This window comes from Onychomys torridus, chromosome 1 (genome assembly GCF_903995425.1).
Source record: "Onychomys torridus chromosome 1, mOncTor1.1, whole genome shotgun sequence".
Classification (NCBI taxonomy): Eukaryota; Metazoa; Chordata; class Mammalia; order Rodentia; family Cricetidae; genus Onychomys; species Onychomys torridus.
The window spans coordinates 148,135,505-148,279,683 of record NC_050443.1 but is presented as its reverse complement, the minus strand read 5'-3'; the positions used below and the strand labels follow the sequence as shown (position 1 = coordinate 148,279,683).

Genomic DNA, 144,179 nt, shown 5'->3' with positions numbered 1-144,179 from the left:
GTCTTCTTCAGTCGCTTCTCCTCCTTGTGTTTTTGAGACAAGGGTTCTCACTGAACCCGAAGATCACTGTCTCACTAGACTGGCTGGGCAGTGAGCTCCAGGGACCCTCCTGTCTTCACACTCCACCACAAAGCATAGATGTTACAGGAGTTACAGATGCATGTGGCCACATTCAGCTTTTATGCCAGTGCTGGAGATCCAACTTCAGCTCCTCATGCTTATGCAGCAAGCGTGTTAGCCACTGAGCTGTCTCCATAGCCTAAGACTTGAAATCAGCTAGGTTTGCCTCTAACACTATTTCTTACCATTTCTCTGCTTCCTTTCCTTGCTTTGTGCAACCATCACCCCCATCACCACATCCTACTTTTATCTCCTACTATGAGGACTTGGACGTTGCCTCCTGCCCCTTACTCAGGCTTCTGCCCTGCCAATTATCACATACTAAGAGTGCAGTGTACCCATGAAGTCATTAAGAAGGTGCTGCTGAGATACGGGGGTGGCTGAAAGCTCACTGCTAAGTTATGAGAACTTACAACATTCTGTGCGTCTTTTCGTCACTTCCATCACTTTGATGGGTGATGAACAGTAGTCAGTATTATGATAGAAATGACACTAAACACCCTAAGGAATAGCTACATCCCCAGAGGTTCAAAATTCATCCTAAAGGGAAAATTCCACTGACAGGTAGATATTTTAATAGACAGCAGGTAATGAGAGAGAAATATGCTGGCGCCATGAAGTATGTTTAAAATACCACAGAGAATTATTTACATATATTAGTCATTATTTACACTTGTTAGTAAGTGTTTATCCATGTTAAATGAGCTCCACACAACAGAGGAATCTCCTGATACACTGGTCAGATTCATGGAAAGACAAGTGGAGAAACCAATGGACAGTAAGTAGGTTGACAGACAAATGCCGCTGGGCATCTTGCGGACCTGAAAAGGAGAGTAATGGTAGATAGAGACACATGACTTTCGGTTAACGTCAAGAAGGAACAATTTTTATTTTCCCACTGCTGTTTATATGTTGTTTAGCTAACGATAGTATGGCAAGCAGAGCTTGAGCAAACAAAATCTTTGACCTCTTCATCAAAGTTCCTCAGTTTGCACTTCCCTGTCCTTGTGGCCTTGTTTTGACCCAGACAACATTCCTCCTAGGCTTTCTCTCCTGCCTGAAGTTTTCCATGGTCAGAGGGCCCCATCAGGGTCAGAGTTTGTGCTTGAGGAAGGAACTTCAGAGTATCTGGACCCCAACAGACAGTTGGCCTACAATTGACGGTAATGTCTATGAGATCTTGTCACCTATGCAATAAAAAGCATGATAAGAATTGACAAGGCAAGAAGAGAAAACTAAAGCCATCCTGGCTGGAGATGCTGAAGGACAATCCTGTAACTGTTGGGGCTGGAGAAACAAAGGAAAGAATTTGAAATGAAATCTTAGATGCTTAGCCTCATTGAGACAGAAAAAGTACATTAAAAAAAAAAAAAAAGGATAGTCAAGCATAGTGATAAATGCTTTGAGGCCAGAAACTTAGGAGTTCAAAGCCATCCTTAACTACACAGAATGTAAAATGCCAGCTTGGGCTCTGAGACACCCACCCCCAAAGTAAGCATTGTTTAATAACAACAAGGATTATAATGTAATCCTATCACCCATAAAAAGTCCTATCACCCATAAAAATCCCTGATGCTATATCAAATATGATATGGATATGGATAGCTATGATATCCATAGCTTAAAATGATTGAAAACAATACTCATGGATATAAAATGGAAATTAATGTACCCTCCTCAAATTAAGAGACCTGGCAACTGAACTGCAACATCTATGGGTCTGGAGTCAACTTAATGATTTTTAGAAGATACTTACACTCTATTTAGAAAACTCCAAGCATTAGAACCAAATGTTTGAAAATAAGTAAATAAGCTAGGCTCAGAGATAAATATGCCTGATCTCATCTATATGTGGAATCTTAAAAAGTTGTTCTCGTTGGAGTAGAGAGTAGGATGGTGGCTATCAAAGATCAGTGGAGGGCGGGACTAAAAAGAGGACACACTGGCCAGTGGGGACAGGGATACAGTCAGGAAGAATCAATGCTGGTGTTCTAGAGCAAGACACAAATATTACATGCTTATATGTGCTGTATCCCAGTTATGTTTTTTTTTAACAAGGGTTTTATGTCAAACAATTGTCTTGTCCAATAGATAGCCTCTGGGCATATATGGCTGTTTAAATCTGGATTTAAGGCAAAGTTTGAAAACCTTAAGGACTTTACTTCCTCTGCCACATTGGTTACATTTCAAACACTCAAACGCCACAGACAGCTAGTGGTTATAACCGAGAATGGATGTACAGAACACTTCCATCCCTGCAAAGTTCTATCGGGCAACTTAAGTGCTTAAAGTTCTTAAGGCTTCACACAGAAGTATCCACTGATGATTTTGTAGATTGAGATTTGCTTTAAAATAAACCAACAGAGGTAGAAGTAGAACAGGTAAGGATATAGACAAAACAAGTTTATCTTGAAGGGCTTATCTTTGAAGCTGGGTATTGAGGAAGAAGGAATTATATAATCGTCTCTACTAACCATTTATTCACATTTTTCCAGAAGAGAAAGTTAACACATCTTCAACACTCCTTGCCCCAACCATTCAAGGCGTGGGGTACAATGACCTATGAATAACCATTTTCTTTGGAATCCTTACAAAAATAATAAAAATGGTCCACGTGTGTGTGACAACATTTCACATATTACTGATACTTTAGCATGTATGTTGTTCAGTACTTTGTGATTATTAAATGAAAAATCCCACAGAACTTTTATCAAGCATATCTAAAGTCTGTTTGGTTTTACATTGTTTTTAAGAAGTCATATGTGGATCAATGTAGAGAATGGATTTGGGAGGATTCTGAAATGCAAGTGGAAAAGACCTGAAGTTACCTCCCCGAGAGGAAATGAATCTGTCTGAGTGATTGAGTGCAACTAAGAAGAGCTTACACCCACAAACCTGTGGTTAATTACGTTTTCAAGCTATCAAGAAAACACAATGGGAAAAGGATAATCTTTTCAGTGGGATAATCTTTTCAATATATGGTGTTTGGTAAATAGAGTATTCACATGCAGAAGGGTGAAAACAGACCCTTCTCTCACTCTTTATGCAAGAATCAGTTAAAAATAAAGATGTAAATATAAGACCCCAAAATTAAGGCTACTGGAAGAAAATATATGGGAAAAGCTATGTGAAGTATGGAAAAGATTTCTTAGCTATGCCCCCAAGACACTAACACAGTAAGCAACTATAGGTTAAGAGGATTACATCAAATGGAAATGTTTCTAATGACAAGGAAGGAATTAATCATAACATACAGATTTGGAAAAGATATTTGTAAATAGTATTTCCAATAATGTGATCATATCTAAAATACACAAAGAACTCAACAGCAAGACAGACAAAGGTCCTAAATGAACATTTTGTAAGACAAAGCACACAAATGGATGAGATATATATAAAAAAAATTCCACATCTCTAATCACCATAGACATGCAAATTTAAACCACAGTGACTATCACTGAATACTGGTTGTTATTTTTTTAAAAAGATTAAAGATAATGTGGGAAAGGATGTGAAAAGGGAAATTCATATTCTGTTACTGATCACATAAAGCAGTACCTTCATTTTGGAAAATATGAAAGCTCCTCAAAATACTGAAAGAAGAATTAGCATATGATTCAGCTGTCTCAATGCTTGGTGTGTCCCCAAAGTGAGTGGACAGAATGAATCTCCAGGCTTGAATATTCATAGCAAAATTATTCAGAATAGCTAATGTATGGAAAGACCCTAAGTACCCATTGATGGATAAATGGATGTTTTTTAAAAACATGCTTTCAATCTGGAATGGAATTCTATCATCCTTAAACAAATGAAAAAAACAAATAGGTTTTGTCATTTGTGGCCATGTGGACAAACCTGGATGATACTGTATTGAACTAAGCTAGTCATGGAGAGAATAACTACATGATCTCATTTAGATGAGGAATCTTAAAAAGCTTCACTCATGTATTATGTAGAGTGGAATGGCAGTTACCAAAGGCCAGTGGAGGGAGGAACTGAAAAGGGGACACACTGGTCAGTGGGTTCAAAGTTAGTCAGGAAGAACTAATGCTGGTCACAGAGCAAAGCACCATGACTACAGTTAATAATGCAGTAATGTTTCAAAATAGCTAAAAGTATGTTTACGTGTTTTCGCAAGGAAAGAATAAATGTTTGTGGTGATGGATTGGATAGTTAGCCTGACTTGCCCATTCCATAATATATACATAAAATATATCAAAATAACACATTATAGCTCTTAAATGCATACAAGTATTTCTCAATTTAAAATAAAATAAGTTTATAAAATTAACCTTACATGTGTGGAGGATGAATGTGAGAGGACCACTTTGTGGGGTTGGTTCTCTCCTTGTATATCTACATAGATCCCAGGGATTGAATTCTGGTCACCAGACTTACAAATTAAGCATTTTTACACACTGAATCATCTTATTGGCTTAAAACACAACTTTGGAGATTTTTTTTTTTTAAATCAGATACATTACCAGCTACAGTGCATGAACTCTGCTAAATCTGCTCCTTAAGTATGTAATTTGGATAAATTACAGTGTGGGTCTTAGCGTGGCTAGTGGGAGTAAACAGTTGGCCACATACATCTAACGTCAGCAGAGGGACAGAGACCCCACGGCAGTACATTTTGTGATAGAAACAAAAAGAATGAATTAAATGGCGTCTGGTTCTTCTGGACCTCTTTCCCACCTCCACCTTTCCACACCCCAAGGAACATACAAATCTAGTGCAGCTGTTCCCACACCAGCTCCATGATGTTCTGCTGTGCGACATGCCCAGTGCTTACACAGGCACCCTTCCTGAAAGCAGAGTGACATGATTGGTGCTTCAGAAAGGTTACATGGTTGAAGAGGGAAAACCAGGAAGTTCTCATCATTTTCCTAATCAGCTACATGACTAATAATGAAGGCCTAATCTGCTCAGTGCAATGGACACGAAGATGAGAGAACAGACTTGGGGAATACTTATGCTAATTAATTGCTCTTACAAGATTCGAAGCACATAGGCCCACTTGGATTAGCTTAAGTGATAGATTGTAAAGAGGACTGAGGAAATTAAAAACTGAAACTAATTATTTACAGCAGAGAAGAGGTTCATTGTCAGGATGTTACACAACTCATGTATCCTGTTATTTCAATTTACTCAGATTTCTAACTACTTATGACTTCAATACCCTGTGACTTTTACTTTTAGATTGCCCCCACTGCCCCATTTCTACATTCTTTAGCATCTAAATGCCTCTCAATCTGTCTTACATTTAACTCCCTACGAGGAAATATGCTTGGTTGAATAAGCCATTAGCAAATACAGGATGGCCTTGTCAAGGAGAAAGCTTTTCTCCTCCCTTGTAGGTTTCTTCTGAGTCGGATTCCGATCCTTCTTTAGCTTAGTTTGTACATTATGTGCAAAAAATATCACCTGTTAAAGTTCAAACCAAAATTTGGTTTGCTTCCACTGTTGCCAGGTGAAGCTGGTAGGTGTCTATCCCCTGGAAAGTTTCCAAAATGATAGACTTCTCACAATTACTTCCTTGGTCTTGAAGTCTAAAAAAGAGTTTTAAAATGTGCCATGATTGAATATAACACTCAAGATGAACCACAAATACATATCCACAGAGTTTAATGTATGAAGCAGAGCGCCAATTTTTCAACTTGCATGCAAGTTATACATTCTCTCCACTAGAAAGACTCATCTGCATCTGTTACAAGAAGAAATATATAATCAACAATCCAAAAATTAAACTCAAAAAGTAGAAGACAAGGGCTCAAAATACCAAGAAATCCATTGCAAAAGAGAAGCAGAGATGGTCAAGACTGACAGGGAAGGAAAGTCCCAGTATGAGAGTATGCAAAGCCTGTAGACAAACAGGTACACACCAAGCGTGAAACAAGAGTTGACCCATGCATGCAACATATGTTTGTTCATGCTAACAGTCAGTATGCAGCTCTGGTGGAACTTGGTACTAATTAATGGAAGGTACAGAACATTGAGCTGAAAGGCAATTAGAGCTACAAGAGAAAGAACTTTGGGGTCATAAAATGCTACAGAGGCATTCTGGAAATGAATGGTACATACTTTTTTTAATATCTTTGAGTCTCCATATAAAAACAACAACTGGTTGCCAGGTGGTGATGGCACATACCTCTAATCCCAGCAGTTGGGAGGCAGAGGCAGACAGATCTCTGTGAGTTCAAGGCCAGCCTTGTCTACAGAGCTCATTCTAGGACAGCCAAGGCTACACAAAGAAACCTCATCTCAACACAAAATTAAAAATTTAAAAATAAACAAACAACAAGCAAACAACAAAAATAAAACAAACAAATAACTAGGGCTGTAAAGACAGATCAGTGGGTAAGGAGCTTCTGCACAAGTCTGGCAACCTGTGTTTTATCCTTAGAACACACAGTAGAAGGAGAAAATGGACTCCTGAAAGTTGTCCTAAATATATACACACAATATGACATGCACATGCCTTCTCTCTCACATACACCCATAAAATAATATTAATAATAATACAAAAATGTAAAAACTGCAATTATATAGTACATTGACATTAAAACTGCAACTGTATAGTACATATGACATTAAAAGATGTCATTTACAATACAATTAAATGATGAGTTACTCCCACAGACTCTAAAACACAAGTACTTACAAAACCTCTAGAAGAAACTGTAGGAGAAGAATTCTGCAGTCTTTGGTATACACAAATATTTCTTAGGGTATAAAAATCATGAACCATAAAAGAAAACGACAACTTGAATATCACCAAAACTAAAATAATTACACTTCAAAAGACACTACTAATATTATAAAAAGACAAGGCTAGCACAGTGGCAGATTCCTATAATTCCTACACACCAGAAGCTGAGATAGGAAGGTTACAAGTTTGAGGACAGTCTCAGCTACACATTGAGACCTTTTCTCAAAAGTGAATAAATAAATAAAGCAACCTAAAATGGGATACTATACACATGATCTTTATATAACTACCAAGGGACTTACATATTAAATAAAGAACACTTAAAATTCAATAAGAGAATAACTTGATTTTTAATTGTCAAAATACTTAACAAACACTTGACAGAAAAAGATCAAAATAGCCCTATACCAGTAAGCATATGGAAAAATATTCAGCATATTATTTATAAAAAATTAATCTCAATAAGGTTTGACTCTCCATTCATTAGAATGGCCACAATCCAACAGTCTGAAATGTTATTAGATGAAGCTCATCCCATTTTGGAAAAGCCAGTGTCTGAGAGGTCAACGTTGGAGGAAAGAAAGGCTTTGTTCAGAGGCCCATGGAGAGAGAAATAGAAGCTTTTGCTGACAAATCAACTTCTCAACTCCAGGGAGTTAGGAGTTACAGACATAGTGGGAAGAATGATGGAGAAAGGCAGGCCAATGGAGAAGAGGGATGTGCATGTCTTTTCATGTAACAGACAGAGATATTCCAGGAACTCGGGTTTCACATTTTTATGTTTCTTTCATGCTCTGATGTTCCCAGTCGTGGTGGCTGGTATGTGTCTTTTATACTTGAAGGGGAAGGAGAGAGACAAGACAGGTCCAGGTCCATTTAACTTTATAGTCTACATGTCTATACACAGCAGTGACTAGACTCTGACCCAAAGATAAAAGCATCAAAGGAGTCAGACACAGTAAAAACACAGAGATACCAAGCCTTTATATCTCTGAACATCTGCAGGCCCAAGGAATGAGTTCATGGTTTCCTAAAAAGTAGACTTCATGTCATTGAAAACAACCTAGGTAAACTTTATCATCATCACCTATGGTGCAAAGATGTTATATCATAGCAAAGCTAGTGGGAAACCAGTAACATCACACTGTAGTGTAACCTTCAAAACTAGCCTTCATTTAAGTCAGCTAATAGTATGTAAAATTACAGAGTTTATCTAGGTTTTTCCCTCGGTTTAAAAAAAAAAAGTGCCAAGTGTTGGGGGCTAGAGAGATGGCTCAGCGGTTAAGAGCACTGACTGCTCTTCCAGAGGACCTGAGTTCATATTCCCAGTACCCACACGGTAGCTCACAACTGTCTGTAACTCCAGTTCCAGGGGACGCAACACCCTCACAGACATACACGCAGGCAAAATACCAATGCATGTAAAATAAATAAATTATTTTTTAAATGCCAAGTGTTGGGGAAAGTATAGGTCAGCCACTTTCTCATGTACTAGTCAAATAGGAAAAGGGAAATTATTATGACACACTGCAGCAAATCTACTAGAGGTTTGCAATATACCTACCTTAGGACTCAGCCACCCCACTCCTAAATACTAACCCAAGAAAATTGTAAACATGGTTGCACAATAACTTGTGCAGAAACATTCAAAATGGTTTTATTTAATAGTCACTCCAAACTTTAAACAATTTAAATGTCCACCAAAAATGAAATAAAATATGGTATCCCTGTTCAAGAAAGTATACTGAGCAATAAAAAAGGCAAACTGCTAAGCCATGTTTAACCATGCAAGTTGGATGAATCTCATTTATTTGAGTAAAGGAAACCCAACCCAAGGAGTGTCTATTGCATAATCCATTTATATGAAGTTCTTGAAAATGCAAGTGAGAAACAGTCTATAATGACAGAAAGCAGATGGGTTGCCTGGATCAGGAGCAGATGGACAAATTGACTGCAATTAGACAATCAGAAAATTTAGGAGTTCATCTTGGTACTAATACAAAGGTATTGTATTGATCTGAATGAGAATATCCCCCATAGGTTTATACGTTTGCATGCTTGGTCCCTAGTTGGTTGAACTATTTGGGAAGGATTAAGAGGTGTGCCCTTGTTTGAAGAGACATGTCACTGGGAGGTGGTGGAATTTGAGGTTCCAAAGTCTATGCCATTCCCAGTCTATCTATCTATCTATCTATCTATCTATCTATCTATCTATCTATCTCTATCTCTTTCTTTCTATCGCTCTATCCCTCCCTTCCCCTCTCTCTACCTTATCCTTGTGAATAAAGATGTAAGCTCTCAGCTACTGCTCCAGCACCATATCATGCTTGCTACCTGCTACCATGCTTCCTGCCATGATAGTCATAGACTCTAACTTTCTGAAACTGTAAGCCTCTAATGAATTCTTTCTTCTATAAGTTGCTTTGATTGAGGTGTCTGTTCACAGAAATATGAAAGTAACTAGGATAAGTATATGGAGCTGTAAAATTCATAGAATAGCATACTTTAAATTAGTTTGGTTTGTTATGCAAATTTCCTCAAGGTAATCATTTTATGTGTCAAGACAATTATGCCATGATGTGCTCAGGTTCATGGTTAAACAATTCTGTGCACTTCTGTGATGGCGATTTTTGGGTAAGATTAACTTCCAGTCAGTAGACTGAGTAAAAGGTATCATTCTTCCTAATGGGGGTAGGCCTTATCTAGTCAGTTGAAGACAAAAGGACTGATTCTCCCCTAAGTAAGAAAGAGATTTTTCTTGTCTGATTGTCTTTGACCTGGGGCATCATCTTTTCTTTACAGGTTCAGATTCAAATTGAATCATCAGGATTTCAATCTTAGCAGCTTTTGGATAGGAATTACACCCCTGGCCTTAGGTATCAGACCTTCAGTCTAGAGATAAACCATCAGCTCTCCCAGGTCTCCATCTCCATCACTCCACCTTGAAAATCTTAGGATTCACCTGCCTCCATACTTACATGAGCCAATTCTTTATAATGATACTCTTTACATAATATGCATACATGTATGGATATCTGTTCATGTATATGTGTGACATGTGCTCACCCTATTGAGTTTTTTCTCTAGAGAATTCAGCACCCAATGCACATGATAGGAATATTTTTCAATAAATGAATTTTTAAAGGTCCTCAGGTTCCTAAGCAGCCTCCCTCCCCACTGCCTCACCAACCATCACTAATGCTTCTCTCATCATTGACTTTCATCTTCAATCTTAGACCTTGTTCCTAGAAATGTCATTTTCTAGCCCTTATTCTCGACACAGTTCCCTCTGGACTTTAAAAATCTATTCTAAATATTGTGTCTTCAGTGAGGCCTTCTCTTATCCCCATTGTAGGTTAGGATCACTGCTTATATATCCCCAGTCATCTGTAATGTGAATTTATTCTCAAATACCACAAACAGGACTCCTCTGTTTATTGAGTACTATATCTAAGAGTATCTAATCATAATAAAATTTCATTAGCTACTTGTTAGATTTTTTTAATATTTGTTAATATATGTTTAGCTTTTAAAGAACAGCCTTACAATCCTTCTCTATGCCTGCCCTAGTAGAGGAGGCTAAGCTAGGAAAGAATAAAATTTCTGGTTTTTTTTTTTTCCCATTAATGGTAGCATCATTGTTAAGCTGGGAGAGACAAGACACTCTTCTGGTTGGGAATCTAAGAAGTATAGTCTCGTGGGTAAAGACTGAGTTTGGTCTGTGTTCACTGATTTTGGAGCAGATGTGGAAACTATAGAAATATTTGCTAGGCAGCTGAGTTTTTAGCAACAGATGAAGGGGGAATTTAGTCAGTGCAAAGAGAAGCCAGACCAAGATGGTGACCCTAGAATATTACCATTCAAGAGGAAGGAATAGGGGTGTTATAAAAGGGAAGATAAGAATGGATAATCACAAAGATAGATGGGAAATTAGAAGGATGGTTAATGTAAGTCAACGAAGCAAAGCGTTCCAATACAGAGAACATCAAGACAGAGTGTGCTGGGAACCACATCGAAGGAAGGAAGGAAGACAGGACTGTAAATGCCCTTCGGCAATTAGGTGGTTCAAAAGACATGCTGTGTTGTGTCAGAGCCCGCAGATTCAGCTATGTGAAAATGGTTTAGCTCAGTAGCCACAGTTCCTATGGGGAGTTAAGGAATCCTACTCCCAGACCCCACTTCCATGTTGCCCAGTCTCTACTGACATTTCTGGGATATGAAGGCTTTGCTCTGGATTATTATGCTACTTGTACTTGAATTCTAGAAGCTCAGTTATCATCCTGATCTTCCTGGTGTTCCTCACAGACTGAAACATGAAGAGTCTTTACTTCCCTGTGCAGAACAACACTCAGGTGAGATAGTGCTCGAATGACAGCTTAGAGTCAAAGTCGTGCTCACAAACTCATAACTGACGGCACGGTACAAGAACTAAAAGTCTAAGTGAAGAGACCTTGTTGTCTAACCCAACATTCCCCCAAGCTAGTGTGAGCCTGTACGCTTTTTCTTTTCTTTTGTTGGAATAGTATATCTTTTTAAAGGTTTTCTTGTTGTTTGCTCTTTTTTACACTTATTTATTTATTCTTTTTTAAACTTTTTTTTGTTGTTTTCCTTTTTACATTTATTTATTTGCTTATTTATTTATTTATTCCATGTGTATAGGTCAGAGAACAACTTGTACAAGTTGGTTCTCTCTTTCCATCGGGTATGTTCCATGATCAATCTCAGATGGTTAAGACTGGCAGCAGATGCCTTCACCCTCTGAGCATCTCACCAGCCCTAAATATTTTTCCAATTAACAGTCAACAATTCCTGAGGTAACATTTACTGGAACATTTTTTGAAAAGTGTCTCTGAGTGGCTAGATGGTTCTCAGCATCCACATGGCATCTCACAACTGTCTCTAACTCCAGTGCCCTTGCCCTCTTCTGGCCTCCTCAGGCACTGCATACATGCGATGTACTTACATGCAAGCAAAACACTCATACATATAAAATAATTTTTTTTTAATTCTGCACCTTGAGGGATGAGGAGTATGTTAATACTGGGACTGAGTAATGAGTACCTGAACTGAATTTGAGATGAGACTGATTAGACTGAGGAAAGGCAGAAGAAATAATGAAGAAAGGAGCAGAGGAAGCTATGGAGTTTTAAGCCAAAGCAACTCTGTGTGATGGGGATCTTAGATGGGAAGTCTGGAAGAATGCTTCTGGGAAGAAGAAAAAAAATGGTCAAATGACACATGGCTTTTGTAAGTTGAGAAGTCACATTGTGTGTGTGGAGGGTCAAAAGGAACTGTTGTGTCCATGGGATTAATGTAAATTGGGTAGGTTCATGTAGTGATTTTGTGACAGTCAGGTACTCTGGCTTTAATATGCTTTATCCTTTCTCAAATTCATGTTGAAATTTGGTTCTTGTAACAATGTAGAGCGAAGATTGTGTCATGGAGCCACTGCCCTCTTGAATGAATGGACACAGCTCTTACAGAACTAGATTATCTGCTGTAAGGATGAGTAATTCAAAATGAAGCTGTGTTGGTTGGTGTTTGTCAACTTGACACAAGCCAGGGTCATCTGGGAAGAGGGAACTTCAGTTGAGAAAATGCCTCCATCAAAGTGGCTTGTTGGTAAGACTGTGGTTCATTTTCTTGATTGATTGATGTGGAAGTGCCCAGCCCACTGTGGATGGGCAAGTGGTTCTGGATTATATATACATATATATTTAAAAAAAACAAGTTGAACAAGACAGGAATCAGCATTCCTCCATTCCTCCATTCCTCCATGGTCTCTGCTTGAGATTCTGCCTACAGATTCCTGCTTTGAGTTCCTGCCCTGACTTCCCTCAGTGACGGACTGAGCTGGGAGTTGTTAAATGAAGTAAATACTTTCCTGTCCTTAGTTGTTTTGGGCCCCAGCCTTTATCACAGTAATAGCACACAAAGTAGGACACAAGGCCACCTTCTGTATTTGTGGCTACTCACACCCACCTGTCCTTCTACTTCCCCACCCTGCAGCTCTGGATCAAAAAACCCATGAATTAAGTAAACTTATTATCACTATAAATTATCCAGTCTCTGTTAGCCCATTATAGCAAAGACAGCCCAGGTAGACCAGATACTAAGAAACCATTGTTCTGATTGTTATGGGGTTATTGCAAAGGGGAAGTTATGGTGGCAAGAGAAGAGCTGACCCATTAGGAATAAAACTCCAGCATCAGATGTGTCTCGAGATAGTGAAATGAACAATGGAAAATTTGAATGAGGGCCCAGAGATGACACCGTGGGTAAAAGTCCTGACAGCACAAGCTTGACAGCCTGAGTTTGGGTCCCTGAAACCCATGTGAAAACTGGACCTATTTCCTCTGACCTCTACATATATGTTGCAGCATGTGCTCACCCTCATGAACCAACAGGTACAAACACATACACAAAAATAAATGAGTATTCAAGAAGTAGGTAAGGGAAGGGGGAGGAGGAGAAGAAGGGGTTTGGGGGGAGAGAGAGAGAGAGAGAGAGAGAGAGAGAGAGAGAGAGAGAGAGATGAGCCATTGGTATTGGGAATTCTTGGCGTTATTTTGTTCAGTGGGTCATCAATTTGATACCTACTGGGCAAGGTGGCCCTTTGGGAATGTAAAGGAAATGACCACTTCCTGATGAAGTCTTGAGTGAGCTAGTAGGGACCTTTAACATTAGGATTGTAGCCCTGTATCTATTTTAATTGATTAAGAGAATACTCAAGACAGTTTGAAAGCAATATGTACAAGTTAAAGAATCTACCATTGCTAGGGGAAAAAACAAACAAACAAAAAAACCTTAGAGTGAAACCCAGCACCTTTCCAAAGTCTAGGTCAATGCAGCAGCTGAGTTAAGGGCTAACGTAATAAGAAAGCAGGAAGCAGTAGACAGAAGTAACAGATACAAGGGTGGTTTAGGACTGAACTTCTGCAGGCCAAGTTAAATCTGGCCATGAGTGATTCCTTTCTGTGCTCAGCATGGCTCCTGAGGTGGGGGAGCTTGATGAGATTGTTCCTGCCAGCAGAAGGAAAGGAGGACAGTGGTGAAAGGATGGAGACTTGGAAGTGCCTCTATGGAGCTTGTTCCCAAAGGGTCTGTCACCTCCAAAGGATGGGAGAAACTGAAAGGTACAGCTGAGTTGTCCATTAGGTTAGACCATTCCAGCAATCCAGAAAGAACAGATTTCCTCCTGCTTGTCGGCTTCATCCTGAAATTTCTTTTAGGAATGGTCTGAACTCTGTCGGGTAGGAACAAAGAAAGCAACTGACACCATGTTCCAGAGTTGAGCCTCAGAAAAGTAAATGAGTCTCTGTGTAGAAACAAGTCCATTTTAGACTTCATTGAGAGTTTGTAAAGCTGTACCATTTTTTAATTTTTTTTTTAACTGAAGCTAGAGCAGTTATCCAAATTTTCACTTGAAAAGATGTCAGTTTAGAAACGATTGTGGTTCTAGCAATTTTGGAGAATGACTTTGTGGAGGCATCAGGTGTCCCAGAAGACCAATGTTTGGCTTCTTATTCCCTATAAACTCAGGGTCCACGTCCCCAGTGGGTTGTAATAAAATTTTCAATTCAAACCTGGATTCCATTGTTTGTCCTCATTTCTGCTGCCATACTTTCTGAATGATCCAGCCGTCATACAGAACTGTCTGCCAAAAGAATATTTTAAAGGCAGAATTACGACTATCCTACAAATAAAAAAGTAAGAATGTGCCAAAAGACTTTAACTTTTTGGCAAGGGACTAATAAAATTTTAACACCTTCCTCAGAGGACAACTCAAAGATACATGCATGTACCTAAAGAGACAACAGGAATACCAGAAATAATTGAAAAATGAAGCAAAACTGGTTGAGGGTAGGTAAATAGATTGCCCCTCAACTAGACAGAATTCACTTGTACATCATGAATTAGAATCACAGGAGTTGCTATTGGTTTCCTAAATTTAGTTAAATTTAGCTAAAAATAGTTCATAGACCACTAGAGACCTAAGACTCATAGAATCCAAAAACCTGGAAGGAGTATGCTAAGACTCCTAGATGCTACAGTCTTTCTCCATGACCTACCTTTGTGTGCTACTCTCTTCTTCTGCCTTGTGTCTTTAAGACCACATCTTTGACCTTGTTTTCCTAGAATAACACCTTCTAGGAATTAACTCTTCTGTAAACGAGGTTGCCTGGTTTGCCAGGTTTTCTTCAAGATTGCAATTCCATTGATTTTTTTTTTCTTTTCTCTTCTCTTTGTATGTTTGTTTGTGACATGATTTCCTCATGCAGCACAAGTTAGTCTTGAACTCTCTGTGCACTTCCTTCCTCAGCCTCCAGACTACTAGGATTAGAAATGTTTACCACCATACCCAAATTATTCTCTCCATATCTTCCTAGCTATACTATGACTAGTTGTGATGGTCCGTGGCCTTGGAGTACAACATTTTTGGATGCAAGCACTGTTAAAGATGAAACTGTAGTAGGCCATGGAATTATGTTGCCAAGAAATCTATTAGAAATAAGTAGCCATGCAGTTCAGGAAGAGAGGAAGAACTGGGTTTGGGTGGAGTAAGTGGGGATTAGAGGCTATTAAATAGGGCTAGCTACTTAGGAAATAAAGATATGGTTGAAATAAGAATAATACCCTGAGAAAATGGGTATAGTATGACAGAGTAGTGTGACCCACTATGAAAAGATCAAGGGCTTCTGAGTGCTGTGGAGAGGATACAGCCATCCTTAGTCATAGGATTCTATGTTATTTCTTTTGTCCAGAGTCCAAGCTAAACATAGAAGGTATGTGCTGTGGCACTCTGAGCTGCTGTAAAACAAAGTCTTTATAATGCATTTCACGGTCTCTTGGCTTCAGGAATTCAGAAAAAAAAATAGGAAAGGTGTATCAAATTCCAATATTGTTTTCTTTAATGCATTCAACTTTCAGTTAAATCATCTGCCCTGGAATGGATTTCCTCCTCGCTGTTCTTACTACCTCGAATTTGGAATGACCTACAGTTAAACGTATAAAGCATCTCTCAGGAATACTGAAGCCAGAACAGAGGCCCAAGGCCCACCTATATCTTGCCTCCAGTGTCTGGAAGACCACAGCACAAGTTCTTAAAAGTTTCAGAAGATCTGGAGTCAAGTTAAAACACCTAGCAACTAGACTTGTTGCTATACAATCAAAAGTCTACCACTTGGACTTTGGGTTATAAACAGAGGGAAAGACATTCACTTTAAACTAAAGCTTTTCTCCCAAGTATGTTCACTGGAAGAAATTAAGTTCACTAGAGAGAATATATAGAGTAGAAAGAAGAAAAAACCATCTAATGTTTTACCAATTGCAACGTTTAGTACTTGTGACAATTTCTAATTGTATTTCTACCCCCAAAAGTGGTTCTGAGCTGGGGAGATAACTCAGGTGTGTAAAAATACTTTCCACACAAGCATGATGATCTGAGTTCAAATTCCCAGAACTTCCCTATGTAAAAAAAAAAAAAAAAAACCTAGACATACTGCCTGAATGTTTGTATCACAGTGCTCCTCCAGGGAGATGGAAGGCAGAGACTGGAAAGAACACACACACACACACACACACACACACACACACACACACACACACTGGTTCTGATCCTACTATATATGTGTATGCGTACATACACACATATATAAATATATATGTTGTTTTTCATTAACATAAAGCATTTTATTAAAATTCACTACATTGGGCCTAGAATGTAATTCAGTTGGTAGAGCACTTTTGTACAAAACACAAAGCCCCAGGTTCCCTCTACAGCAACACATAAATAGGCCTTGGTCACACATGCCCGTGTAATCCAGCACTTAGGAGCTGGAAACAGGCATATCAGAAGCTTAAAATCACAAATAAGTAAGTAAGTAAGTAAATAAATAAAGATTAAAGTAATCTCTTAGATACAGAGTTCAAGGCCAGCTTGGACAGAGATTCTGTAGAAAGTAAAAAAGAAAGGAAGGGAAGAAGGAAGGAAGGAAGGAAGGAAGGAAGGAAGGAAGAAAACTGTTCTTACTTTAAAAAATTACTAAAATTTGTATTTATATGAATAAATATTAGTCTGGACCCATAACTCATATAACACCCACAAAAATTCATTCTGTGTAGATCATAGCTGTAGTAAAAGCTAAAATTCCAAAGCTAAACCTTGAAGTCCAAACACTTAAGCTAAAACCATGAAGAAAATAGAAAAATACCTTTGCAATCAAAGCAAAGTATTTTTAGAACAAAAAAAAACACTGACCATAAAGAAAAATAGGTTAGATCCGCCAAGCCTTAAACATCCCGCTCACTAGGAGAAGCTATTTTTAAAAAAAGAAAGAAAGAAAGAAAAGCAAGTTGAGATGTAACTTTTTTCCACAGTAAAGAATTTTAAGTATCTAAATTTATCTAGTTATGTGGCAGTTTTAAAGCTGACCTGTTATAATGAAGTACTGGTGCACAGGGAAAGGAAAACACATTGTTCTATATAAGCACTGTGTCCTAAGTGGAAAATGCAATGTCTTAAACAAAACTATTTAAAATTGGCTCCCCCAAAATACAAAGAGAATGAGTGGAATTGGAAGAAAATATTACAATTCATAGATCAAAGAATTTGTATATGTAGTGTATGGATGAGCCCCTCTAACAGTGGTTCTCAACATTCCTTCTGTTTCAATCCTTTACTACAAGTCCAATGTTGTGGTGACCCTCTCCCCCACCATAAAGTTATTTCATTGCTACTTCATAACTGTAATTTGCTACCGTTATGAATCATACTGTAAATATCTGATATGCAACCCCAAAGGGGTCATGGCCCACATGTTGAGAATCATTGCCCTATAAGCTATAATGTGAAAAGGATAATCTAGTTTCACATTTGGATTCATTTCAAGGCATGGTCAGGGAGCTGCAGGTCATTGTTAGAGGAGAAGTGGAGCCCAGCAATGGGGAGGCAGAGGAAGGCAGATCCTATGAGCTGGAACCAGGTCTATATCACAAGCCTCAGTCCAGCCAAGTGCTACACAGTGAGTCCCTATCTCAAACAAAACAGGAAAACAAAAACAACAAATCAATCACCACAAAAACCTGTCTTTTCTTTAAACTCTCATGAAAATGTCTTCAGGCTTCAGAGAAGAAAAAGAAGAGGGAAAAGGAAGAGGAGGAGAAGTGGGTGGATTAGTTTGCTATGAAGCAGGAGCATCCTTGATGGGGGGGGGGGGTAGGGTGTTTACAATCAAGGAGAAGAAAAATTAAAAGAGAATACCAAAGAAGAGTAAGAACCTGGAAAAGCCAACTCAGTACGCCTAAGAGTTGGGTCTACTTTACTTTGGCTAAGGGGTCTCCACAGTGAGACCCTGTCTCAAAACAAAACAAAATGGAAAAGCCAAAAAATAAGTGAAACTACCTGCTTTCAGAGTAGTGGGTTTTGGTTGGAGATATCACAGGAGGATACTGGTGACATCTAGAGGCTTTTACGGCTGTCACCACACACATAATGAGAGAAATGATTCTAACATATATTAGATAGAAACAAGGGGCACTGCCAAACAAACCGTGCTCAGGGATAACACACACACACACACACACACACACACACACACACACACACACATACACACACACACCTGTCCCCAGAAGAATCACTCTGATTTAGAAGGAAAAATTGACAAGTTAGGCAATGATAGAAGGAAAGAGGTTGAATTTGGGCCATTTATTGAGTCCTAAAAGAGCTTAAATACTCTTATTAGAATTCCTCATTGAAAATTTTTATAAAGAATTATCACCTAAAATGATGAAAAAGTAAAAGTTCTAAACCTATAAGAAGTAAAACTTACAGTATATGAACCTACCCTTTCAATTCCCTTTAAAAATTTTTAGTTTATGACTTATATTCCCATGCCTTATGTAGTGGTTGGTGTTGTCAACAGAATCTAGAATCATCCTGGAGAAGGGTCTCTGGGCGTGCCTTAGGGCAATTACTTTGATGATGTTAACTGGGGTAAGAAGGTCCACTAATGTGGATGGTACCCATTCCCAGGGCTGGGGTTTTAGGCTGTATGACAGAGAAAGTGAGCTGAGTATAGGCATCCATCCCTCTCTGCTTCCTAATCCTGAGTGGATGTGATTAGGCTTCTGCTCCTGTGGCCTTGACTCTCCCACCATGATGGACTACACTTTGGAACTTAGTACTAGAACAAGCCCTTTCTCCTCTATGTGGTTTTTGTCAGATGTATTTTATCACAGACACAGGAAGAGAAACTTAGACATTGATACCAAGAAGTGAGGCTGTTGCTGTGATAAATCTGACCATGTGTTTCTGAGCCCGTTGGCACTGTTTTCTAGCTGGAATGGGGAAAAGTTTGTCATCTGGGGTTAGAAAACTACAGACTGTGGGAAGCCTTCATTGTTATCTTGTGGGGTTGGGGGAGGACTGTAAACATAACAGGACCAGCTTAAAGTCCCTACTGCCTTAATTCCCTTGTCCTTGTGGAGCTGTGAGATAAAGTAAACCCATTCTTCCTTAAGTTCCTTTTTTCAGGGCATTTTATTACAGCAAGAGGAAAAGAAACTGAGACAGAAATAGAGATGGTATTGTGGTGATTGGTGTTAATTGTCAACTCGACAGAATCTAGAATTCCCTGGACACATCTGCAGGTGAATATCTTGATTATGTTGAGGTGGAAAGACTTGCCCCCTGAGGATCCTGGACATGGGATGGAGAAAGGGAGGTGAGCACAAGCCTTCATCACTGTTTCCTAACCACAGACTCATGTGACCTCAACCTTCTGAGGTCGTGACTTCTCCATCTTGAACTGTGAACTCAAATGAAAGCTTCCTTCCTTGGGTTGCTTTTGCTCAGAGTGCTTTTTTGTTTGGTTGATTTGGTTTGATTTAGGGGTTTTTTTTATTATTGTTGTTGTTGTTATTGTTTTGTTTTGTTTTGTTTTTTCAAGACAGAGTTTCTCTTTGTAACAGTTATGATTGTCTTGGAACTCACACTATACACCAGCTGGCCTCGAACTCACAGAGATCCACCTACCCTTGCCTCCTGCGTGCTGAGATTAAAGGCATGTGCTACCACTGTCAGTCAGAGTGCTTCAACACAGCAACAGAAAAAGAAAAGAAGACATCCTGGCTCCACATACCACACAAAAATGGTTAGTGTGTCGGTCTTGGGTGCTTCCAAGTTCTACAGTTTATTGTACACATAAGTTACTGTTAGCGAAGAGGTACCACTGGCAAATGTCCGTGAAATGTCATTTTCTGAGGCAGCCCTGGACAGGGAGAACCTCAGAAAACATCCCCAACAGGTCAAATTCTGGTAACACCGCCTATTTTCAAAATTAGTGTCTGTTGAATCCAGTCCCTCTGGACAGGATGTCTGTCAGGAGATTGTTGTTATTACTGTAAAAGTTAAAAAACATTTCCAGACAATACTGGTGAAGGGAGGTCGGATGGATCCCTGATATCGGGTTTTGACCATAAGTGACATTTCTAATGATTCAAACTTTATGTTAGGAGCATGATAAAAGCTTTTAATCTTATACACACCTGCCTTTCAGTGTTACTTTAGAAACTGCTGTCTTAAAAGCCAAACATCACAGAAAAAAAAAAAAAAAGAAAGAAAAAGAAAAGAGGAAAGCGACAATACTATCATTGAACTTCTCTGTGAAGTTAAGGCATAGTCTATGGGTGCCCTGAAATGTCATTTTTGCCATGATGTGATTGGATGATACTGTTCAGTCAGAACTCTGTTTTCCCTTCAGTAAATGACAGAAAACTAAGTGTCAAACATTATGGGTCAAACATTAAAGCTATAGATTTAAAGAAGAAGTCAGGGTTTTAGCAAGCGAAAATCCCAGAATATTAGTACATGTATGTAGGGATTTGGATGATATGAACTTTGGATGCTAGCCTTTCAGGGACATATTGTTGGGAACTTAGCAACCAGCAACAGAATTAACAGCAGCTTACGAATGGAGAAAGAGGAGAATGACGAAGGGGGGAGGGGAGGCAGGAAGGGGACTCATTAAAGGCTACCTAGTTACTCACAGACTCAGGTGGAGGATGAGAAACCAAAGGAATGCAGGGGCACACTGTGGGTGGAAGCTAGCCTCCCTGGGCTCGTCACTGCCACTCCCCTAAGCGCCAGAGGTATTAATGCACCTGTGATGCTTAGGACACAGGGCCAGACGTTCATTTTCTACCTGAGCCACACCACCCCTGCGATCTCTGGCCCTCTCCTGACTCTGCGCTTGAAGAAATTGGAGTCTCCTGGGAATACATGTAAAATAGTAACAACCAACAATAATGCTTTAAATGAAGTTGAAATGTATTCCTTCTAAGTCCAAGTGTGTGTCAGAGATGCGGAGGCAGCATGGTACACAGCGGGATGGAAAGTCTTCAGATCTTGCTCAACTCTGCAGCTTTAGTCTCCCTGCGCAAGGTAGCATTATCTACACCCTAAACAGGACTGAGGAAGAGACAGGACAAACAGATGGCATGCTTGTGTTCTCTTAAAAATTGTCCCACAAGACAAGGGAGTCCACAGGGGAAATCTCAGGTTCCTGGTGTAACTTTAAGCATTTACTGAGCCTGAAATGGTTTGAGCCATCTTGATTGGCCTCATGATAGCCCAGTGATAACCCGTCTTTTCCTGACCTTCTCTTTGAACTTATGCTTAGAAGGACAGCACCCCTGGGTGTCGATTCATTCTCCCTGAATCAAATACCAGTTTTTCACACTTGCTCCTAGACCCAGCTTTGTGCTGGGACCTAATCTCCTCATAGTCTTCCACAGATATACTACGGTTTTCCACCTAACAGCCAAGGTCATCTCAGCAGAGGCGAGCAAAGACCTATACTGTGCAGTGGCTGCCCTGGTTGATGTGAGAGCGCCTTCTAGAGCCCAAAGGTGGTATGAGACAAAGCCCTCCCTATTCGCTGCCCTCAGTCTGTCCTTCTTCATCACAGTCCTTGGTGGCCAGAAGGTGACACTCAAGCTTCTGGATTCCTGTAAGTTGTGTCATCTTTATCCCAAACTCTTCATCCCTTGGCAGAGCCTTAAAGCTAAACAGAATATGGAAGGAAAAATATCCAGTTTTCCAATGAGATAGCTGACTACATTACTAATAGGGTTAGGAATAATTTTTGGTTTAAAAGAAAATATATTGCTTCACTATTAATTAATTTTTTTCTTTAACTAAGAGAATAGAGTATGTACATGTACAACAGATTAAATTATAATTGTTACTTGGCCTTGTAAAATTAAAAATAGAAATACCTTCTTTATCTTATTCTGAAAGCTCTTTTAAAATGGAGGTTTTCTTAAAGCTGGAGAGATGGCTCAGTGGCTTTTCTTTCAGGGGACCCAGGTTTGATAATGGCTCACAACTGTCTATTACTGCAGCTCTAGGACATCTAATGTCTCTGTGGACACTTCATGCATGAGGTGTATGGACATACATGTAGGCACTACACCTGTACATATACAATTTTTTAAATAAAAAAAGGAAAACAAAAAATTTCTGAATGCTAAGAAAGATCAGTGGAAAGGTTTTTTTTTTAACCCCCTTATAGTTTGAGCATGAACGGAAACATTCATATATTTTAAAGTAATTTTATTAGTGCTTCAAAAATATTAAATTCTGTGGACATATATCTACAACAATCTGGAAAAATTTCTTTTGTCAATGGACATAAAACAGATTTCTTAAAGCAAATATATTTAAATAAACCATTGTTAATAAGAATGGACTAGATAAGTCTTCTGGCTTTTAGCCATGAAGACTTCACAATAGTTAGTAGGAACAATGTCCCCCACTCCTTTGTGTCTAAAAAAAGCTATGGCTTTTTGTCTTCCCTAACTCCAGATTCTTTGCTGACGCCGTCACCCATCTCTTTATCCCAGATTCATCCCCAAACAAAAGGGCGGAACAACTGAACCTTCACTAAAACACTGACTTTCCAAGCTAATACAGTGTCAAAAAGTAGTTTTCTCAATGAAAGAAAATTAATCAAATGGAGGCTTGAGCAACATGACTCAGTACTACACATTCATTCGGTTTATTCATTTCCTGTGACCCATGACTTCCTCTGTGTCAAGAGTTATCCTTTCCTTCCTACTAATTCTGCGGCTTGGTGTGGATTCTCACACACTCAGCGTTGATCACACCGGAAATTCAGCTCTTTGATATTGTTAAGTATACATCGATTTTATTCTGAATGAAAAATTTCAAATAAATACAAAAACAGATTATACAGGAGCCCTCCATTCATTTATCACTCTGCCTGGGCAAGAGTCACTCAATTCTGTCTTCATCTGTACCTCTGTCCACTTCCCTACCATCACCTTCTCCCCCAATTTTTATTTATTTATTTATTTATTTTTAAGCTGAGAATCGAGCCCAGGGCCTTGCACTTGCTAGACAAGCGCTCTACCACTGAGCTAAATCCCCACCCCACCCCCAATTTTTTTTTTTTAAGTAAAAATTGTTATTTGCATCTAGGTGTTACTTTTGTCCACAGAACCTGCTCTGTGTTGTGCGGGTTCCTCTGCTTCCTGTACCAGACCATAACATCTTAGTTAGTGGGCTTGCACTTTATCTGCTGGAAATTTGAAACTTTCACTTGCGATTTAAGAATAGCGTGACTTTCTGGGACGAATTCTCTCCCATCCTTCCTCAGCCTTCTTGCTCAAGCAGCTTGCCTCACTTTCTGACTCTTAAAGCAAGGGTGCCACCTACTGGTAAGATTTAAAATGCTTTCTCACGCTGTGGTGATTTGAGGATGGCGCCCATAGAATCGGATGTTCCGTGGAAAGGTTTTGGGAAAGATTAGTAGGTGTGGCTTTGTTGAGGGAGGTGTGTCAGTGGGGGTGAGCTCTGGGTGAGGTTTCAAAAAGCCAGGCCAGTTCCAGTCAGCTCTCTGGATCAAAGCACAAGTTCTTAGAGCTATTGTTGCAGGGCCATGCCTGCATGCTGTGATGCTCCCCGCCATGATGGTTATGGACTCATCCTCTGAAACTGTAAACCCCAATAAACTCCTTCTTCTCTAAGTTGCTTTGCTCATGGTGTTTTGTCATAGCAATAGAAAAGGTAACTAAGACATTGACTGAACTTAAAATTTTTAACTATATTGTTCCAGATTGCTTTCTGTTATTGTGATAAATACCATGACCAAAAGTAACTTGGAGAAGAAAGTGCTTATCTTATCTTACAGTTTTCTGAGGGATGCTAAGGCAGAGGCTCAGGGCAGGGACCTGGAAGCAGGAACTGAGGCAGAGACCACAAGGAAATGCTGCTTATAAGTGTGCTTCCTCTGACTTGCTCAGCTGCCTTTCTTATACAACCCAGGTCTACCTGCCCAGGGATGTCACACTCCTAGTGGAGTGGGCCCTTCTCTGTCAATTAGCAGTTGAGAAAATGTCACACAGATGTGCCCACAGGCCAGTCCAACAGAAGCATTTCCTCGGTTGTGATTGCCTCTTCCCAGGTAGGTCAGCTTGATTACTGACACCGACTATGACATGTGCCAAAGAATTCTCCAGCACATTGGATTTTTGGACTCTTCAGATTAGTTTTAAACATACACACATATATGTATGTGTGTATGTGTGTATGTATAACACACACACACACACACACACACACACACACACGAGAGAGAGAGAGAGAGAGAGAGAGAGAGAGAGAGAGAATCACAAAGGAAACAAATTCATTATAAGAAATCACTGTTGCAGCCAGGAGTCCATTGACTCCAGTTAAGAAGCCATAACAGATAAAATGTGATTATTGTTCCTGTAGAAGCAATTCCTCTCTCTTATTTTGTAATTAAGAATCATTATTCCAAAAGGCTTCAGGAATTGCATCGTACATTGTCCTCACCACTGTAAATATTTGTATGTTTTATAGATTTTTAAAAGGGTTATTGAAGACATAAAGGACATTTCTATGCAACAAAAATGGTCTACTTGGGCCCAGCAAGACAGCCCAGTAGCTAAAGGCATTTGCTGACAGAACTCATGACCTGAGTTCCATCCCTAGGACCTACAGGGTAGAAGGAAGAACTGACACCCTTCAGTTGTCTCTAAGCGCGCGTGCACACACACACACACACACACACACACACACACACACAAATTAATGAATATAACTGAAAACTTTTTAGTTGGTAGTTTGGAGAAAAATAATGGGTTGTGTGTCTAAGTTCTATGAACTCCAGAAATGTGGATGCTTTTGTCACGGAGAGAAGATAGACTCCATAGAGCAGCTGAGAAGGTTGCTCTGCAGTGGTCCCGCTTCCCCTGCATGTTTTTGTGAGGCCCACAAAACAGGGCAGAGTACAATTAAATGCTGTTCTTCAACTCCTCTAAATAAAATCTGCCACCAAAGTCCCCTGGGAGGACTAATGAAGTAGCTCTTATCCCACTAGAGGGCACTGTGAGTGCTGGTCAGATGGTGGGCAGGACGGCCAGCCCTCTAGAATGTGAGACCCAAGAAAGAGTCCCTTCCTTACAAATAACCCTCAAGGAAAAGGTATGCAAATGACCTCGGAAGAGAAGAAGAGAAAACCAGAAGAGACAGCAACATGGTACAGTTTTTCCTACATTCTTATCTCCTCTCATTTAGATGCTGCAAATCCTAGTGAAGTAGGTCTTATTATTCCCCATTTGAAATAAACATAGAGTTTATTATTCCCCATTTAAAATAACAAGGAGGCATTTACTTTACAGATCTTCCTGAGTTCTCAAAGGACAAGCAGTATTCAAGGTAGCTACTGAGACCTTGAGTAATTATAAGGGGCAATGTCTGACCACTGACCCATAGTGATCATGTGACATCCTTGTTAAAATAAACCCCATATTAAACCTCAGATATTTGGGGATGAGGCATTATTACTCATTACTCCAACATAATATAACTCATCTACAGACCTGTTTAAATTCATTGAGAGCCAGGCAGGATTCTGTGGCAAGGGCATCTGGTCTGAGGTGTTTTACTAAAATGCAGGACTTCCCAGTGTTAGTTTATTTTAGTATTCCACAAAACACTTCTCAGAATACTTCACATCTACCAAATGCCCAATGTGCTTTTAAATGCAACTTAATTTAAGAAATTAAATATTTGTATATTCATTCCACAAAAATGTGTTTTCCTCCAGATCAAAAAATTATATTATACTACATACCAGTTACAAACAGATAAAATTCCCTGCCTTTGTGAAGCTTACATTCTAGAGAAGACAAATAATGAATATTGTGTTAATATATATGTGAATGTATATATGAATGTGTTATATGCATATATATTGCACTAGAAGGTACACGCTAAGGAGATACATAAGGCAAAGAGGACAGGTAAGTGACTTTTTGCATGAGGTATATATATATTAAAGTTTGAAAAGTTCTGATAATAACGGAACTATGATCCATAGAATGTTGTGATGCAGAAGAAAGGATGGAAGCAGCTGTCAAATGCAAACCAGCTCTTTTGGAAAGCAGGGAAAGACCCCAATTCAGTTTCAGTGAGGGCTGGGAGAGCCTGACACTAACATACAGGTACAGAATCATAGCCCACCCTAAGTTTGGGGGGGGTTGGTTTTGTTTTTTGTTTTTGAGACAAGGTCTCTGTGTAGCCCTGGCTGTCCTGGAACCTACTCTGTAGACCAGGCTGGCCTCAAATTCACAGAGATCTGCTTGCCTCAGTCTCCCAAGTGCTAGGATTAAAAGTATGCTGCCACCACCCAGCAGCATCCTAAATTTTTTTGAAGATTTTTGTTGTTGTTGTTTTTATTTTAAGACAGGTTCTCACTAAGCAACTCTGGCTGGCCTGGAACTGATAGAGATCCCTCTTGTATCTGCCTCTCAGGTACAATGATTAAAGGCATGTAGCTCCACACTTAGCCCCAAGATTTGTACCCTTATACTTTAGACACGAGTATGTATGTATTTATATGTGAATGCCTATGTGTATTAGTGTATAATTAGAGCAAACCTTGTTATTTTTTTTAAATGCTTATAATATTGTTTTGTTGCTATAGCAAAAATAAACCATAGATCACAAAGGATATATCAGAAAGATTATATTCACATTTAACCAAACTAATCCTGCTTCTGTTCCAAAACTTTATGTATTACTTTTTGCTCTCTATGCCTCATATTCCTTAGTCATTATGAAGCTTTGCTCCTGGGCCAACAGCTGGGCTCTTACTTCGTTTCTCCTAAGCCTTGGCTCGGATTCCAGCCGTGGCTGCAGATATTAAAGGTCCCCTAGAACTTCCACTCTCTTTGCGCTAGTAGAGCCTCATCTCAGGCTTATTCCCGTAACTCCAGACACCTCCCGTTCAACTAAGTTTTTTTGTGTTGTTTTGTTTTGCTTTAAAGTCCTGGGGGCCTTATCAAGAAAAAAGCAAGTAGAGAACTCTCTGTGGGCTTGGGTCACAAGAGCCCACAACAAAAGCCACCACTGAGATGCTCATTACTCAAAATCAAGTGGCCCCTTTGGAAGTAGGCAGTCGCCACCTCATTTTGCGCATACTGATATTTCCCAGGGCTAGGAGCTTTGCAATTAGCAATCGGTCTCACCTTTATACCACATCCATGAGAGAACCCAGCTCTGAAAAGCATAGTTCCCTATCCTTACAGAACCTCCTTCATCTCCATAACCCTGATAGAAATATCCACTCTGTCTATTCCTAATTCGTTCCCTGAAAGGGTACCCAGCATCCTCCCTGTTTCTTCTTCCCCACCCCACCCCAGCACAGTCTCCTTGATGAGCTGAAACGTCTACAACGCAGAGAAAACTATCTTCAGACAAGTGCTCTTTTCCTTATAAATAGCCCCCAAGGAAAAGGTGCATAAATGACCTCAGGGAATGAAGAATAGAAAAATAAGGAAACAGTCCCATATCAGTTAATGTCATACAGTGTTTCTACATTCACATTTTCTCATATTTAGCTGCCACAGTGACCCAGTGAAGTAGATTTCATTACTCTCCACTTAAAATGAACAGAGGTCTGGGGGAATGGCTTAGTGCTTAAAGGCTTGCTGGGCAAGGATGAGAACTGGAGTTGGGATCTCCAGAATCCACATAAATACGGGGCATGCATGGCAGCCCACCTGTAACTCCAACCTCTAAAGTCAGAGACAGGAATCCTCAGAGCAAGCCTGCTGGCCAGACTAGCCATATCTGACCAATCTGGATTTGACTGACAGATCCTGCCTTGTAGAGTAAGGTAGAAGTGTAATCGAAGATGATTTCCTACAACAACCTTGAGCCTCCACATGCAATGCAGTCACACACCTGTTCCCCACAACATACATACACACATATTCATGTACACACTTGACAAATGGGGAGAAAGCAGATAAATGAGAGAGAGAGAGAGAGAGAGAGAGAGAGAGAGAGAGAGAGAGAACAGACAGATATGGAACAAACTGGGGACTCAGCAAGATGGGTAAATGCATGTGCTGCTTGCTACAAGCCTGTTGACCTGAGTTCAATTCTCAGAACTCGTAGGGTGAGAACAAATCCTGCAAACTGTCTCTTGATCTCCATATGTGAATCTCTCTTTCTCTCTCTCTCTCTCTCTCTCTCTCTCTCTCTCTCTCTCTCTCTCTCTCACACACACACACACACACACACACACACACACACACACCAGGGATGCTATTTATTGGTATGGAATTTCACTTAGACTCTTGGTCTTTTGTATTCAATTTCTGTTTCCTTTATTAAGAGAATCTTATGCTTACAGTGTTCTTCCACATTGCGGGCATCTTCTCATTTACCTTTCTCTGCTGCATTGATGCTTAAAGGAAGGCTGAATTGAAGAATAATATTTCAAGAAATCAATTAGTATGCTTTAAAGTTCATGTTGAGATCTGGGTGTGGTGGTGCACACCTTTAATGCCAACACTTAGGAGGCAGAAGCAGGCAGACCTCTGTCGAGTTTGAAGTCAAACTGAACTAAATAATGTGTTCCAGATAGCCAGAGGTAAATGGTGAGATCCAGTATCAACGCCCTCCCCAAAAGATCTATGTTGATACAAATACAAACAGAATGGGGAATTCTGGGCCAGCCATAGAATGTCTGCTATTATCACTTGTCCCAGGTGACAAAGAGAACCTGGAGTCCTCCTCCACCATAGCCAGGAAATGATCTGTGGGGGAGCTGTCAACATCTAGGCAAATATAATTGTATGAGCCTTACAGATCTTTTCTGGTTGCAGTGGGTCTTAATGGACAGAAGTAAGCACTGTGGCTCTTTGACCCTCCCATTCAAACAGCAGCTGACCCAGATATCACTGTCTTTTCAGGGCTGGCTCCGTTTTAAACTAAGGGACTTATGGGTCAGCTTCATGCTGTCCAGGAAGGAGCCTGGAAGGGGTTTGATGGCTTTGAAACTCCAAATTCCCATAGACAGGTTCTGGATGCTCCCTGTGGCAATGAGGACTCACATTCAGGTCAGGCACCAAGAGACCATCACTTCACATTAGCCATGTTTTACACAAAAACCACATCACTCAAAAGAATCAAACTGTACAAAAGTATGTAGAACAAAGAGGAATGTCCTGTTGTTACTGGGAAATTGGGGCTCTCTCATCGTGGTCCGTTCTTAGTCAGTAATAAAAGAATTTTTAAAAGGGACCAAGAAGAAAACTCATGCACAGCTTTAGAAAAGCTTGTGAGAAAAAGAACTAGGCAGGCAACAGAAAATCTTGGCAGGAACCTAGAGGAGGGGATGGAGAAAAGGAAAGCTATGCCTTTGGCAATGGAGACTGGCAAGCAGCTGGCTGCATGGCTGAAGGGAAGGTGGGTTTTAGAGAGTGTAGCTGGAGTTTTTTCTCCAGGTCCCGCCAAGCCCGGCAGCCCACTTATAAAATAATCACTCAGACGCTTATATTATTTAAACTGTTTGGCCTAATGGCTCAGGCTTCTTGTTATCTAGTTCTTCTATCTTAAATTAACCCATTTCTATTAATCTATAAGTTGCCACGTGGCTTGTAGCTTATGGGCACCTTACATCTCGTTTGTCATGGTGGTGGCTGGCAGTATCTCTCTCTGCCTCAGCCTTCCACTTCCCAGAATTCTCTTCTCTGCTTGTCCCACCTATACTTCCTGCCTGGCTACTGGCCAATCAGTGTTTTATTTACTAACCAATCAGAGCAACACATTTGACATACAGAACTTCCCACAGCAAGAGAGGGGGTAAGAAAGCCAGGTGTGTCCAGGAAAGCATGCTTAGGCTTTGGGGCAGTGTAAGAAAGAAAAAGACACAAAGAAGAAAAAGGTGGGCAGCTCTACTTCTCTGTCATCCTTAATACATACAGCTTGTTGTGTTGGCTCAGGCTGGCTCTGCTCCACACCTGCCACTGTCCTCTGTGCTTGTTCAGTGATCCCGGCATTTTGAATGTCTTGGGGGGTCTCTACTATAATTGAAGCTTCACATACCCCTTAATATATACGCACACATCTTAAAAATCAGGTGCATTGTGTTGTATAATTTTAACAGTGGCCATAGGCCTTACTATTCATTGGTTCCCTTAGGATACAGAGTAATGCATAGACAGTTTACACAAATAAAACATTTATGAACACAGTTAACAAATAGCTGCAGAATGTAACCAAAATTGCAACACACTGAGATAACATGATTACATTTAATCACATACTGATGAAAAATCAAAAGGCACTTTTCAAAGTAGAAAAAGGCTCTGGTATAGGAAGTCTCTGACCACATACCATTGCAATATATGAAGTTACCTAGAGTTTTGAGATTAATAATACAGTGTTCACCCCACTGAAATTGTGGCCAGAAAGTGTCAGATTGCTAGATTTGCTGATATCCACTACAGGGCGTAATAAGTCAAGTGAATGGAGTGAAATCAGGGTAGCAAGAGTCCTTGTACCCTTGGATTTCCTCCTGGGCATGTGACCGGTGTCACAACCAATGGAAAGCTGGGTGGCCTATAGCAGAGATTTCCTCACTTTGTGGTAACCCACCAACTTGATGGTTTCACTGATGGATTTGAAAAATGCTTTCATTTCTGACTTTCTTTGTTCTGCTACTATAAAAACCAAATGAAACTATTGTGATATTAGAACACAGAATTTGGAGTAACCTAAATCTGTATTCCCAGGCCACGGTCATGGTCACTCACACTAGGCTGCTGAATAAACTATTCCTTATTCTCTCACAGATAAGAGGGGTGTGTGTGTGTGTGTGTGTGTGTGTGTGTGTGTGTGTGTGTGTGTGTTTATTTTTAAGGGTTACAAGAAGCTGCTGCCTCTAGAAAGAAGAGCCATTGCTGAGGCAACCCAGAGAAAAACAGAGAGAACAAGAATGGAACAATCCCATCCCTGACCCTGCCTCTTATTAAATCGTCCAGTCTCTTGAGGTTCTTGTTGGTAGAACCCAACAGAGATCCAGCTCTTGTTTCCAAAACCTAACCTTAGCATCAGAGAACAAATTATATAAGTACAGATGGATCTGAGCTTCAGACAACTGGCAAATGGCACTTCCAGTTCAGTAACAGAACGTTTAAACAATGATTTCCAGTGGCTTCAGCCTGAACTTTGTATTTTAAAATTCCCAAGGTGTGTTTCCTCTGTTGGTTTAACACCTGTTGATTACCATCACCTCGATCCATTGCTTCGTTCAGGGTTGTGGCAGAGCAGAGCAATCCTCTGACTGAGGCATTCTCTTTGCATTTGTTAGGTGGAGTCTGCACAGAGAAACATTCCCTCACCAACTATTTGGTTGATTTCAATTACAATTTGTGTGGGAAAAGACAAGAGAAACTTGATTATTGCTCTCAGTCAATTTTCAGAGTTGCTGACTTAGGAATCTAAAGATGATCAATAGTCTAATAACTTTTGACATTAGAAATTTGTCACATTTGTTCATAATCTTGATCCTCTTTCAATCTACTGTAGGCATTTTTTTATATATTCAGGTTGTCTCATTTTAGGTCACTTAAAGTGTTCACGACATTTTCATGGCATTTTGTTTTGTTTTCTGTATTTTTTTCGTTGTTCTGGATTATTCTTAAAAAAAAAAACATCATGCATGATCAACTTAATTCTATCCCATTCACTTGACGCTAAATCTCCCAGTTCTTTAGTGAAATTAGCAATGTATCCTGAACTTTCCCCAACTTGGTAAGATGCTAATAAACACCTTAATTGTCTGGTGTTGGGCTACTCTGGGGAAATGATCCTGAGATGCCCTCTCCACCAATACAACAAAGCTAGAGTTAATTAGAGTACTTAAAATTGTTCAGTTCTAACCAAATTGGCTTGCCAATTTGGGGTATTATGTGTGCTTCTCATATGGGGAAAGAAGGAGACAATAACAATAAAAAAGTAACTACAAGATAATTATTCATTCTAAAACGAAAGCTAAGACTTTAAATCATCTTCTGTATTTTAAAAGCAAGAAGGCATAAATGACTGCCCTAAATTGGGTTCAATTTTTCTCCTACTGTTGAAATTACAACAATCATTTTAGCACGTGGGGAGCAGTGAGAGAACAAAATATGGACCCCAAGATTCACCTTCTTGGGAAAAGCTTTTTCCTCCTAAATAGTTAGCAGTGTTTTGATTGACACAAACATTGCTTTTTATTCTTTGAGAAATAAATAAACAGGCAAACAACAGCACCTTAAACCAGATGACCAGGGCAACACTTGGGAAGATGTTTAGTCTCCTCCTCGTATACTGTGTGCTATTGATACCTCTCTAGTCCTTGCCTTCTTTCCCACCATCAAATTCAGCTACTGGAAATTTAGACTTTCTGGTTAACTGAACTAGGTAACTGACCAACATAATGTCTCTATTCTCCATGCATTGGTTTTCCTGTTCTTGCCAAAGAAATCATTCTAAAATTTGATTTATAGCAATTGATTACAATCTTTAGGGAAAGAACCCACATTTCATAGCATGGAATATTATACCCTTCATCATTGGGTCTCTACTTATCTCCCGGTCTTCCTCCTTGCTGCCCCAGACCCCTCAGGCCCCACACCTAATTCTCTGACACTGGAACACTGGCAGAGAGCTCTCCCAGTTTGCTTCAAGGCCTCTGCATGCCAGCAAGTTGTTCTCTCTACTTAGGACAGTGCTCTTTCTCTTCAAATGGTTAACTAGGACTCATCCTTCAAAAGCCAGTTCAGATATCACTTCCATCTGAGATTCATGTCACCCACTAAATTGACTAAAAGGAATAATCATGTTTCCCCCTGCCTTTTTCTGCACAAATTGTAATTCAGATCGACCAAATAATTGATGAGGGAATGTTCTTCCGTGCAGATTCCCAGTTGATTTCCTCTATACCCCAATGTATTAGGTGGCTCCTTAATGCCATGGGCAGAATTATTTCCTTGAGCTAATTCTGGAACTAATTCCTTGAGTATGTGATATTTACTATCTCCCATAAGCATCTTCATGAAGCTGATCTTTGTGTGTGTAGTATATGTTTGTGCTCATGTGGGTGTGTGTACATTTGTGGAGGTCAGGGGGTCGTGGGAGTATACAGCAGGTGACAAGTAGTGTTTGACAGGTTGACCCACCAGATGTTTAACTCCCTGATGGGGAGTCTCACATGGCAAAGCCATGGGGTCACTGGCTGTGGAAACTGGTTGTTTTCTGTCTGTAACTTTCTCTGGTGCCACCATTATACCTCCCCACAGATTTATAACTCCCTGATGGGGAGCCCCACCTGGCAGAGCCGTGGGGTCACTGGCTGTGGAAACTGGTTGTTTTCTGTCTGTAACTTTCTCTGGTGCCACCATTATACGTCCCCACAGATTTATAACTCCCTGATGGGGAGCCCCACCTGGCAAAGCCATGGGGTCACTGGCTGTGGAAATTGGTTGTTTTCTGTCTGTAACTTTCTCGGGTACCACTGGTGTGCCCCCCTAATAAGAACAGCTATAGGCTGCTTTCCACAACCCTTTGATGGTGTGTTTTATGTATTTGGGCTTTCTTATACTTGTAGATGGTCAGGTATATTTACTTCTGTTTAAGCTGTATAATTTTGATGTGTAGAAATAATACTGGGATATTTTACATTACTCAGACTGACAGGATTCTCAGTCACAAAGACAGCCTTTCACACAGACAGCTAATTTTAGACTTCAGAACAAATTCAAAACAGACTAAGCTTCCCCTACAGAATATACACAAAGACTAATTCCCAAGTGTTGTTTATTGCTAAATCAAGGCCGGGATGTTTACACTGAGATATAGCTCCTTGAAGTAGCTCTCTCTCTGCATGTACCCTGACTGCTCAAGATTCAGCCAACTGTTCACTGTCTGGGATCCCTCACCAAGTTAGAGCTATGTGCATGGGTCAGTGTGACATCACTAGCCTAAGAGAGGCTATGTGACTTAGCTTGCCTTATGAGAAGAGGTAGGGCCCTGAAAATGTAACTTATACTTGTCCAGAGTTTGGCTGTGGGGCAGCAGCAGCAGTGTGGAGAGAGATGGCCATGTAGAGCTCTGTGAGAGCTGCTGCAGAATGTGAGTGAAGTGTGTGTGTGTGTGTGTGTGTGTGTGGTGTGTGTGTGTGTGTGTGTGAGTGTGTGGTGTGTGTGTGTGTATGTGTGTGTGTGTGTGTGTGTGAGTGAGTGGTTGAAAGAGTGGGTAAAGAGTGAGTGAATAATCTAGCCCAAGTGTGTGTGTGTGAGTGAGTGTGAGAGAGAGCCGTGTGACAGAGCTGCTGCTGTGTGAGGAGCTGTGCCTAGGAACTGTGTAAAGTGCTGTAGGTGAGAGAGAGAGAGCTGTGTCAATGAGATGTTTAGCTGTGGCTGTGTGGAGATTTGTAACTGTGGAGACAGGGAAGATGAAGCTGTGTAGAAAAGAGATGCAGAAGAGAAATGGATGTAAAAGATAGATGTGCAGCCATGTGAAATGTGTATGTATGTAAAGATATGTAGCTGTATGCAGCAGTGTGGAGATATGTAGTTACGTGGAAAGAGTCAGAGACTATTCTTAAGTTGAAGTAAAAGAGAAAGTTATCATCAGAAAGCATGTGTTTCCTCATTTCACCAGTCATAGATAGATTAAAAATTATTCCTGAATACCCTCAGATTAAAAAAGTTCCCTATCCCTCCCTACTTTGAGGCATTCCTTTTATTACCCTGAGCTGATTGTGGGAGCTGGTCTCCCATGGTCTGCATTACTTTGAGCTCATCAGTTTGTGTTGGTTGACCATTGAGCTCTAGAGATCTGCCTATCTCTTCCTGCTCCCACCCAATACTGGGTTATATATGTGCAGTGCGTTGGCTGGCTTTTCCATGGATATCAAGATCTGAACTCAGGTACTCATCATGTTTACATCACAGGAACTTTATCAACTGGGCCATTTCCCAACAATACAAAGCTTCTCTTGTATTTAATTTTTGATGTTCAGGACTACACTTGATATAGCTCCAACGAATAGTTTCTGATGGAATAAATGTGTGACTGAATAATCTTAACAGCATTTCAACCATTTTTTTCAAGTTGTACTGTTATATGTACTCTCAACATAATATAACTGAGCTCCTGAATGTTCCACATTTGCATCAGCCTTAGCATTGTCAGTCATTTACATTCCAAACACAGCAGGGGGTCTGTCATTGTATCTTGCTGTAGCTTTAAGAAGCCCTTAGTATGCTAATGGTTGTAGCTGTAAGGAAAGCATTTCTCCCACATTCATTAACATTTCCAAAAAGTGCAGATGCAGAGGTTTTTTGCAGTCAAATTTTTTCTAGGAGTAGTAAGAACAACAGTAAGTATGGTACAAGATGAAGAACTATAAGGAAGATCTTAGAATCAGAATGAAAACCAATTTGATCCAGAATTCTCAAATTTGGGTATTTATATGAAAACTCACTGTGCATATTCAAATTATACGTGCTAGGATTACAGGTCTCAGAATGCTAGTATAGCTGTTTGGGAGCTGGTCCTAATATCTGTATTTCAAAATAAACATCCTAAATGATCTTGTCATGGCCCACAGAATGAGGAACACTATTCAGAGAATAGTTCCATATTAGAAATTAATTTATGAGAGCACTCTGTCATCTTGTTAATGTGAAAACTGTCTTTTCTCCCATTTTGTGTGTATATGCAACAGAATTCCACAAAACTGAAATTCTGATTGCTTGGCAAAGTTTAAGACAGAAAACAGTAAGTGAAGGTCTCTGACGATGTTGCAAAAGCAAGAGTAGTTATGGGGAAGGTCTGTGGTGAAAAAGATGCCACTTTAAGAATAGTAGAGTTTAGACTCTACAAGTCCTTCAGTCTCCCCAGCTCTCCATTTCTCACCTAAAAGTAGGACTATATCTGTCCTTAGCAACCTTATAGAAATATAGAAGGCCTAAAATGAGTGTGGCAATTGCTGACAGTAAGATCTGATCACAGGCAGTTACACTTTATAATTATGATTTTAAATGACACACCTGCCTAAATTAAAGATACATAGCCTCGGGGACTTTGTTCTTAGGATAACCTTTGCAGCTACCTATTAAAGGGCAATTAGAGTTCTAATAACCGAACTCTGCCATATTGCAGTTTAGAAACACATGTAGGGAAAATCTTGAGTGACAAAGATACAAAATTAATTTAAATAGAAGACCAGGACTGAAGAAGTTTTTTATTACTCCAGATCATTTTCACCATACTTACTTAGTTGTTTTTACTAATCTCTATTATAATCCACAGGACAAGAGATTATGATGTACACTCAAATTTGAGCGTCACCGTTTTATTTCTTGGATGCGGTAGTGGGGAGGAAATCGTTATCCTTTAATTGAGCTTATTTTGCAAACAGCTTTATTATGGTATTACTCACGAACCCTAGTCACCAATTTAAACTTAGCATAACGGCATGGCACTGGGGAACCATCATCACTATCAATTACAAAACATTTTCATCAACCCTCAAAAAGAAATATCCGGCGAGCGGACAGCAGTTACACTCCATTCCTCCCCTCCGACTCCATAGCATCCGCTAATTAAAGTCCGTATAGACGTGCTTATTTGAGATCTTTTATAAAAATAAGGGCATCATACAGTATGTAGACTTTCGGGGCGAACTTCTCTCCTTCTATCTCCTTCCCGCCACTGCAGGCGCACACGAACCGGAAAACACAAGGACGATACCCCCAACTCCATCCCTGCTCCCTCTTAATCTTAAAAGCCCGACCCCCGCCGTCCAGCGTTCCCCCGGCGTCTGCCCGGGGAGCATACCCCGCCCATCCCCGCCGTCGCCTCTTTGACGTCACTGCTCCAGCCGCAGACTCCCTCCCTCCTTCCCGGTCGCGGTAGCTTTGACAGCGCGCGATGGCGACGGCCGGGTCTGCAGGGTTGCCGGAGACCGTGTCGGAAAAGCAGGAGTTTTACCAGCTTTTGAAGAACCTGATCAATCCAAGCTGTATGGTGCGGAGGCAAGCAGAGGAAGTCTATGAGAATATCCCAGGTCTGTGTAAAACGACATTCCTCTTAGACGCCGTGCGAAATAGAAGAGCAGGTTATGAGGTGAGACAAATGGCTGCCGCACTGCTACGACGGCTTTTGTCCTCTGGGTTTGAGGAGGTCTATCCAAATCTGCCTCCTGATGTGCAGAGGGATGTCAAGATTGAACTGATACTGGCTGTTAAATTAGAAACACATGCTAGCATGAGGAAAAAGCTTTGTGATATTTTTGCGGTGCTGGCCAGGAATTTGATAGATGAGGATGGCACTAACCACTGGCCAGAAGGTCTGAAATTCCTCATTGATTCGATTCACTCTAAAAATGTGGTTCTGTGGGAAGTTGCACTCCATGTTTTCTGGCACTTTCCTGGGATTTTTGGGAACCAAGATCGCCACGATTTGGATATCATCAAGAGGTTGTTGGACCAATGTATTCAAGATCAAGAGCATCCAGCAATCAGGACATTATCTGCTAGAGCTGCAGCTGCATTTGTCCTTGCTAATGAAAACAATATTGCTCTTTTCAAAGACTTTGCAGACTTGCTTCCTGGAATCTTACAGGCTGTGAATGATTCCTGCTACCAGGATGATGATTCGGTGCTAGAATCCCTTGTTGAGATTGCAGATACTGTACCTAAGTATTTGGGTCCCTATTTAGAAGACACTCTGCAGTTGAGCCTGAAGTTATGTGGAGACTCTAGGCTTAGTAATCTGCAACGCCAGCTGGCCCTGGAAGTAATAGTGACCTTATCTGAAACTGCAACTCCGATGTTGAAAAAACATACCAATATTATTGCCCAGGCTGTGCCGCATGTATTAGCGATGATGGTCGATCTCCAAGATGACGAGGACTGGGTAAATGCTGATGAGATGGAAGAAGATGATTTTGACAGCAATGCCGTTGCTGCTGAGAGTGCACTAGACAGACTGGCTTGTGGACTTGGTGGAAAAGTTGTTTTGCCAATGACCAAGGAGCATATCATGCAGATGCTTCAGAGTCATGACTGGAAATGTCGACATGCTGGATTAATGGCCTTAGCAGCCATCGGAGAAGGTTGCCATCAGCAAATGGAACCAATTCTAGATGAAACAGTTAACTCAGTTTTGCTTTTTCTTCAGGATCCTCATCCGAGGGTGAGGGCTGCTGCCTGCACTACACTGGGACAGATGGCTACAGATTTTGCACCTAGTTTCCAAAAGAAATTCCATGAAATAGTGATTACAGCTTTGCTGCGAACCATGGAAAACCAAGGTAATCAGCGTGTGCAGTCTCATGCGGCTTCTGCTCTTGTTATTTTTATTGAGGACTGCCCCAAATCCTTGTTAATTCTATATTTAGAAAATATGGTCAAAAGTCTACATTCCATCTTGGTAATTAAACTTCAAGAGCTGATTCGGAATGGAACTAAGTTGGCCTTAGAACAACTTGTGACAACCATTGCCTCAGTTGCAGATGCAATAGAAGAAAGCTTTGTTCCATATTATGATATATTTATGCCCTCACTCAAACATGTTGTTGAGCTCGCTGTTCAAAAGGAACTCAAGCTTCTTCGAGGAAAAACGATTGAGTGCATTAGCCATGTTGGTCTTGCTGTTGGGAAGGAAAAATTTATGCAAGATGCATCGAATGTGATGCAGTTACTGTTGAAGACACAATCAGACTTAAATACTATGGAAGATGATGACCCTCAGACTTCTTACATGGTTTCGGCATGGGCTAGAATGTGTAAAATTCTTGGAGAAGACTTTCAGCAGTATCTTCCGCTGGTTATTGAGCCTCTTATTAAGACTGCCTCAGCTAAACCTGACGTCGCTCTCTTAGACACACAAGATGTGGAGAACATGAGTGATGATGATGGCTGGCAGTTTGTAAATCTTGGAGACCAGCAAAGCTTTGGAATTAAAACTTCAGGACTTGAAGCAAAAGCAACTGCTTGCCAGATGTTGGTGTACTATGCTAAGGAGTTAAGAGAAGGATTTGTGGAATACACAGAACAAGTTGTGAAGCTGATGGTCCCTTTGTTGAAATTTTATTTTCATGACAATGTTCGAGTGGCAGCTGCAGAAGCCATGCCCTTTCTCTTGGAATGTGCAAGAATTCGTGGCTCAGAGTATCTTTCACAGATGTGGCAGTTTATATGTGATCCCTTAATCAAGGCTATTGGGACTGAACCTGATACTGATGTACTTTCAGAAATAATGAATTCTTTTGCAAAGTCCATTGAGGTAATGGGAGATGGTTGTCTTAATGATGAACACTTGGAAGAACTGGGAGGAATTTTGAAGGCAAAACTTGAAGGGCACTTTAAAAACCAAGAGTTGCGGCAAGTGAAAAGGCAAGAAGAAAATTATGACCAACAGGTTGAAATGTCTCTTCAAGATGAGGATGAATGTGATGTTTACATTCTGACCAAAGTATCAGATATTCTACACTCACTATTTAGCACTTACAAGGAAAAGATTTTGCCATGGTTTGAACAGCTACTTCCATTAATTGTGAATCTAATTTGTTCAAGTAGGCCATGGCCAGACCGACAGTGGGGATTGTGCATATTTGATGATATCATAGAGCACTGCAGTCCAACCTCATTCAAATATGTTGAGTATTTTCGGTGGCCGATGCTACTCAATATGCGAGACAACAACCCTGAAGTCAGGCAAGCTGCTGCTTATGGATTGGGTGTCATGGCACAGTTTGGTGGAGATGATTATCGTTCTTTATGTTCAGAAGCTGTTCCACTGTTGGTAAAGGTTATTAAGTGTGCAAATTCCAAAACCAAAAAAAATGTCATTGCTACAGAGAACTGTATCTCAGCAATAGGAAAGATTATGAAGTTCAAGCCCAATTGTGTAAACATAGATGAAGTTCTCCCACACTGGCTGTCATGGCTTCCACTTCATGAAGATAAAGAAGAAGCTATTCAGACTTTGAATTTTCTGTGTGACCTAATTGAAAGTAACCACCCGGTTGTGATTGGTCCCAATAATTCCAATCTTCCAAAAATCATCAGCATAATTGCAGAAGGGAAAATTAATGAGACTATTAGCCATGAAGACCCCTGTGCCAAACGCCTAGCTAATGTTGTTCGGCAGATACAGACTTCTGAAGAATTATGGTTGCAATGCATATCCCAACTCGATGAAGACCAGCAGGAAGCTTTACAAGAATTACTCAGCTTTGCTTGAAGCACTTTACTATCACTTGAATTTCATCAGCTACCATAAAAGTAACTACAAAGTGTTGAGTGGATCCATTACAAATGAGAGATACCACTTCTCTCTGCTAAGCAGTTCCTACTTCCATGCTTCTCCAGGATTAGTGTTAAGGTCTTCTGTTTATTTTGCATGTGTCATCTCTTAAAGACACTGTGGTTGTAACTTGTGCTTCCAGTTCTCCTAGAGCTATTTGTCACCTTCCCTCTAGTGTGAAATGTCTAAATCATTGCTGTTTGTCTGAACTGTAGACGCTGGGTAAATGGTATACTTGATGTCAAGATGTCTGTGACTATCACAAGATGTAAAGAGCTGACAAGGAAGGGAAACTTCCAGGATAAGCATCTTTGGAGTTGAGGGTGGAGTATATTGGCAGACTTACTCTTCCTTGGTGATACTTCTGTTCGTTATGGTAATGGAAAGATGCTAGAACTGAAAGAGTTTCACGGTACTGCATGGATATAGGAGTTTGTTTCTATGCTATAAATGAACCTTTCATATAGAACTCCTGTAAAGTGGTTGGAGCATGACTCCATTCCAGTTTCCAAGGTGTCCAGCTGAGAGTTATAAGAACTTAACCAAATTGGTCTTAAAAAATTACCTAGAACTGAAACATTCATGGGTGTGGAGAAGGAAGTGCTGATACATCTAACCCTGAGAACATGTGACAGACTATAACAGCTTAATAAATAAAAATAGTCAATGTTTGTGGGAGTCAGTTACTGTTACATGTTTTAGAAGAGTATTACTTTGTGTTTATATGTAATATCTCCCCTACGCCCCACACCAAACAAGGAAGGAAACCTTTATTTGGAGTGGGGATTAAATAGATTTCTGTTTTGAAGCAGTTCCTAACAGATTCTAAAGAAACAGTGAAACAAACTTAATTTTATCTTTGAACATTAAAAAGAAAAGAGCTTTAAGATTAGTCATGTGTCAGTGTATTGTCTTACAAAACAACTCTATGAATTTAGGGTTAATTATATTAATTGAAATGTCTTTACTGTTGAAGGTGTTTTGTAGAGTAGAAAAAAAGTTTCTACTTAACAAAACTTCATTCAAAACTTCCAAAAAAGAATGTCTGTTGTGATTTCCTGAGCCTGTTGTGAGTGCTGTGTATGTAACAGAGCAAATATGTCAGACCCAGTAAGTGCTCAATAAATTGTCAGTGTTACTACTGTTGGTTGTTCTTCTGCTGGGCTCTTTTTTATACTTTAGAATTTGGTTTACACAGAATTTCCCCCTACTAGGTCTATCTAGACTACTGTAGACAGGGATATAAAGTTAGACTTTTAGCTAGTTCAGAATTTGATATATAGTATGGTTATAGGTGTATCTAAACTAAATAGAAAAATAGCTACCTTGAAGTTCAGTCATTTTCTGAGTGGTGGGATTCAATGGCAACTCTTCCTCTTGCCTATAATTTACCTGCAAACATATTTCTCACATAATAAAGTGTTTCTTGTAACGTTCAAGGACCTGATTTACTATCATCTTGACCTCTTCATGAACTGGAGTTAAGGTTCCTTCTACTTATCTGTAGCTTTTTCTCTTCATGTGGCTTAAGAAATCTTTCACCAATACATTGTTTTCAATTCTTACAGTCTTGTGAAACTCTGGCAAATGATTTGTAATTGGGTCTGGGAGTTTTGAAGAAAGAGAGTTTTTACATTTTAATCTTGGCAAACTATTTCCTTAAGTGTTCATTTCCCCATCTGCAAGATAAGAATAATCCGTAGCTTTGTTGTAGGAATCGAAGGAGATAATGAATAAAAAGTGCTTAGCAGCACAAGGGTCAATAAATGGAAGCTACTGTGTGAGGATTTGAAAAAGGTCTGGTGGCTAAAAGGGAGCGGGCATTTGCTTGAGTTTGGTAGGCTTTAGATTCCTGCGTTTTGTCAAAGGAAATGAAGGAAGCCCAGTCAGACATATCTGCCAGTTGTTGAAGTAGAACTGACCTCTACCTTTTTTCCTCATGAGCTGAGGTATGTCTGAAGAGAGGAAACCATAAATACCAGATGAGTACGTGCATGATGTGAAGGTGAGTGTAAGTTCTCCAAAAACTCATGTTCATTTTTCACTGTTTTTTTTTTTTAAACCTACAACTGGTATTTAACTTACTGAACCTTCCACAAAGAAGTTTTAAGGCATTACATTTTATCAGTGCTTTAAAAGGCTTTCTTTATACAGATGGAAACAATCCTGAAGGTGAGATTATCTCAAACTTTTAGTTATAAATTTCATGTTCAAATTGCATTTCTATAGTTTTGGTTTTATGTATTATTCCAAGTTTCGAGCAAGTAAGTCTGAATAGTATGTGCATTAGAAAACAGTAATGTCTATTTTATGCCTTATTACTATCTCATTAATTCCCCCCTTATTTTATGCAACATGTAAACTATTGTGAATGAGTCCACTTTTTAGTCATTTGAAAATTAAAAATATGTAGCAAGATTGTTAAAGCCATACCAACAACAAGCTGTAGAGCTTAGAGTAGAAATAAGTGGGGACTATAGCGAGATTGCAGTCTCTTAATTGTTAGCTGAACTGAAGAATCCCAAGTGTTTTTGCTTTAAAATTTCAATAGAAAACAGGATTCGGTTTAAAAATATATTTTAAAAAATGTTAACTGGGAGCTGGAATTCCGAGAACTAGGGTTCTTTTGCGGAGTCCTTAAACGTCCTTTCTCATTTTTCCTAAATGCTAGTTTTATGTAAAAAGGCCGGCCGTCACAAGGGAGGAGGGGTGCAAAGACACGACTTTACTACGGAGAAGATTTACCTTTGCACATTTTCGTTATTCACTGGTCCTTAATAAAGGCTGCCCAGTAACTGCTTTGAGAAAATAATATTAAGATTTTTTAGGACCAGAAAGGAGCTCCCAAAAGCACTCTCCAGTCTTCGCATCACCGGCGCAGGCGCCCTGCCAGACTCTCCCTCCACTCCGCCCCTTACACGAGTCCGCATATTGATGACATCATCGGCCTCCGGGGCTGGCGGAGCAGCCAAGTCCGGGCTTTGGCGTAGCAGGGCGGGACGCAAGGCGGGTGGGGGGCGGGGCCGCCCTGCGCCACTACGCATGCGCGCCGGGCATGGCGACGGCGCTTCTTTCTTTGCCTCTCTCCGCCGCTCTCCCCGGCTGGGGGTGCTGAGTGCCCTCCCCTTTTCTCTCTGCCCCTCCCCTCGCCCCCCCGCCCCCCCGCCCAGCGGGGCTTCTCTAACTGACAGTTGTCGCCGGGCCCGGGCCGTGCGCCGCCTCCTCCTGCCCAGGTCCCCCGCAGGTAGCCAGGGGCGGGAGGGGGTGTGAGGGAGAGGAGGAGCCGGAGCCGCAGCGGCCGGGTGCCGCGGCCCACTCGGGAAGGAGGAGAGCCGTCTCACTCCTCGCCCCCTCCCAGCGCCCCGTCGGCCCGGGAGGGGGTGGGGCGCCGAGGCCGCGCCGGCCGGGCCGGTGAGCGAGCGTGCGAGCGAGCCAGCGAGCGGCCCTCGGGCCGGGCGGGCGGGCCGGCGGGGAGCGGAGGGTGCCGCGGGCGCGGGCCTCGCGCCGCCGGGGGGGAGGGGAGAGGAGGGCACCGCGGCTCTCCTCTCCCCCCTCCCCTGCGCGCCATGTAACCCCGCCCCGCGGGCGCGAGCCTGAGACCCCCGCGCGCGCGGGTCCCGGCCGGCGGCTGGAGAGCGAGGCCCGATGCGGCAGGGGCTGCGCGGCGCCTCGGCTCTCTGAGGAAGCGGCCCGCGCTCCCGCGTCTCCCCGCGCCTCGAGCGGCCGCTCCTCTCCGCCCAGCCTGGGCCTGCCGGGGGGCATGAGCGTGCCGGAGACGCCGGGGGAGATGGAGCGGGCCGCGGAGGAGGAGCGGCCGCCACCGACGACCGGGGAAGGGAACGAGGAGGAGGTGGCCGCGGCGGCCCGGGCCTCGGCACTGGTCCGCAGGAGGAGTGCCTCCTCGTTGGACGACGGGGAGGAGGAGGAGGAGGAAGAGGTGGCGGAGGCGACGGTGGTCGCGGGCGGTGGCTGCAAGGAGCAGGACCTGACCTACGAGCTGCAGCAGGGCTACCGCATCCTGGGCGAGTTCCTGCAGGAGAAGCACCGCGGCCTCACCGCCCCTTTCCTGCAGCCCTTGGGGGGCGTTGCCGCCGGGGAAGACGAGGTGGCCGAAGGGCGGCGCAGCGGGGCCCGGGGCAGTCGCGTCCTCCCGCAGCAGCCTGGCCAGGGCATGAGTCTGTTGAAGATGGAGGAGAAGTTCTCCAGCGGCCAGTACAGGGGCATCACCGAGTTTGTGGCGGACTTCAGGTGGATGCTGGAGTCGTGCTACCGCCTGCATGGAGTCGACCACTGGATCTCCAAACAGGGCCAGAAACTGGAGATGCTGCTGGAGCAGAAGTTGGCGCTTCTCTCTCGGTAAGCGAGCCGGGTCCCTAGTGGGACTGACAGACCGACACAAACACACCCGCACACGTGTCCGAGGAGGGGCTGGGCCAGGGCCTGGGGGGCGGCGCTGATAGGTGCTGAGATGGTGCTGGAAGCTCGGGAGGAGGAGCAGCAGCGGCGCCGGGCGCGGGAGCGGAGGGGTGTGGTGGGCCTGGCTGCATCCACGTAGACGCCCTGAAGGAAGCCGGGTCCTGGGAGTCCAAAACTCCCAAGAACAGGTAGAGAGAGAGGTGCTAGATGTAAGAGCCACACGAGAAGGCAGAGGGAAAGAAAGCCTTTTGTAGGGTGGAAGTTGAACCTGCCGCTTAGTTTAAGACAGCATGCAGGGCGAAAAACCTTGAGAAATAATTTTGGCTCGTGTAGACAGATGGTCGCGTAAAAATTTTCTACTATCAGTTTCAGCCGTTGGAAATTTAGTGTTGTTAAATGTTTGCGTTTCATCTGAGGAAGTTAAATTTTTGCAATGACAAGAAATGAGTGCACAATGTCTTCCATAAGTTTATACTTGCATGGGGGGAGGTGTCTGTCTTTTTCTTCTAGTGCTAGATAGAACAGAGGGTTTCAAACATCAGACAAGTACTCCACCACAGAGTAAAGTACCCAGCCTTCGAAAATTGTTATTCTACCAGAAATTATAGGTAATTCACATTGTACCATGCTTTTGGTATACATCATCTATTTACTCCCCCCCCCCCCCCCTTTAGGAAGGAAATATGAGTTAACATAGGACACTAAAATTAAGGTATTTTATACAGTAATCACTATATAGTGGGCATGAGTCTGGCTAATTAAAATTCTTCAGTAATAGAAATATCTTTAAATATTAGGAGTGCTAATAAAAGTGGAATAATTTATCATTGTTTTTTTATTTTGTGTGTATGAGAGAGTGTGTGTGTGTGTGTGTGCGCGCGCGCGCACTTGTGTGTGGGAGTGTGATCACAAAGTGGAAGCCAGAAGAAAGTGTCTGGTGTCTGCTACCACTCTCCACCTTTACTTTGAGGCACGGCCCCTCTCTGAACGTGAGGCTTGCATTTTCCTAGAGATTGGAAGCCAGCAAGCCCCAGCCAGCCGGCTCCTTTGGAGCTGGGGTTATGGGCTTGTTCCGTGGTAATGAGATCTGAACTCGAGTCCTGTCTATTGGGCACCAAGGGCTATTAACTACTGAACTATCTCTCTAGTCCCTGGAATAGGAGTTTGACTATTTATTAACTGAATGAACTTTATTGAATCACTTTTTTTGGCCTGTTTCCTTCCCTATAAAATGGGAACAATATTATCTACTTCAAAAAATTGCTATGAACCCTAAATGGGTTTTTTAAAAACAAAGGCAATACTGTTGGTCATGTAACTCAATGTAATAATCACAGTAGTGCAATAAAATGAATATTACCTCAAGTCTGAACCTGGGCATTGTATATATGTAAAATAATCTATACTTCATTTATCTTTGGCGGCTCATATACTATTTTCAAATCTATTGCTGACTAATTTCACTAAAAGAATAATATGGTGAATGCCTAAGTCATTAGAAGGAAAATTCCCTGTAAACAAACTAAAGTTATTTTTGCATTCTTCAATAAAGTAGAATTATTTGGTAATAGGTTAACTATTTACAAATTAGCTTTGTAGACTATTTTAATATTTTTATTTGGTGGTTGATATTTCTTACTGTGTTACTCATCTTTAAGTGCATTGTGGCAGATATGGTACATATTAAAAAACAGTCCATTCACATGTCATCATTTTTAAAAGCTTTTTAAAAAAAATTTATTTTTAACGCCTGTGTGTGTGTGTCTGTGTCTGTGTCTGTGTGTCTGTCGGTTGAGTGCGCATGCACATATGTAGAGGAGGTTATTAATGTGCATGTGAGTGCAGTTGCCCTTGGAGGCCAGAAGTGTTTGTCAGATGCACTGGAGCTCAAGTTACAGGTGGTTTGAGAGCCACCTGAAGTGAGTTGGAGGAATCAAACTCTGGTCCTCTGGGAGAGCAATAAGTACTCTTAACCATCTGAGCTATCTCTCTAGTCCCACATGTCGTTATTTTTAAATAGTTAGATATACTCCATACTAATGTCACAGGATTTTAAACACAGAAGGAACCTTAGAGTTCTTATAGTCCATCTAGTTTTACAGGTGGAGAAAACAGGCATGTAGAATGAGATAGAACAGCTTCATGGAAGTTCTAGAAAGTAGCATAGAGATATAGATAAACTGTAGATATTTTCAAAATTACTGTGTACATAACAAATCTTAGGCCTCCAAAAAGACAAGTTATTCTTTTCTGTTATACAGGGGTTTTTTTGTTTTGTTTTGTTTGGGTTTGTTTTGTTGTTTTTTCGAGAGAGGGTTTCTCTTTGTTGTTTTGGTGCTTGTCCTGGACCTCGCTCTGTAGCCCAGGCTGGCCTGGAACTCACAGAGATCCGCCTAGCTCTGCCTCCCAAGTGCTGGGATTAAAGGCGTGCACCACCACCGCCTGGCGCAAAAAATTTACAAGTATCATTATGCCCAATGGTTTATGCCCAGAAATATTCCTATATGATCTAGTAGTGTCTACACTTAGAAATTAAACTTGTAACGTTGTAAAGTTAATAAAAAATACTTATCTCTGATTTATTAGGCCAAAAGAAATAAGTTTTGCGTTTTAGTAGCAAAAGTAATATGATAGTCTCAAATAGATAAAGTTTTGAGTCTCTGGTGTTTTTGTATCAGTATTTGATGTATGCAAACATTTTGTAAGTGCTAGACTATATCTGTGGATGCTAAAAAATTTTCTTATAATATATTAGCTTAAAATCTGAGTCATAACTGAGTAAATGTTTTGAGTGGGCGGAACTTGGTGAAAGGCACAGCTGCTTGAAATCGAAGTTAGATATATAGATGTTCTAGACAGTATACTACAGACTGTGTGTGTGACTAGGATCTTCAGGAAATAGATAACTTTGTGGCTGTCTTAAAGTGATACATAATATGTCAGTAATTAAGCCAGTATCTGGTATTATTTGTTCCCACTTGTCTTCTGATGTGTCTTTCTTAGATACCTAGCTAACTGTTATTTTCAAATGGTAAAGATGACTTTAAAGTGGCTGCATACATGAGGCTGGCAAAGGCAGCTGCTGCCAAGCCTGAGAACCTGAGTTTGGTCCCTGGAATTCATGTGGTAAAGGGAGAGAATTGATTCCTGAAAGCTGTCCTCCTACTTTCACTTGTGGAGATACATACCCCCTTCCATAAATAAATGTAACTAAAAAATGGTTTTTGAGCTGCTACATACTATTGAGCATTTGATGAGGTATATTAGGTAAAGAAGATGCCACATTATCATTAGAGAGCAGCCTAGTGGTACAGGTCCTGGAACATGTTAAAACAAATCTCAGTTTCTTCATCCATATTTAGTTGATGGTACAAATATTTCTCTATTTAGTAGAATTAGGTATTGTCCTTGAAACTAAAACATCAAAGCCAAAAGTGGTGGCACACACCTTTAATCCCAGCACCAGGAGGCAGAGGCAGGTGGATCTCTGTGAGTTTGAAGCTAGATTGGTCTATAAAGCAAGTTCCAGAACAGCCAGAGCTACACTGAGAAACCTGTCTCAAAAGAAGAACAACCTGGGGGCAGGAGGAGGGAGAGAAGAGAGAGAAATGAAACATCAGTCTTTGCCCCCAAGTGGTATGGAAACATTTAAAATAATAATTATATGTGATTATTATAATGATTGTATAATGGATATACAGAACAAAATTTTAGGGAAGTTAGTGTAAAGCTTAGGGAGAAGGGGGAGTGGGCCGGTGAGAGGAGGAAAAGAGAAGGGGAAAGAGTAGTTTAAAGCTGCTGGGGGGTTTATACTTGAGCTGGTTCTTAAAGGGGTTGAATAATATTCTTTGATTTTTCAGGAGGGTTATATGGGAACATTCCAGAATGGTAAACTACAGTGAATGCAAAGTATGAAACAGTTTCTAGAAAGTACAAATAATTCTGTATGCTTTGGTATAAGTCTAAAGTCATATTCATACCACAGAAAGGTATGTAGAATGATCCATTGAGGAAGGGAAGAAAGTATGAGAACTTGAGTATATTCCATTGTTTTAGCTTGTGTCTTTGTGGCTTTTCTAATAGCATTAAACATAGAAACCTACAAACAAAATTTGTATGTGTTATTAAATTGTTTCTTTCAGAATTAGGCTTGAGACTCAGGTCTGTTCTTTTAGTTTCCAAAACCTGGTTAAATGCTTGCAAGTATTCTAAATAGAGCTACATATATCTATTCTTTTTCTAAAGTGATGCCATATTTTTCAAAGGCCCAACATACTTTTTTAAGTAATTAATTTTAAAACTATACTTAATACCACTTGACTTAGTTTCTGTTGCTGTGTTTAAAGACCATGACCAAAAGCAACTTGGGGAGGAAAGGTTTTATTTAATCTTACAGTTCCATAGTATACTCCATCACTGAGGGAAGTCAGGGCAGGAACTCGAGGCAGGAACTGATGGAGAAGTAATAGAGGGGTGCTCTCCATGACTTGCTCAGCCTGCCTTTGTAGTTGGAAGATTTTTCTGGTCCTACCCGGGCCCTGTGGTCAGGACAAATCTCTCACCCATAGTCCCGCAACCTTTTATAAAATAATCACACAGAGGCTTAATATTATTTATAATTGCTTGGCCATTAGCTCAGGCTTATTACTGACTAGCTCTTACACTTAAATTAACCCATAATTCTTATCTATGTTTAGCCATGTGGCTTGGTACCTTTCCTCAGTTCTGCCTTGTCATCTTGCTTCCTCTGTGTCTGGCTGGCGACTCCCGACTGAGCCTTCCTCTTCCCAGAATTCTTGTCTTCTGCTGGCCCTGCTCTTCCTGCCTGGCTACTGGCCAATCAGCGTTTTATTAAACCAGAGTACGGGGCATTATCACATTATCCCACAGCATACCTTTTTATACCATCCAGGACCATCTGTCCAGGTTGGCACTGCCCACAGTGATCTGGGCTCATCCACATCAATAATCAATCAAGAGAATGTACTACAGGCCAGGTTAGTGGAGGCGATTTTCTAAATTCAAGTCCCCTTTCTAAAATGATACTAGTTTGTGTCAAGTTGACAACCAGGATTCTTCCCATTCCTATAGACTCTTTTCTCTTTAGACAATGTGTGTATTCTCAAGAAAGTTAAATTGTGGAAAGAATATCATTTATCATTTGAGGCAACCGAGATATACCAGTTAGTATTAGAAATGGAGATTAGGCATGGTAGTTCACGCCTTCATTCCACCATTCAAGAGTTAGAGGACAGCTTGGTTTTTATGTATGTATATATGTATGTATGTATGTATGTACACACACACACACACACACACACACACACACACACACACACACACACACACTGAGATCCATGTAGGCCAGCTTGAGCTACATAGTGAGACCTTGTCTTAAAAAAAATAGAAATAGGGGTAAAGTTACGTAAGTGGAAAGGAGTAGAATAGATGTGTAATAGAAAGTTACATACATACAAGATTTAGGAAAATGGACTGAGAGCTGGTTCAGTAGTGAAGAGCACTTGCTGTTCTTACAGAGCGCTTGAGATCACATTCCAGCACCTATGTCAAGCAACTCATAGGTGATCCAGTGGCCTCTTTTAGCTTCCCACAGGCATGCACACACAGAGATTTAGAAAAATGACAGATTTGAAGATTCTTTCAAAAATTGATCAGTGGAGGTATTTTTGAAAATTTTAAAACTATATGGGGCTGTAGAAATGGTTTGGTGGTTAAGAGCACTGACTGCTCTTCCAGAGGACCCAGGTTCAATTCGCAGCATGGCAGCTCACGACTGTAATTCCAGTTCCATGGGATCAACATGCTTACACAAACAAAACACCAATGCACATAAATAAAAATAAGTAAATCATTTTTAAAAAGAAGAAAAGAAAAAGAATAGTTATATGTAGTCCAAGATAGCTTTATCTAGTTTTAAAAGGTTGACGTTATAAAATATCCATCGATGATGACACTAATGGTGGTGAACTAAGATTTTTGCATTTGAACATTTCAGATATTTTGATGAAAATAATCTTAAATATCCTTATTAAAATTGTCCTTTCTCAATTAAATTGCTATTAAAATAATATGCTTATGGGTTAAAATATGTCTTAAAACTGATTCTCAACCTTCCTAATGCTGCAGCCCTTTAGTACAGTTTCTCATTTTGTAGTAACTCCCAACTATGAAATTATTTTCATTGATACTTCATAACTGTAATTTCACTACTATTATGAATCAGAATGAATTATCTGTGTTTTCCAATGGTCTTAAGCGACCCTGTGAAAGGGTCATTCACACCACCACCACCCCCGCTAGTCAGGCTTAGAAAGAGTATATTACGACACTAATAAAAGGTATTCATTTTAGTACTGTATACTTTATTGTCTAAAGTTTCTGTTTTACTTGAAAGTATTTGAGAGTGTTGTAGATTTCATATAATAAAAATGCCTTGATGGAGTGCAGTGTGTTTGTACTTTGTAGCCTGTCAGTATGTTTGTAAGTTCCAGTACTATGGCCACATACCTGAGAAAAACCACTTCAAGAAGAAGTTTATTCCATTTTATACTTGTATTTTATTTTTCAGCTCATTTTTAAGCTATTTATTTATTTGTTTGTTTGTTTTATTATGCATGCAGTATTCTGCCTGCATGCCATAAGAAGTCGCCAGATCTCATTATAGATGGTTGGGAGCCACCATGTGGTTACTGGGAATTGAACTCAGGACCTTTGGAAGAACAATCAGTGCTTTTAACCACTGAGCCATCTCTCTAGCCCTAAGCTAGCTTTTTAAAATTAAAATTACTCAATATAATTTTCATTGTCCACAACCTTGCATAATATTATGAATCTTTAAAATCTTTATTACATTACCTGACGTTTGTTTGTTTTGTTAGTTGGAAAAGACTAATAAATCTCAGTGGTAGGTAATATTATCTACCCAAACCTTTGGCTATGTCATCTTCCACCTGAGACTTGTAAATGTTCTAGAATTATTCATACTTAGGTCTCAAGATATTGAGTGTATAGACTTTGAAATAAGGAAAATAAACAAAATAATAATTGTGGTTATTGCCAAGTAGAAAGTTACTAGATTTATCCCCCCCACCTTTTTTTTTCTTCCCAGAGTCTCCTAAATGTCCTAAGCTGACCTTGAATTCACTGTGTAGTCCTACAACACACCCAGTTTAGGTAGTGCTGGGGATCAAACCCCAGGGCTTGTGCATGCTAGGCAGGCACTGTGCCCACTGACCTACATTCTCAGCCCCTTTTAAAAACTTTTTCTATGTATATTCCTAGACTTTATATAGTAAGTGTATAACTTTTATGTTGAAAGATCTTATTGAAAAATATTTAAATTTTGAATAAGTTATATAGGTAAAAAATTGGGTTTGAATGTGAATAATCAGGGCGGTTATATATTATAGAGTATGTAACTGCACAGTAGAATTGTGAGTGTTTGTCTTTCTACTCTTAATTTTTATGCAAAGGCATGTTTTGCAGTTTGTTTGTTTGTTTGTTTTTTATTTTAATTTCACTCAAAGAAGTTTTCTAGTTGTAGTTTTAAAGATTTAGAATAGCTAGTAGGGCTAGAGAGATGGCTCAGCTGTTAAAGGCTAGGCTCACAGCCAAAAGTAGAATAGCTAGTACTGAGGATTGAATCCAAATTTTACTGTCTAAGGCTTTGGAGTACAGACATCTGAAAGTATTTTCAGATAGAAATAACTCTTCTGATAGTGTTTTTATACTTTAAGAAATGTAGCAGGTGGTGGTGGCGCACACCTTTAATCCCAGCACTCAGGAGGCAGAGCCAGGCGGATCTTTGTGAGTTCGAGGCCATCCTGGTCTACAGAGCAAGATCCAGGAAAGGCGCAAAGCTACACAGAGGGAAAAAAAACAAAAACAAAAACAAATGTTAGTTTTAGAGTTCACATTTGTTCATTTGATTTTGGGATCCACTAAAATATTAAAAAGTAGTGATTATAGAAGATAAAACTGCTTGCCTTACAAATGTTGCTCATCTGTGAATTTTGTCTTTTGTGTTAAAAAATCAGTGAAAAGCAATGCTAAGAGATAAAATGCAGGAAGTGTTTGAATTGATCATTTAAAACATGAAATGTGCTTGGGCTCGCTCTTTCCTGAAGGATATCCCTTTTCAGATATATTCCATTGGTTAAGGATGAAATTTCTTTCAAATGATAGCATTCTAATTTGTAAAAACTACAGCCTTAGTTTGCAAAGTCTTGAAAGTTAGTATGTTAGCAGTTTGAAACAGTTTCTAATCCAAACTAGTCTCACAAAGACAAGTTACCATATGATTTTTTCTTATATGTAGAATGGTGGGGGGCATATCATGAAAGTAAAAGTTGAATTATTAGGCATGTGAAAGGGTAGAAATGGAGAGTCAAGGGTGATAGGGTAAATATGATCAAGTATGCTATATTCATATATGGAAATATCACAGTGAAACACCCTTGTACAATTAATATACGTTAACAAAATAATTTTTAAGAGAAAAAAAATTGGAGTGAAGAGATGGCTCAGTCAATAAGTACCTTCCCTGGAAAGAAGCATAAAGACCTGAGTTTGGATCTCCAATTTTTGTTTGTTTGTTTATTTGTTTGTGAGTGACAGGGTTTCTTCATGTAGCTTTGGTGCCTTTCCTGGAACTCACTCTAGCCCAGGCTGGCCTCAAACTCACAGAGATCTGCTTGCCTCTACCTCCCAAGTGGTGGGATTAAAGGTGTGCGCCACCACCACTTGGCTTTCCAATGCTTTTGTAAAAGCTGTTATGGTAGCACTGGGAGAGAGGTGGAGAGATGTAGAAACAGGCAGGTTGCCAAGGCTTTCTGGCAAGCCAGAGTAGCCAGCAGGTAAGCTCTGGGTTCAGGGAGAGAGAGACCCTGCCTCAAAACAAGGTAGGAAGGGTTGGAGAGATGGCTTGGTGCTTAAGAGCCAGGTTTGATTGACACCAAGCATGCATGGTGATTCTGCAACCATCCATAACTCTAGTTCCAGAAGATCCAATGTCCTTTTATGGCCTTCATGAGCACCAGGTATGCACATTCATACATGCAGGTAAAGCACTTGTACACATAAAGTAACTCTTGCCAAAGTATTAAGACAGAGAATGATGGAGAAAGACACCCAGCCTTGATCTCTGGCCTGCATATGCGTGCTTGCACTAACTCATACATACACACAAACATGCACATGTACACAAGTTGTTTTTTTTTTAAAGGAAGAAATTACAATATACTAGCATAATATATTACTTTTGTGGTAGTGTATATTCTCATCCTTTTTGGTTGAAATTAAAAAACTTTTCCCTAAAATATGCATTCAGAATACTATTTTCCTAGGAGCATTTCATATGTTTTGTTTTTATTTTTATATTAATTCTTACTGTATTTATTTATATGTTTATGTACATGTGTGCACACATACACAATAGTAAGCATGTAGGGGTCAGAGAACAGCTTAAGGAAGTCAGCTGTCTTTCCATCTTGTGTGTCCTAGGAATCGAACTCAGGTTGTCAGACTTACCTGCCAAGCAATCTTACTGGCTAATATTTTTGTCTTTAGAATTGCTTTTCAGACAGGCCTGATTGCTCATGCCTGTCATCTCAGCACCTGGAAGTCAAGGTAGAATGAGCTGTTCAAGGCCTTCAAGGCTCTATGAGACCCTTCCCTGGGGGGGAAAAAAAATACTATACCAGAGTTGTGGAGCATGCTTTAGATCCTAGTGCTTGATCATGGAGGGAGATTAAAATCCAAAGAACTAGAAAACAAAAAATGCTTTCTTTTAAAATTTTACTAAATAGACAGTTCCTTAAGAGACTGTTCAGAGTAGTTTTCATGTTTGTCCTCAAAAGGAAGAGTCCACTTCATTTCACACAGAAGGCAACAGGGTATTTGAAAAACTCATTACATACTTTTCTCCTGCAGTAACAGAAACATTTTTGACATCTGAATTTTTTAAATTTGAAGATGAAAATATTAGAAAATAACAAAACTGAAGACATGTTTAATATTTGCTTTGAATATTTATGTTTGTATTTGGGAATATACTACAGATATGTTCTTTCTGACTCCCTTATTTTCTTTCCTGATGCTACCTTATCAAGAATTTCCTAACCCTTCTTTCTTAAATAATTTTCTTCTTCTGGATCATTATCACCTTTAATGTGCTTTGTTTTTAATAGGTTTTTGTTTTGTTTTGCAACCTAACACATGATGTCATTCAGTTTATGTGACATATAGTATATTTCTCTCCTCTCAGTAGAATATAAACTGTAAGCACAGAAACTCTTTCTACTTGGTTTGCTGCTATTTAACTTTTGTGAATATTCACTTGAAATTTAAAAGTAGGAGACTCTTTAAGAACAGAGGAATTCTGTAATTACTTGTTGGGTTGTAAAGAGGCCCCATACTCTCTCCTGCAAGGAATGGATACAGTTTTATAAACCTGATAAAATTCAAGTTTGAAATTAGGTCAGCCTGGGCAATTGAGTGAGACCCTGCCAGGGATGGATGGGGTAGCAAGTAATACTAAACTTGCCTCATTTGTACAAGGTGCTGATGAGTTCAGCTGTCCATACTACAGAAGGAGGGAGGGAGAAAGTAAGAGATACAGACAAGTGTGTATATAATAAAAAGTAGTGTGGGCTGGAGATGGTATTTGCTTTTGATACCAGCACTTTAGAGGTAGAAGCAGGAGAATCTCAAGTTTGATACCAGCGTGAGCGATGCAGTGAAGCCCTTTCTTTAAAAAAAAGAAAGTAGTATATGGTTAATGTGGGCTAGAGTCTGGACTGAATAAACAGGAGAAAGTGAGCTGGAGCAGCACTCATTTCTCTCAGCTTCCTGACTGTGGATCCATCGTGACTAGTTGTCTCATTGTTTCTGCTGACATACTTTGCCTGCCATGATGGACTGTACCCTCAAACTGTGAGCCAAATATTCCTCACTTCCTTAAGTTGCTTTTATCAGAGATTTCTTTACATAAATAAGAAAAATAACTAGTAGAACTGCTAAGAAAGAAGAGAAAACCACTTTGACTAAATCAGCCTGACTCATTAAAAACTAAGTTGATGCCTCATGATGGTTTTTAAAGAATTATAAGTAAAACTATACCTTACAAATATTTTTTTTGAAATTTCATGTCATACAAAGGTAGCTAGTTTTCTAGTGTTTTCATGACTTCATTCTAATTTGTAACAGTACTCTCATGGTTAGTGTATTAGTCTAGAGCAGTGGTTCTCAACCTTTCTAATGCTGCGATCCTTTAATACAGTTCCTCATGTTTGGGGACCCCCCCCAGCCATAATACTTCATAACTGTGATTTTGCTACTTTTATGAACTATAAATATCTGATATGCAACCCCTGTGAAAGAGCCATTCAATTCCCAAAGAGGTCGTGACCCACAAGTTAAGAACCACTTGTCTAGAGCAAGTGCTAGATAAAGAGCCTGTCTTGGTTGCCTTTAATATACAGAATCCCAGCAAAAGTTTTGAAATTACATTTTAATACCAGTTAACATTTATTGTCACTGCTACCTTGTTTGAAGGGCTTTACATACATTGTTCTTAACATAATTATTAGGAGGCCACAGAGATGACTCAGAGATTAAAAGCACCAGCTCCTTTTGCAGAGGATCCCAGTTCAGGTCCCAGCACCCACAGCAGGTGGCTATGGTTCTGGGGGATCCAATACCATCTTCTGGCTTTGTTGGGCACTGACACACATATGGTACACATGTCTACATGCAGGCACTCACACATATACATAAAATAAAATCTTTAAAAAAAAGTTATCGATTTCATGAGCTGTTTTACAAATGGAAAAATTGGGCCACTTAAAGATTAGTTTGCCCAGACTAATTAGTGGTAGGACCTGGATATGACTGCAGGTGGTTTGTTTTAAAAGCCAATGTTTAACCACTGAGCTGTGTTGCCAAAAGATGTAGGGAATGAGAAAAAGGGAGTATACTGAGAGACAGGCTAGGAAGGAAAGAGTATAAGGAATTCCAAGGAACAGGGGCCAGTTAGAGACCTCGCGTTGTAGGACTGACAGTATTTGTAATCTTATTTTAAAAAAAATAAATAATAACATAAAGCAAGGCATGGTGGCAATGCTTTTAATCCTAGTACTTGAGAGGCCAAGAGAGATGATCTCTGAGTTCAAGAGCAGCCTTGTCAACACAGTGAGTTCTAGGCTAGCTAGAGTTACATAATGAGACCCTGTTTCAAAAAAAAACCAAACCAATAGCAAAACACATAAAATAGCTATTAAGGAAATCTAAAGTGATGGAAATGTATCTAATGTGTGTTGAATAATTAGCAATCCAGGGATTAATATTTGCATTGTTAATTGTTTATTGGTTTAAGAAATGGTGTGTGTATCTGCTAACAAAAGCTAAATAGTATAAGAAGAAAATAAATTTTTTTCTAAGAAGTCTACTTGACTAGGGAGTTGGTTTAGGGGGTAAAGTACTTACTGTATAAGCTAAGAACCTCAGTACCCACATAAAAATTGGGTGTGACAGTGTATTCCTGAAATCCCAGGACTGGGAAACAGAGATGGGAGGATGCTGAGGAGCTTAACAGACCAACCAGTCTAGCCAGTTAGTGAGCTCCAGCTTCAGTGAGAGATCCTGTCTTCAAAAATAGGTGGAGGCAATGAGAAATACACCAGATATCAACTTCTGCCCTACAAAGTCCTACACACAGGCATGGCACTTGCACACATATGTATATTGCACACACATGTACACTTAAGTAAATAAACAGTATCTCCTTTTACCAGCCATAGGGTCTCTTCCTGTTTTGAGGCTACAATTATTTCCTGTCTCTAATTGGTATGTAATAACCATTTCAGACATGTTCAAACCTGTACTTGTGGCTTGTTTTGTTATGGTAGTGATTATAGTTTTATTGTTGCTAAGCCTATGTAGCTCTGGCCAAAAAACTTGTGTTTTTCAAGTTTCCTTCAGTTCATTTATTTCCCTTATTAAAAATAGCAATTCTGAGCTTGTGTGTTTCTAATGTTGCCACTTGTGTTCCAGCAATTGCCATTTCTTACCTGTAGTTTCCTAATTTCTGCATTTTCCTTTGAAATCACTTTCTATCCATCAACCATTTAAAAATATACATTAAGAGAAATCATTAAGTACTCTTACAGATAAGTGCTTCACCGACGTTTTGGGTATATTAAAGAATGTAACTCTGTTCTTCCTATTTACCTGCCAGACCACCTACACACCAACCCACCCCCCTTTCCGGTATTTATTTGGTGTTTGGGTGAGTGTGCTATGGCTCTGGAGTGGAGGTCAGGAGACAAACGGGGGAATCAGTGCCCCCCTGCTACCACATGAGTTCTGGGGATCAAAGTCATTAGGCTTGATAGCAAGCTCTTCACATGCTGAGCCGTCTCACCACCCCCTAAACTATTTCTCACCTCATGGCCTTTGTACTTGGTCTTTTTTTGTTTTGGTTTTGGTTTTGGTTTTTGGGTTTTTTTTGAACACATATTCCTAAGTTGTTTTTTTGTTGTTGTTATTGTTTTGTTTTCCCATTTGGATTTGTTTTTTGCATGGTTGGCTTAGCTGTCACTTCCTCAGAGAAATTATTCTTGACTGAACTAAGAGTATGTAACTTAGAACTTACGTATATGTTTGTTTACTTTGATTTTATATATCTTTACTATAGCAGTTGTACCAATACCTAGCCACACTACCTATAAGCATTTAACTAATGAAGACATAAATAAAATGAAAAAATGAATGGACCTGTCTAGGATTTGTTAGTCAAGAAATGAAGTTGAATTCCAGCTGTTTGTTTTTCTGTGTGCAGCCAGTTGTTGCAGCACCACTTTCCTTCATTGATTTAAAATGCATCTTTATGATAACATCTGTAGTGGATTTTCAACTCTCCACTCTGTTGCTGATTTTTCTTCATAGTTTTGTGACTTTAAATTTATTTGTGTGAGTGTGTGAGTGTGTGTGTGTGTGTGTGTGTGTGTGTGTGAGAGAGAGAGAGAGAGAGACACTATATATACACATGCATGTATACTCTGCTTAATGTGTGGAGGCCAAAGGACAACTTGGGTGTCATCCTCAGGAACACTGCCCATCCCTTGTGAGACAGGCCTAGACTAGCTGGCCAGTAAGCCCTGGGGGTCCTCCTGTCTCCACAGTATTGGGGTTACAGCTACCTAGCACCCCACCCAGATTTTCTAACCTGAGTTTTCATGGTCAGGTTTCGGCCCTCATGTTTGCAAAGCAAGTGCTTTTAGCTGATTGAGCCACTTACTTGTTCAGCTCCTGAAGTCCTTCAGTATCTGGTAAAATGGGTCCTCTACTGAGACAAGCTGTTTATTCCTTCCCGGAGTTACTGTTCTTCTCTTTTCTTCTCTTTTTCTGTAATAAGTGTGTCTTTTTAGTAATTCAGTGGATTCCACGTTGTAAAAACCCATGTTATGTTAGCTGGTGGTGGTGGGGGGGGTCTCACACACCTTTAATCCCAGCACTCTGGAGGCAGAGCTAGGTGGGATCTCTGTGAGTTCGAGGCCAGCCTGGTCTACAGAGCAAGGTCCAGGACAGGCACCAAAACTACACACAGAAACCCTGTCTCAAAAAAACAAGAACCGAAAAACAAAAACCCCATGTTTTGATCTAATGGCCCAAGAAATATATGAGAAAACCATACAAATTACTGGTTTGTAGAGAATAGAAATAGTAGTATTCCCGTTTGTAAAATGAAAGAGGAAAAGGACAGTTGAAGCATTAGGTTTTGTTTTTTTGTTTTTTTGTTTTTTGTTTTGTTTTGTTTTGTTTTTGTAGATATCACAATATTCACTTGCCGCATCCTCTTAATTTTAATTTTGTTTTCTAGCTTTGCTAGGTTCCTGTATCTTTGTTAAGACTTGTTACTTTGTTACATGTTGACAAAGGCAAAACTTGATGGGTTTTCCTCTGTGTCTTTGTGCCATTATCTAAATCTGAAAGTTTCACAAATTTATAATCTAGTTCAAAGCCTTATTGCTGCTTGGTAGATATAGAGAAGAGCCAGGGCGAGGAACTTAATATATCTACCTGCCTCAAGTATCTTTTAGATAGCACCAACATATTTGGACAATGAGCTATTAACTCACTTAATAATGAGCTTATTTATATTCTGCCTGCAACCTTCACTGAGACCCCTTAAATTATTCTGTGTGGCAAGGATTAATTCTAAGTAGTAGTAATATGTTTGGGAGAGCAGCCCTAGCTAACTGAAAATCAAACTTGTCAAGTTTGGTAAGGTGTTTTTCAAATACATTTTTATATAAAAGAGAACCTTTTTACCAGTGAATCTTAAATTCAGATAAAATCAAGACATAGATTTATTCTAAGCAAAATGTGGGGTGTAGAATGGTCTGTCTTCAGTTTGGGGTAGTATGTTTATTTATCTGCTGCTGTTTCTGAAAATGTCCAAGGCATAGAAATGTTTAGCTTGTAAGGGTCTTTGCAGTTAGTTCCTACTCAAGTTGTCTTGACTTTTACTAATAATTGAATGCCCTCTTCTCAATCCTTGGCTTTCACTTAGTTCTTTCTTGGTCTGTTTGGAAAATTAAGAGTTTAGATCACTTAACAATTAAACTTTTGGTCTCGTTTTTGCATTTTTAAGTTATGCCTTAACCTATCTTTTCAGTGTTCTTTTGCTGTTTTTTTTTTTTTTTTAAATCTGTAGGTAATTCCTGCAATTGTGTTTTTAGAGCTTATGTTTCTCTATTTAGTCCTCTAGATATATTACTTGTTTTCCATGGCATTGCTTATCATAAGATTCCCAGGTCAGTATTTTAAGACCTCTTTCCCTTTTAAAATAGTTTATTTCTGTCCATAGACTTTTTCTAGTTAGTTATACAATTGCTACCTCAAAAATGCTAACTATTTCTAACCCAAATCTCTTTGTTTTCCTTTGAGACTTTTAGTTCTTTTTTTTTTTTTTTTTAGGTTTTTGTAGGTGCTGTCATCATTGTTTCAACCTGAATGTATCAATCATCTTTGATATTTATACCTTTAATTTCATATATACAGATTGTCAGTATGTTTATTGTTGAATCTTTATTATTTAGTAGATATCTGAATGAATTTGAATTGTATGAATAGATATTCCCTCTACTTTCCTATCCCCAAAAGTCTTGTGTTAAGTTACAGTTAATGGTCTTGAGAAAAGAGTGACTCAATGAAAGAGAGCTTGAGTAAAATAAAAACTGGAAACTGTCCCTTGAGTTTCATAACAAGAACACTGGGAAGAATGGTTCAGGGGAGTATGTGCAGGTAGTTGCCGTGTTCTAGTGGATTGAGGTGTGAACACAAGGACTAGCAGTGAATATGGTCAAGCGGAGTGGCTGTTTTTAATCAGACTTGGATATGATTTTATGCTAAAGGAGCACACAAAAGAATTCATGAAATACAAATATTGCAAACCTGTGCAATAATTGGTTTTAGGTCAGAGACATCTTCACTGAAACATTAAGACATGCCTAAATTCAGCTAGCCTTGGTTTTTCAAAAGCAGAAATTAATGGATATCTTACTTAAGAACCACCTTACTAAGTTCTAGTGGGCAATAGGGTGAAGCTTTTACATAATGATGGCATTAGAAGTGGCTGTTATGGGCACAAAAGAGGATGTTAACTACCTTCAAAGAGATAGTATAGGTTGAACCCAGTTGTTTATAGCTAGAAAAGAAACTGCAAGGCTTTGTTTTGTTATTAACAGTAGTGCTTCAGTAGAAGAAGTATATGAGCGAGGGTCTTTAGGCTAAGATTTAAGAGAAGCAGAATGCAAGGGAGAGAAAAGAAGTTGACCAAGGGCAATACAAAAAGTTGTTAACGCATTTTGAGTTCCAGTTTATTTTCATGACTAGTGAAAAGAAGCTGAATCATGTTGAAGCAAATGACAGTCAAGACAGGGTACTTGTTTTCGGAGTGAGTTGAGAATTTCCCAGGGAGTAAGAATGATTAGGAAACAAAAGGGAAAGAAGAGTAGAAAATAACTACAGTTTGTGACTAGTGCTTTCCTGCAGATGATACCTTTCTCTGAAAAAAAATCGTGGATATTAAGTAGCTTAAAGATAAAAGCAGTAGTCTCCAAACTTTTTGTTTTCATTTTTAGCATATATTATGTACAAAATGATTGGTTTCACCAAGACATTGTCAGGTCTCTAAACTTTTATAAGCTGATCTTTGGAGGAGGAAAAAAAAGAGTCTGTATTCTATAGTATGTTTATACTTATTTATAAATTACATGTAAGAATTTCTCTAAGCATTAATAACACAAAAATTATTTTTATGAGAGCATTATGATTTGTTTGTCAAGGTTTGGTTTAATACTTGGCTGTTTGAGATATTTGAAAAACTTCTATTATGCTAGGCGTATTTGGATACTGGGTTTTAATGATTGGTGCAGCTCAGTGCTCATAAAGGTACTCACATTTAGAGTACACTGCCAGCTGCAATGCCTACGTTGATTATCTATCAAATGTGCCTAAGTTTTTGTTGAAGTCCCTAGTAAATCTGCCTTTTCTAATTTCATTCAGTTGTTCTTGAAAACTAATGCTCAGGTTGTGCTGTGCTGTTAGTCATCATATGCTTCTCCAAATGCATTCTCCACCCTTGTATACTCTGCTCTGTGCCCCAGGAGGCTGATTTCTAAGGACTGCATCAACTGGTCTGCCTTGTCCCCTGACTTCTGATTGGGTTCAGCCAATGGAAGGCACTGACAGGAGGACCAAGAGGTAGGAGTATTTACTTTAACATCTTCCTCTTTCCTGGCCTGCAGGTTGTCAGCAACTATGCTCAGTCACTGTGTGGTTCTCCTCTTTAGTTATAGCTCTCTTGGTCTAATAACTAGTCCCTGGTCCTTCTCTTCCTCTTTTAGGCTTAGAGTGGGAGTAACTCCTTGTTATGGCGATCCAGGAACACTTCCTTTATCGTTTCTTCCTAGCTTCTCTTAGCCTTGTGTGCATATTTGTACATAGTCCCTGTATTAGTTATCACTCACTGTCTTTTTCGTGTCCTTTCTTGCCTAGGACCTTGGGGCTTATAGGGTTATAGTTGAATTTTAATGTTTTTTTTTTAAATGAACTTTTAACAAAGTGAAATTTCACTTAGAATATTAAACAGCTTAGATAATTTTATTTCTAGGTTATAATTGCAGATTGTGTGCGTGTGTGTGTGTGTGTGTGTGTGTGTGTGTGTGTGTACGTAGAACTGAGCACAGGGCCTTGTGCATGCTAAATATGTTCTCTACTTTTGAGCTTTACTTCCATACAAATAATTGTATTATTAATGACATTCATACTGCTTTTAATAATATCAGCCAAAAAGTCCTCATATAATACATTCCTAAATACTTGTTTTTAATAGGAGGCAGTATCTGTTTGTATTGATTATAAGTAAATATAAAGTATATTTTATATTAGTTTTAAGTATTTATTACTTACCATCAATTTGCTTCTTGTTAATACTTGTTTCAATAATTTTAAGTAGAATTTAGTGACTGAATTCTGAAATTTGGAATGTGTTAGCATAGACATTTATGATTTAAAGGAAAAAACAATAGAATGGTTACAGAAACTCAGTGAGTCACCTATAATTATTGCCAAGGTTTTGTGTATAGTTGGCAGTGTATTATTTTCAAACTACTGACATTGATTTCATGGAATAATTTTCCTCATAGGAAGAAAAGAGCTTGGGTTTTCTTTGTTGGTTTTGTTTGTTTTTTAAGGGAAGACTTATTTTAGTGTGTTTATATAGTCCTAGATACGTGACACTTCTGATTGGAGGTGAGGTGAGTTTTTTTAATCTTACTTCATGGCATTTTATTCTCTAATGAATAAAAACCAAATAACATGTTTAATCAGGACTCTTACTATGGACAAATACAGCGATTGGAGTTTTAAATTTACTTGTAACTGAAAAATGTGAAACATTTTGACTCATATCCTTTCAAAGATATTTAAACATTATGCACACACATGTACACATATATACATACTATAGTTCAGAATGAGAAAATATAGTCAATAAGGGGAGACAGGTCCCTTATATTCCTGGCTCTTTCCTTCTGGTTGGGGGATAAATAATTATTTTTTAATTGAAAAATTTTTCATGCAATATATTTTGATCATTCTTATCCTCTTCCAGCTCCTTCCCACCCCCCTACAAACCCAGTTTTATGTTCTTTTTTCCTTCCTTTCTCTTTTAAAAAATAAAGAAAATCAAGAAACAGACACACACATAAAACCCATACAAAAAACAGAAACTAAATTATACAAGCAAAAGACCATAATACAAAATATGCCCAAACAAAGCAAAATGAGACAAAAAGTCTGTGGGGAAAATACTATTAAATCTGTGTTGTGTTGGCTAACTTCTCTTGGGCATGGGACCTACCCTGAAGTGCTAGCAGCTATCAGTTGCAGATAGTTTCTTGGTTGGGTGTGATCCCATGTTCAGTTTTCCTCTCAGTGCTGGGAGCCCGTCTGAATTGAGCCTGTGTGGGCCTTGTGTGTGCTGCCGCAGTCTCTGTGAGTTTATGTCTGCTTCAGTCTTGTTGTGTCTCAAAGACCCTGTTTCCTTGGAGTCATCTATCACCTCTGGCCCTTACAGTCTTTTCGCCTCCTATTTGGCATAGATCCCTGAACGTTTTTAGAGGGCTGGGGGGAGGGCACAGACAATTTTAAATAAATGCTGATTAACACAATGTAGTGATAAGTAAAAGACAAAGAAACCAATATAAGGGCATAGAGTGATAGGGGAGTTGTTATTAAATATCACAGAGAAAACCCACTCAGATTTGGTGGCAGTTGAAACATGGTTGAAATGACAGACCTACACATGAATATCTGCGAAAGAGTGTTTTTATGGAGGAAGAATGGAGCACAAAGATTCTAGGGAAGTAGATGTGTTGGTAAGAATGGCTGGAATACAGAGAACAAAGACTTAGAAAGGGAGGCCTTACGGAGGTAAGGGCCATATCACACTCAGTCTTAGAGGTTATAAGAATGTCAGATGTGCTCTAAGTATGACTCGAAGATTTTGGAGGAGACAGCAAGGTAATGACATATTCCAAGCAGCTTTTAAAAGTACTGTACAGGTTTCTGTATCAGAGCAGAATGAAAGGAAAAGCCTTGTCATGAAGCATTTGTAGTAATCTAGGTTAAGAGTTGGGACTCACGTATACACAAGCACACGTACTTCTAGATGTCATTTGTATTTGTGGTGTTTGTAGGTTAATTTTACACTTAGTGTATAATGATGTCTTATTCAATGAGTTCATATACGCATACCTGGTCTTTTAGATAAATGGTTTATATTTTCTGGTACGTTAATATAATCTGGGCCTTGGAGATGGCTCAGTATTAAAGGTACTTGCTACAAGTCTAATAACCAGAGTTCGTTCCTTAGAACCCCTGTGGTGGAAGAAAAGAACCAACTTCCCCAAGTTGTCCTCTGACCTCCACATAAACCTGTCTGTGTACACAGACAATAAGGAAGTAAATGTAAAATTTTGTTTAAAGGTAGAAAGAATGTCCTGACACTTGAAAGCAGTCCTCCAATCTCTGCTGGCATAGTATGACATGTACACCACCCCCACCCCCACACACAATAAATGTAAATTTTTAATTAAAAAATTCACAGCAGCTTGAAATAGCACACCATGAGCCCAAATTCTTGTTATTAGAAAACTAATGTTCTTATCCTGTTAGAAACTATAAATCAATTAGTGTCATCTCCTTGTAACAGAAAACAAAACAGTAGTACAGTAATTTAGTAGACTATTCATGGGATCAAGATGCCAATGAAGGTAAGATTGATAAGTTATCCTAATTTATACCCATAAACTGATGTGGACACAGTTTAAGAAAGGAAGGCGTTTGATTGTATCTCATAGTGTAAAGTTTTATGTTTCAGTAAACTTTTTGACAGTTTTTAGGGAAGCAGGGAAATACAGCCATAGTCAACATTTAATTCCTATAAGTTCTTTTTTTTTTTTTATGTATGATTTGTTTAAACAGAAGGAATGTAGATTTATTAAAGAAAAGTAAGAAAAGAACATCCAAGAGCAAAAAGGGCTCCAAGGGAGGGAAATCCTCATATAAATTATTATGCAGTGTGCAGTAGTTTGAGTAATTGCCTTTCGAACTGACTTTGAGTTTGCCATTGTAGAAATAATGTATGAGGGGCATGGAGAGATGGCTCAGAGGTCAAGGCTGCTCTTCCAGAGGTCCTGAGTTCAATTCTCAGCACCCACATGGTGACTTACAACTATCTGTAATGAGATCTGGTGCCCTCTTCTGGTATGTAGGCATACATGCAGGCAGAACACTATATATGTAATAATAATAATAATAGAAATAATTATGAATTTTTCAGAGGATTTGGAATACCTTACAAAGGTAGAAAAAGAGATTTTCCCTGATTTTTTTTATTGCAATTACTGTTTGTATAATAGATACAGACCTAGAAATCAGTAGTTGGACTAGCCTTTAAAACTTTGCAAGGTCAGTGTAATGTTTCCTTTTCTAGTGTAAATATGTTTTTGTTGGCTTTTTTTTCAATACTATAGATCAATTTTGGGTCTTATGTTTGCTACCTCTGATATGCATCCTTAGGTCTATTACAAATATTTTTCATTATTTCAAATTCATTAAGGTGATGTGTGTTCAATTAAGTGAACTGCTGGGATACTATTTTTAAGCATTAGACCAGTATCTCAGTGAGTTAATACAAATATCATGAAGGACACATTTGCATTGAGATTGAAGAGGAATTCTAGAGTTCTAAATTCTGAATCTGAATCTGTTCAGTCAGAAGACAGATTATATTGTTCATTCATATTTTTATAATATGTTCTCTTTCATTAGTACTGATAAGCAATTAATGTTACAGAGTTAGATCACTTGGTAAAACACATTTAAACAAACCTCTACTTCATCCCTTCAGGGTTTGTTATTGCTAGGCAGCTATTTTCCTTGGGCCTTATAATTCCTCACTCTCTGGGCCCATGTAATATAATTGCTATATATTATAATACTGTCCTTATTTACAATTTCCCCAAACTACTTATATATCAAAATCTTTTTTCCCAAAATGTTTTTATATCATTGTATATTTTCTCATACATCAATAAAATGGTATGATACTTAATGCAAACAAAAGCTTTCTATTAATGTTTACTAATAGAATTAGTGTTTTAGTTCATAATTTTAATGCTTCATGCTTATATTTTTTAAATATAAAGGAGGGACTATCCCTCAGTGAATTTTATATGAAAGAAGTTAGAATTTTGTGTGGAACAGATAAAACTCTGGAACGTGGCAAAGAAAGGTTTAACAAAATATTTTGTAGTAGTCAACAAAAAAACCTTCTATTTAAGGTACTAGTGAAAGGGTGTGTTGCTTATCCAGAAGATTTGACCTTGTGAACTGACTTATTCTTCTCCAAGGCACTTGAGAGAAAAGACAACGATAGCAGTTACATCTAGAGGCTATTATGGATTGGAGGAGGAGAAGGGAACTGCATGTGCTTCAACAAGGCGCCGGTCAACACCTCGAAGTTTGGCAGGTTTGACAAGTGGAGTTTTTGAGTCTATAATGGTTCAAGTTTTGAGACAGGAAGAACAGCTGAGAGCAAAAGAAGAAAAAAGGTAAATGTTAAAACATTAAATGTTCAGATTTCCCAGAATTCCTTCTTAGAGAATAGCTGCATTTATATGCCAGTACCACATTTGTGGTCCCGTTTAGTCGTAATCCGTATTTAGTAGGTTTAGTAGTAATGCACTGTCAACAAAATATGAATTGTTGATGAATCATAGTGAAATTTGTTTTCAAGTGTAGTTTTAAATTTTAAAACATTATTTTGACAGTATACAAAAATAATTTTTATGAAAGATTTTCAGGTTTTCTAGAAATATTCCCAAGGGAAGTTCAAATTATAGCAATTTTTATATACACTTGTGTTTTTAGAATAGAATCACACACCATTAAATTATTACCAACTCCAGAAATAATGATGTTAAGAATGACATAGAGGCTGGAAGCACTTGCTGCATCCACAGAAGATCCAAGTTCAATTTCCATGTTAGCTCACAACTATCTAACTCTAGCTCCAGGAAATCCAATGCCCTCTTCTGGCCTCTGAGGGTACCAGGCATGTATGTGATGCACATACATGGAGTCAAAACACCCATACACATAAAATAAAAATTGTTTAGATTTTAAAAAGAATGACATAAATACACCTCTGCCATTTCCTGCAGTAATATTATTAACTTCTTGAATAACTGCTTGTTTTAGACTCTTCAAAAAAAAGTCTTGTACTCAATTAGTGGTACATTTTTGTGCCCATGAACATAGAGTGATGGCCTTATAAACATTTTATGTGTAACAAAAGGCAAGTAGAGCCCCAAGAGGTAAGTGAAACTCAAGTTTCTGTAATTTACTAGTGATTTTACATCAGATCAAATCTCAGAGTATGCAAGGAATGTTTGCTGATATAATTAGGGTTTGCTAATACTAATTGAAGGCAACTTAAAACATTTTGTTGCTCTTATATTAATAAATGTAACTTGCTTGATAATTGTACGGCTAAAACTCAGCCATGATACTTTCAGCAATTATACTTTTTATAGCAGTGATTAATTTGGAAAATAACTATGAAACACATTTTTCCCCTGTTCAAGATCTCAGTTTTTCTGCTATAGGAAATGGGAATTTTGGGGAAAGAATTAAAATTAACCTGATAATAATACATAATTGATTAGTATGGGAGGAACCAAAAAGTTAAAAGGCTGATGGAAGAAAACACCTCTATTACTAGTTACCAGAAATAGAAATTGTTCTGGGAAGAGGCATCAGAACTTAAAGCCTTCCTTAATATAAATAGAGGAAGGGAAGAATAAAAGATGGAGCACAGCTGGGTGTGGCGGCACTTGCCTTTAATTCCAGTACTCAAGAGCTGAGGCACACTTAGCCACACACAGTAGTCATGGCACTGTTGTGACAAGGAAGAAAGCTTCTGAGTGTAGTTTTTATTTACTGAGACAGGCTTAGCTCTCAACATGAGTAGTCAGACTGTATTGTGAGTCCAGAGAAAGTGGTTTGCCCAAAGTCACACAGTTTTTGGGTGGTTCTTGGGCCTATCCTCTGAAGCAGTTCACTACCCTGTGATTTTTAAAACAGCTGAAATGAAACTGTAAGTTTGAAAATTTGAACTGAAAGGGAAGGAACAATGAACTTCTCTAAAAATGAAGGGATTGAGATGGTGATGAATGTTTAGGCATCCAAGTGAGAATGTATAGTAGGAAGCTAGAAAAGTCAGTCCCAAATCATCTTTTTTTCAGCCATACATGTATTTATATTACCTTTGCCACAAATAAACATAGGAGAATAAGCCATGGCAGAACGTTGTCCATTCAATGGCCTGTGTACCACTGCACCCAACTCTTATATGTTTTCTTATTTAATTGCAATAATTCTTTATGTATTCAAGATATAAGTCTTTTGCCAGGTAAATATGACTTGCAGATGCTTCTTCAAAAATGTGTCCTTCCAAGCGGTTTTGGCACATACATTTAATACCAGTTGTCACGAGGCAGAGGGAGTGGAATCTCTTTTGAGTTTGAGGTCAGCCTGGTCTACAGAATGAGTTCCAGGACAGCCCAAACTATTAAACAGAAATTGAGTCTTAAAAAACAAAAACAAAAAAACTGTGTTCTACCTTTCTGTTTTCAGTGTTTTTCAAGAAGAAATTCTTAGTTTGACATTCAGTTGATTGATTTTTTTAAAAAATGGGCTTTTTATGACTTGTGTAGGAAATTGTAACATAACTGGGGTTATGAAATTTTTTCCCCCAGTATTTCTGTGTTTCTATTTTTATGATTATATTCAGTACCTAATTGAAATTAACTTTTGTTTGTAGCCTGAGAAAAGGATAAAACTGGTGTTTCCATTACTGGTAGCCAGTTATGGCAATATCACTTACTGTGAAAAACAAAAAACAACCTCTTTTTGTACTGAATTCTCTTTGTTGAGGTTAATTGAACATGTATTTATGAGTCACTCTGAACTTACTTATATAGAGATACATTTATGCTACTGCTGCCTTAATTTGATGACTGTTTTATTTGATACTGTTGCAGAGTACTATTTGAGTCTGTAGGGCTTTATATAGTAAGCTTTGAAATTTAAGTGAGTCTTCCAACTTTATTTTTATTATTTTCAAATTTGTCTGTACTATGACCTTTTCTTTTCTATGTACTTCTTGAATACTGTAAATTTCTTTACGAAAAAAATAAGTGTGAGGGGATTTTTATTAATATTGCATGGATCTTACTGATTAACTTCTGGATAATTGTTTTCTTTAATTTCTCTCAGCAATATTTTGTATTATAAATCATTTTAACTTGTAATTATGTAGAAATTTGTAGTTATGTAGTGTCGTGACCTTTTGTTTATTCTATCTGATTATGCTTCATCTAAAGTAAAATGTTACTACATATTTGTAATTTTTTTTTTTTTTTGAGACTGGGTTTCTTTGTGTAGCCCTAGAACTAACTCTGTAGACCAGGCTGGCCTCGAACTCACAGAGAGAGAGAGAGATCTACCTGCCCTGCCTCCCAAGTGCTGTGATTAAAGGGGTGTGCCACCATTGCCTGACTTACTTGTGATTTTTTTAAATTATAAAAACAACTCATTATTGTACAAATTAGCTGGGTATGGTGGTACATACCTTTAATCTCAGCACTTGGAAGATCAGGAATTGACCACATAGGGAGTTTGAGGGTCAACATGGTCTATATCAAATTCTGTCTCCTAAAACTAGAATCAGGCTAGGGCGAAGCCTTGGTGGGTGAAGTGCTTGCTGGGCAAGCATGTGAAATTGCAGTTGATCCCGTTTAAGGAAAGAATACATTTTGTAGACATCATTTATTGGACAAAAAAGTATGTAAGACTTTCAGAAAATAAAACGTATTAAAAGGATATATTGACTCTCTTTACATAAATTCTGGATTTTTATTATTTTGTGTGTGCCCCTTCGTCTTTGTTTCTTTGTCTTATGGGACAAGTGTTGAGATCTCAGGCATGCACTATCTTACTCAATATAGAATGTGACATTATCAGATAGTAGTTTTGATACCTTAATTGTATTAAAAAATTCTCACAATTGCCTTTTGTAAAATTTAATGTTTAGATTACCAAAAACTGTATCCTTTAATAGTCATTGTTTCACATTCCTATATAAACTAACTCATCTTTTGATTTGGAAATCACCATAACTAAAACAGTAAGTGGTTTCTACATTTTTGTAAAATAAAAGTTCTGACTTTATAATCTATTTTGAAATTCTCTCACAAAAAATAGCAGTGCTTTGACCCCCAAAAGAGGTCATGATATGCAGGTTGACAACTGCTGGTCTAGAGCAATAATACATTTCTTTAAAGAGATAGCCATTTGAATTCTATTTTGTTTTATGTCTCATAATAGTAACATAGACATAACAGCATAGGACTGTATGCTTTTATTATTGATTCAATCCCTTTACAGGTCAGTGATATAATCAGATGTACAATTCTTCAGTAGCCAGCCTCAGTGGACTGTAGAGTTAAAAATTGTCTATTTCTTCTGGATTATATAGTTGTTGAAGAATAATTAAAAATCATCTTCCTTTAAAATAAAAAAAAATACTAGTATAAGTATAGTCACCTGCATTTTTTATAGGTTTCCAGACTTTTGCTATTTTCCCACACAAATCTTGACGTTCCTGACCAACACCAAAATTGTCTATTCTCACCCCCACTCATATCTAAGGTGAGGGCATGTGATCAGGTCTGTATATCTTACATGAAGCGGCAGTCTGAAGTAGGAGACTTTATGTCCTGGCAGAAGTGGCAGTAGGAGTTCTGATTATTCTAGGTTCTCAGTTTCAGACGTGTGAAATACCACTGGAAGTCTTAATTCTCCTGGAGAAGTGTATAGAGAGAGTTAGGTTAATTTGTGGCTTCTTTTAAATTTGTGTCTCTGACCCTACAAGGCTTCTATAAGTTCCCTACTAAACTTTAAATTCCTTTTTTGTTTTAACTGTGAGACTCTGTTGTTAGCAGATAAGTTAAAAACCTGGCTAATAAATTTGATTCTAGTGGTTAATATTCCTATAATATAATATATATTACTTATTTTAAAATGCAAAAATGCCTTAGCTTTCCTTTATCATACCATCAGTTTGCCTATATTGTAGTGTTTCCTTAATGGATAATTTTTAATTGAAGTGTCTATGTTTTTTTCTAGATTGCAAACTCTTGAGAAAGGAGGGATCTATATTTTTTTCTTTCTTCCTTCATTTATAATAAGCATTCACTAAAAGTTTATAAAACGAGTGAGGGTACTTTCAAATGTAATTTTTTTTTTGTAAAGCCATTCCTTATTAGCAGTGCTTTTTATAAATTATGTATGCATGGTTAAAGTAACACTTGTTAGAATTTCTGTTAGTATTTCATACAGTAGCAGGTAAATGCTCTCCAGGCCTAAAAGGAACAACAACAACAAAGTTCATCTAGAAAAAAGAAATAAGGGCCAGTTTTTTGTTTATTTGATTTTTAATGAATGATTGTGAGTTTTATGATCCTTAGTCTTATTTCCCCAAACAGAAGGCTTAGTATCTAGAGTTAACATTTTTAAGCCATGCTATATACATGTATATAACAGAAAGCAGTGAAGTGCTCTGTCTGCATGTATGCCTGCAAGCTAGAAGAGGGCTTAAGCTATCAGATGGACATGAGCCGCCATGTGGTTGCTGGGAATGGAATCTAAGAGCTTTGGAAGAACAGCCAGTGCTCTTAACCACTGAACCCTGCTTTCTTTTATTTTACTACTGTGCCTTTAAACAAATCTTTGGAGAGCTGGTTTAAAAGTCTGTCTTTATCAGCAAAATGTGGTTAGGTTCAACCTGCCTGTCTCTCCCTTTTTTTTTTTTTTTTCCTTTGACACTGATCTCACTATACATCTTTTACTGGCCTGTAACTTACTATATAGGCGATGCTGATCTTGACCTCACAGAATACACCTGAAGAGATGGTTCCAGTGGTTAAGAGCACTTGCTGTTTTTGTAGGGGACCAAGGTTTGATTCCCAGAACCTAATGTCTTCTGCAGGCACACATGCAGTACATTTACATACATGCAAACAAAACATTCATACATACAAAATAAACTTAAATCTGGTAGATTACATACATTATCTCTAGAGCTCTAGATACTAAGGCTATCCCATTCCCTATTCACCTCATGGGCTGGAGAGATGGCTCAGAGGTTAAGAGCACTAACTGCTCTTTCAGTGGTCCTGAGTTCAATTCCCAGCAACCACATGGTGGCTCACAACCATCTGTAATGAGATCTCACGCCCTCTTCCGTATACATAATGAATAAATAAATCTTTAAAAAAAAAAAAGAATCAATTGAAAGACCACATTCCTCTTTCCACAGAACTAGTTTAAGCCTGGAATGGTGGTATTCACCTGTCATTTCAGCACTCAGGAGACCGTGGGAGATTACTTCAAGGGTATATAGTGAGCTCCAGATGAACCTGGGCTGCTGCATCAATGAAACCCTATGTCCAACAAAGAAAACAAACCCACAGAGACGATATACTTTTTTTTTTCTTCTTCACCCCTCCTTAGTAAACCCAGAGTCCATTGACTAGATTCTAACATCCTGCCCTGAAAAATACAGTTCATGAGGCGTAACACTGCAAACAGTATTCCTTAAGTAACTCATGTAGTGCACATAGGGTTGGCAGCATGTTTCCACTGCATGGTGGCTCTTCTAGGGCCCTGACCTAACAGAATATATACATCATTGCCTAATTCCCTTCCAAAAGTAACCCAAGTGATGCTAACTTTAGCCTTCCAAGTAGGCTCTACACTCACATTCTCTTACACTGACTTGCTGTGGAATTTTGAAGACGTCATCTTCTCACTGTTCTGTGTGTGTTCTTAGTGTCTCCATTAGGTGAATAGTTTCAGCAGTTACCATATTACTAACCTAATAACCAAAGCTTACTTAGCACTGCTTTAAGCAAAAACAAGTCGTATTTATTTTTGCATCTGCTTAAATTTCCTCTTTCATTCTCCTAAGCACTGGTTGCTTTTGTTTCCATCTCCTCGGAAACATGATTTTTCTCTTTCAGAACGAAGAGTAGTAATTCATTGGTATTAGTCATTTGTGTATTACCTACAGGATCCCATGATTCTTTTTATTCTCTTTCTCTATTGATTATAATCATCATTGTTATTTTATTATTGTACCCTCTATTCTATATTTAATGTTCCTTCAGAGGAGTTGAACATCTGGATTTAAATTAAAAGTTTTAATGTTTCAGAAACTGATGCTTGTAAGCTATAATAACACCACAAATGGAAAATTCCACACCCAATGAAATTTACATTCAAATTTAAAAAGTTTATATGGGTTGAATTCAGTGCACAGGTTCATTAAAGTGCCATAAAACTACCTTCAGTCAATATGTATATGGTATATGTGGAACATAAATTAATGTTTAAATTTAAATGGATTCCATCTTCAAGATGCATCATTTTATGCATATGAAAATACTATGAAATCCAGAACATTTTTTCTCTGGCATTTCAGATAGAGATACACAGCCTGTGAATTCCGTCTGTGAGAAAAAAAAAAAAAAAAAACAACAAAGTATTACACATTTTGATTTTTTAATCATGTTTTTCATTTATTTTTAAGTGTATGAATATTTTGCATGCATATATGTATGTACACCATACATGTGCCTGGTTCCTCTGGAGGCCAGAAGAGGGTGTCTGGTCCCTTGGAACTAGAGTTACAGACAGTTGTGAACTGCCCCTAGATACTAGGAACTGAACCTGAGTTACCTGCAAGATCAGCAAATACTCTTAATTGCAGAGCCATCTCTCCAGCCTTGAATTTTAATTTTTTAAAATGTGTATGTGATATGTGTGTGGGAGAGGGTGTGCATTTCTCAGTATATATGTGTAAGTCAACTTTACCAACTGAGCCATGACCCCTGATTGATTTTAAAAATAGAAACCTATCATAAATATCAAGATTTTTCTAACTGCTAAGTGATTTTACAGTTAAGTTCATAATCAAAGGTTATAATGAAAAAGTTGATCAAAAACAATGACAGACACAGTAAGTAAGCTGCCTTTGTTGATGTTTGATATTCTAACAGATACAGACTTTAGAGCAAACACTTAAGTTCTTAAATTTTATGGGAAATGACTCAAAACCTTTTGTATAGTTAACAGAATTTTAAAGAGGAAATTTTGTTTATCTTAGTTTATAAGTCTATAGAGATTCCATTTATTGGTAAAATAAATAGAATCTATAATTCAAATTAAATAAACATGATCTTCAAATGACCTGACTCATCTTTAGTCTTTAAATTTTTGATTTAGGATTTTTTGGAGCTGGGCAGTGGTAGCGCACGCCTTTATTATCCCAGCACTCAGGAGGCAGAGCCAGGCGGATCTCTGTGAGTTTGAGGCCAACCTGGTATCCAAAGCGAGTTCCAGGAAAGGCACAAAGCTACACAAAGAAACCCTGTCTCAAAAAACAACAAAAAAAAAACAAACAAAAAAAAGTTCAATTTGAGCCCAGGTGGTGGTGGCACATACCATTAATCCAAGCACTTGGGAGGCAGAGCCAAGTAGATCTCTGTGAGTTCAAGGCCAGCCTGGTCTACAAAGTGAGATCCAGGACAGGCACCAAAACTACACAGAGAAACCCTGTCTTGGGAAAAATTTAAAAAAAAAATCAATTTTTTTTTTCTTTTTTTTTTTTGCAGGGGGTGGAGGTTCAAGACAGGGTTTATCTGTGTATCTCTAGCTGACCTGAAGCTCACTCTGTAGACCAGACTGGCCTTAAACTCAGAGATCAACCTGCCTCTGCTTCTCCAGTGCTGGCATTAAAGGTATGCACTGCCACTGCCCAGCATTGGTTTTGTTTTGTTTAAGTACATTCCAAGTTAAGTGAAATTTGTTGTTTCATTGTTTGGCTAGCCTTGGCTAATCTAGACTGAATTTGATCTTGAAGCAGTTCACTTGCCTCTGCCCCCAAGTGCTGGGATTACAGGCTTGTGCCTCACACACCTAGTTTAAGTGAACTTCTTGACCATGCAAAATACAGTTTTAATAACTACCACAATGTTTGCTGATTCTAACACCATTATCATTTCTGGATCGTTTTGATTGATTTTTTAAAATATATTAATTCTTTGAAAGTTTCATGCAATGTAGTTTGATTATGTTTACCCTCACTCTTCCCTCTAACTCCTACCAAATTTACCTGTTACTTCTCTCTCATGTTCATGTCCTCTTTCTCTCTTCAATAACCTACTGAGTCCAATTTGTGCTGCCCATGTACTCCTGGGCGTGTCAACAGCCAGTGGAGCATGGCCAGCCTAGTAGGTCCACACTCTTAAAGAAAACTGACTCTCCCTCCCCGAGGAGGCAGCACCTGTCTGTAGCTCATCAGTTATGCATGGGGCTTGTGATCCTTTCCCTACATTCTAGCATGGTGACTGGCTTAATCTTGTGTGGGTCTTAGGCCAGCAGTCACAGCTGCTATGAGTTCATGAGTGCAGCATTCTGGTCATGTCCAGAAGATACTGTTCTGCTCCTGTCCTCCCTGACCTCTTCCCACCCCTCTTCCACAATGGTCTCTGAATATTGGGGTGGGGATGTGATATAATTGTCCTTACTATGGCTGAGCATTCCATTGACACATATTCGCTGCATTGTGACTAGTTAGGGAGTTCCTGTGTTTGTCATCATCCACTGTACGTCTCTAATGAGGTCTGATAGCTGTGCTAATCTGTATGCAGAGAACGAGATTTAGAAGGCAGTTTGATACTCTAGCCATTTAGCAGAATAATTGTAGGCTTATTCCTGGGATCTGTGAGCTCCCCATCCATGGGTCCTTGGCTAAATTTGCAGTACCAGGTGTGGTAGTTAGAGTTTTTATTGCTCTGAAGAGACACCATGATCACAACAACTCTTAGAAAGGAAAACATTTAATTGAGGCTGGCTTACAGTTTTCAGAAGTTTAGTCCATTATCATCATGACAGGACATGGCATCATGTAGGCAGACATGGTGCTGGAGAAGGAGCTGACAGTTCTATATCTTGATCTGCAGGAAGCAGAAGCAACTGTGTATCACACAGTGTAGCTTGAGCAAAGGAGACCTCAAAGCCCACCCCCACAGTGACACACTTTCTCCGACAAGGCCATACCTCCTAATAGTGTCACTCCCTGTGGGGGCCATTTTCTTTCAAACCACCACACCAGGCATTCATTTTCTCCTTTGGAGAAGGCTTTAATAAATCCAGAAAGAAAGTGGTTGGTTATCCTCATAACATTTGTACCACCTTTGCACCTATGAGCATATCTTGCCTTAGTGGATATTATTGTAGCTCACAGGGTTCTTGGCCGGGTGAGACTGTTGACTTTTTACCCAGCAGCCTATATCACACCTAGTACTATGAAAGCCATCATGGAAAAAGCTTTCTGCTTAGTACCAACTTAACTTCACCATCTCCTATGACCTATATATGTGGTGTCTTCAGCAATAGGGTCTTTCCAAAGAGTTGTAGTAGGCAAGCAAGAGCAGTGTCAATAGCCTGTATTGCTTTGAGGGTCTCTGGAATACCTCTGACCAAACTACTGGAGGGAAGGTAACACACACCTGGCACTGGGCTTTTTATTTGGCTTTGTGGAGAACCAAAATTCCCTGTGGAGGGTAACTAATTAAATGCTTATAAAATGGGTTTACATGTGGCTTTTTAAAATATCCTTAGTGCTAGTTATAGATAGTGTATGCCATTTGACAATCGGTTGCTGACTTTTTAATTTAGCTTCCTTCATTCTCTTGGTCAAAGGTTTAGCATACTCTATAGCCTCATTTTTCTTAGTGTGTTGTTTCTTCAGGACAATACTTAAACATTTATATTGCAGGACATGTGGAATAACTAGACACTGAATCGTAGGTGCTTTGGTACTAGGCTTCTGACCATTGTTGAAAGGCTTTCTGACAACATATAAGACTGAAAGTTTATGGCTTCTACCATCCCTTTTGGGCCTGAACTGCTAAGGCACAGCTGTCTCTATATTCTAGGAATATGTTCTTTTCTGTTCTTTTTTTTTTTTTTTTTTAATAATCAAGTTGAAACCTCTCAGATTGGTATTTTTATAAAAGGAAGAAGCCAGATTCTACCAGCATGCTACTTCTGCCACTCCCATGTTGTCAAAATAAAATTCTTCAAAATTATAAACATAATAGAAGGAGTATCTTTTTGTTTGTTCTGTTTTGAGACATAGTATCATGAAATTAAAAAAAAAACATTTAATATGTTTGTGTTTATCCTTACCTGCATATAGCATGTTATTTGGAAGTCAGAGGGCAACTTGTGGGAGCTGATTCTTTCTTTCCATCCTGGAGGTCAAATTCAGATCATCAGGCTTGGCAACAAGTGGCTTTCCCTCTGAGCCATCTTGCTAGCCCTCAACAGCTGAATTTTGTTAATGATACTTAACACTGTTTAGATGTCCAAATGCACTTGGTTCTTCCATTAGATTGATTTTGTAGTTTCTATAAATGAGTGAAAACTTGTAACCTTTGTCTTTCTGTATCTGCTTTATTTTTCTTGCATCATGATTTCCAGTTCTGTTCATATTGCTAATAATAAAAATTAATTCCTTTAATGGCTGAGTAATATGCCATTGTGTGTATATTACCACATTATCCTTATCCATTTATGTATGATAGGTATCTTGGGCCGTTTTATATACTGGCTAGTAATATAATTTTTTTGTGTTTATGATATGTGTACATGTGTCTGAGGTGTGTGTTCATGTATATGCAAGTGCATGTCTGTGTAGAGACCTGAGCTCAGCATCAGATATCTTCCTCTATCACTCTCCACCTTATTTTTTTCAGACAAGGTCTCTCACTGAACCTATAGCTCACTACTTGGTAGGACTGATTAGTCAGTGAGCTTTGGAATCCATCTGTCTTTACCACTTTGCACCCCCCCCACACACACACACACATTCTGGGCTCACAACTGCACACCACTGCGCCCAGCTTTTACATGGGGGCTGGGATCAAAACTCACAGCCTCATGCTTCTGCAGTAGGTACTTTATCAGTGGAGCCATCTCTCTATCCCCTACAGTTTCTTTATAGTTCTTTTTTTCTGTCTAATAGAGCTCCGTGTAACACTGACAAACACACAACTTTTTGCTTAAATTATTATTATTTACTATTTATTATAATCTTTTCTCTTTGTGAGTCACTGTTTCTCATGTTCCAGGCTGATCTCATACTCACAATGTAGCTAAGAATGGCCTTGAGCACCCTGTTTTTAGGCAGTGCTGGGGATCAAACCTAGAGCTACTTACTTATATGCTAGACAGACACTCTACAAACTGTCTACATCCCCAGCCCCACTGCTATAATTTTATAGAAATAATATGGGTAAAAATATAAACATTGTATAGCTTTTAAATGAAGTCATAGTATAAAAATAACTACAGTCCAAATTCACTTATTAGCTAAAGTAGATATATGTTATAAGTTCAAGTGTTTCACCTCAGAGATGGTGTTAGTGATAGGTCTCCATCCATAAAACTGAGGATACAGGGGAATATGTATTTCCTTATGGAGATTGAGGCAAGCATACTTTTAATGGGGCACTTAGGACTCATGTGAAAAACATAAGTCAGTTGTCTTAATTATAATTACTGAAGATAAATATAACTTTAAATTTCAGTGTTTTATGCTGCTGTCTTTAAGTAATAGTAATATAATTTAAATTTTGTTTAGGCTTCGGGAGCAAGAAAAAAAAGAAGCGGAAGAAGCTTGTCAAAAGGAAGTAGAAGAGTGGGAAAGAAAACTCCTTGCTCAGGCAGCTCCAGCCTGTATGGAGAACATGTGGGAAATTCCAGCCATTGGGCATTTCCTTTGTTTAGCCCAACAGATCCTAAACTTGCCAGAAATTGTCTTTTATGAACTGGAGCGCTGTCTTCTGATGCCCCAGTGTAATGCCTTCCTGTCTAAAATAATGACTTCTTTACTTAGTCCTCCCCACCGCAGACCCACCTTACATCGAAGACCCACTTTGCCTTACCGGACTTGGGAAGCGGTGCTGAGACAGAAGGTACAGCAGTGGTACACCGCTGTGGGACAGACTGAACATCCTGATAACTGTGCTGAGAAACTTGGCTTATGTCCTCAGTTTTTTAAGGTTCTTGGAGAAGTTAATCCGTTGGAAGAAAAACCTTTTCACGAGCTACCTTTCTACCAGAAAGTGTGGTTACTTAAAGGACTCTGTGACTTTGTGTATGAGACACAGAAGGAAGTTCAGGATGCTGTGCTTGGGCAGCCCATTCATGAGTGTAGGGAAGTCATCCTTGGCTACGACTATCTGGAGAATGCTTACGTGCACTTTCCACAGTTCTGTGGTGCAGATGTACGGATTTATAAACAAAGGCCCTTCCAGGCCCCAGAATTTCCAGTTCCACCCATTAAAGTAAAAAGAGTACCTCGAATTAAACTGGAGAAATTCAAGTGTGACCATGTTAGTACAAGTAATGGAGAACACAGATGTAATAGAGAAAGTCTGCCCTCAGCCTTCAAGAAAGAGCAGGAAATGGAATTTGATCCAGCCTGTTGTCCTGCTAAAATGAACTTTGATAATCATGACATCTCTGTTGAAATGGAAGTAAAATCCAACTGTGCCATTAAAGTCCATAGTCCCTGTGGAATTGAAAAAACTGATTGTTGTAAAGAAAATTTGGAGAAGTCCAGAAGTCCAGGAGAAGTTACTGCCTTTGGGGAGCCACTCAGTCCAGGTGAAATAAGATGTATAGAAAATCAGGAAAAATATGGTGAAGCTTCCAGAATAAAGACAGAAGCCAGCCCATTAAAAGAAAATGCTCTGAAATCTTGTCAGATTCATATAAATGGAAGTCACATTGATCATCAAGATATTAACTGCCATAGAGTTGTGAGAGACATATTGTTAGAGCACTCACTGCAGAGCCACAAAAAACTCAAACTAACTAAAATGAGGGCGAAAAAGAAGAAGAAGAAGAAAAAGAAATTGAAAGATGTTTTGAATGAAAATTTACAAAGAAAGCGTGAAGGTCTTCATTCTCTTGCCTTCAAGTCTTACAAACCTGAGATCCAAAATAAGTTATTGATCATTAAAAAGAAAGGAAAACACAAGAAGCACAAATCTGGTAAGCTGACCCAATGGGCAGGACTTCTTATATTTAAGTGTAATTGCATTTTTCTTTCAATTATGCATTATGGAAGCTCTGGTTGATAGAATGAAATGCATCTGTGTACTTACTTTTGTGTATGTGGGGGTCATGTTTTATTTCACAGGATTAAAAACCCAAGGCAGGAAACATTTTTATATACTAACAAAAATAACTAGTATAATACATTTGAATGAATCTCAATTTGACATACTTGAATATTGTATTTTTATATTTTTCCCTGTAAATGATGTGTCTCATCACTTACATTAAATGATTTTTTTTTCTTCCAAGCTAAGGACACACAAGTATAACAGTTCATTTCTTTGTCTAGAGTAATCATATTATTTACTGTGTCTGAACTTATTCCCCATATTACATGTTTTTTACACTTTGTTTTCAGTATATATTTTCATATCTAGAAAAAAACTGAACCTGGGAATTATTTCAACTAATAAAACACCAAGTATAAAGTATATTACTTATAAAAAGGGGGGCGGGGATTTCTAAGTGTGTCTTTTGCCCAATTTAAATGCCCTATATATTTGCCATCAGCCTATTTGAACAACAGAATTTCTTTTTTTTTTTTTTTTTTTTTTTTTTTGGTAGGATTCTGTTGCTTTTGCTTTTTCTGTTGTCTGTCTTGATTGGTTTATTTCTGATTTACCACAGGATAGGTGAGATGAAAACATATGGTCAGTTTTATTAACCTTTATTAAAAAATTGTGCTGGGCGGTGGTGGCGCATGCCTTTAATCCCAGCACTCGGGAGGCAGAGGCAGGTGGATCTTTGTGAGTTCGAGGCCAGCCTGGTCTACAGAGCGAGATCCAGGAAAGGTGCAAAAGCTACACAGAAAAACCCTGTCTCGGAAAAAAAAAAAAATTGCTTGATGGAAGAAAAAATTAAGAATTGCTTACCAAAAATGACTTGTGGTTCCAAACGTCATTGTGCATTTCATTTTCATCCCTTCCCACAGCAGCACAGTTAACTTAAATTGGCCAAATGAGGGAGTGAGTTTTTAGTTACTTGAATCGTTAAATAGACCACAGTATGTTCTAAAACATGTGTGTAATGAATCATTAATAAAGTATAGGGCCAGAGAGATGATTGAGCAGGTAAAAGCTCTTGCCACCAAACCTGATGACCTGAGTTCTAACAAGCACACATATGCACACACACACACACGGGGTGTTTTTAAAGTAGTAGTGTAATGTTTACTACTAAAACCAGGCCTAGCTTGTTTGACTAGAATTTTGAAAGTGGTCCATATTGACCTAACTTTTTAAAGTAACTTTGAGAAATAAGCCTTTAGAATGAAAATTTACAAAGACCGTGTGTCTTCATTCTCTTGTTTTCAAGTCTTACAAACCTTAGATGTAATGGTATTGCATTAGATGTTACAAGAATAAACCATTTGTGCCAGGTGGTGGTGGCACACGCCTTTAATACCAGCACTGGAGAGTTTGAGGCCAGCCTGGTCTACAGAGCGAAATCCAGGAAAGGCGCAAAGCTACACAGAGAAACCCTGTCTCAAAAAACAAAACAAAACAAACAAACAAACAAACAAATAAACCATTTGTTTTATATCATTTCAGGCCACTTGTTTTGTATGTTTTTATTATGTGTTGAGGCAGCATGGCCTTATCTAGTTGATTTTCTGTCATCTTTGAGTCTAGTGCTTCCTTTTTATATTTTGTAGGAAGTGAGGTCCATGGTCATAGGTTTGACAGGTTTCCCTGCCTCTGCCTCCTGAGCGCTGGGATTAAAGGTGTGCACCACTACCACCACCAGCTTTATTATGTGTCTTTAATATAATTTTAAGACATATATTTTAATAGGATCAAACTATGCATACTTTTTTGTGCTTTTCGTTATTCTCACTTTACAGAATACATGAACAACTGTGTGCAATAAATAGAAGTTTGCTGCATCATTTTAAATGGCTGTATAGGATTCTGTATTTTGTAGTTTATTGAACCACTTTCCTTAGTGGATGTTTTGGTTATTTTAGTATCGTTGTAGATTGTGTGAAGCAAATAGCCCAAATTAATTTAAAATATAAAGATGCATTTGCAGTAATAAAAGACATATCTTAAAGTTATCCATTTTAAGCTAGTTTTAATGTAAAGGAGTTTTCTTCTCTCAGTAGTCATTCTTTTCTACCAGATCATTTTGTGATACTTATAAACTGATCTAAATAGATAAGGCAAGCAGTCTTTTTTCTAATAGATTAAGAAACTGTAGTCAGCAGAATGGCCCAGTTGCGTAAAGAAAGGCTTTTGCTCCCAAGCCTGATGAGCTGAAGTCATTCATGAGAACCATAGGGTAGAAAGAACCAACTCCTTCAAGTTGTCCTTTGACCTAAACACACACACACACACACACACACACACACACACACTTACACTTTTAAAAAAAAGTATATGTGTGTGTAATTAAATTATTTTATTTTATTTTATTTATTTATTTTTTGCTTTTGAGACAGGGTCCCAACTGTGTATCTCTGGCTAGCCTGAAACTCTATATAGACCAGGCAGGCAAGCCTTGAACTTGAAGTGATCCACCTATCTCTGCCTACCAAGTACTGGGATTAAATGCATGCCTGGTTAATTAAAAAAGAAAGAGAAAATTAAGTTCACTGGTAAATATAGGTCTGTGGAGGTGGCGTAGCTATTAAGAACGTTGGCTGCCATTGCAGAAGACCTGAGTTTAGTTCCCAGCCCTCACAAAGCAGGCTCATAGCCATCTGCAACTCTACGTTAGAGGATATGACACTCGAATGTAGTGTACATGCAGACAAACACAAGAGTATATAAACCTAAAAAAAAAAAAAACCTGACAAATAGCCTTCTCAATTTAATAATCAAGACCATACAATAAAAAAGAGGAAGCAAACAGGAAAACTCAGTGTATACCATGGGAAGATTTCCCAAAGAATGAAGGACTTTGAAGAATAATTAGGCTTCAATAATAATAGGTAATAAATAGGTAAAAAAAAATGATTAGTATCATGAACAAAGCATACTTTTAATTAATCAAGTTGTTAAAAAATAGCATAATAAAAATCATTAAAGTAAAAGTTGAGATGTTAGAATCTATTCAAGACTATGCTGTTTGGGAGAGACCACTTTCTAGGCGTATGATGCTAGTTTAAATAATTGAATCAAGATCCCAAGAACAAATGAATGAGCTTTATATGAGATGTGTCAGATATATAAAAAGCAGTTTATAGAAAATAACAAATAATATAATTCATAATATTTGGTTACTCCTAAGGCCATATTGGTGAAAAGTTTGTAGAATTCTGTATTGATAGCATCTGGAACCTAACTAGATGTGTCTTCATGGACAATATTTTTAGAGTACCAATTAGAGATTGCAAGATTACGTGAGAATGAAATAACTCACTGTACATCTTGTCAGTTTATTTTTATTTTTATTATTTTGCAGTGCTAGGATTGCAATCCAGGTCTTTATGCATGCCAGGCGTGTGTTCAACCATTAAGTTACATCCTCAACCCTATATCATTTATTTCCATCCCTTCTATTTTTTTCCTCAGGAGAATTAATATTCATGTAACACTAAATGTTAGCCTTTGTACATGTTATTTCATTTCATCATAAAAACTCAAAAAATAGATAACTACTGTTAGTCTCATTTATTAGATGTTTTTGAAGACTTATTTTTATTTTATGTAAGTATTTTGCCTTCATTTGTATATGTACAGCACTTGGGTGCCTGTGCTGGATGAGGACAGAAGAGGTGTTGGATCTGGAACTGGAGTTACAGATGGTTGTGAGTTAATATGTGGGTACTGGGAACTGAACACTGGTTCTCTACAAGAATAGCAAGTACTCTTAACTGCTGAATCATCTCTCTGCCCCCAAGATTTTATAGATATTCTTTAAAATGAGGAACAAGAAGATCTATTTACTTGTTCAGTTTTACACAGCTAAGTAAATGGTGAGATTCGAAGATACTTAAAAGATAATTATGGGTGCCATTAAGTAGCAATGAAAATAAGCTGGTAGTGTTTAAATGACGAGCTGGAAGATGACTTTGAAGAGAAAATTAAACACAAATAAGGATGCCATGTAACTTTTCTGTTACATTGGCAGAAAAAAAAATTCTCTATCAAGAGAGGTTTACAGAAAGTAGCACAGCTTGGCATCTAATTGTTATTTTTTATTTCTCAGTTCCTTCTACTTTTTCTCTCCAGAACTAATATTCATCTAACACTTAAGTTAAAGAGAAAATTATTAGATGTTCAAGAGTTACTATATTGTGTGATTAGGTAAAAGAATTACCATCATGACAAGAACATTCCTCATAAGCAAGGAGAACAATTTGAAAATCAATTGTTAAAAATCAAATTTTTTACTTACAGCAGTTCAGGAACTTCTATAGATTAAATATTAGCTTAAGACATGCACATGTAGTAAATAACATGCAAGTTAAACTCCATTTCTGTGGCTTGACATCCCAAGCACTTCTCAGATCCTCTATTTAATATCATACAATGTCCTTGAATTTTTTACTTTAACAGTAAGTTAATAATATTCCTAAACTGGAAAAACTGAGGAGGTAGTGAATGTGTTGGGGGAATTTTAAACCATGAAAAGGTTAGATCCAGAAAGAATTGTTGAAATCTTTGAGTAGCCCAGTGGGCTAAGGGATGAAAACAGACACAGGAAAACAGGTGAAGGATGGGAATACAGTTAAGGCATAGAATGAAGGAAAGGAAAATTGAATTGTCAGTTCCGATTATAAAGGATAAGGGAGGCATTTGTGCCTCTTTTAAAAGATAGTATTTTTTTTTAGTTATAATTTTTTCTTAGGTGGAGTATGAGTTTCTTAAGCTATTCTGAGCATGGTGATTTAGAAAGCTTATTAGGTATGCTATTGTAACATTAATTGCAAAGTTTTATTACTAGGATTAAGATATTTTTATACATTTTCCAAGCACAAATTAACTTTTTGTACATAACAATGTTTTAAACTCAGTGGTGTGAGATTAAAACATCATTTTTTATATTCTGCTTATATTTTTAAATGACTTCTGCTTCACACACAATCTTAAATCTGGATTATGGTTGTTTTTATGGGGCCAGGTGATTTGGGGCTCTGGGAGTGAAAACCTTGAGTATACTCAAGCCATGAGAATGTCCCACTGGTGGCAGTTAGTATATGTCTTGTCCTGAAACAAAAATAAATTACCAAATAACTGGAATATGAAGGTGATCTGGCTGTGCCATCCTTCATTCCATTAATCAGCCAGAATTGATTTGGCTTACCTGGCAGGCCATACAGGTGTGCCTTTCTCACAACTGTTTGTGTTCTTGCAAAGCTGCTTGCTCAGTGAATGAGGATAGCTTTTGCTTGAAAGAAAAGGACCATTCTTCACTTGTAGCTGTAGGTGTCAGTATTTCACTGCTAGCTTCTCCAAATAAACCCAAATAATAGCTGTGTGGTTTTGTACTAGTCTATGCTTCATATAAGAAATGTTTAATTTTAAAGGCCTGAATTTTAGCAAAGAAGGGGGAAATAAATATCCAGGCTGTCTTTTGAGGTTGTACAGGGTGTTATGTAGTGGTGAATGTGCAAATCTTTGGATCCTGATCAAAAAAGATTACTGTGAAGTCAATCATAAGCATATTTCATCCCTGCATAAGTCTGAAAGGAAGCTAGATTATGTCATCAAACAGCACAGTTTTGACGTGAGAAAAATGTAGCTGATAATATCTGCTCCAGTACATAGCAGCTATAAAACCTCCATTGATTTCTGTTTATAGTCTGTACATTAGTATGAATGAGCTAATATAGTCTCTAGCTTGCTAATTTTCTAGCAAGATAGAGTAGAAATTCATAAAACCTGTCCTGCTTGTCACTTGGTTTGTAGTAAGAATCAACAAATGATAACTGATTTTGGGAACTAGAATTACATAGTGGAAGGAACTTGGACTTTGGAGTTAGAATCCCTGGGTGTGGTGCTTACTTACTGGCACTTGAGTAAGTTAACTAATCCTTTTGATCTTTAGTTATCTCTAGTAAAATATTGGTTTCAATAGTTGCTTTGATAATTAAATAAAATAAATTATATAAAATCATTTTTAGTAAGTATATATCATATAGTATTTAACAATATCCCAGTAAGTGTTATAATCCTCTTATTACCACTATAAACATTCGTCCTCCTATGTCTATAGTAAATAGTATAAATTAAACCAGGAATGATCAGGCCCACTTAGAATCCCAGGTGCTACAGAGGCTGAGGCCAGAGGATCTCAAGTTCAAGGACAACCTATGCAATTTACTAAGAACCTATCTCATATAAAAAAGAATTGGGGCTCTAATTCAGTGGCAGAGTATTGTCCAAGAAAGCATGGTGCCCTTGGGTTCAGTTCCCAGTACTAAAAAAAGTATTAATTACTTAAAGTAATTTCAGTGTGATCTTCAATACAAAATGGACTCAAATGGATGCACAGAATAGTTAAGATATAATTTGCCTCTCTTTTTCCCTACTATTACAATGTCAAAATTTCTGACGAAAAGTGGGATTCTGGTAATTAAGGATCACTTCTTAGAAGCTATGCATTGTGTGTTGAGAGTAATAGAATTTCTATCATTAGTAACTCACAACATAGTTGTGAGGGGGAAGCATTTAGTTATGATGCCCTGATGGGTGGTATCAGTGGACTTACTGTAAAATAAATAAATAAATTAATAATAATAATAAGGAACATGGACATAAGAATAAAAGCTATGGAGAAGAATCAAGGTGGGGGATTAAAAAGTAAGATTTGCAGGGCCTAGTGAGATGCCTCATCACATAAGTTAAAGATACTTGGTACCAAGCCTATAACCTGAGTTCAGCCCTCAGAACCCACGCTGTGGACGGAGAGAACCGCTTTCCACAAGCTGTTTACTGACCTGCATGTTGCTAGTAGGTGGTTATAGCAGATACCCAAGTCCGCATAGCTTGGTTTCAGAACTCAATCTTTAAGCCCCTACATGACTACTGATGCAAATCCAGGAACTTAGTAGCATTTAATCAGCCTAATGACTGAAGGACATAACCACATAAATTTCCTAAATTCACACACATAGAGTGGCTGCTAAAATTTATTAAGTATTTACTTCGTGGTTTGAAAAGTCTATGAGACAACAGTGTGAAGTGCATTTGACTATTAAAGGTGTCTGTACAGTTTCAAATGAATGATTGTAAGCTAATTGGAGAAACTGGGAGAGGCTCAGTTGGTAAAGTTCTTGCCCAACATGTATTTAGCACATGCCTGATCCCCAGCACAGTACAAATGGCGCTGTAGTGCACATGCATAATCCCAACAGGTAAACTGAGGTAGTAGAATTGCCATGAGTTTGAGGACAGTTGGGACTACATGGCAAAAAACTCTCAAAAAGAAAAAAAAAAAAAAGTGGTGGTGGGACTTAAGAGATGTCTTAGTAGGTAATGTGCTGCGAAGCCAGACAACCTGAGTTTAGTCCCTACACCCACATGGTTGAAAGGGAGAACATACTCCCACTAGTTGCCCTCTGACGTCCACAAGTGTGCTCTGACAATTGACTACCCACATACATGGACTCACATGCACACTAAGTAAATAATTATTTTTTATTTAAAACTTCTTGTATTCATTTTACATACCAACCACAGGTCCTCCTATCATCCCCCCTCCCACTCCCTCCCAGCCTTCTTCCTCCGAAATAAGTATTTTTAAAGTAGTGGAACATGCTTATTAGTCAGCAGTTGGAGGCAGGTTCAGAAATTCAAGGTCGTCTTTGACACTAAGATCTAGGCTAGCCTGGGATACAGGAAGCAGTGTCTAATAAGCAAGCCTGTTAGAGCAGTGGAAGAGAAAGGATGGGGGTTCCTTTTCTTCAAATTGTGTTTCAAAAGCCTCCCCACCTAATGTAAGGCAAATTTACTTTTACTTAGCAAATCTTTTCCTATGAACTTCCTTTAAAAAAAAAAAATGATAATGGTGAGATGGCTCAGCAGTTAAAACACTTGTTCTGAGACCCACGTGGTGAATCACAGTGTTCTGGAACTCCATTTCTAGGGGATTCAATAGCCTCTTCTGACCTTTTTGGGGTACCAGACACATATACACTACACAAACATACATGCAGACAAACCACTCATACACATAAATATACCTTAAAAAGGATAAATAGAAAAAGGCATCCTGGTATTCAAATTTTGGGGATTTTTGGTTTGTTTTGTTTTGTTTTGTTTTTTGAGACAGGGTTTCTCTGTGTAGCTTTGTGCCTTTCCTGGAACTCACTTGGTAGCCCAGGCTGGCCTCGAACTCACAGAGATCCACCTGCCTCTGCCTCCCTGTGCTGTGATTAAAGGCGTGTGCCACCACTGCCCAGCTTGGCATTCAGATTTTGAAGACTTCTTGAGCTAGCTATATTTTACAGACACTAAGAACTTAGTCATTTCTGCTTGAATATTGTTTATTTTAACAGCTCACTCATTCCTCTAGTTTCCTAGATTTAGTACTGTCTTAGGTAACTGTGTAAACACAGAAGCAAATAATGGTGATGAGAAAGGAAATGTTTGTTGGGTAATTATATACTCATTTAATTAAAGCAAGAGTCAAATTACAGCAAATTGATACTTATTTAAACCAAACAATGAAATCTATACAAACTTAAGCACCTCAAAATTCACATAGTTTATTCATAGTATACACATATTTTGAGTCAAATGTTAGGAATTATCCAAGTTACAATTTTGTGATTTCATTAAAAAGAGAATACAGAAAATAACAATTTTATTGTAATTGGAAATTATTTTAGTTGGGCTTAGTAAAATGTTGCAACAAAATTAACATCTGTTATATAAGATCTTATCAATTTAGAAAAATGTTTGGAGAGGGATGTTAGAATTATGTAATTTTATTTTCTCTTTTGAAAAGGTAAATACTAAGTTGATTTTAGCCTAGAACTAATTGTGTATCAAAATTAACAGAGAAGGACTGCAAATGTAGTTCTGAAGTAGAGCACTTGCCTAACATGCACAAGGCTTTGGAGCTAGTCTCCAGCACACACCAAAAATTTAACAGAAACATTTTTATGCTCTTAAAAATCATGAACTCCTAGAAGACAAGGTCTCCATTTAATAATTCCTTATTGTTCTCATAAACTAGTGTCCTGTATATAGCATTTGTTGAACAATTAAGTATATTTATTTTTCATTTTTATTTTGTGTATATGTTTTGCCTGCATGTATATCTGTACACCGTGTGCATTCAGAGCCTGTGAAGGCCAGAAGAAAATGATCTCATGGAACTAGAGTTGTAAGCCACCATCTGGTTGCTGAAAATGGAACCCAGGTCCTCTGGAAAAGCAGCCAGTGCTTTCAAAGCCCCTGAACCATTTTTCCAGCCCACAATCAAATAAATTTATTATTTGATAATTACACATAAGGGGAAGATGTGGTAGTTCACACATGTAATACCAGCTCTTGGGGGCCTGAAGCAAGAGAATTTTTGTGAACAGCCAGCTCTGGTTACAGTGTGAGATCTTCAACATTAAAACAAAGTAAGGAAAAATTTTAGCATGTTCCTTGCATTTATGTATGTTTTATTTTGCGACATTAAATGCAAAGAAGTAGCTATATACTTCAGATGCATTCTGGAAATTGGATTCTTTAAGTATGAGATTTATTTTTCCTCATGATTTCTGAGTGTACAGAGTACTAATTGCACATTAAAGGGATATGTTAATTATTCTTTTAAAAACTTTAGATCTCAAATAATGCCCAGAGCAGCCTATTAAATAAATGCAGAGCTAAAGGAAGGCATCCTTATATTACTAAGGGGTTTCCACTTTTGGTTGAGGAGTCCATAATCTTTAGATAAAATGCTTACCCAGGTTCCTGACTGCAGAAGTCATTGTTAAGGAAAGGCTTTTTTCAGGCTCATGTAAGTTGTGAATGTAGATTTTAACTGAGCAGCAGTTTTGTTTGTGGATTTTTTACATACTCCTTTGAGCAAACTCTGTTTTTGTATCACCTTGAACAGTGTAATAGTGTTGGTTCTTACATAAAGAAGCAGCCTTGTTGATGTGTCTGTTACGGGTAGTTGCAGTTTAATATTTGCTTTCACTGAGGCTTGTTTTGATTCATTATTTTCATTTGACTTACGAGCAACCATCTGTTAGTTACAGTTTAACTTTCAAGGTTCTGTGTAAATTGGTTTCTGTTAATGAGATGCTGTAAACAGCATTATGAAGTTTTTCTCTTTTAATCTTGAAAGGAAAAAAATCCCTATCTAAAAAAGCAATCACCAAGAAGAGGAAAACCGTCACAAAGTCACCTGCTGTGCCGGAGTTTCAGGTAAATAAATGTTCCAACATGGTCACCAATTTCTTGTGTTTAATTTTTTGTTTTGGTGTCATTCCTTGAGAGAACAGCCAAATTTCCAGAAACTACAAGGTGTATACTTTTAATGACTGGTTTTCACAGTGTGCTTTCCTTTAAAGTACAGATGTAGGCAAAACGTAACTTTACCTCTGTCTCTGACAAACTTTGGTATTTTTAGTTTCCAACCTATACTAACTTTTGTAGATGTAGTTTAATGGAAATGTATATATACTTATCTCTCTTCTTTATGTCTGTGTACATATATCCCTCAGTATATGTAAATGAAATTCTTCTAAGAAAAAAGTCATGGTTTGTACACAGTAATATTACTCTGGTAAGCCATTTGTACATATTTAACCAATATAGAAATGGTGGACTGATTAACTTGAAAAACAGGTATTTTAACTCTTAGCTATAAATAAACTTCAGAGAGAATATTTAGTAAAGGCTAAATATAAGTCTTCAAACAATTTTCAAAACAAAAACAAAAACATTGCTGCCATATGTGAAGTTGCTAATATTGAAAATAGGCAACCTCATATAAGTATAAGGTTTACTTTCTACTTATCCAATAAGTGTTTTCTTCAACAAATGACACTTTCTTTAAAAATTTTTCTTTGTAGTATTGTGGACAGTCCATTTCTAAAAGTTTATAAGCTCATAAAATAAAAGTGATATATTTGAATATATAGGTCTCAAGTAGTTATGAAAATAAAGAGGCAAGAAAAATACTGTGTAAGAGTATCTTACATCTATTTTCAGTAAAAATCCTATTTGAGGGAAATGGAAAATGGATAAAAATCAGCTATCTTTAAATAGTAAAAGAAAAAAGTGTGTGTGTGTGTGTGTGTGTGTGTGTATATATATATATGACTACTTTAATGACATTATGATAAATTATATTCTTTAGAATTTTTTCACATAACCTTTATACAGAATATCCAGTAAAATATAATTTACTGTTTGGTTGGAGGCCATCCTGCCCAATTCATTGCTTTTAATGATACAATATTATATTTTTAAGCTTCCACTGGTAATCATGCTAATCATGCTAGCTTTTGTTATTTCTCCCATTCATTTTTTCCTCAATTTTTTAATATATAATTCTATAGCTCTTAAGACAGAATGTCCATTTTTAGTATTTTTCTTGTTTCTGTATTCATGAGCAGACGTTTGTATATAATAGTAATGCAGACTGCATAAGTAGTGTTTTGTACAGTGGTGGGTGGTGTTAATGATATATGAAATCAACTTTAGTGGATTGCATGACCAGTGTTTCTTTTTTAAGTTATCAATATTAAAAAAGAATTTATAAATACATCATATATATTCATTGTGTCACATACAATACCATGAATATGTATAGTTGAATACATTGTTTTATGAAACTTCAGTTTTACTTGCCTCTGTGTATATGTGTGTTGACATGCATGATAAAATGTGTTTTTGACTCATGGAAAAAGTTGGAAAACACTGTTGTAAGTGATACTTCTAGTCAGTTATTGACCATTTGCTTATCACTCAGAAATTTAAGGTCAAAAGTACATGTTTTGTTAGATTGAACTGTTCAAAGTAAATAAAGTCCCTTTCCTGGTTCTAAAGGCATGGGGGTAGAGGAGTTCTCAAGGTAGCTCTTATTTTAGTTTGCAGTATGAATACTGTGTTGTGATTCGTGAAGAGAACTTGAAACTGTCTTCTGAAATAGAGATTGAAGGGCCCCGAGAGGTAGCTCAGCTATGAGGACTTCTGCTGTACTTGCAGAGGAACCAGCTTTGGTTCCTAGCATCTAGACGATAGCTTACAACCATCTGTACCTCCAATTCCTGGGGACCCAACATCCTCTTCTAGCCTCCAAGGGTAGTAGGTGTATGTCATATACATACATACATACATACATACATACATACATACATACATACATACAGGCAGACACTCATACACATAAAATAAAAATAGGTGAATCTTAAAATACCAATTATTATCTAATAAGTGAATATTTTTCTTCCCTGAAGTACTGGCAGTATATTTAGCACCTCGTTTATTAGTATTGGACATAAAAATACTTTGTAGAAATAGTTAAATAAGATTTTAGTAGTAGCCATTCTAAACTAAAATATCCATTTGTGTTACTGAAAATAAAACTTGGATGCATAAATATTAAATCTCTCTTATAAAACCTGACCTATTTACCAAAATTTTTTAAGTCTTAATGTGCTAAAAAGGTGAACCTGTTTTGACTTCTATTTCTTTGACAGTGTTTTTGTTGACTTTTTAAACACTAAAAGTTAAATTTGCTTCCTTTAGTTGCTTCTTGAAAATCCATGTTTATATGTACACTATAAAACTCCATGTCAGGAAATTCTTCCCATTTGTATTTAGAGTATGCAGTAGGGACATTGAAGTGGTGGCTTTGGTTTCATTTTGTATATATAAATTGCAAAGAAACTAAGAATATCTGTGTTAGTATGCCCTTGTTTCTTAAAGTTTATAAAGTATTAAAAGAATCTGATACCTTTATTAAAAGTGAAGATTCCTAGGTCTCATCCTCTTCAAAAACCTTTGAGTAGTAGGTATCAGTGATATGCATAGTAGTTAAAATGTGGATTCTGGATCTCAGCTGCTTGAGTTGGAATGCCAAACCTGCCACCTGACTATTCTATCATCTTATGTAAGTTAGTCAACCTCTGTGAGTCCAGTTTTTCATCTGCGCAGAGGAGTGATAATAGCCAGTACATTCTTAGAGTTGTGAGGATGAATTCCATAGCTTGCTGTTGTAGCTGTTCTTACTCTTTCTTTTCTAAATAGGCATAGACTTAGGTTGGAAAATCTGCATTTTAATTTGGACAATTAATTAGGAATTTACTTAAGAGTCTCTATTGTGCTAAGTGCTTAATGGCTTTAGCACTTTTCCAGCTACTTAGGACATTGAAATAAACCGTAAATTTGGTCTCTTTAAAATAGTACTTGATGGAAACTGTAAGAATTTTAAAGTGAAAAACCAAATAATAACATGTGTCCACAGAACAAAACTAAGACTTTCTTACTCTAGTATCCTGATTAGTACACAGTGACAACAGCAGAATTGTGGAATTTATCAGCAATAACTGCAAAAAAAAAAAAGAGAGAGAGAGAATTTTTTTATTTCAGATGGTTACAATAGTGATGGTTTTAAGTTTTATATCAAATTTAACAATTATGATTTTATAAATTAATTTTTTCTTTATTTTGTAACATAAAGACTCTTAGACTCAAAAGTAAATGTCAGTTTTCCTATTAAAGTTGATTTTCTCCCCCCTGAGAGCTTTTCTTATTTTCGGTATTTGAGAACTATAACAGTATATAAATTCTCTTTTTGTGCTAAAGTAAGTTAGAAAGTATTTTTAAAACATGATGTGTCTAGTCCCAGTAAACCACATTTGTAAAAAGGAGAAGCTGGGAAGGTGGTTCACTGGTTAAGAGTACTCAGTGTTCTTTCAGGAACTGGAGTTGGGTTCCCAGCACTCACATCAGGCATTCACAAACAGGCTGCCTATAACTTTAGCTCCAGAGGATCTGATGCCTCTGGCCTTTACAGGCACCTGTACTCAACATGCACAGACACACACACACACACACACACACACACACACACACACACACACTTAAAAATAATCAAAATAATTTCTTAAAGTTCTAGTAAGTAGGGGCTGGAGAAATGGCTCAGCAGTTAAGAGCACTTGCTGCTCTTCCAGAGGATATAAGTTCTGTTCCCAGCACCCATGTCATGTGGCTCACAAGTGCTTGTGACTCCTGCTGGAAGGGGTCTCGTGCCATCTTCTGGCCTCCACAGGCAGTCACACACTTGGTATTCACTTACACAGACATACATAAATAAAAACAGATAAAACATAAAAACATAAGAATATTTAAGTAGCCTTAGTTAACATGTTTCTGCTTTTCATTGGTAATACCCACAAACACACACAAAATACTTTTTTGATGAGTGTATACTTGGCATCTGTCCTGTACATGCTACTTATTCTATAGGTTGATTTACAAAGTAAACCCACAATCGACATGCTAAGACTTACACAGTATTGTTTACAAACATAAACTTTTAACTAAGATCCCTGAAAAAAAAAAGTATATTTTTCCACCTAGCCAACTAAGGAATAAGAAGTTAAGTATTATCTTCACATAACAAATTGAGACTAAAATTGAAATCAGAATTTTTAACTTTCCTATGTTATAAGGATCTATAGATTAAGTCATAGTTTAATTTCTACCTTTTAAAATACATACTTTCAACTTTACCTCTTTAAAACCATTCAATTTTCTTTAAGGCATTGGAAAAACATTTTTAATTACTTGGTATTTTAAAATATTTTGTTAACTTGTTTGTCAAAATTAGTTTGTTTTCACATTAAGTGGGTATTTTCTGTAATTTATTTATTGTCCTTGCTGTTGTGGTACAATAATCATAAGAAGTAATTTTCCTGTCAGCATAATTCTAACAACTATTAATATAATTTTTGTTTAAATACTATATGGATTTTTATTTGTATCATATATTTAGTGTTTTACTTATAAATTTTAAAACAAATCATAGGATCTTTTTAATAGAATGGTAGTAAAAATAATCCATTTTATTTGAACATATTTATTTTTTCTTTTCAACATGGTTTTCCCTTTGCTTTTTTAATATAACCTACATTTTTTTAAAGATTTATTTATTTTATTATGTATATATTATTCTGTCTGCATGTATCCCTGCTGACCAGAAGAGGGCACCAGAACTCATTTCAGGTGGTTGTGAGCCACCATGTGGTTGCTGGGAACTGAACTCAGGACCTTTGGAAGAGCAGACAGTGCTCTTAACCACTGAGCCATGTCTCCAGTCATAATATAACCTACATTTTTTATTTTATATGATACTTTATTTGAAAATACCTTTCAAACCTAGTGCACCTCTACCAGAATGGCATGGGGTTTCAGTGATTGAAGTTTATGTAAGGAAATTTTTATCATGTAATTTTTCTGAGATATGAAATTCTTTTATCTATATAGTACTTCCCTTACCCTAATACCTACAGTCATTCCTAATTTTTTAGTTGAATAGAAGGCCTTTTAATACTGTCAGTCAATGAAAATAGTTATGAATCGTATCCTAAAACTACACCTTAAATTTTTGCTAGTTTTAAATTTTTTTATTTTGTTTAAAAAGCCCCCTTGCAGAATGTGATAATAGTAGATGGAGTTTATAGTTCTGTTGTTTCCTGTCCTGGTGCATTTACGTCTGTTGCTTTGAATTCTTGGGTATCAATTGAAGATAGATAGGCCCTTTTAGCTTACCTTGAACCAAGTGACATAATTTAATCCATTTCATCTGTAAGTGGGTTGATTGTGGCTCAGCCTTGATTAAGTCATGTGAAAAGCTTACTGTAACATGAGTGTGTCACTCCTACGTTCTCCCTGCAGGAAGGCCTCTCAGAGTGTGTGTGGTAATCCCAGCAGCTCAGCCATCTTCCTTTTCACCCAGGAGGCCCTGTGTCTCGGAAGCACTTTCTAAATTAATACTAACGAGAAAGGGATTTAATGAGATGTTTTTCTTTGTTGTTACTAAATGCATCTGTCCTCTTTTTTTTTTTTTAAGATTTATTTATTTATTATGTATACAGAAGAGGGTACCAGATCTCATTGCAGATGGTTGTGAGCCACCATGTAGGTGCTGGGAATTGAACTCAGGACCTTTGGACCTCTGGAAGAGCAGTTGGTGCTCTTAACATCTGAGCCATCTCGCCATCCCTGCATCTGTCCTCTTACTAAAGTGAATTTTTGCTGTGTGATATTAGTTTTCATAGAATCACCATCTGAAACTAAGGACTTCCGTTATGTTTTGTTTTGTTTTGTTTTTGTGTGTGTGTGTTGTTGTTGTTGTTTTGAGACAGGGTTTCTCTGTGTAGTTTTGGTGCCTGTCCTGCATCTCGCTCTGTAGACCAGGCTGGCCTCAAACTCATAGAGATCCGCCCGCCTCTGCCTCCCAAGTGCTGGGATTAAACACGTGTGCCACCAAAAAAGACTTTTATTTTTAAAGAAGTAGAAATTGAATTGTATGCAACATAAAGTTGGCATCAATCAAACTATGTTTCTACTCCAGAGTTTTCTAATACCTTAGCATGATTCAAAATATTGTTATGTTAGGTATACATTAGATACATAGAAATATAAAGAGTATGTTTGCATAGTAAGAGTATAAACCAGGCCTGGTTGTGATAGCACATATCTGTGACCCCAGCACTTGGAAGGCTGAGACTAGCCTAGGCAACTTAAGTTTGAGGGCATCTTGCCCTATGTAGTGAGATCCTATCAACAACTAAGGCTCTAAATTATTATGTAGACATTAAGTTATTTCAATGTACCTTCAAGATAAATGTCATTAAAATATTCTGACCCTCAAATTTATAAAAATTATGCTTAAAACTTAGATGAGGCAGTTTAAGAACATTATCCTAAAAATACCCCACCCCCTAAATTCAGGAATTAATTGCTTTTGAGTTTTCATGCTTATTAGCTACATAGCACCAGAATGTTTTAATGTCTCAGTAGCTGTGCTGGTTTGTAATTTAGTCGTTAAATACATGACTGCTCAAAAGTGGGATCTGCTGACTAACTATAAACTCGTCAGAGAGGAGACATACTAAAACAGAACTATCCAGGTCCCCTGCAGTTCTTATGCACACTGAAATTTGATCCGAGTTGATGTAGCACAGCTTGTTAACTAGGTAAGCTATTTAGAGGTGTTACTTTATTTACCTTTTAACACTTGGGCCTCAGCTATGTTCCAGTAGATGAAATACAATTATTTGTTGATGTCATGACTAACTGGTAAATAAAGAGCTTTAAAGTTTTTAGGATGTGTTTAGTTTGTTGGGTATATGCCTTCATTGTTCTTATAAATTTCTACATGCTGCAATTAAAGCATACTCGTAGCCATTTTAAGTGAGATACCTAAAATATAAGGAAAATTTCTCTGAGCCTTGCCATATAGGTAAGTGAAAAATCTATGCTGTGATATTAACCAATACACCAAGTTCAGTGAAAAAGGACAGTAATAGCAACAGACTTCAGTGAGTACTCACTAAAACCTGCTAGAAAGCTAATGTTACTCTATGGCTTTATAGATAGAATAGAAGCTGAAGATGTAACCTAGTTTTAGAAGTACTTACATAGTTGGCCAGTCTTCTGCTTCACCATCATTGTTTTTTTCATAGCCAGATTTAGCAAACTGGAATGTGTGATTTCTAATAATTATCAGTTACACTCTCCCAATACAATGCTATGTAATGTTTTCTACTCTGAAATTGCTTTTGTTTTTGTATTTTGCAAGTACTCTTACCACTGAGCACATCCCCAGTCCTGAAATTGTTTAATTTGGATTACTTAAGTATATACTTACCCTGCTTTATCAATGCATTTGAAGTTTTATAGATATTTATAATTAATTAATAATAATTATGGTATAGTGTCTGTGATAATTTTTCTTAATCGCTTAGGTTGAACCATATTGCCATTTTTGTAGGTAAATGTATTTCAGAATTTCTTACAGTTTTAACCAAATTTAAAGCATTTCCTACCTCCTGTCTTAATCACTCAATAACAACTAGCACATATCTTGTTATGACCCACTTTTGCTTGTTACTTTTGTCTGATTTTCTAATGAGAGAAAGTATACATTGTACGAAAACAGTAACTTTGCATTAATGTGTACAATAAGCATGGTGATGATAAAGATTGGTGATAATTTATAAATATATAGCATATTTTAAGTTATATAGTGTAACCATCAAGATTTTCTTGGATCTGAAACTTTTTGTCTATGTAGATGCAGGTGTTTTTTTGGTTTTTTTTTTTTTTTTTTTTTTCTGAATTTTCTGTTACTTTAGATGTTCCTAAATTGCTTAAATTATTTTAGGAAAGGGTTAAATATATTAAACTCACTGAAAAAAATCAATATAGGAACCAAAGGGAGTAACTAATATTTTTGTTAGTATTTCTGATGCTTCAATTTACAAAACTGTAGTTAGGCCGAGCTAGGTTAGTTAATAACTAAGAATTCATCATTGTGGTCATTTGCCAGAATTAACCAAGTAAAATAAAATGAGCCACACAATTACAGAAGGAAATAGATACTGCTTGTAAAGATGGTTTTATTACAATCTGTTAAGCTCAGTTGGGCTGGGTGACACATGGTGACTGAGCAGAACCGTCATAAATTTGAGGCCAGCCAGGGATACATAGTAAGGCCCTTTCTCAAAAAACAAAACAACAACCAAAAAACAGCAACAGTAAAAACTATTAAACTCATGGTGAGAATGTGTACTTAATTTTGTTCCTGTCTTTGACTATATTACACATAATTTTGTCCCTCTTTAGTACCACTGCCAGCAGCAGCAACTCAGTTTATTAAATTATATAGCTAGCAAACCAAAGCAAAGGGGTAATGGCCACTATCACAGGGCTGTGATTCACCTGCTCAGACTGCCTGGTGCAATTATGTCTTAGAGTGATTCAGTAACCTGTGAAAGCTAAGGAATTTCCAGATCTTTGTCATTCTGGGCTGAAAGCTAATAATACTAAGAAAGTAAGGGGATTATAATTTTGAGGTGTAGGACAAGACCACCAATGTTGTAATTTAGCTTATTCTATATGAAGCCTGAAGTTCATACATCATAACACGTAAATACCTCAGTAACTGTACAGCTTTCCTTGCTTTTATTACCGCAGAGAAATATGCCTCATTTCAGTATGTGTTAAACAATTTCTGTTACCACATTTTTGGTGTTTTATATTATGTGTTATCAAGCTGTGTTTTTGTGTTTTATTTTAGCTTATTTGCACTAATCTTGATGAACTCAGGGAATTAATCACAAAAATCGAGAATGAACTCAAAGATCTGGAAAACAGTAGAAAAAAATCGGTAGGTGTTTATCCAAAAGTTCTATCTATTATTGTCAGCATTAAAATTTATTCCTGCTTTTTTCCAAAGTTTTTTAAAATCTTGTTCTCCTAATTACATGAAAATTTACAATTAAAGGTAGAGGCATTGTTTCCGTCATTTCTCCCAGGTGGTCTAATTTTCATTCTTAACACAAAAAGATGGTATTGGGGCAAGAAGATTAATTTTCTTTGCCTGGTTTATAACAAGTATATAGTCTTAGCTATTACTCAGTATGCTGATGGTTTTCTAACTGGTAGCTTTTTAGATACTTCATGTTCTTAATTACTTGTCTTTAATGGACACCTATTGCATAGTAACAAACTTTTTAATTATATGTAGTATAAAACAGACCAAACCCCAGATTCTTTTTCTTTTTAACAAGGTGACTCCTAAAAGAACTGTTATCAGACTATAGGTTTTTAATGTTAATTTTTACTGTATATCCTAACAATAATTGATCAACCCATTTCCTGACACTACAGCATGAGAGTGTTACACATATGCTCTCACTTAGTAAAGTGCTCCATGTTGTTCTTTATTAAATAGATAACACCCACTTAGCTGGCATTTATAATTGGATTATGTCATAGTGGAAACATAATTATATACCAATAGATAGATGGGAAAAGTATCAAATATTTAAGAAAAATAATCATAAAAACCCTTTTATTATGAAACCACTTGCTTTGTGCTTAAAGCCTGTTAATATAAATGTGTTTAATTATGATAACAGATTGAGCAGGTTTACAGTAGCCATTTTCATGCTGTTAGGAATGATATGTTGGAAGTACTTTGAAGGGAACAGACTGAAGTGTCTTTAGGTTACTTAACGCAAGAATGAAAGAACCTTGAGTATTTCAGAAGTCTGTCACATGATACCTCTGAGAACATCACTGTGATCTAAGAGGTGAAATAATATTCAGAATAGTCAGTCATCAGCCAGATGTGGTGGCACACACCTTTAATTCCAGCACTCAGGGGAAGCACTGACTAAAGGATTTCTATGAGTTTAAAGCCAGTCTGGTCTACATAGTGAGTTCTAGGCCAGCCAACACTACTTAGTGAGACCCTGTCTCAAAACAGAACAAAAACAACCTTAACAGTTATCAGTTAACAAGAAAACCTTATACCATCGGAGAGTGGGAAAAAGATTTCAGAAATACTTCCATTTAAAAATAGTTGAGACACTTAAGTTTTCATATATACTTTAGGTATCTGGGAAGTCTCTTGATGTGGAAAGGCTGTTTTATTAAAATTTACTGCAATAGTGTGTTCTACCAAAAAAAATTCACATGAGAATATTTTCAACCAAAAGTTCTTTCATCTTGCTTAATATTTTATGTTCATAAAAGGCTGATTCTTTAGTAGGAAAGGATAATCTTTTTTTAAAAAATCAAGGTATAACTTAAGAGTTTTGCAGAAGCTATTTAGTTATTGCCTCAGGAGCTATTGTTTTCCTATTTCATAACAGCAGAGTTTTGTAAATTGCTAAACCTTTATATACTTTACTTAAACATAACTTTATTCTGTTTATATATATTAAAAAATGTTTCTACTATGTAGTTTGAAGCATAGTTGATTTAAGCACTCAGCACATACTACAGGAAGAAAACTTGTGCAAGCACTTGAGATTTTCCTCAGAGCCATCCTCCTTGCTTTGTTAGTGAGGTGGACTGCAGTGTGAGCATGTTGCCTTCCTTTGTAAGATCAAGTAGAAGAACGAGGAAAGGAAACAAAAGTACTTGATAGTGTAGTCTTGGAGGAGATGCTTATTACAAGCTTCAGATTATAGCAGGCTTAATGAGTTCCCTTTTGTGTCTCCAAACTACATCCTTTGGTATTTGCAACTTGCTTTTATTATTTCTTGAAGAGATGAGGTTCGTGGAACTGTACTTTACCAGGGATAATTTTACTGAAGTACCAACATAGGGTGTAAACTATTTTGCCTAAAGGATTATTACATAGACAGTTGTCTCAGCCAGCGAAAATGACCACAGAGCATAAAATAGGAAAGTTTTCATTTTAGAATTCTCTCTCTTCCCAACACATCTTTTTTTTTTTTGATACAATCTGATGATGAATGTGATCTCTATAAATTGCAGAAATTAACCTTATTGAGTATTTGTTACTATTTAATTCTGGCACTTGTATTTGTTTGGTATCATTTGAGAGTAATACGCGCTCCTTAACAAAATGTTTACATAAACTAAAACTTAAACATAGTAGATATAAATCATATCAAGAATCATTATTTTAATTATTTAATGAAGAACTTCCCATGCCTCCTGCTATCTGAGCACAATTAAGCCTTTGTGACCATCTCCAGGGCCACTGTTGGGAATATCTGTTGTCTTACTATTGTACAAATCTGTTGCCATCACTTGTTCTTACTAAAGATTCATCCATGTATTTTGAAGGCTTATTTTGGTATGTTTGCTTCTGGTCTTTTTTTTCTTTTTCATTGCCAAGTTATCTGTCAGTTATCACCCCTTATTGTGTTCATGTATTTGCCCTAGTTGAATACTGTAGATTTAAGAAAGCAGGTAATCATCCTTACTAAAATTGAGCTTACAGTCAGGACCATTGCAGGAGGCTTTTCATAATAATAAAATGTATGAACTTCACAATAGAGATAGCTTCCTTGACTTATTCCTTATCTTCTAATAATTGAAGGACTATTATTTATACCCTGAGGATTAATGTCAAGGCTAAAATAGTATTTAGAATCAAAACATTTCTTTCATTTAATAATGATTTTCATTATTTCAATAACAATGAATAGCAAAGAAGTTGTAAATGTTTAGTCCTCCATAAGTGTCACTACTAAAGTTAGACATTGCACATGGGATATTGGTGTAATACAGATTTATATAATAAGCACCCAGCTGTTTCAGAGAATTTCTTCTCTCCGGGGTTTGTCCAGATACTATTTCCTACCAAACCACAAGAAAAACCAGGCACACTGTATATCCCTGTAATCCTAGCAGTAGGTGACAGGGAAGTTCCAGGTTATCCTCAGCTACATAGTGAGCTTGAAGCCAGCCTAGACGACATGTGACCTTGTCCTGGGGGTAGAAAAAGAAAATCCATTTTCTTATCCAGTAACAATGCATTGAAAAGGTTATTTTTGTCTTCTAATTTAAAAGACTTTACATGGTAGAGCACTTTATAGTTCAAAGGCTTTTTAAATATCTCAGATTTTTGCCATTGAACTATTTATTACGATGGAAGAAAGTCTAGGTTGTTTCCTTTGGATTCTATAATGCTGTAATTTATCATCCGCCTCAGCTTTGCCTAAAGGGAGGCCTCCGGTTGAGATGGAGAGAAACATAGTTTGACGAAACCATCATAATTCAGGTCATATGAATTTTTAATGTTCTCAAGGAGGAATTCCATTTTTTTTTTTTTTTTTGAGCTGAGGATCGAACCCAGGGCCTTGCCCTTGCTAGGCAAGTGCTCTACCACTGAGCTAAATCCTCAACCCGGAATTCCATTTTTACTGCTTGTGTTCTGGTGGCTTTAGTTGAGATAAAATTTCCGTTCTCCTGAATTATTTGGAAACATTCTTGTCTGAGATTTTTTTTTTCCTGAAAGTTAGAACGTGAATGTTTCAATATATTTACTCATTCTTACTATATTTGAAATTTGTTAGACATATTGCGTTCTAAGTAGTAAAAAAATGAAAGATTTTTGCTACTCTTTAAAAAAATTTTTCATGTGAGCCTACTTATTCATCATGTTTACTAAATTTGTACTTTACCATGGTTTATTCAAAGAGGCATCCGCTTTTAAGCAAAGATTTGCATCGAAATTGAGCATAAGAAAAAGTAAAATTTGTGTATAGTCTTTTTCTTTCTTTCATGAAGAGTGAGCTGCATCACTAGGAATGTGATCTCTACATCCCTGTGCACAAAGCAGTGATGTCATCACAGTGATAACTGTGTGCCTTTGTACTGATTTTAATGCTAATTTAGCAGTGTAATAAAACGGGATATTTATATATATGTATATATACATATCTATACACTGTTCATTGTGAGACTTCATCTTAAGTGAAAGTTGTGAAAGTAGCAATAGAAAATTTTACTCTGGCATTGTTAAAATACTGTTCTAACTTTTTATATAGTAATATTTCACTGTATCATCAACACTAGCACTTTTCAATAGCACTTTTCAAAAGGCACTATATGACAGCGAGATTAAGGTGATATTTTATCTTCTAAACTGATTATGCAGGACTGTGGAAATGTGGAGGTAGTTTTTCTAAGAAATTACAAAAGCAGAAAATACTTAATAAATGTAGTATTAATTTTTCATTTACTATTACTTAGACTATAAAAAATGTCAAACAATTTAGTTTATTAAAATAGTTTGTGTTGGGGGGGTTGTTTTGTTTTGTTTTTTGTTTGCTTTTGTTGTTTTTTTAAGACAAGACTGCTCTGTGTAGTCCTAGTTGTCTTGGAACTCAAGAGATGTGCCTGCCCCTGCCTCCCCAGTGCTAGGATTAAAGGAGTCCACCACTCCCCCTGGCTAAAATAGTTCGATTTTCTTTGGGCTATTTTCGTTCATAGGAGTTTGATTTTTACAAGCCACCTTTGGATTGGATTGGGTTTTAAATGAGCCATCATTGATCATCAGGGATTCATTGACACTTTGAGAGTTTATTTTCATTTTTCTTGAAAATTATAATGCAACGATATTAATAAATTGGCAGTCCTTTTCCACCATAGGATTTCTGTCTGTGGTAAGAATCAGGCATGTAATTACAAGTATTTTGCCTTGTGATGGATGTTTCCTTCTATGCACTAGCATTTATAAGCAGAAGCATTTTAGAAAGTAGCATTTAAAAAGAAATTTTTGTGCATTTATATGTGATTTAACTTCCTTATTATATGGCTCCTAAAAACCTTTTTAATTATATACAACATTATAAGAAAATCTATATAAGATATTGGATGGTTTGTAAAAGTGAGTTTACCATACAGAGTATCTGAATTTATTAATATGTAAACATTACCTCAACAATAAAATACTTAATAAGTCTAGAATTTGTTTTCCTAATTTTTTTCTCTTAGCTTTCCAATGTCTCCAGCATTAGTAGATTGCCAACTCCCTCTCTACAGCAGCACCCTAACCCGTGTTAACCTGGCGTTGTCAAACTCATCTCAGATTACTGCAGCAGGGTGGAGTTGTTCTTTAGTTATTAGATAAGTTCACCATGCTCATTTGCAGTTTTTCATTTTACAATATTGTGTAGTTTGTAATTTTGTTTCTTTCCTCATATGGTTCTTTAGGTTATTGGTGCATTATACTCAAAACTTAGGAAAATACCTAATATAATAAAGGACTTACCTTGTGACCATAAATCAGCTTCTTTAATAATGTTCCCTAGAGGGTCATTTAAAAATTCCATGGTTTGGTAGTTGAGCATGTAATACAAAGGGAGCTGGCAATTTGCAGATGCTGTGGACATTGGATGAGAAACAATGAAAGGTAAGCTGCAAATTTAGACTATTGACTGTTGTTTCTCTGTTGCATGCTTGAAATTAATTGTTCACATAAAAGTTTAGAATCTGTTAATTTTTTAAAAATACATTACTCTTTGGGCTGGAAAGATTACTCAGTGGTCAAGAGCACTTGTTCTTGCAGAGGACCAGATTCAGTTCCCAGCACCTACAAGGTCCTTCACACCCACCATAACTCTAGTTCCATGGGATCCGATGTCCTCCTCTGGCTTCCTTTGGTATAAAGTACACACATGGTGCACGCATATACATGCAGGCAAAACACACATAAAATAAAATGAGTAAATATTTTTTTAAAAACTACCCTATTTTCGGGGTTGGGGATTTAGCTCAGTGGTAGAGCGCTTGCCTAGCAAGGGCAAAGCCCTGGGTTCGGTCCTCAGCTCTGGAAAAAAAAAAAAAAAACTACCCTATTTTTATTAAAGTGACCTTTAATGTTCATAATACTAAGTGTATATAATGCATTTGAATATTATCTTTAAAATTTTTTAATTCCTGAAAATGATCAGAATTGTGTTGATAAAAAAAGTTAAAGGTTCCCTGTGTTCACTTGTTTTAAAGTAAGTAATCAGATTATAAGCATAATTTATATTAAATACTATACTAAATACATTTTTATTAATGCTTTAGCACTGTAGCACCTAACTAGTTGCCCAAATATCAATCCTGTCTCTTGATCCATCTGTCTGCCAGTTTGATTTTTAGTTTTGTAATCAGTATACGTGAATATTTAATATATTTTACATTAATAAAGGTAGGGAGCACACTGTTTTTCCTCCTATTTTCCTTGGAAGCACACCCTGTATCCCGGGCTGTTCTCACACTTGCAGCAGTCCTCTTGTCTCCGACTCCAGACACTGGGAATGCAGGCTTGGGCCACCATGCCAATTGTTGTTTTCCTTAGCTTTAATGTAGTTTTCAAAATATGTCACTTGTTTTATACTTTTACTTGTATTATACTTTTAATTGACAAAATCTTTAGAGAGTAAACCTGTTTTAGGAGAGTAGGTTTTAACATTTGTAAGATGCAGAATTATAGTCTGAAGTCAATTCCATTTTACAAGTATTTCCTGAGGTGATTTTTAAGAGAAAACTTTCTTCTAGAAAAATTATGCCCTTTTGTGTTTTAATAAATCCATCTTGGAAGAAATTTTGAAATCATTTTTCTCATATCTATATATAATAAATAAAGTTGATCAATTAGAAAAGCTATTTCTGGCTTGTGGTTACTTACTTGGTTTAAACATCAATAAATAATTGTTTATTTGAAGTAGATTTTTGTATTGGACAAAAGTAAAGCAGATTGTTATTAATTCTAGTTGCTTATTAAAAATAGATAGCTTTAGCCAGGTGGTGGTAACACAAGCTTTTAATCCCAGCACTTGGGAGGCAGAGGCAGGCAGATCTCTGTGAGTTTGAGGCTAGCCTGGGCTACAGAGTGAGTTCCAAGAAAGGCTCCAAAGCTACACAGAGAAACCTTGTCTCAAACAAACAAACAAACAAACAAACAAAATAGACAGCTTTTATGCCTTTTGTAATGGTTCCATTGTATACTGTGAAAATGAAAACACTGCTTAGTAGAAAGCAGCAATGTTAGGACTAAGGAGTTAGTTTGGTGGTCAAGTACTCAAGATTCAGTCCTCAGCACCAGTGGTATGGGGCACAAAATGTCATTATTTAGTTGCATTTGGATTGTGAGCATCATGTTTTATCCAGATGACACATGAAACTGTGAGTTCCTCTCCAGCTGAGTAGTCGGGTAAAAGCTCTTGCTTTAAACACCAACACAGGCAGTTTAATCTACCCTTTTAATCACCTCAAGATTATAGATTCACATTCCCATGGCAGTGTGTAAGGTTCCTTTCACTGGAGTCATTATATGTTTATATTTTTGTACATTTTATTAATCTATGATAGAAGACCATAGATACTTCACAACAGGTTAATGGGTAAGGCAGTTGTATGAAGGTTATGAATCTGATCTCTGATTAAACATTTAAGTTCCCTTCCTTGTATATAATCTTTGGTTCAGTAGTGTATTTTGTAGATGTTAATTAAAATTAATCAGAATTAAATGTACAATCTTAATCATTTTTAAAATCTTAATTTAGAAATTTAATAGAGACACCACTATAGTGATGTCTTGACATAAAGATTTCCAGATATGCCATCTACCCTTCCTGTTCTTCTGTATATCCCGAACTGATGTCATCTGCAGTCCCACCCTGTCCCCACTCTACTTATCCAGACAACAACTGTGCAAGCCAGCTTGGTTTTGCAGGTGTCAATTTTCTCCTTTGGCCCCCACTAGTTCTCTCAAGACTTGAATCCTTCTTTTACTGAATTCTACCACACAGAGAATACGCCTTCAACTTTCTTCCCTAACAGTCTTCCTTCTCTTAAGTTTAAGGAAAATTGAATTCTATTCTCTCACCATTTCTTTTTCCACCAAGTAGTTGCTGAGTGTATGATTGGCACCTGTGATCCCAGCACTTGGGAAGCTGAGGCAGGAAGCTCAAAAGCTCCAGACTAACCTGACCTACATAGCAAGGCAAAGCATTACATAGTGAAATCCCATCTAAAACCAAAAGAAGTGTGGTTGCCCTAGATGAATACTGTTTCTTATTCCACTTAATAGTTTAGTTGCATGGATTAGAATAAGCAATTAATACCATGTCACCAATTTTTTTGAGAAAAATTTTAACTTTTAAGGTATGACTCACTGCTTGGGTCTGACTTGTGCTTTTCTTAGAATATATTTGAAAAGAAGCAAGACCATTTAGTTTAATATGTTAAAGCAGTGTCTCTCAATCTGTGCAGGTCGTGACACCTTTGGGGGTTGAACAACCCTTTCACAGGGGTTGCCTAAGACCATCTACATATCAAACATATACACTACAATTCATAACAGTAGCAAAATTACAGTTATGAAGTAGCTAAAATAATTCTATGGTTGGGGGTCACCACAACATGAGGAACTAACTATTAAAAGGTTGTGGCATTGGGAAGTTTGACAACCACTTTGTGATAGGAAATAAAAATTTTCTTAAGCTGGGTGGTGCTGGCGCATTGCTTTACTCCCAGCGCTCAGGAGACAGAGGTAGGCAGATCTTTGAGTTCGAGGCCAGCCTGGTCTACAGAGAGAGTTTCAGGACAACCAGGGCTAAACAGAGAGACCCTGTCTGGTGGGGGGGGGGTCTTAATACCATGATCTGACATCTTATCAAGATGAAATTAGGGATGGAGAAATGGCCACAGTTGTTAATATGTGCTGCTCTTGCAGAAGACCTAAATTCAGTTACCAGTACCCACATGGAGATGCACAAGTACCTGTAACTCCAATTCCAGAAGATTCAGCTCCCTCTTTGGGCTTCATGTGCATTCCATACATGAGGTGTACTTATATACATGTAGGCAAAACACTCACACACATAAAATAAAAATAATCTTTTTTAAGACATGAATTAGCAGCATAGGGTTCATATTTGGTGTGTCTACAGCATATAATCCTACATCTTCCTACTCTTTTAATAGACAGTTCCCCTTCTAAGATTCAAAAACCTCAGAAGAAATATAGCTCTTTATGTTTATGTAAATGCACATTCTGTTACTTTAAAGTACTAAAACCTTTTGGTCAAGCTGTCCTACTAAGACTTTGAGTTATAAAGTTATAGAATTGTCATTTAAAATAGAAAAAATTTGTGTGTGCGCGTGCGTGCGTGTGCGTGTGTGTGTGTGTGTGTGTGTGTGTGTGTGTGTAAAATTTGGCAACTCTGTACAACTCTATACTATACTTTTGCTATATATAGTGGCCTTACCCTTCTACATGTGGTCAGATTGACTCAACAGTTATTTATAGGATGAAGTCTGGTTTTATGATGTGTTAAATGTGATCTATAATATATAATTGTGTGTATTTTGTTAGAAGTAATACATATGGATTATATGATAAAAGATACTTCCTCCTTTTGTAAACTCCTGTTTTAGTTGCTTTTCTATGCTAGAAACTGCTAACATAATTAAAACACCTCATTCATAGGTAGGTAGGTAGGTAGGTAGGTAGGTAGGTAGGTAGGAAGTACCTGTAATATTAGAAAATGGGAGTGACATCAGGAATAATTAATTTTAGTGTAGTGGTGTAAATTTTAAAAACCGGTTGACTAGGCTTAAGAAGGTAACTCAGTGGTACAAATGCTTACTATAGAAGTAGGAGGACTTGTGACCTAATGTCATCCTCTGGTTTCTACATCCTCACGCACATGCACGCACACATACATCACCACACATGTAATATAAACAACAGTTAACTGTTTTAGTTGCTTTTTGTGCTGGAAAGTGCTAAAATAATTGTAACAATTCCTAAGGAAGTTTAAGACATCTCTTTTTTCCTCTCTTAGAAGTTACAAAAACTTTACTTCATGAGCTATATTTACTTTTTTGGTGGATGTATTTAAATATTTTTACCTTTACCTGGTTTTGTTCATTTGTTAGTGGGGTTTTTTCCCCCATGTTGGCACTTGAGATGAAACCCAAGACTACATATATTTGGTAAATGATTTATTAAGATATTTACAACTGACATAATTAGACAATTTTTAAATATGTATTTCCTACTTAGATGATAAACATTTGGGATTTCTTCTGTAGAACTGAAGATCACTAAACATTCAGATTTCTTACAAGATATTCCCTCCTTTTGTAAACTCCTGTGGAAGAAATGTTTTTGATGAGTTATTGGCACTTTGTTACTGTTTTATTAGAGGATAAAACTTGGTTGATACTGATTTTAGATAAAAGTCTAAGAAATTTACTTTTTAAACTTAATGTTTCTAGGGCAAATGGTACCATCGGAGGCAAGCTGTAAAAGAATTGCATAGTACATTGATACGCCTTTTAAATGAATTGCTGCCATGGGAACCAAAGTTAATGAAGGCTTTTCAGAGAAACAGGTAAGAAGCTTTTTGATGTGTTTAACTTATTCTAAGACCCTTAGTTTATGATTTGGGGTTTTTCCATTCATTTGTAATTCATCAAATGCAAAGACATGTTCTCTGCGATTTCCTTTCTCCTGGAAGAAATACAGACTCAAATGTGATAAATGCTAGTGGGGAGGATCATGATGAAGGGGATGTGAGATTCCTGTTTGAGACTGAGAGCTGCTCCTGGAGGAAATGAGGTGTGCATTAGAGGGAAAACGGAGTAGAAGAGCACACTCTCAAAGTATAGAAGTGTATTTGGCATTTGGAGGAAACACAAAGTCAGTGACAACCAAAGAAAAATGATTGATGGAGATTGAGTTAGGACATGAAAGCCAGAGGTCAAAGAAGCCAGGTCAGTTAGCACTTAATCTTTTAAGAGTTTATATGGACCAAGATGAAAAGCGTTTGAAAGGATTTTAGAGACAGGATGTTATCTTCCGTGTTTCACTCGCTCCCTTGCTTGCTTGCAATGCTGAGACTTGCATCCAGAGCTTTACACATGGCTAAGTAAATAGACCACTGAGCTGTATCTCTAACCCTAAGGTTTTGGTGTTGGTTTGAATTTTTTCTCGTTGATGGATTGTTTGTGTGTGTGTAGAGGGCTGGGGCTGGAATTACACTCATGTGTGTATGTGGATGTTACAGAACAACCTGCAAGGAGTTGGTTCTTCCTTCCTCTGTGTGGGTCTTGGTGGCAGGCACTTTTATCCATTTGAACCATCACTGAGGCTACCTGACCTTGAGTTTTAAAGCATTCACTATGGATGCCATGTTGAAATAGCTGTGAAGGTGGAAGCAGATGAACTAGTTTACTATGGTAGTTACCCTGAAAAAAGTGGGAATAACTCATAGTATTGCACACGACAGGAAGTGATTAGATTTCAGTTATAGCTTCAAAATAGAATTGGTAGAATTTGCTTAATGAGTATATTATGGAGTGTGTGGTGGGTTAATCCTACTACTGTCAACTTGATGGGATTTAGAAATGGTATGGAAACAAACCTCGGGCGTGTCTGGATGATTAATTGAGGTAGGAGGGCTCACCCTAAATGTGACCTGGGGCCCTAGACTGAACAAAAAAGAGAAGAGGAGCTGAGCTGCAGCATTCGTCCATGTTTCCTGACTGGGTGCAAGGGAACAGCCACTTGAAGTTCCTGTTGCTGTGATGGACCCTCAGACTGAGATAATAGTCCCCTTTCTTCCTGCAGTTGCTTCTGTCAAGTAGTTACACTAGCAGTTAGTGAAGTAGCTAATATAAATGTGATAGAAATTGATGAGTAAAAATTAATTGTTGGTCTAAACAGTTATCATCATGGATTTGCCATTAACTGAGACAAGAGTGACTGAAAGAGAATCAGTTTTGAGGAATACTAGGGATGAATAGTTTGGACTTGAATATGTATGTTCAGTTTGATATCTTTGTAGACACCTAATTGGTGGTGTTGAGTGGGATTAGGTGAGGTGTACCAGTAAGGTAGGAGCATAACTAGACTCGAGGTCTGAGTTCAGGAGTTACCAACATTGATTATATTCACAGCAATGAGATTAGTAGAAATTGTGTGGACAGTGGACATTCTAACATTTAGAAGTGAGGTATCAGCACACCGGAGGCTGAGGCAGGCAGATCTTTGTGAGTACAAGAACAGCCAGGGCTGTTACAGGACAAGCCAGACAAACCCTGTCTTGGGGAAAGAAAAAAAAAAATGAGGTAGATGAATGGGACACTTTGAGAAGAAGCTTTGAGAGAATGCTTAGTAAGAGAGGAGGATAACCAAGGAAGAAAGGTGTCTTGGAAACTAGGTTAAGTTGAGGAAGAAGAATCTCTAGAAAAGAATTAGAGGAACTGAAGGGTAGTCCTCTTTCGTGTCCTTTGGCATAAAATGAAGGAGAGAGTGAGGTAGCACCAAGAAAGACAGATTGGGGTATAAAGATAGCATTCGGGGTTCTATTGTTGCTTGTTTTATTAATAAGATAAGTAATTGTTTTAGATTAAATGGAGGGGCATTTAGTATAGTAGTATCTGGAAAAGAGGGGATACATGTAATTGGGAGGGTTAACATAGGTAGAGAGATGGAAAATATTAATAAAGATATTTGCAGATAAGATGTGGAGCATATAAAATATTTTTCCAGTTCTTTTTATTTTCCATGAAACGCAATTAGTCATTAGCTGAAAGTAAGGATAGCATTCAACCACCGAATAGATAATTTCTCTATTCTAGTATTACAGGTGAAAAGAGAAATTCACTTTACAGTTATTCTTTACTAGCTCACTTTAGTAGCTCATAGCCCCATTAAATCCTTAAGCAACAATTTAAAAGATAAATTGAAAAGAATTACCTGGTAACACTTGTGTGTGCACATGCTGTACATACTGACATACTATGATGTGCTATTGTTATTCCCAACCTGTAAATGAATAACTGATAATCCAGAGGGATTAAGGAATTTGCCCAAAATCTTATAAAAGGTAGTGTTTAAACTCCAATATATACAAATAAAAACTTGTAGTAAAAATATACTGAAGAATGTATGTTCAAATTTACATTTTTAAACAAAGGGCCAGGGTACATATACTTGCTACTGATCCTCACCTGACCTGAGTTCCCTTGGGGCCTGCAGGATGGAAGGAGAGAACTGAGTCCTGCAAGTTGTCTCTGACTTTGACACTTGCTGCGCTGCGACACATCTGCTCGTGCGTGCTCTCTCTCTCTCTCTCTCTCTCTCTCTCTCTCTCTCTCTCTCTCTCTCTCTCTCACTCTCTCACTCTCTCACTCTCTCACTCTCTGTCACACACACAGACATACATGATTGATTAGTGGGTGGGTGGATGGATAGATAGATGGATAGAAAGATGGATGAATAGATAGATGGATGTAAACAAATTTCAAACAAGGTAAAGGTTAAGGGTAAAGTAGAAAACTTAGTTTAACATAAATAATAATAAAGGATCTCCAGAATAGCATGTAATCATTTGGAAATGTTCTGCCTCTCTAGTTTCTCAGAAACAGCCAGAATCCTATAAAAGTTAGAAGTCATTCCAGCTTTGCTTCCCTAGGCTTCATGAACACTATTTCTAATAAGACCAAAAGTTTCTTACTCCCAGGACTAAGGGATACATTTGTTTGTGATAATCTGTATAATATTAATAATAATCAGTACTGTCACTTAGGACTGATGAGATAGCTCAGAGAGGAATAGTGCGTGCTATGTAAGCCTGGAGAGCTGAGCTTCAGTCCTTGAGCCCATGGTGGAAACTGTCCTCTGATCTCCTCACATGTGCACATGGAACAAGTGTGCTTTCTTGCAAACTCGTGCACACTCGCATATACACACACATTAATAACAAATAAAATGCAAAATTATTATCACTTAAATTACTTTTTAATGATTTTTCTAGACTGGAACGGTGGTGTACACTTGTAATCCCAGCAGTTAGGAGTCTGAGGCAGGAAGATTGTAAATCTGATCTAAGCCTAGTCTGCTACATAGTAAGACCTTCTTCAAAACCAAGAAAAACAATCTAGACTGCACTATAATGAGTAATTTAGGGCTATATCAAGTTCAGTAATAGTTCATTTGGTAAGTACCTATCTTGTAATAAAACAATTGCCTTGCAAGCACAGGGACCAGAGTTTGATCCCCAGAATCCATGTTTAATGCCACGTGTTGTGGCACACACCTTTAATCCCAGCACTTAGGAGGTAGAGGCAGGCATCTCTTTGAATTCAAAACAAGCTTGTTCATTAAAGCAAGTTCCAGGCTGGCCAGGGCTATATAGTGCTACCCTATCTTTAAAAAAAACAAACAAAATCACCTTTTTTAAAATTATTTTCATTCACCAAGGTGTTACTGATATTTTTTTAACAGGGAAAAATACGTCATTTTATATAGTTTAGTTAATAATTCCTTGAAGTATTTTCTTTTTTTATTTTTTCTTTTATTTTATAATTTAATTTTACATATCAGCCAGCCATGGATTCCCCTGTCCTCCCCCCTCCCGCCCCTGCCTTCCCCCCCAGCCCACCCTCCCATTCCCATCTCCTCCAGGGCAAAGACTCCCCTAGGGATTCAGCTCAACCTGGTAGATTCAGTCTAGGCAGGTCCAGTCCCCTCCTCCCAGGCTGAGCAAAGTGTCCCTGCATAAGCCCTAGGTTCCAAACAGCCAGCTCATGCACTAAGGACAGGTCCCAGTCCCACTGCCTGGGTACCTCCCAAACAGTTCAAGCTAATCAACTGTCTCACATATCCAGAGGGTGTCATCCAGTTGGGGGCTCCACAGCTTTTGGTTCATAGTTCATGTGTTTCCATTAGTTTGGCTATTTTTCCCTGTGCTTTTTCCAATCTTGGTCTCAACAATTCTTGCTCATACAATCCCTCCTCTTTCTCGCCAATAGGACTCCTGGAGCTACACCTGGGGACGGGCCGTAGCTCTTTGCATTCACTTCCCTCAGTCATTGGATGAGATTTCTAGCTAGTATGACAGTTAGGGTGTTTGGCCATCTGATCACCAAACTAAGTCAGTTTGGGCTTTCTCTCGACCATTGCGAGTAGTCTATAGTGGAGGTATCTTTGTGGATTTCTGGGGACCTCTAGCATGTTGCTTCTTCCTAGTCTCATGTGGTCTTCATTTATCATGGACTGTTATTCCTTGTTCTCCCTCTCTGTTCTTGATCCATCTGGGATCTCCCGCTCCCCTAAGCTCTCTTTCCCTTGAACCTTGCCCTTCATTACCCCCACTCACATCCAGGTTCATGTAAATCTCATCCATTTCTCTGTCATTGGGCAATCCCTGCGTCTTTCTTAGGGTCCTGTTTTCTAGGTAGCCTCCCTGGAGTTGTAAGTAGCAGTCTAGTCATCTTTGTTTTACATCTAGTATCCTCCTATGAGTGAGTACAAACCATGTTTATCTTTCTGAGTCTGGGTTACCTCACTCAGGATGATTTTCTCTAGATCCATCCATTTGCCTGCAAACCTCATGATGTCATTGTTTTTCTCTGCTGAGTAGTACTCCATTGTGTATATGTACCACATTTTCTTTATCCATTCTTTAGTTGAAGGGCATCTAGGTTGTTTCCAGGTTCTGGCTATTACAAACAATGCTGATATGAACATAGCTGAGCAAGTGCCCTTGTAGTATGATTGAGCATTCCTTGGGTATATGCCCAAGAGTGGTATGGCTGGATCTTGGGGGAGATGGATTCCCAATTTTCTAAGAAAGCGCCATATTGATTTCCAAAGTGGCTGTACAAGCTTGTATTCCCACCAGCAGTAGAGGAGAGTTCCCCCTTGCTCCACATCCTCTCCAGCATAAGCTGTCTTCAGTGTTTTTTTATCTTAGCCATTCTGACAGATATAAGGTGGTTTGCATTTCCCTGATAATTAGGGATGTTGAACAATTCTTTAAATGTCTTTCAGCCATTTGAACTTCCTCTGTGGAGAATTCTCTGTTTAGTTCTATAGCCCATTTCTTAATTGGACTGTTGGGCATTTTGATGTCTAATTTCTTGAGTTCTTTATATATTCTGGATATCAGCCCTCTGTCAGATGTGGGGTTGGTGAAGATGTGAGGGCGATCTGGCTGCGACATCTGTCACCCCATTGATTGCCAGGGTTGATTCGGCTGATCTGGCTAGCTAGGCGGGTGTCCCCTTCCTCCCTCACCGCTCCATGTGCGTCCCTCCTGAAGCTGCGCGCTCCGCTCCGTCGAAGAAGACGACCTTCCCCAGATAGAGGAGGACAGGTCTCAGTCAAGGGTGTACAAGTAGCTGCGTTCCCCTGCTAGAACCTCCAAACAAGCTCTCAAAAATCACCTTTTTAAATATTTTTTTTATTTAAAATTTTTTTTCCTTTTACATACCAACCCCTGTTCTCCCTTTTTTCCTTTTACATACCAACCCCTGTGCTCCCTCCCTTCTCCCACTCCCCACCACCACCACCTACCCCCATCCCCTCCTCATAGAGGGTAAAGTGTCAAGCATATACAAGACATGCAGATAGATCCCTGGGGCTTGCTGGCCAGTCTTGCTGGTGAGCACCGAGCTAGTGGCTTGAGACTAATTTTTCAATTTAAGTAGAAAATTTTAGGTATTTATTGCTTTTCCTTCCCCTCCCCCCAATATAATGTACTTACTTAATATTTGGGAATTTTGTACAATGTACCCTGATCATACTTGCTTCCCATTCCTCCCAGGTCCATCCTCCTACCCTTGTACCCTCCCCAAAAGTCCCACCAAGTCCAATCTGTGTTGCTCATGTACTCACATTTTTTCATTTATTTTACATACTGGCCACGGTTTCTCCTTCCTCCTCTCATCCAAGGTCTCCTCTCCCCTTCGACCCCCCTCCTCTGTCTCCAGTCTCCATTCAGAAAGGGGCAGGCCTCCCATGGGCTTGAGCAAAGCTTGGCACATCAAGTTGAGGCAGGACTGAGCTCCTCCCCTTGCATCAAGGCTGGGCAAGGTAATCCAACATAGGGAACAGGTTACCAAAGGCCAGCTAAGCACCCGGGACAGGTCCTGATCTCACTACAAAGAGACCAAGCATACACATACATAGGGCTTAGGTCAGTCCCATGGAGGCTCCCTAACTGTTGGTCCAGAGTCCATGAGCTCCCATCAGCTGTCTCTGTAGGTTCCCCCATGACCCACTGGCTCATGCAATCCCCCCTCCCTTTTCAAGCAAGACTCCTGGAGCTAACCCAGTGCTTGGCTGTGGATCTCTGTATCTGCTTCCATCAGTTACTGGATAGCGTATCTCTGATGACAATTAGGGTAGTCACCAATCTGATTACAGTGGGTGGCCAGTTCAAGCACCCTCTCCACTATTGCTCCTTTAAGATCCCATACCTCCATCCCACCTCCCCTTACCCCCAATTTACTCAGGAGATCTCTTCTATTTCCCCTTCCCAGGGAAATCCATGCATCCCTCTTTGGGCTCTCCTTGTTATCTAGCCTCTCTGGTTATCCTATACTTTTACACCTACTTATGAGTGAGTACATACCATACTAATACTCCTCAAATTGTTCCACACATAGAAACAGAAAGAATGTTGTCAAATTATTTTTGTGAGGCCACAGTTAACCTGAGTATCAGGTACTACACAAAGACTCAACAAAGAGAGAATTACAGACCAATTTCCTGTGTGAGCATTGATGCAGAAATACTCAATAAAATACTGGCAAACCAAATCCAAGAACACATACAAAAGATGATACACCATGAGCAAATACGCTTCATCCCAGAGATGCTGTCAATGTAATCCACCATATAAACAAACTGAAAGAAAAAAAACAAAAACAAAAAACATGATCATCTCACTAGATTCTGAAAAAGCCTTTGACAAAATCTAATACCCTTTCATGATAAAGGTCTTGGAGAGATCAAGGATACAAGTAATATACCTAAACATAATAAAAGCAATATACAGCAAGCCAACAGCCAGCATCAAATTAAACGAAAGAGAACTCAAAGCAATTTCACTAAAATCAAGAATAAGACAAGGCTGTCTACTCTCTCCATATCTATTCATTATAGTTCTGGGTAGAGCAATAAGACAACAAAAGGGGATCAAGGGATACAGATTAGAAAGGAAGAAGTCAAACTTTCGCTATTTGCAGATGATACGTTAGATATATAAGTGACCCCAAAAATTCTACCAGAGAACTCCTACAGCTGATAAACATCTTCAGTAATGTGGTGGGATACAAGATTAACTCAAAACAAACAAACAAACAAAAAAGAAAACAGTAGCCCTCTTGTATACAAATGATAGACAGGCTGAGAAAGAAATCTGAGAAACAATACCCTTTACCATAGCAACAAATAATATATCTTGGGGTAACTCTAACCAAACAAGTGAAGGACCTGTATGATAAGAACTTCAAGTCTTTAAAGAAAGAAATTGAAGGCACTGCTTTTCTTAATAGTTCTAGCTGGAACCCTCAGAAAGAAAAATAGTGTATTCAAGTTTTATTCAGAAATTGTAAGATATAACCTTTAATTTCTTAAGCATATAGCATAAGTTTTGTCTTTTTGGGCAATTAATAATTGGCAAGACTGAACTAATAGGCATTTTAGATACACTTAAAACATCATAATTTAATGACAATTGAACATATTTCAAGGTTTAATTTAAAATGATAATTAATTTAGCTTCCAAAAGTTCCACATTACATGGTTTATTTTAGGAGCCGCCTGAAGAAAGACTATGATGATTTCCAAAGACAACCCGATCACGATCAGTTTACTAGGGAACTATGGACTACTGAAGACTGTGAAGGGAACCCTGAGAGAGAGCCTCCTAAAGCAGAAATCAGTAAGTCTGTAGATGCAGCAGAACCTCTAGACAACCTGGAGAAAGAGCACGTGGATTCTGGTAGGCATTCAAACTTTTTAAATATAAGCACAAAGAGAACTTTCTGTTTGTTGTGAAGGCAAAAGGTAATGGGGTTAGTGAATTTTGATTGAGGAAGTCTGATAATTTACAGAAATACTACCCATATTCATGTAAGCAATTTATTATAGTCATTATCAGTTTTCTTAGAGTTTATGGAGCCAGTGCCTAACCCTAAGTTATATATGTGTCATTGCCTGTTGCAGATCAGACACGGCTAATCTGTTACCCATTTGGAATTCATTCATCTTTTTTATTGTTACTACTATTAAAATTCTGTTGGTAAAGTTTGCTGTAAATGAATTTGAGAAATCCTTAAGATTCTGAAGGTTTTTTTGTTTTGTTTTGTTTTGTTTGTTTTTTTTTGTGTGTGTGGAGCTGAGGATCGAACCCAGGGCCTTTCGGCAAGTGCTCTACCACTGAGCTAAATCCCCAACCCCTGAAGATTTTTTAAAATGAGGTGTGACCAGGGTTCATGGCTGACTAAGACCAAAGTAAACACATCATTCTAATAAGTATGCGTAGCTAAAGCAAATTAAATGTGATTCATTTCAGCTCATCAGGGGCATTCTTTAGTTATATGAAAAGTAAATATGAAAACTTGTGGTTAGTAATATGTTAACATATTTCATATCTTTTGTGAATTGTAAGAGTGAACTTCTTTTGACCAGATATGACCACAATTCTTTAAGGATAAAGAACAAGAAAGGCTGAACATTTGTTTTCATTTTTAGTCTGTGAAGACTAAAATACTGAATTGTAACCATTCCTCTATGGTTTCCCTATCCAGAGAAAGAAAACTAGCCAAATTAAATTGAGTATGCCAGCAGGGTTAGTCCAAAACAAATCTCAGTAATAAGTTGCTCTTAAGCATAATTGGGATATGGGAAGTCAGCATGTCAAAGGTCACTATCACCTTCTTTGGTAGTGCTGAAGCTTTGGAATGACTGTACAGCACTCTTTTTAAATTGCCTGCTCAAAGATTGACTTTAATTTTTATAACTGGTGTTACTCAGTCACTGTTTTCTATAAATAAAATGCTTGTTTTTACAATTTTCAGATGATATGAAATTATCAGAAATAGGCTTTCCTTTGGCCAGAAGCAAGTTGTTGAAAAAAGAGTTGTCTTCTAAAGATGTAGTGAAGATACTGCCTACTAAAACACTTAAGCGACAGTCCAAACAAAGTAGTTATCTGGATGATAGCACAAAAGAGCTTTCCCCAAGGAAGAAAACAAAGCTCAGCACAAATGAAGCAGCACTTGAAAACGTAGAAGCTGATATGCAGATTGACCATTTGGGTGAGTCAAAACATACAGAACTGCCATTTTCGGAGTCATTGGCCTCAAAGGATTCAGTACCAGTGTCCACTCTCCAGAAAGGGACCAAACCTATTCAGGCCCTGCTTGCAAAGAATATCGGGAACAAAGTGACCTTAACAAATCAGCTGCCCCCTTCCACAGGTAGAAGTGTTCCTGCTGTGGAAAAGCCAGCTCTATCTCCTGTGGAAACAAGCACCGTAAAACCAGCAGTGACCTGCCTCACCAGTGCAAAAGGACCTTTCCAGATGGTATACAAAATGCCCTGTGGTCAGTGGTTGCCAGTAGACCTTCACAATAGTTCTGTCAAGATTCAAATGCAGCCTGTGCTGGATTCTAAAACAGGAGAAAAGATCATGCAGCAAGTTCTTATTCTGCCTAAGAATTTTGTGATTCAGCACAAAGAGGGGAAAGCAGTTGCAAAGGAGCTAGCAGCATCTCAGCAGAAAGGTGCAGAGCATTGTTCATCTTGCCCCCAGACGACAAGTGTGACCTGTTCTTTCGTGTCTGTCCCTGTCACATCAGCAGGGACAGTTTCTACCCAACTGCCTAGTACAGTTTTCAGTAAGACAGTTGCAGCTCCATCAGATGTGAATGCTAGTTTACAGCCCTTGTCACCTGTGACCTCTGGAAGGAGTGTGTCAGCGTCCCCAGTGAAGACCGGCCAAAGTGAAGCAGTTTCGTCAGCCCCCTTCCCTCAGCCTGTCACTTCAGCCACTGTTTCTTCAACAATTCAGCCCCTCTTACCAGCAGCACCACTACCTGAATCTACAGATGCTGGCAGTTCCCTCACCTCTTCTTCACAGCATACTCTTGATTCTTCCGAAGCAAAGCAAGAACTAAAGACCGTGTGTATAAGAGATTCCCAGTCGATTCTTGTTAGGACGCGAGGTGGGAACACTGGAGTTGTAAAAGTACAAACTAATCCAGAACAGAATTCACCCAACAGTTTAGCTTCAAGTTCTCTTCTTACCTTTGCACCTCACCTTCAGGCATTTCTGGTGCCAAAGTCAACATCATCCCCTGTTTTTTCACAAGTAGCTGGAAGGACTGCCACATCTAATCTCCCATCTTTCAGCCAAACACCTACTTGTGTTTCTATTTCATGTGGCTTTCATCCATCTGTGGGGAAAAATCTCAAACCTATGTTAGGCCAACCCCCCAGCAGTGGCTGTGTGGGCCCCATGATAGAAAAAACCTCATACATGCCCTCCTCTTCACCCTTGAAGCCCTCTGTTTCTTCCAGCTCACTGCTACCATCAACAACAAATAGTTCAGTTAGTGTAAACACCATATCAACAGGAAATTTCGGACAAACAAATACGAATGTTATTCATACATCAACTAAACCTCAACAAGTAGATTATATCACAAAAAGCTACCCAGTTACAAGATCAGAAGCAACAGCAGCAATAAATGGAGATGTGCTCAGTGAGACTCCTGTTCAGAAACTTATGCTGGTGTCAACTCCATCTGCTCTTCCTTCTAGTGGTGGACCTTCAGTTAATATGGCACCAGCACCAACATCTACGAGTGTTTCTACCCAGAAAGTAGTTTTCATTAATGCTCCAGTTCCTAGTGGCACTTCAGCCTCAGCTCTTGTTGCAGAATCATTAAAACAGACACTTGCTCCTCCCTTGAATAAAACATACGTTAAGACTCCAGAGCAACCCCAGATAGTACTCATTCCGTCTACAGTGGGAGCACCGATAAAAATAAATTCTTCACCAACTGTGTCTCAGATTAAAGATGTGAAAATTGGATTAAACATAGGTCAAGCAATTATAAACCCCCCAGGAAATCTGCCAGCGATATCATCAGTTAATATATTGCAGAGTGTAATGCCAAAAGGAGAAGACAAAAGTAGTAAGGGCTATGTTTCGCCCTTGTCAACAAGTGGTAACTCAGTTCCAGCAAGCTCAAATATTGTGAATCAGAATCTTCCTCCTGTTAATGAGTCATTGGTTTCTACAGCAAGAGCTGCAAACATGTTTTCAGGAACAGGAGCAAATGTACCTTTGAGTTCCCTTTCAGTGACCTCATCCTCTGCTTCAGCTGGGGCACGACCTCCTGTCTTAGTCAGTGGAAATGATACCTCTTCAAGAATTATGCCTGTTTTGTCAAATAGACTTTGCACGTCAAATCTGGGAAACACTGTGGCTATATCAACTGTAAAAACAGGACACCTTGCATCATCTGTTCTCATTTCAACTACACAACCAACAGTGTCTCCTAAATGTTTGCCATCAGCTTTGCAAATCCCTGTTACTGTTGCCCTGCCTACACCTGTGACTACATCTCCAAAAATAATCAACACAGTTCCACATTCAGCAACAGTACCAGGAGCCACACACCCTGTATCTCTTTCCAAAAGACAGTCTCGGACCTCTCTCCAGTTTCAGTCGCCAGGGCCTTCAACTGCAGTGCCAACAAATGCAAACACAAATAAACCTCAAGCTGAATTACCATCCCTCTCACCAAGTCCAGGTAAAATAACTAATACTTCCAATGTTACTTCTATGCCAAACCAGCATATGTCCCCTTCGTTAGTGAAAACAAGTCCCAGTAACAATTCTACTGCAGGTGGCTCTGCCATTCATACTTGTACACCACCATTAAATATAACTAGTCTGGCAGGTGCTCCGTTCAGTGACCCTTGTATTCAACAAAAAATAGTTATCAACACCAGTACACCTTTGGCACCAGGTACTCAAATCATGATGAACGGAGCCCGGTTTATTGTTCCACCACAAGGTCTTGGAGCTGGTAGCCATGTCCTCCTTATCTCTACTAATCCAAAATACGGACCTCCTTTAGTTATTAACAATGCCCAGGCCATACCGGCTACACCAGTAGATAATCCTGTCCAGAAGATGATACAGACATCAAATAATTCTTTAAGTGGGCAGCCTTTAAAGCATTCTGTAAGAAACTCAACAAAGATTGTAAACTGCCTTGGAAGCCCAAGTTCTCTCTCTACAGAACATTCAAAACCACAAATTGTAACCACTCCTGCTAAAGTTTATGTTCCCCCTGCACCAACGGTGCCATTGACTTCAGTAATGAAGTCCTCTCCAGCTGCTCTTTTGACGAAGACATCTTTGGTTTCTGCCATTTCCTCCAATAATCCTCCACTGCCAAGTAGCACATCGGTGTTTCATTTGGATACCTCTGTCAAAAAGTTATTGGTTAGCCCAGAAGGAGCCATTTTAAATACCATTAATACTCCAGCTTCTAAGGTGTCTGTGTTGTCTTCATCTCTTCCTCAAGCTGTTGTATCTGCTAGTCAAAATCCTGCCTCTGTCTTCCCTGCTTTTCAGTCACCTGGTTCAGAGAAGCCTGACACAGCTGCATCTTGAGATTAGACTATATGAGCCAGTTTTTAAATAATGGGGCATTGTTTTAACTCCCATAAAAATTTTAACTGTTTGTTATACTGTTGAAAACATGCTGTTCATACGTGTGTGTGTGTGTGTGTGTGTGTGTGTGTGTGTGTGTGTGTGTGTGTATGTGTTAAGGTATCTCCATTAGCTTGCACAAGACTTTGTTTTCTTGGGGTGGGCAAAGTATACCATTTCACTCATTGGTGTAAAGATGTTTTCCAAGGTTCTTTGTTCAAAATATGTCATCGAGATTTACCTGTCTATATAACATAAATTGAATAAAGTCAAGTTTGACTAGTTTAAGTAAGCTAGCCTTTACATAATTATATCGATGTTTCTTCTTAAATTTGGACTGTTGTGTTGTATCTACAGTATAGTATTCTTTGTCATTAGTGACATCTTATTTTTGTTTCTGTAAAAAGAATATATATATATATATATATATTTATGCATTAAGAAAATGCAGTCCATGGTGTAAAATTGTACATATTCCTTAAATCCCTAATAATCTGTACTAAATATATGTACAAAGAACAATACTGTCTTATTTATGTTTTGTTTACATAATGTATAGTTTTTTAAGTATTTTAGTAATTTTGGACCAGTGAACTGTTAGCAACAATGCAGAAGACTCTGCATATAATAAACTGAGTTGCTGTATTTCTTTGTTTGAATACCATTTTTAAAATGTGTTCTTGTCCATTAAAAGAATACATGGTATAAATGAAAACAGCCCTTTAAAAAATGTGTTCAGATTGGAAGTATCTGGAAACAGTAGCACTTGCACAGGCTTTGCACTTGACAGAGCTTCCTTTCTTGGATGTCCTTTGATCTTCACAGTCATCTTGGGAGCTGAGTAGCATGTCCACACTTACCTGGTTCATGGGAAGTAGGGCCAGGACATGATCTGATAGTTCACAATCTTTCTCCATAGTTCTACTTTACTTTTGATTTGAAGTTTTCATTCAAAATTTTATGTTCCAGACATTTAAAAAGGATAGGAAAAAAAAAACCCACCAAATTCTGTATTGACCAAACAAATGTGTGTTGTTGTTGTTTTTAGATAAGAATATTTTGGTTTATGTCTATACATCCAAAACATGTTTCTTAAAACTTTTTTTAAGGTTTCTCTATGTCCCTAAACAGGCCTGGAACTTTCCATATAGCCCAGGCTGGCCTTGCCTCAGCCTCCTGAATGTACCAGGATTATAGATAATGTGCTACCATGCCTGGCGAACTAATTTTTTAATGATCTGGGATCATAAGAGGTTGCAAAAGTAATGCAGAGTGGTGATGTTCCTTCACCTTCCTTCTCCACATTTCTGCTTAAATTGAGGTCTTGTTCATTGTTGCTGATCTTCCAAAATTATGTTTAAGAACATGAATTTCTCTGTCATTTGGAATTAAAAGTGAGCAAAAGTAGTAGTGCTCTTTCTTCTTTTCCACATATTATGGAGCAACTGCTTAAGTTCTAGTGCGAAGCAGCTGCTGTTTCTCAGGTGACTTGACTCAGGGCTTGACATGGCTTGAGAATGTGCTTCATTGTAAATAAAAGGTAGCTTTGTATTCCCTGGAGCTTTATATCTGATTATCTTATTGAGATACTGATGCGTACACAGTCCACTTAAAGTATTCAGACCCATCACAGCATTCTAGTCTCAAACATAAAATATTAGAGTAGGCTTAGGTCTATGAGATAGTTCAGTGGGTAAGGGTGCTTGCCACCAAACCAGAAGACCTGATTTCAATCCCCATGCCCCACATGATCGAAGGGAAGAACAGGCCTGAGCAAGTTGTTCACTGACCTCTACATTATACACACAAAATAAATACTACTTTAGGATATTTTTCATTATTTAAAAAAAAAAAAAAAAAAGCAGGAGAGATAGCTCAGTGGTTGAAAGCCTGTGCTGCTCTTCCCAAGAAGCTGAGTGCATTTCTACTACCCATACCTGACAGCTCACAACTGCCTCTAACTCTAGCTCCAGGGGATCCAGTACCCTCCTCTGCCCTCCATAGGTACCCACACAACACCCACATATATAACTAGAAAAAGAGGAGGCCTAAAGCTTTCCATTCAGATTGTATCAAAATAATGTTATTAAAGTGGAAAGGACAATGAATGTTCTAAAATGTTACTCAGATTTCTCAAACAATTGTTTTATACTGATGACATAACTCAGTGGTAGAGTGTTTGCCTAATTTGTACAGGGTCATGGGTTCTACCCCTAGTGCCACAAAAGAGAGAGAGAAGAAAAGAAAAATTACTCAGTGTGGAAGGGAAAAGGAATAGTTTTTGTCAGTGTAGGTTAGGCTAGCCCCAAACCCTTGATCTGTACTACCTCAGTGCAATGATTACAGACACGCCTCTACTCTAACCGTTCCTAAATACATATCCATGCTCTCAGACAGTGCCTTTGCCAGTGTGTCTCTGGTCTACTCAGTCACCCACTCCTCCCCTTCCCCATTTTCCTAGCAGGATCTAAAAAACAAAACTTGGTTTTCAAGAGATGTAATGTGTGTGATGTTTAAAATGCATTGTAGGGGGCTGGAGAGATGGCTCAGTGATTAAGAGCACTAGCTTCCAGAGGACCCAGATTCAATTCCAAGTACCTACATGGCAGCTCACAACTGTCTGTAGCCCCAGTTCCAGGGCCCTGACACCCTCACACAGGCAAAACACCAATGCATATAAAATACAATACATATCTAAATCATTTAGATAAATTTTTTGTTTTGTTTTTCTAAACAGGGGTTCTGTATGTTAACAGTCCTGGTTGTCCTGAAACTTTCTGTGTAGACCAGACAGGCCGTGAACTCACGGAGATCCACCTGCCTCTGCCTCCCGAGTGCTGGGATTAAAAGTGTGAGCTGCCACCACTAGAGAAGCAGAGGCAGGCGGATCTCTGTGAGTTCGAGGCTAGTCTGGTCTACAAAGCAAGTTCCAGGAAAAGTGCAAAGCTACACAGAGAAACCGTCTCGAAAAACAAAACAAAAATTCTAAAAAAAGTTGTGTGCCACCACTGTGCAGCAAAACGTTTTTTCAATGTGTCATATTATACATGGATCGTACTTACAATGAATAGGTTTATATACCAAATTTATAAAGCAAAGTAACCTAACACTTCACCTGCTGTATCAAAAGAATCCTCTAAGCTCTTTATAGAACTTAATTTACTAAATTATTGTGGCCTAACTTCAGTCCCATGGAGGCTAAAGAACTGGAACTAACCACTGAACGTTTTTCCAATCCCCAAATTCAGAATTTTCGATACAATCTTGAAAACTCAATATGAGCTACTGACTCCCTGTAGTGAAGCCTTGACTTCGGCTGTCAGGTGTATGACTGCCTGCTTCTCATTCCTTTCACCATACTGGGCAGATGAGGGGAGTGCTTGCCTATCGTGTACAAAGTGCACGAGTCAGTCCCCAGCACTGCATGAACAGCCTGAGGTAGAAGCACTTGGAAAGTAGAGGCAACAGTACCAACCTGGTTGCAAGCTACATGAGACCTTGTCTCAATAATAATAATAATGAGCTAACCAAAAAGTATTACGTAATTGATACATGGGAATGAAAAAGTCACTATGTAAATAATACCACACGAGAATCTCTGGTCCTTTGTCATTTATTCTGTATGCTCTTATAAGAGTTGGAGAACTCAACAAAACTAGGGGGTCAGGGAGATGGCCCGTGGGTGGAAGTGCTTGCTGTACAAGCCTGGAGACCTGAGTTTAAATCCCTGGAGCCCTCATAAAAAGCCAGGTGTGACAGTGTGCATCTGGGATCGCAGCATTCCCACGGAGAGATGGGTGGTAGAGACAGCACGGGCTGGAGGCTTGCAGTTCAGCTAGCCTAGAGTGGGCAGTGCAGTGGTAGAAAAGATAGACCCTGCTTTGAGTTGTCATGACGACTTAGGACACTACACAGACAGCGAGCTTCTTTTACTTTGAAATCCTTACACCACTTTCAAGCTTAACAGAAAATTAACTTACCATTCAGTATGAATGTTGACGTAAAATATAATTAAGACTACTTAATATGTATGGTTTAAGATACAGGCTCTTAGCAACACTATATGAACTCAGTAGGTTTTATGAACATTGCATATATACACACATGTGTATACATATAAACATGTATATGTATACAAGTGTAAGGATAATAATTACAGAAAAGAGACCATACTTTGAGAAAGGGGGAGGGGGAGGACATGGGAAGAGTCACACAGTAAACCCTTTCATCCAAACATCTCAACTTTCAAGTGTTCATTGTGGTGACAGCCAGTCAGGCACTCTTATGGTGAGCAAATGCATGGTGTGGTGTGGGAAGGAGAGAGGGACAGAATGGCTCATGTCCTGTGGACAGAGGCACATCTGAAGAGGCGAAAGCGGTGAGGAGTGGGGGAGGTGGGTGGGCTTGATTTCCACCCAGGTGATGTCTGAGCCTGGGCTGCTAGTGGGGCCCATGTCTGGGTTCATGGCCCTGATGTAGCCTCAGTCTGTGTCGATGTCCTTGGCTCCTGATAACAACGAAGGCCACAAGGCTAGGGCTGCACAGACATGGTCTGGCCTCTCACTGGCTGCAACACTGGGGAGAACTGTCCTTCCCCTCATCAGCTGAAGCATTTAGGAGAGAGGGTCCTACACCTCACCTGGCCATCACAATAGAGCTGACCCTGTTCAGCGTGGGTGAGCTGGCCCTGAGGGAATGAGAATGAGAGAGCAGGTCACATCCCTCGTGTGCCATATGGTGGTGAAGGCGAGGGAAAGATACCCTTGCCCCCTTGCCACTGCCACCTCTTGGTGGGCAAGGGAGCTGGCCCTCCCATTACCAGCTGCAATACTCAGGAAAGTGACCCCTGCTCCTCACCTGGGCAGCAGAGTAGAGCTACCCTATTGACTAAGGTGCAGGTGAGCCAGCTGAGAATCTGAGCACAGGAGATCAGGCCCGCCCCCCCCATCTGCCATATGGTGGCGTGGGCGGGGGAGAGGTGCCCTCTCCCCATACCCCTTGCCACCTGTGGCAGGTGAGAGAGATGTTCCTGAGGTCATAAGAGCAGGAGAGCTGTCTCTGCCCCTCACCAACTGTAGCACCTCACCTGGGCAACACGGTAGAGCTGGCCCTGATGATGTAAGTATGGGAGAGCGCTCCTGAGGATGTGAAAGCAGAACTGGTCCTGCTCTTTGCTCTTTGCTGTAAGGGTGAATGCACAGGGAGGGTGGGGGGATGCTTGAGAGTTCACCCGGGTCCTGAGGATGGGGAATGCTGGCAGGCTGACTAACCCTGCAACTACCCAGGCCCAGAACTAGGGTTATGAGTTGGTCTACCCCAACATCCATCCCATCTGTGATCTGCTGGAACACATGAAGGGGCCCGTCATGCAGACCCAACGCTGCAGGATCTCCATGACACAGGGCAACAACAGGATATCCAAGAGGAGTCCTATGAGGGCCTATAGTGTAGCAGAAGCAGAGGCCTCCAACCAGACCATGACTCTTTGCAATGAACACTTGCAAGTAAAGATGTATAGATAAAAGGGTTTACTGTGTGACTCACTATGCCACAATACAGCTTCCATGATGAGATTTTTTTCTTTTCTTTCTCCTTTTAAACTTTATTTTACTTAGACGAGGGAGGTTGCAAGGACAGAGGGCAAATACGAAGGGACAGGGAAATGAATGGGATCGAGATGCATGATGTGAAAGACACAAAGAATAAATAAAGTTAAAACCTTTTCTTCACAAAGAAATCAGGTGCTCCCAGGTCATCCATGTGAGTTTACCCCCTCAAAATGATGATGATGATGATTTAATAGCATTACTTCTGGGACAGATAATATGCATTTAAATGTTTATTGAAGCTTTTCCCAGGTTCATATTTCTCACCATTCCTCACTATTTCTCTGGCTGCCCTAACAAGAACTGAACACTGGTCTGTTAGTAGAGACGCACATGATGTAGCATTCTAAAGAAAAGCATGGGTGTCTACCAGCCTTAAAGCAAAGGTGTGAGGGGAATCACCTCAGCATTCTTAGCCACTTGCTGGCACTCAGGGTGCATATGGTGGTGGCGCCCGGTCTGAAGAGAGCTTCTCATAGGCAGGTGGAGCATTGGGAACCTGTGAGGATGAAGAGGGGAGAGTGAGCTTGGCAGCAGTGTTCGTGTTCTGGGGAGGGAGGAGGCAATAGTTTGCGTCACGTTTATCCTTTGCTCTGGACTGAAGCTTCTAAATGTTCATACATATTTTTTGTCCAATGGAGTAATTGTTAAATTTCACAAATGCATATGTTGAAACATTGGCAGGAAGGGAAAATGAGAAAAGAGGCTTCCCAAAACCTGAAAGTATATTTATGCCCAGATTGTTCATGTCAGAGTTTCCAAGTCCTAACTACAGAACATTTATTTATTTATTTATTTAGTTAGTTAGTTAGTTAGTTAGTTAGTTAGTTAGTTAGTCACATTTTGTTTATGGGGGCAACACCTGTGCCACAGCACACATGTGCGTGTTAGAGAATAATTTGGGGGAATGGGCTCTCTCTTGTTACCAGGTGGGTTCCCAGGGATCAATCTTAAAGTTGTCCAGTTTGGCAGCAGGTATCAATTGAAGCAATTTGCCCACTCATGAATTCTTGAATCCTGTGTGGCATTCAACAAACCTGCATCTTCACCACATATTTCCCTGTTAGTTGTGTCTAAAGGCAATTTAGGGCTGGGGGAGGGGCAGCTCAGTGATGGACATCATCCAAAGATAGCACTATGGAGTTGGGGAGACACATTTATCTACCAGCTGAATACAGATGTGTCGATCATTCAGTTAATGCTCACAATTCTAGGAGATGTTTTCAAGTGGAAAATGAGGCATAGAAAAGTCACTTGCCCTAGGTCACAAATAGTCATGGGGCTAAGAATCAAACATAGTTACCCGACTCTAGAGTTAGTGTCCATTACTTTGCTATCCCTAATGTGCACCACTGCTAGAGAGCACAAATGCATGCAAGTCACAGGCGAAACTTAAATTCCTAATAGCTTCACCTTCAGAAAGCAAGTAAATCAGATAAAATTCTTCAGGTGGTCAAAATACAGTCACTTCAACATGAAATCAATAAGTCAGTATCCTTTCCACATATTCTGTCTCTGCATAGATGTCACAAAACTTCTTTCAAACTACTGTTTCAAATGTTTAAGACATGTGGTGGTGGCTCAGTTCTATAGAAGAAAATAACTTATGGCTCTTACGTGTCAGGCTCTCATTATTGACTGTGAAATCTAAATATAAGAAGATCCGGAAACCAGCCCCCAGCTTCCATCCACCCCGGAACTCCTATCTGGACCAGAGCTAGACCTGAACATCATGGAATGGAAGAAGAAGAAGAAAACAACCTTATAAGTAACATCATGAAGAGGCTAGAGCCTTATATAGAAGAAATCAAAAATAAAGTAGAGGAACAGACAACAAAAAATGGGAAGAACGCTATAAAAAAAATAGAGGAAAGGACAATTAAAGCAGAAGAAAACAATAAATCCTTGAATGAAAAAGCAAGGGAGACAATCCAAGACCTGAAGAGGGAAATAGAAAAAATGAAGAAGACATTAGCAGAAGGAATGTTGAAAATAGAAAATCTGAGTAAACAAACAGGAACTTCAGAGGCAAGTATAACCAACAGAATGCAAGAGATGGAAGAGAGGATCTCTGGTGTTGAAGATACGGTAGAAGAAATAGATTCATCAGTCATAGAATACACTAAAACCAACAAAGTCATGACCCAAAATGTCCAAGAAATTTGGGACACCATGAAAAGACCAAACCTACAAATAATAGGGATAGAGGAAGGAGAAGAATACCAACTCAAAGGCACAGAAAATATATTTAACAAGATCATAGAAGAAAACTTTCCCAACTTAAAGAAGGAAATGCCTATGAAGATACAAGAAGCCTATAGAACACCAAACAGACTAGACCCCCAAAAAAAGTCCCCTCGCCTCATGAACATTGATGCAAAAATACTCCATAAAATACTGGCAAACAGACTCCAAGAACACATCAAAACAGTTATCCACCATGATCAAGTAGGCTTCATCCCAGGGATGCAAGGGTGGTTCAACATACGAAAGTCCGTCAATGTAATACACCATATAAACAAACTCAAAGAAAAAAAACCACATGATCATTTCAATAGATGCAGAAAAGGCATTTGACAAAATCCAACACCCCTTCATGATAAAGGTCTTGGAGCAATCAGGAATACAGGGAACATACCTAAACATAATAAAGGCAATCTACAGCAAGCCAACACCCAACATCAAATTAAATGGAGAGAAACTCAAAGCAATACCACTAAAATCAGGAAAAAGGTAAGGCTGTTCCCTCTCCCCCTACTTATTCAATATAGTACTTGAAGTTCTAGCCAGAGCTCTAAGACAACATAAAGAGATTAAGGGGATACAAATTGGAAAGGAAGATGTCAAGCTCTCCCTATTTGCAGATGACATGTTATTATACATGAGTGACCCCAAAAATTCAACCAAGGAACTGATACAGCTAATAAAAACCTTCAGCAACATTGCAGGATACAAGATCAACTCAAAAAATCAGTAGCCCTTCTATATACAGTAGACAAACAGGCTGAGAAGGAAATCAGAGATACATCACCCTTTACAATAGCCACAAATGATATAAAAATACCTTGGGGTTACTCTAACTAAGCATGTGAAGGACCTATATGACAAGAACTTTAAGTCCCTGAAAAAAGAAATTGAAGATGTCAGAAAATGGAAAGATCTCCCATGCTCATGGATAGGTAGGATTAACATAGTAAAAATGGCGATCTTACCAAAAGCAATCTACAGATTCAACGCAATTCCCATCAAATTACCAACACAATTCTTCACAGATCTGGAAAGAATAATACTCAACTTCATATGGAAAAACAAAAAACCCAGGATAGCCAAAAGAATCTTGTACAATAAAACAACATCTGGAGGCATCACAATCCCCAACCTCAAGCTCTGCTATAGAGCTACTGTAATAAAAACAGCTTGGTACTGGCATAAAAACCAACATGTGGACCAATGGAATTGAATTGAAGACCCTGACATTAACCTGCACACCTATGAACATATAATTTTTGACAAAGAAGCCAAAAATGTACAATGGAAAAAAGAAAGCATCTTCAACAAATGGTGCTGGCATAACTGGATGTCAATGTGTAGAAGGCTGCAAATAGATCCATATCTGTCACTGAGCACAAAACTTAAATCCAAGTGGATCAAAGACCCCAACATAAATCCAGCTACACTGAACCTGATAGTAGAGAAAGTAGGAAGTACTCTTGAATGCATTGGCACCAGAGATCACTTTCTAAATATAACACCAGTAGCACAGACCCTGAGAGAAACAATCAATCAATGGGACCTGTTGAAACTGAGAAGCTTTTGTAGAGCAAAGGACACGGTCAACAAGACAAAGCAACAGCCTGCAGAATGGGAAAAGGTCTTTACCAACCCCACATCTGACAGAGGGCTGATATCCAGAATATATAAAGAACTTAAGAAATTAGACATCAAAATGCCCAACAGTCCAATTAAGAAATGGGCTATAGAACTAAACAGAGAATTCTCAACAGAGGAAGTTCAAATGGCTGAAAGACATTTAAGGAATTGCTCAACATCCCTAAATATCTGGGAAATGCAAATCAAAACGACTCTGAGATACCACCTTACACCTGTCAGAATGGCTAAGATCAAAAGCACAGAAGACAGCTTATGCTGGAGAGGATGTGGAACAAGGGGAACTCTCCTCCACTGCTGGTGAGAATGCAAGCTTGTACAGCCACTTTGGAAATCAATATGGCGCTTCCTTAGAAAATTGGGAATCCATCTCCCCCAAGATCCAGCCATACCACTCTTGGGCATATACCCAAGGAATGCTCAATCATACCACAAGGGCATTTGCTCAGCTATGTTCGTATCAGCTTTGTTTGTAATAGCCAGAACCTGGAAACAACCTAGATGCCCTTCAACTGAAGAATGGATAAAGAAAATATGGTACATATACACAATGGAGTACTACTCAGCAGAGAAAAACAATGACATCATGAGGTTTGCAGGCAAATGGATGGATCTAGAGAAAATCATCCTGAGTGAGGTAACCCAGACTCAGAAGGACAAACACGGTATGTACTCACTCATAGGAGGATACTAGATGTAAAACAAAGATGACTAGACTGCTACACAACTCCAGGGAGGCTACCTAGAAAACGGGACCCTAGGAAAGACCCAAGGATCACCCAATGACAGAGAAATGGATGAGATCTATATGAACAACCTGGATGACAGTGGGAGTAATGAAGGGCAAGATTTGAGGGAAAGAAAGCTTAGGGGAGCAGGAGATCCCAAGCTGGATCAAAACAGAAAGGGAGAATGAGGAACAACCAACCATGATAAATGAAGACCACATGAGAACAGGAATAGGCAGAGTGCTCAAGAGGTCCCCAGAAATCCACAGTGATATATCCTCTGTAGTCTGCTGGCAATGGTTGAGAGAAAGCCTGATCTGACCTAGTCTGGTGATCAGATGGCCAAACACCCCAATAGTCATCTTGGAACTCTCATCCAATAACTGATGAAAGTGGATGCAGAGATGCCAGGCCCCAGGTGGAGCTCCAGGTGTCCAACTGTCAAGAAAGAGGAGGGTCTGCAAGAGCGTGAATTGTTGAATCCAAGATTGCAAAAAGCACAGGGACAAATAGCCAAACGAATGGAAGCACATGAATTATGAACCAAAGGCTGTGGAGCCCCCAGCTGGATCAGGCCCTCTGGATAAGTGAGACAATTGAATAGCTTGATCTGTTTGGGAGGCACCCAGTCTGTGGGACCAGGATCTGTCCTTAGTGCATGAGCTGGCTGTTTGAAACCTTGGGCTTACACAGGAACACTTTGCTCAGTCTGGAAGGAGGTGACAGGACCTGCCTGTACTGAATCCACCAGGTTTAAATGAATCCCCAGGGGTGCCTTGATCCTGGAGGACATGGGAATGGAGGGGAGGGGCAGGGGGGAAGGTGGGGGTGGGTGAGGGAGGGGGGAGGACAGGGGAACCCATGGCTGATGTATAAAATTTAAAACACATAATAATAAAGAAAAAATATTTTAAAAAAAGGAAGATCCAACTTAAGAAAACATACTTGCCATTTTGTTTACTTTTATTATAAAATATACAAACAAAAAATGATCACTTTGACCTTTCTGGAGGAAGGGCAGTCATATGGATTGAATCCAGGCCTTCATGCATGCAAGGCAAAGTGCCCCACCATGAGCTATGGTCCCAGCCCTAATTTCTACCATTGTTGGTCAGTTAAGAGTTTAGTGACATTAAGTATATTCGCATTGCCTTTTCAGTGGAAATCACTTTGTTCATTTGAGCTGAAAGCAGCTGACATGAAAATGCCTGGATGCACAATCTCCACCTACCACAGGCTGATGGTTTTTTTCTTGAAAAGACTGTGGGCTGTCCTGATGACCAAGACCATCACATGAGTTTTGCTCACTCAGGCATCTTCCCTTCAGGATACTTTGAGTACCAGCATGTAGCCTTTTTTCCTGAAATAGAAAGTCATAAAAAATGAGTGTTTAAAAAAAAAAAAAGAAAGAAAGAACTGAGTCCATTAAAGCAAAGAGAAAGGGAACAAGCTTTTTAAAATGGGCTTTAAACTAGCTGCTGCCACTCACTTGCTGTGGGCCCTCAGGCCACTCCCTTTACCTCTGTAAATTCTAATTGTGAGATCTGTAGTAGCAAGATGGTTAAACCCACTTCTCAGAGTTGTTGGAGCCAACTAAAGATAGTGCCAAGGCAGTGCCTGGCACCAACTGCCCCTCACTGGGGAGTTTTGAAGAGAAAGGGAAGTCTGAATCTACAAAATGAACCATTTATGAAATTGTACTTCAAAAATAAGGGGATGTGGCTAGAAAGATGGCTCGGTGGTTAGGAGCATTTGCTTTTCTTGCAAAGGACGCAGGTTCTGTTCCCAGCACTGGCATGATGGTTCACTACCATCCGTCACTCTGTCCAGGGAATCCAATGCCCCCCTCTGGCCTCTGTGGGTACTGCATGCATGTGGTGCTCTTTTGATCCATGTAGGCAAACATTACACATCAAAATAGATGAGAGGGAGAGAGAGAGAGAGAAAGAGAGAGAGAGAGAGAGAGAGAGAGAGAGAGAGAGAGAGAGAGAGAGAGAGAGAGAGAGAAATGGGACAGTTAGAAACACTACTCTTGTTAAGGGCTTACGTTCAATTCCCTGCACCTATATTTGTTGGCTCACACTGTCTGTAGCTCTAACCCCAGCCAGGGAGACCCTCTTCTGGCCTCTACAGACACAGGCATTTCTCATGCACATACCCACAAATATAAACACTCATACATATAATTTAAGATAAAAATAAGGGCTGGAGAGATGGTTCAGCTGTTAAGAGCACTGGCTGTTCTTCCAGACGTCCTGAGTTCAATTCCCAGCAACCACATGATGGCTAATAACCATCTTTAATGAGATCTAGCGCCCTCTTCTGGCCTGCAGGCACACATGCAGGCAGAACATTGTATACATAATAAATAAATCAATCTTTTAAAAAAGATAAAAATAAATGTAAAAGATGAAGATGTGTGAAGTAAAAACTAAGAAACATTTTTTTCTTCATGATTTTGTCATGACTAGGTGTAGAGCAGGATCAATGAGGTTTGCAAAAATTAATCTAAGGTTGCCAAGCAAGTCCAGGGTAGACAATGAAGTCAAATCTTGATGCCCTACAACCAAGTGACTTTTATGTGACTGTTGAGTCAGGGGACCAAACAGTAAATAACCAATTGCAAGATACTGTCATCACTCCATGCCATAGGTGCACAGGTGGAGTCAGAGGGCAGAAAGTGAAGTCCCTCCCTCCTCAGCATGGACAGTGGCACTACCTTATGGGCAGGAGTTCTAGGCTTGGGGCAATCTAGGGTTTTCCTGCAGTTTGTTTGGAGTCTTCTTATCCACACTTTAGTTTGAACTCACTGGAGAACTCTACTTGGTGATGTGTGGGTCCCAATGTGCCTTGTCTCTTTGGTTTACATTCTGGACCCTCAGCTAAAAAAGGGCAATTAGAGAAAGAGACACAGGTGCCACCTGGTTTCCTGAAAAAGAAACTTTTCAGCTGCAAGGCTAAAGATAGCAGGCTCTCAAGAAATGCAAGTGTAGCTGGGCAGTGGTGGCACACATCTTTAATGCCAGCATGCAAGAGGCAGAGGCAGGCAGATCTCTGAGTTCAAGGCCAGCCTGGTCTACAGAGTGAGTTCCAGGACAGCCAAGGCTGTTACATAAAGAAACGCTGTCTCAAGAAAAGGAAAAGAAGGAAGGAAGTAAAGGAAAGAAATGGGAGTATAATCTAAGCTTGGGGGCGTGGCCATGCCAGGAAGGTAACCTGGGCAGGTACTGGTGGGCTTTTGTTAGGGTCTCCCTTCCTCCTGAGAGGACAGAGCAAAGGTTTTCTGCAGCCTTGAGAAGTGTGGATCAGAAGCACAGAGAGTTCACACTCCTGAAAGTTTCAGTCCACTTTGCCATATTTCACCCACTTGAGTTCAGTACTTTGTGTTTTAGTATGCTTTTGCTGTTTCTAGGACAATGTATATTGATAATTCTATGACAATCTAATTTTGAAGTGATGTGTTTGAAAGCCTGCTTGGGGATTGGGACAGGTGCTTTATTATTATTTTTTAAAACAGGTTCTTCCTGGTCACCTGTGGTGGCCTGAACTCTGCTCTCCTGCCTCAGCCTTCCACAGTGCTGAAGTTACATGCAGGTATCATCGTCCCTAGCTAGTGGCTTTAATTTTTTATTTTACTTATTAATTTATGTGTATCTTGCCAGAATGTATGTCTGTGCACCACCATGTGCATACCTGGTTCCTGCAGAGGCCCAAAGAGCTTAACAGATCCCCTAGGCCTGCAGTTACAGAGTGCTATGAGCCACCATGTGAATGCTGGGAACCGAGCCTGGGTCCTCTAGAAGAGCAACCAGTGCACTTAACTGCTGAGCCATCCCTCCCACCCAGTGGCTTTCGTTTTTGAAGATTTGTTTTTACTATGTAACACATGGTTCTCCTTTGAGATCCCATGTAAAGTTCCCTTTCTTGCTGTGCCTTGCTGGCCTCAAAAAACCCAGACTTTGTTTTGGAACCTACACAAATATTTAGGTTTTTAAGGCCCCCTTCTAATGTTAGCGTTAGGATAAGTTTGCATGTGATCTTTACAGGACCAATAGACAGATAAATGGATGAAGGAAGACTATTCTGTGGTGCCCTGATGCTTCAGGGAAGATGATGCTGATGTGATCATCCTCAGGAAGACCTTGGATATCGTGGTATGACAGAGTCAAAAGAACTTGGAATTTGGCAGGGATACAGCTCAACAGAGGAGAATGTTTGCTACCCAGGCTGACAAGCTGAGTTTGCTCCTAAGCCCCACATGATGGAAAGAGAAAACCAACTCCAACAAAATTGTCTCTTCTAGCCTCCACACCCATATCCTGGCATGTGCATATCCATGTACACACATACATGGTATCCCCAGAAGTTCAGAGGAAGATGGACCCTGCAGGGGACCACACTCACCGTCAAGGTTCGGTATCCACTTCGTCTTCTACAATACCAGCAACCGATGAGCAGAGCAATTCCCAGGACCACAGTCAGGATGCCAATCCCTGCAGCCCTGGACCAAGACACAGACGCATCCAACACAGCTCAGAAACATTGTTCCAGACTGCAATGAAATAACAACCTTCTCCCTCTTCGTGGTCCAGAAAAGCATCTTCTAGTCTCCGGATAGTTTGCCATTTTCTACAAAGGGCATCTCATCAGACCTCCAGCTCCAATATCTAAGGACAAGGCCTAATTTAGGAACACCCAAGTCCCAAGCTTAAGGGGTACCTTGGCACCTGATCCTTATGTGGACAGCATATTTACCAAAATAGATTAATCTTTTCTTCTCAACACAGCTCTTTTAAAGCATTTTTTCCAACTCAATCCAGAAAATAGAAGTAGAAATGAACACTGACTATGAGCCAGGGTTCTAATTCTGCAACAAGGAACCAATCATTATCTCCATGTCACAGAGGAAGAAATAAATTCAGAGGACCAATGGCTTGACAAGGCAGAGTCAGGGTTTGAGCCTGAGGTTCCCTGTGGCCCTGGGAGAAAAGTCTGAGCTGGACCTAGTGCAGAGTTACACTGTCACTTATCTATGTATCTTGTCCTGAGCACCAGGGTGCTGTTCTGAGGCTCTTAGCCAGCTGCTGTGTCCTGTGTCCAGGGTTCCCTGGGAAACATTACAGCTGCAACAGTCCCAGGCACAGTGGCATGTGTATTCTTGCACGGTACTGCCAGTCGGCGTGATATGTACTGAGGACCGGCCTCTGTCTGTGACTGTGTACTTGCTAAGAAATGCTCTGCTGAGCTAGGTTATGCGTCCTAGACTGAGTAGCTGCAGGGGGCGCCAGGGTGAAGAAAGGAGTTTTGCCAGGACCGCCTACCCTCATCTCAAGGCTGCCAAGGCATCAAGCTTGTCCTGTCCGGCTCTGGGTGGGATGGAGAGATCTGGAAGATGGCTGTTCCAGAGGGAAGCTCTGCCTTAGTTGTGTGGGCCAACCCACATGTAGCACCACCAACTGCATGACACAGATACCCAGATCCCAGGCATTGCAACCGCCTCTGACACCGTTCCATGCCAGGTGCTGTGCTACCATCCCCCTTGTTTCATTTTCTCTTCCCAGTAATCCTCTGAGCTAGGGAGAGCTCATTTTACAGCTGACATCAGGCTGTCAAAATGCTCAAAGCCGCACAGCCAGCACATGGCAGAACCAGCAGAGTAAGTGGTACTGGACAGCCATCAAGGAAGCTCTAGGATTCAGACCAGATCTAGGTCCACTGTCCAGTGCTTTCCCAGAAAAAAAAAAAAAAAATCCAAATCCATCTAAGATGACACTGTCACAAGACGTGGCTCTTATGATTGAAGGCAGCTGACACAATTCCCAGCATGCGTGTTCTCTCCCTTCACCCTCTGCTTGCTCTTTGAGCATCTTGACACAGACACAGCTCTGTTCCAGCTTCTTATGCCCAGTCACGTTGTACTTAAAACACACACATGAGTGACTGAAAGCATAAAACATCAAAGAATGCCAGACATGCCACAGGAAGCCGCTGCCCAGCCTCGCAAGGCTCCTGGGTCACTCAGACACTGGCAGCAGTCACCTGAGGTGCAGCTGAAGCTCAGATCCTGCGGCCCCACGCCTGGCCTAAACTGATTCCTCGTGAAGGCAGCACCTGTGACTGGCTATGGGGATTCACGTCATATTGTTCTTCCTCATTGTACCTTTGACAAATTTCAAAGGAGGAGAAATATCCTCCAAGCACATCAGAGATGTATGGCTTCACTGCAGATGCCTCTGCTTCCCCTGTGCCTGACCCTCCCGTTCAAACAGACACCGAGATGAGTGGGGTCCTGAGATTGGGGACCTTGTGCGGTGATTTTCTCGTGTTCTTCCCTGGTCCCTTTCACTACCCTGCACAAAATCACGCTCCATGATGTTTCAGGTACTCTGTGGTTACCTCCTCCAAGGACTGAGGTTAAAAGTGTCACTGCACTATGCTGGGGCCTCTGGTGATGTCAGTGGACATGATGGCATCCATATATGCAGATTGAGTGGGTGTTTTTCTTCTGTGCTCTTGGAAGACACATAGTACTCTCCTGACCCTGCATAAGCATTTTGGTCAGGTGTCCTTTGTAAGCTGTTGTCCCCAACTCCAAACCCACCTTCCTGTGCCCTGCTCTGGACGCTGGCACTGGACTTTCCAAACCCTGCTCCTGCTTTGCCCATGGGCCTCTGCAGAGTGTCCAAGAAGAGTCTCCACGACAGTTGGCTTCCTGCTCTGTTCAGGCATCAGCCATAGCAGCTCCACACACTGTTAGTCAGCTCAGTCTCCAGCTCGCTCCCTGCCACTCCCAGAATTGGCCTCTCCATGCCCCTATCAGCTGACCAGAGCCCCACTGGCCAGAGACCTGAGCACACGGGAACCAGCCGACAGAATCCCCCTTCAGTCATGTAAGCCCCATTCTGTGGGGTCGCTCCCCTCCATTTTAGGTCCCAATTGCCTTTCCACTTGTCTCCTCAGCCCCAGGGCAGAAGCAGCACCCTGCGGTTTTGGCTGCCCAGTGTTATTCCTGCGCCTTTGTCTCCTCGAGGCCCCACCAGTTCCTCAGGCTGAACGTGAAATGACTTGCTGGCATCCATCTTCCTTACTAGACCCGGAGAGTAATTTTGCGTTGACTGTGGGTGCCACTATCAGTTTCGCCAGCTGGGAATGATGGCTATCCACTGCAAAGGATGACTCAGCTTTCAGCCTACTGAGCCCACAGCCTGCCTCCAGCTTCTAGCTTGGCAGTGAGAGATACTGATCTCTGGCCTCTCCTCTCTTTGAATGGGATTGTGTAAATATTTGCCTTTGTTAGCCTTCCAGCTTAGTGCTTCAAGGGCAAACAGAGCTGTACTTGAATCCCAGCATCACCACATCCTGCTGCATCACGTCCTCTAGTTTCTCTGAGACACCCCCCCCCCACACACACACACACACATACAAAACAGCAGGCAGACGGTGGTGTCATGGTGTGGAGCATAGAGAGAGGGGCTGAGTGAAGTGGGAAATAATGATCCCATCCTTACTTAGACAGAGGCAATGCCCATTCGTTAGGGCTCCCAGACTACTAAACGGGAGATAATAAAATTCTAGTTCAAGAAGAATATCGTTTAAGTGGAGTCATCCATATGCCAGTGTATATTGAGACAACTTGCTGTACATTGTTGAGACAATTTGCTAGAATGTATCACCACTCCTACCTCCCCACTGGCGATGCTGTGGCCTGTGAAATTCTCCGAGCTAGACTCTGTTAATGGAGTCTGATCCTTGTTTGCTGTTTGACTCTATGTAGTTTATGTAAGATTTTCCAGAAACTCTTTATACAAGGGGAGCAGATCTGCAGGGGTTCTGAACAGACGGCATAAAGATGGTCTAAATCAGTGGTTCTCTACCCGAGGGTTGCGACCCCCAGATTGAAAGACCCTTTCAACAGGGATCAAATATCAGATACCCTACAAATCAGATATTTATTTTATGATTCATAACAGTAGCAAAACTATAGTTATGAATTAGCAGTGAAATAATGTTATGGTTGGGGGTCACCACATGAGGAACTGTATTAAAGGGTCGCAGCATTAGGAAGGTTGAGAAGCACTGGTCTAAATCAAAACCTGGCTGGACTCCCGGCTCAGGTTCACGTCCGACCACACCCTTCCCATTCCTAGCACCTGCAGAGTACGTCCGGTGTCCCCCGAAGGGCGCTTACAAATGCTGGAGTTACTCCCCACCTAACTCTCCCACTGGACTCTGGACCTTTTCGGAGATATAGAACAGTTAACTCTGAACCATGTACTTGGTTCTTAGAAGTAGTAATCACATAAATACTTGTTGTTAATTAACTCAGAAGTCCAAATATCTTTATGTAGGATGGCACTATTGTGCAAAAGTCATGGCCACCATCTTCAGACTGGAGTCTGCATGCAGGCTGAAACCCACACATGTCCCTCATCCACATTGGCTCTTTTTTTTTTTTTTTTAGTGTGTATGTGTGTATGTGTGTGTGTGTGTGTGTATTTTTCTTTTTTTATTAAGAAATTCTCTTTTCATTTTACATATCAACCACAGATCTCCCTCTCCTCTCCCCTCCCCTCCCACCCCCTAGCCTTCCTTCCCAACCCACCCCCCATTCCCACCTCCTCCAAGGCAAGGCCTCCCATGGGGAGTCAGCAGAGCCTGGTACATTCAGTTGAAGCAGGTCCAAGCCCCTCCCGCTGCACCAAGACTGTGTAAGGTGTCCCACCATAGGTAATGGACTCCAGAAAGCCAGCTCATGCACCAGGTATGAATTCTGATCCCACTGCCAGGGGGCCCCGTAAACAGTTCAACTAGACAACTGTCTCACCTATGCAGAGGGCCTAGTCCAGGCCCATGGGGGCCACACTGGCTCTTTAGCAACTTAATGCTGTTCTGTCTACAAAGTTCCCACAGGAGTCCTGAGAGGAGCTGATGGGATAGGCTAAAGGAAGGAGGTGTCTGGGTCCTGGACAGATGTTTCCCAACTTGAGAACCAACAACCAAGGCCCGAGAATGCAGACAAGAATAGCAACTTCTAACTTTTCACACTTCTAGCTGCCCTCCATTTGGCCCCAGAGAAGTGTGAATGAGAGCACTCTAGGGCCACCAGGTCTCCCTCCACCCCCCACCGGTGGCAGTGGTTAGCATGTGTGGGTGGAAGTCAGCAGGTTTTGACTGCGGATGGCAAACTGGAAACGCAGAAGGTCTGCTTTTTAACTTACTCTTCAGCGGTGACGTAAGAGCGGCTGTGGCCCTTCCTGGGGTAACCGAAGTGAGCCTCTTCCCGTGGCATTGTGTGGACTCAGAGCACAGAACACCTAAAGGAAGGGCGTGTGGACATTGTTCAGTATATCCAAAACACCCTCCAGCATCTCACAGACACACGGGGAGTGTCCCAGGATGGGTGTCAGCACACCCTCTAGGTCCTCCCTGTGGGGATTCATACCTCCTCTCACTAATTCCAAGGGATTTAGAAATCGCTCAGGTTTTTTAATTACTGGAAAGGTCTAAGAAGAAACTACAAATGAAACGTAGCACTTCAAAACTTAGTTATCATGGGGAGTGTGTCTCCCCGGCCTTCCGTGTGACTCTGTGATAAAAGCAGGGAGGTTTTTATCTTTTCTTTCTCTAGCTTCACTGGCCCAGGGCTGCA

General features: G+C 39.1%; 3 protein-coding genes across 9 annotated transcripts; 2 read left to right on the top strand and 1 right to left on the bottom strand.

Annotated features, from left to right (window-relative positions):
• Positions 1 to 37,129: 37,129 nt before the first annotated feature.
• Ranbp6 (RAN binding protein 6) lies at positions 37,130 to 41,686 on the top strand. 2 transcript variants are annotated; one of them, XM_036209218.1, is made up of 2 exons: positions 37,130 to 37,299; positions 38,415 to 38,552. In XM_036209218.1, exons 1-2 carry the CDS (start codon positions 37,164 to 37,166, stop codon positions 38,483 to 38,485), a joined length of 207 nt encoding a protein of 68 aa, XP_036065111.1. In that variant the 5' UTR covers positions 37,130 to 37,163; the 3' UTR covers positions 38,486 to 38,552. The 2 variants fall into 2 exon arrangements, with proteins under 2 accessions (XP_036065111.1, XP_036065102.1); XM_036209209.1 differs by having other exon boundaries at positions 37,130 to 41,686.
• A 2,340-nt stretch (positions 41,687 to 44,026) lies between these two features.
• Positions 44,027 to 125,874, top strand: Kiaa2026 (KIAA2026 ortholog). Of its 6 annotated transcripts, none has more exons than XM_036209160.1 (8): positions 44,027 to 44,900; positions 67,463 to 67,663; positions 79,888 to 81,305; positions 91,611 to 91,690; positions 100,584 to 100,673; positions 111,053 to 111,168; positions 119,387 to 119,514; positions 120,653 to 125,874. In XM_036209160.1, the coding sequence occupies exons 1-8, from the start codon at positions 44,305 to 44,307 to the stop codon at positions 124,267 to 124,269; spliced, it is 6,246 nt and encodes a 2,081-aa protein (XP_036065053.1). In that variant the 5' UTR covers positions 44,027 to 44,304; the 3' UTR covers positions 124,270 to 125,874. The 6 variants fall into 6 exon arrangements, with proteins under 6 accessions (XP_036065053.1, XP_036065045.1, XP_036065075.1 ...); XM_036209152.1 differs by having other exon boundaries at positions 119,387 to 119,574; XM_036209189.1 differs by lacking the exon at positions 44,027 to 44,900 and adding an exon at positions 62,661 to 62,747 and having other exon boundaries at positions 119,387 to 119,574.
• A 4,470-nt stretch (positions 125,875 to 130,344) lies between these two features.
• Mlana (melan-A) lies at positions 130,345 to 143,819 on the bottom strand. Its single transcript, XM_036184315.1, has 4 exons — positions 143,749 to 143,819; positions 138,935 to 139,031; positions 135,762 to 135,890; positions 130,345 to 130,413 (listed from the first exon to the last, which is right to left on the bottom strand). Exons 1-4 carry the CDS (start codon positions 143,817 to 143,819, stop codon positions 130,345 to 130,347), a joined length of 366 nt encoding a protein of 121 aa, XP_036040208.1.
• Between the last annotated feature and the right edge of the window lie 360 nt (positions 143,820 to 144,179).

What these genes read in the sequence shown, in the direction of transcription:
- Ranbp6 (XM_036209209.1), top strand. Translation starts at nt 37,164, where the DNA reads ATGGCGACGGCCGGGTCTGCAGGGTTGCCGGAGACCGTGTCGGAAAAG.
- Kiaa2026 (XM_036209152.1), top strand. Translation starts at nt 44,305, where the DNA reads ATGAGCGTGCCGGAGACGCCGGGGGAGATGGAGCGGGCCGCGGAGGAG. An exon ending in AGAGCAAAAGAAGAAAAAAG is followed by an intron (nt 67,664 to 79,887) that starts GTAAATGTTAAA and finishes AATTTTGTTTAG; the next exon opens with GCTTCGGGAGCAAGAAAAAA. An exon ending in GAAAGAGCACGTGGATTCTG is followed by an intron (nt 119,575 to 120,652) that starts GTAGGCATTCAA and finishes TACAATTTTCAG; the next exon opens with ATGATATGAAATTATCAGAA.
- Mlana (XM_036184315.1), bottom strand. Translation starts at nt 143,819, where the DNA reads ATGCCACGGGAAGAGGCTCACTTCGGTTACCCCAGGAAGGGCCACAGC. An exon ending in TCTTACGTCACCGCTGAAGA is followed by an intron (nt 139,032 to 143,748) that starts GTAAGTTAAAAA and finishes GTCTTGGTCCAG; the next exon opens with GGCTGCAGGGATTGGCATCC. An exon ending in GTGGATACCGAACCTTGACG is followed by an intron (nt 135,891 to 138,934) that starts GTGAGTGTGGTC and finishes TTTCTATTTCAG; the next exon opens with GAAAAAAGGCTACATGCTGG.